This window comes from Furipterus horrens, unplaced genomic scaffold, assembly GCF_987537825.1.
Source record: "Furipterus horrens unplaced genomic scaffold, mFurHor1.1.pri manual_scaffold_3, whole genome shotgun sequence".
In the NCBI taxonomy this organism is placed as follows: Eukaryota; Metazoa; Chordata; class Mammalia; order Chiroptera; family Furipteridae; genus Furipterus; species Furipterus horrens.
In genome coordinates, this window is record NW_028327173.1 from 172,264,870 (window position 1) to 172,409,048 (window position 144,179).

Genomic DNA, 144,179 nt, shown 5'->3' on the forward strand with positions numbered 1-144,179 from the left:
GAAATAATAAGCATTATGAGTTTGCTACCAGTCATAGCAATGACCTACAATTTCATTTTCTTCCAAACATTATTTGAACTACTCCCGAAAGCTGGGCTGTAAATGGCAGCAGAGTGGATGGCCTTTTCATCTGTAGCAGGCACGGAGTGTGTACATGGAGACCAGGGTGTTTATCCTGAGAATGTGAATGCCGTGGACTGCAACTGAAGATCCCCCGTTTCCAAGGATGGGTCCTCCTTCCTCTAGCCACTATTTTTTTCCACATTCATTTTTAAGGCTTAGTATCATGGCAGCATTAACAAATAAAAATGCTGACATAATTTCTATCAATGAAGGGCTCTGTGAAGAATGCCAGCAGCTACCATAATTAAAATAGCACGGCTGAAAAGGCATTGAGTTGGTATGTTTCTGGTGCTATGGCCAGAATTTGTGGATTTTTAGCATCATTCTCAGGGATTTAAAAGATCTTGTCCAAGAGTCCCTCTCTCTCTCTCTCTCTCCTTCTCTCTCTCTCTCTCTCTTTCTCATGTGTGTTTCCTTTCTAGTTCATAACAATTTGTTATTGTTTTAATTTTGGTTTGTTCTCCTAGGAGAATATAAGCTCCAGGAGGGCGGAGATCACACCTGTGTATTCACCACAGTGTCTCCAATGTCTAGAAAGTGGTTCTTAATTAAAAACTTGTATTAAATAAGTGAACCAAGTTATTAAGTCCCATTCTCTGCTTATGTCTAGCATTTCATTCAATGACCAGGATGTCTGGCCTGTCCTAATGACCCAGCTCTCCTAGTGACCTATCCAATGTGAACCTCCGGATAGCCATGTAGCTGACATTTTTGTGCTTCAATGGATAGTACCACTTTTCAACGCTATGTTCACACTGCCCACCTCCCAAAGATTAGCTATGCAGACTAACACTGCATGAGAGGTGACATGGCAAGAACATTCTAGGAGGTAAACTGCAGGCTCCAAATTCAGCTCATTCTTCCCTACCTCTTCCTACAGCCTCTGACAGAAGCTTAAGAAAAAACTTATCAGGGAAATTTTTTCTTGCCAGCGCCAATTCCGTATGTCACCAATAACATGATCAGAAAGGAAACAAAATATTACTCACAGACACAGAAATTAAGTTAAATAAAAGCAAAATCTGAGAGTGGAAATGAGTGACATGGTGGGCTGTCTAGGTCCTTTGTTGGCTGGAATTGCTGAACGTGGAAGCGAACGCAGGCATTACAGCAGCAGAGAGGTTGGAAGGGGAAGGGGTGGAGCTGTGGGGTGTGAAGACCATAGAGGACCAGCTTTTCTCTCCTCCTCCTCCCCATCCTTCTAGTTCTCTGGCATCCCACCAAGCTCTGGCTGAGCTCCTTGCTGTTGCTTCTCAGTCAGAGGGAAGCACAGGCAGCTGGTGCCTCTACAGCACATCCTTAGGCTATTGATGCTCTGCTGGAGTAGAAGTCAGGGACTGGGATCCCGGTGTGCAGCGTGACCTGGGGGAAGAGACTGTGAGTTCTGGAGGCACTGCAGGAACACCCCCACCCCTTGCACCCTCCTCCGAAGGGCACAGTGGGGTGTGTTCCTCATTCAAAAGGGATTTGCTCACTTTTCTTTAACATCTATTCTAGAACATGTTAAAGAGCATTCTAGTAGAATTCTGCCTGTGCTGAGAACCGGGCCATCACGGTGGGCTTCCAAATCCTGGAGGCACTTGCTAATATGGTTCTCATTTTAAGATTCTGGGGAGATTGTGCTCCTTATGACTGAAGACCCAGGCATTGATCTGCAGGTAGCAAAGCCATCGGCCAGTTTGTAGAGATCTCTGCCAAATCCATGGTTAGAGAACAGATGAGCAGACAACCCTTCCTTTATTACTTGTCCACTAGTTATTCCAATCAAGAGAAAGCTTTTATTTGGAGATTGCATAGAGCATTGCCAGGTATGAAGAAACACGGGCACTTAGACTATTTCACTGATTTCTGTCCAACTTCATGCCTCAAAGGACAAGAACCATTTCACACAGTACTGTCATCTCTCCCGTTCTTGTCCCCGTCTTCCCCTGCCCAAGAGCCTTTATCTAAAGCTACTCAGAGCAACTAAAAATGTGCAAAGCTTTGAATGAGGTTTTTTTCAAGGCTCACTTCTAGGGTATTTTATAGTTTTCTTTCTTCCAATGTAGAGGCTGAACTTGATAGGTTTCAGCCTCCCTGAAAACCCCAACTAGTTGCAGGAAGAGAGGAAGGCAGAGGTCACTGGCTTGCCATCAGTTTTACTGCACATGATGATACACAACAATGGATCTTTTAAATAGCTCCAATGGTTCTGAATAGAGCAAAAATCACCTGCAGTGTTTTGATTTCAAGCCTTAACTATCTTAAAGTAGCCATTTGCTGAATGAGATTCACAGCTGACAATGGGAGGGCCAGCTCTAGAGGGAAATGAAAGCCCAAGTCTTAGCAGTGGCTGGCAGGGCTCTAATGTCTCTCCCACTGCCCCCTCTACCAACCCCGTCCACTCCTGCCCATGACTTCTTGGCCCTTCCTTGCCTGCCTGAGGCCCCTCATGCCTGAGAAGCTTTGCCCTGGCTGTTCCCTCTCCCTGGAAAGCTGCACACAGCTCGCTCCCTCACCCCTTCAAGGCTCAGCTCACCTGTGACTGCAATAAGGCCTCCCCACACTGACCACCCTGTTTAAGATGGCAACACCCTCCCAACCCCTGCACTCTTGATCCCCTTACCCTTCCCTCGGACTTTCCTCCCTTCCACTTATTGCCTTCTAACACATTATATAATCAACGTGGCGTTTATGCTTATCTGTTGTCTGTTTCCTACAACTACAGTGTGAGAGCTCTATGAGGGCAAGATTTTTATCTGTTTTGTTTTTGCTGATAAACAATACTTATAAGAGTGCCTCACATATTAAGGGCACTCAATAGATATTTTTCAAATGAACGAATGAGAAGAACCTATTGTCTTTCTATTCACAATAAGTCAGAAGTAACTCACTTTGGGGCAGGGACTGTTTTCTAGCCCCACAGAATCCAATAAGAGTGCAGGGAAGATGCTTGAAATTTCTGATAATGATGCTAATTTCAGTCTCACACCTTCCCTTCTCAGGCACTCATGGCACTGCGCAAGTCCCTGTTCTCATGCCAGCTCGTTTAGAGTTTCATTTCTACTAGAGATGAAACCAGGGCTCAGAGGGACGATCATTAGCAAATCGTGAACAGAATCCCAGTTTCCCACTGGCTGTTAACTAGACTGTGTCCAAGTACAACCAAGGGACTTAGGCTGGCTCAGAACATGTTGATCCCTCCCCCATCTCTTTTCCTGCCTGTCTTGGGCTGGACCTTGCAGAGTGAGCTTCCCTCTCCCAGGGATGGATTTACCTGTCCACAGGCAGCCTCTGAAGCCTCTGAAGCCCCATCTCCATTCGAGGGCACAGTGCTTACCTGTACATTCCTGTTCAGGCTGACTGCTGGGAAGAACATGCCCTCCACATTCTCGAATGCTATGGGCCCTTGCTGTTCATCGTTGATAAAAAACGTCAAGGTTTTTCTATTTAAGTCGAGGAGGACCCCAATTGTGGCCCCTTTTGTGATCCCTCCCTCAGTTCTGCGGAAAAAAAAACAACACACAATTGGATTTCACTTGCCTGTCATCATTCTAGAAGTTCCCCGTTTGTGTGGTTAAACCAGTGTTTCTCAACTCGTTTAAAAGTAGCATCTCCTCCAACCCAGGAGCTTCTGTTTTAAAAAACAGCCCCCTCTTCCCTAATTGCTCCTCCTGATATAACATTTTAGTGCACAGGTATACTGTGTACTTGTTTAGGTGCCGTATGCATATATAAAAAGAATAAGATTTTTTTGTTTACTCCCCCAAGACTAACTGTCACTAACTTGGAGGAGATATCGTCCCATGTTGAGAATGCATAGGTTTAACCACGCTACCCTGCTGTTGCTGAGAGTGAACTCATTCATATAGGGTCACCACCACTGAGCCGCAGCTCAGAATAGACCAAGAAGGCACTGAAAGCGTCAGAGACCAAGAAAGAAAGTAGCCTTTGGGCTGTCAGAGTTCGGCCCATTGCTATGCTGTACACTTTGCACACAGGGTGTGAAGTAAACATCATTTACTTGAAAGTGATTTAATTTAAAAACCAAAATAAAGAAGAATTTAAGCCAGACTGAAACATATGCATGACAAATTGGACTTGGGGCCTTAGGCTGCCCAGGAAAGGGAAACACTCATCCCAGAAAGATGGTAATTTTTGACACGTTGAGTTTGAATTGAGAAGCCGGAGGCTCTATAAAATGACAACATCAAAGAAGGGGATTTTCCCCTATAAGTAATTATACTGTAGGAGGTGGACTGATTTTAAAGAATCTGAGTTCAGATGTCATTTTACAATGAATTGTGTCTTATGCTTCAATTGATGGTTTCACAAAAGCCACTGAGCATGGATGATCAGATTCATCATTTCCCCCTCTTTGAGATCCAGCAGTATTGAATTTCATCCTCATCTCAGCAAAGCACAGAAATTTAAGAGTGCTGATCTTTTTCTCACGCATGCAGAATACAGCCAAGACATAGTTGTTCAAAGACAGGTTTATATGTGTAAAATGTGTCTTGTTAATTCACACTTTCAACAATGACAGCACAAGCGACATATAGTTTGCATGCAAGCAGATGTGTTTAGCTGTAAGAATGTGTTTCTCTGTGTAGTGTGACATTTGTGTCATTATTCACTTCTTCACTCCAAAATAAAGAAGCTAAAAGGGGAAAGTAAGTATGGTACACGGGTGAGGGAATCAGCAATCCAGTTACAGAGGGTTCCAAAATGTAGATCAGTGAATACAAACGCTTACCTACATCTAGTAAAGTTTGGTATCAGATTGAAAAGGTATGTGTTCACTTGGATTGATAGTGAATAATATACACCAGCATGGAACTCTATAGAAAATATCCAAGGGAACAGGAAGCAGAGGCCCGAGGATACCTTCAGGCTAGAGAAGGGGCAGCAATGAGCACATAGAAAAGGCTGAAACAGTGGAGCTCACTATCCTACCACTGCCTCCCCCACTTTCCTTCTGATCCGACAGATATGTTTTCAGAGACAGCAGTGAGAATGTATCCTGGGGAAATGATAGAGGGTAAGGAGGACCAGGGTCCATTAAAGATGCTTATCTATCTAGGAAATTTGTGAAAAATACACTTGAGGAGGAAAACACAAACCAAGTAAGAAAGGAAGTCTCGGAAACTATTACGGTATGGGTTAAATTATAACTGCTTAGATTTTGGTGGTAGAGGAACACCTAAGGAGATTACTATGTTCTCTTTCCCCAGCAAACTGGGTGCTCTGAATCTGTACAATTATAAGAGAGTTCTTCAAGTACAAAGCTATCCAAATTGGCATCCATAAGATTTAGTTTATTAAGTGGCTTCTATTCTGAGCAGTGGTATTGAAACTAATCATAAGAAGAAGAAGAATAGCTTCTGTTTCCAGGTGCCTCTGATGTGAGGCATTTTTGCATACTCCATTTAATTGGGAACACTCCTGCATGGAAAAATATTATTATCCTAATTAGGTGGATTTAAAAATTGAGGTTTAGAAAAACTAAATAACTTGCCTGAAACTGCTTTTCTGTTCAGTTGTAAGACTAGATTTTAGAATCCTGAGATGTTTTCCTGTAATGGATACGCCTGGGGATTCTTAGTTTCCAGCCATGAGTGGACTATTCCAACGAAGGGCCTAGGAAAGAGCTCATGTCTCTGCCATTATGCAAAGAACAAACAAATGAAAATAAAATACCCACTAGGATGGACTCAGTTAACACCGGTAGAACACCTGTGCTGCTTAATGAAGAACACCTGCTCAACTTCCCTACTGTTGTCTATTTAATAGGTCTTTGAATTTGGACTCTCATTCTTTACCAGAAGCCAACGTGAAGAAGGCTTGGTCTGGGGGCTGCAGGGTACCTGTTGGTGTGCGAGTTGTTGTGCATGAACCAGCTCCGGTTATTGTCCACATACATTGCCCACGCTTTGTCGTCCTTTCCCAACATCACATCCTTCATCACGTCGATGCGAGCCACACCAAAGGCAGGGTCAGGGTGGTTGTCATAGCGATCCACAGTTAACTCCCAGTAGTGGACACCCTTGGAGAAGCCGGTCTTGCCCAGCACCACTCGGTCATCGTAGCTACTGCAGGTCACAGTCAGGTTGTCATTGGAGAAGATGATGTCAGAGTGTGCCGAGCCAGGGTCAAAAGTAAACCAGGCCACTGGGAACAACAGAACGGAGTGGGGTTACTAAGACGGACCCAATGAACCCAATACCATAACAGACTCCTGGGCAGCTGAGGAGCTCTGTGTCCCCATTTTCATGCTGCCATGCAGGAGGGAGGTGTGTCCAGAGCCAGACGGGCCATGAGTGAGCAGACAGGGGCCACATCCTGGGAGCTGGTACTCTCTGCACCCAGAAGCAGGGGGATGACACATGACCAATTCAGCAGGGGTTACCTGGCTCGGACTGCACTCCCAACCAGGTGATCCAGGAGTGCAGTGTCATCAATTTTGAAAGGTGCAAGTCCCTTCACCTGGTGACCGGCAGAACAGTACACCAGAGACATAAAGGGAGAGGGATGCGCTAAGATGCCTGTGTAACCCTGAGGCGGGGAGGCTAGGATCTAGAGTCCTAGATGGAGGAGGTATAAAACACACTGTGAAACCAGAAAATATTCCTTCCACAGAAGCACTAAAATCTAGTCGTTTTAAAAATGTCTTCAGTGCTAGTGAAAGCTCAAAAAAGCAGCGAAGCTATTAGCGACATAAACAAATTTTCATGAGTGATTGTGACTTAGGACAGAAGATAGCTTACTTCCTTCATAACTTAAAAATACAGCTTGCATGTTACTCCTAACACTAACATGTGAAATATTTTGCTGGAGCAGTATGTATTTTGGAGATTAGGTGCAGAAAAAATGATGTCTTGTACACATTGTTATGCCCTGAGTTCTAAATGCCACCTACCGATAACACACTCTGGAGAGATATCATTGCTGATTTATGGAACCTGTGAGTCACCTCACATGCACGTTGGTCTTTGCTATTTGTAATAGAGTAAGGTTATTTCATACCTGCCAACAGCTTTTTAATGTCAACTGTTGTCATTCCAAATGAAAGGCATGGGAGAAAGGAATAGGAAGCAAAATTGACATTGATAAGAAAATACGACTCTTTTGATAGGCTAATACCAAACACAGGGCTCAACTGAAAACACTACATACTCTGCAACAGTTAGTTGTACCTTTACCCACACTTAATGCTCATAAAGAGTGCTTTGTATTGATGTATAAGAACACTGGTCAGAAAAGTCATCATCTTTGAGGAATAAAATAAAAATACAGCTATCTTATCCATTTTTTCTAAGGCTTTGAGAAGCTGTTATAATGGAATTTGAATGACAATTAGACAATTTTGTTGACATAAAATAAGCTACTGCCATTTATTTTGTGAAGGAAATGGAGCACACCAATCACATAAGTAAAAGATAACAATTACAATAGGTATACTTGCCTAATTGAGTGTAAGGCGCAGACTGTGGCTCAAAATTGCATCCTATAAAGAGATACTACACATCAAAGCTGTGAAACAACAACCAGATTGATAAAAACTGTATACACTTAAAAAGCACCAGCTAAACAGAGTCACCAGAGGCCTGATTCATGAAAAACCAAAGCCCTTTTTGTGTTAGCTTACTTTGCTGAGTAAAAGTTTCTTCTCTGCTTTTTTGAAATAAAAAGTAGATTATTTTCCATTTAATAAATTTTCCTCTAATTGATTCTAAACTGTACAGTTTACATTTTCATCATCTCCCAAAATCAATCTTTTCCACTAAGGTTTCCACATTAAGAGGTTTACTGTTTAAAAATCAGAAAAATTCATCCAATTGAAATTGGAGAAAACACTGGAACTTGGTAAAACTCTGCTTTACATCAGTATTCCATGCATGTCTGACTCAGGGTGGGCCTTTGTTTGACTTGGGTCCAAGTTAAATTTTATAGGTATAAATGAAATGTAATCTATATGGTAATAAATACACCTAATAATTATTAATAATGGCATTAAAAGTAATAGAAAATTACCTCATCTCCTTCTTAGATTGTTTTACTATATCAATCCTTCCCATCTAAGGGAGAGGAGCAGGATGGGGCATGGAGGGGGCGTGAGTGGTCTTAGAGATATATTAGGATCACCTGTGGAACTTTTCCAACCACCTGCTTTCCTTAAGATATAAATACCCCTACCTGCCCCATAAGCAGGTGCATTGGGGTGGTGGAAGCAGTCTTGTCTTAAAATGTCCAAAGATGTGAGAGCTATGATTTCAATTGGTGCCAGGAACCACTCTAGAAAATGTGTTTTTGATGAGCACTAGGGTATCCCCTAGAAAGGATCATTAAATTTTTTCTCAACTCGCTAAGACCCTAATATGCTAATTTCTAAAACAATGGGAGGACAATGCATTGAATTAAAGAAATTTCAGAAGAATTAAGAAAGCAACTTAGAAAGATCTAATGGTTGCGTTAAAAGTAAAATTTAAAGATTTTAACCTTACTTTTGGTTACTTGATTTTACTGTGGGACAAATCCCATAGAAAAGAATAATTTTCTCCTAAGAACACATGAAGTTTTCAAACTGAATCTCATATCCAGCTTTGGAAGTAAACTTGTAGAATCTCAATAGGGCTTTTAAAATGTTTAAATGAATCATGCCTTGTGCAAGTTCTCTGAAATCTTTTTACACTGCTTTAAACACATCATCATACATTCAGGATTCAATGGTACAACTAGAACGGTGCTGTCAAACACAGCCATCAAATAGCCCCAAACCCACATCTCATTTTATTCTTGAGACAGTATACATTACAAAGACTATTACAATAGTTCAGTACATTAGACACAAGTGAAAAGAATTCCATAACAAAGCATGTCTGAAAGCCAGTAGTGCACAGAAAAACAAGAAGTAAAAGCACAAAGAAAAATGTCATTTTAAGGAGAGCTTGAAGTCCCTGCGTCCTTTTTGCACTGTCATGCTGTGGTCGTCCTCATTCCAGGATAGGATGAGCAAAAGGAATAAAATAAAAAACAAAAGAAACCCTTGGAAATGTGAAATGAGCATCACCTGTACCCATGATTACAAAATAGTCCTGAAGAGATCAAGTGGATCTGCATTGTAGGTATTTAAGGATTCTACTGGCTAAACAGTTCACTGCGTGGTAACCCAGGTCCAGCTTCCCTGAACTTGGCCTAGAGCCCTGTCACAATCTGCTTGCTCAGATCTTTGGGCCTTAAGCTAGTTAAGTGTTTCTAATTCAGTTAGCAGTGGTGCCTCCCTTTTGCTTGGAAAATACCGCCCCCACCCCCCCCACCCCCCAGCCTTGAGCCCAGCTGTCCTACCAGTGAGCACAGGCTTTTGCAGAAACATTTTTTTACTTTCTGCCCTCTGGTTTGCCTGCTTTGTATGACACATTCTGCTGTCAGTGTGTTCTGACTTTTATTTTTCAATAAAGATCTCTTGAGTCTATGTTTAATCAGACCACGCCAGGCTGGATGCACTGATCCAGTCCCCCAGACACAGCTGGTTTCCTGGATACAGCAGGGTTGCAAACCTCCGAACTAAGGCTGCTACTCAGCCAGCACCTGTGCCGTGCTCTGCCATTGCACGTGATGACAGAGCAGGCGGTCCATGGTGGTACCAGCATGTGCAAAAAGAACGACTTCACTCATCGCTTTCCAATGCCATTGTACATTGACCACAACTCGATGGTGCCTCACACCACACAAACGAGAACGCCACGAAGCTCCCTCACCCAAACGCCCCTCAATATCGAAGCAGGCCACAAACAGAGACCAGCTCCTTGCCATCTCCATGCAGATGAATGGCAATAACAAGACAGGTGTTTCAGAAATGCCTTCAGGGCACAGAGATCAAGAGGAAAGGTCAGACGAGCTCAGCTCACCCGGTGCATGGAGAGACTGTAAGGAGGAATGCAAACTCAGCTGGTGGGGTGAGGATCGGAAATCAAAGAAGGATCTCCCGGGGAAGCTGGGCTGCAGATTAAGGGTGGAGGAGAAAGGACTCATTCTACGGAGCGGCAATCTTTCCGAAGGCACTGGAAAAGGGAGTGTCTGTTCTTCTGAATCTGTGTCTAAATGTAAGATCAATGCAAACTAGAGATCAGAAATCTGCCACCTGCCTGTGCACAATTCCCCAAGACCTGCCTTCCCAATGCATCTGTACAAAGCCTCATCCAGCCCGCAGTGGCCACAGGCATTTACTTACTAATCCAAAATGGTTTGGGCCGAGAGGGAATTCCGGGCAGGTCAGAACCCAAGACCAGACAGAGGACACCTCAAACATCACAGACGTTCTCATTCCCCCCAATTTTTTGTGGTAGAGAAATTCCTTTCAATGAAATATTTTTAGAGTTGAATTTAGAAACTTTAGAGATAAGTTTTACCCCCTGAAGACCATGAGGAGATTAATACTTCACCCCTTTCAGATATTTCTGAAGTTACTACCGTCCAACAATGGTCTCTTAAAGGGTTTCTATTTAGGAGCTGATGATTTTTACTAACTCTTTGCTGTTCCATAGTTTCCCCTTTCTCTCTTCATATATATATTTTTCTCCATTTTGAAAAGGATGAAATGATTTTTCTATACCAGCACACTTGAGACTTGCTCTTAGGATAGAAGAGGAAAATATGGCTGAACAAGTAATTGGGGAAGGAGCCTTACCTTTATTTCTGAATTATGATCAGGCCCTAGGGATGCCACTTGAACACCTCTGGTTCTCTAATAATAAACAGTGGGCAGCAGGAAGGTGCATTGGTGGTAAAAAAAAAAAAGTCTTCATTTTCAGATAGTCAGGTGTGGTGTGAAGATCACTATTCTACCGGAGAAAGGACTTACCAATTACTTGATGTAGTTTTAGAAGGGCTTGTGAGGTAGTTTCTCTGAATTACTAAAATCACTCCTTTCTATTTTATTAATCAATAACTGGTTCTTTGCAGTAGAGTGGTGTGGTCAGAGACAGATGTTTTACCAACTCGGGCCTTCTCAGAACTTAGATGGATAGTCATAACTCAGGTGCCATAGATGACATGAGGGTAATAATCTGGAACCAGCAAGGAACTTGCTTCTTGTGGAAAAAGTAATTTTATTTTGGTTGGCAGAGGGTGTTCCTGAGAATATTTTCTATTTTGAGTCTGTTGGCATGCTTCTCCATGTTAAACATACCCTTTATCCTGTGAAAATGCTGTTTTGGACATGTTGAAGAAAAAATAGCTGGAATGTATGTGCAGAACATGATTCTACTTGAAGGTCTCAGAACAAGGGTGTTGGTGGGTTTTAATTTTAATATTACTAAGAGTCAGTCTCATTTTCATTTATGAACTTAGAATATTAAAGTTAACTTTTTAGGCTTTAGGCTTATTCTTGAGGGAATTTTTTTTTTTAAACAAGAAAAATATACACCAGATCTCACAGAAAGGAATTGCTATTTATGGAGTTAAGGCATGGTGGTCCCAATAATAATATATTTAAATTTTCTTCTACCTAAACTTTATATAGTTTGGATGACTTGACATATGTGATCATTTCTTTGTTAAGAAATAGTAAATCAGAAATAATTCCTGTTGTAATGATATCAAGGGGAAATTAGTCTTTTAGTTTGACGGAAAAAATTGAAAAAACAATAACAGCATCACAAACTGACGTGGGCTTCTTTTAGGGAGAGAAGGCATTTATTGTGGTATTTATGTCAGTAAAAGATTTTTTATTAACAAAAATTTGCTTGCAAATGTATTTTTCACCAGGTGGTAACATCAATTCATTATATTGAAAATACTTGTTGCTTTAAAAATTAAGAGAAAGGGCATATGTAGTAAAATTAATTTAAGAGTATATTGAAATCCCAAATAATCATCTGAAAACCAATGATGAGATATGTACTGAATCCAGACCTTGGGGAGCATATATGAGCCCATCATGGATTGTTCTTACCTTTTCTATTCTCAGCACCAGGAAGAAAAGCTTAGAGTTGGTGATGATACCAATCCGTGGGGTGGGGACCAAGGGTAGTTATGGTTATTCATGGGATTAACAACTTGACTCTAAAATAATACTGTTTTTCTATCTTTTTAATGTGGATCCATTGTTATCGCTGACCCAGTTTTCCTTGATTCCTCTCACTTGTGAAGCATGCCCTCTATTCAGGCAAGATTATTTAATATCCACATCCATTTCTGTCTTGGTGTTTTTTCCCACTTACGGCCTTTCACACCCTACCAGCTGGGCTCTTACCCCATTTTCTCTAAGCAGCTCCTAAAGAAAGAGTTCTCTACCTTGTCATGAAAACTTCCCAAATGAATTACAAGAAAGATCATGTTCCACTTGATCCCAGCCAGACTAGAAAAGCAGTGCCCATCCCCACGAGCACAGAGTGCAGGTGTTTGGTTGGTTGCCTGTAAGCCATCTATGTCATTTGATATTATGCCAGATTGCAGGAGTCTCAGAGGGAAGACACATCTTTGTAACATCTGAAGAGCAATCATCAGACTTCACCTTTAAGTCCCCTGGGTTGAGAAACTCATCAGCTCAGGGCAGCCCCCGTCAGGGTGTAGTTATTGCTTATATTGGTCTGGATACGCCTCATTGGGAGCTCCATTCATTAACTAGTGCTACCATCTGAAACCACACAGAATAGATCAATAGGTAGTCACTAAACCCCTTTAAGTTTTTCACTTTTGAGGGATAAATAAATTCTATTTCCAGTCTTCCTTCTACGGTAAGGATTTTAAATCTTTAATCTTGTCATGCCCTTCTGGACATGAACTAAAGACAATAAGACAATATTGGGAACAGCATTGCCACTGCCTGGTGTAGCCAGATCACATAACTCACATTGTGCCTACACACAGCTATGCTTGTGTGCCTTTGTGTTGTACCATGGAATGCAACACGTATGTACATACCACTTCCTCCCCTCCCCTTCAAAGCACAAATACTGAGATCTGGAGAAGGCTTCTCAGCCATTAATATTCCGTTAGTCAAGATCAATAGGAATGAGATTATCTTTTTTTCAGAATACATGATACAAAACCATGTTTTAGTTCATAGCTAATATCCAGGATGATTATCATTAGTTTTTAATGATAAGCTAGAGAAAGCCGAGTATCTCCTTAAAAGATTTCAAGTTCCTGCCATGCTTCATCACATGCAGTGGCCCTGTCTGCTGAAGAGCTTTGCTAAATAAAAACGGTTTAGCAGGAAAGGACAATGGGAAATGGCATGCCAGCTGAGTACTGGTGTGGCAACTCTTGGCATATCTGTAACTCCGGGATGGGGATTGTGTTCAAGATGGAAATGGGTCAAGACACACTTTCCATCAGCTCTGTGACTGGCCATCATTTTCCTCTGGCCCTTGTCTGGATTGCTTTCCCTTCTCACCTAGGATTGCTGAATTCTGGATTTGAGGCTTCTATTGAAAGAAGCAATCAAGAATTATTAAGGCAAAATTGGGCTGGGGGCCCAGACTTATTTATTGACTTTGGGGTCTGAGGTGAAAAAAAAAAGCATATCTAGGGGGTACTTCTGTTTGGCTAACTGCATATTTCTTTTATTCATTAGCTAACATTTATTGAACAGCTACCGCATGCCAGACATTGTATGAGAACTGAGCAGCCCGGAAACATGACCTGATAGCAGAACTGACCATCAGAAAAAGTTGGATTTCTTGACTGATTCCTAAATGTACAAAGTACTAAAGATTTCTATGGGTGTTATAGCATATTTTGGAAATGTAAAGTACAGTATTTGAGGTGTTATTTTTGGAATTGCAAGAGGAAAGGCAAACTGACAGGGGTTCCTTATGACAGCATGTCCTGATTCGGCTTCTTTTGTGCCCTGGCGGACTTCTCGATGATCTTCCTGTCTGGTAGTGAACAGCTTCATAATTTCAGCAGCCCCTAGGCACTGCTCCAGCAAGATGGTTGCATTTCAGAGCACAGCAAATCAAGACATGTCGCTAAGAACCACATGAGGCAGCAATAAAGGTGGATTTCAGTTCAATGACAAATCAGCTGGGAAAGAATTTGCTTTTGTTGGGGGAGATTTTAAGAGATCAAGAAATGAGTGAAGGAGGCTGAGTTTCCTTCAATGATCTCATAGGCATCCAAAGTCACAATTATGTCCAACTGGTACATAATTTACAGTGGAAGGCGGTATTTTAACTTTCTTAAGTGCAGCATTAATTGCAGTTGAGAAGTGAGAAACAAATCTGCTTTGAAACCTTTCATAAGAAGCAAAGAGGCAGCCTCTTACCACCACTGCGACAGCTGCATTCTTTGTCACCAAGTCCTCCACTCCAGTTTAGAATACCATGGCATTATTTATAAGGAACTGCTATCAGAAAAACCAAGAATTTCTGTATTTCAAATAGATAAAAATGATTCCAAAGGACTAATCCGCTCCCCAGAGCGTCAACTGCAAAGCACATTCTCAGAACCAAAAATAGGGTCTGGATGCAAGTCAGTCCAATAGAAAAATTTAGGAACTTCTCTGAGATATCAGGCATGTTGCCTTTTCTGGGCTCTGAGATCTGTCATCATGCCTCTCACCATTGATTTTATAAAATCAACCCAAATTTGTTCAGGTATGATTTACCTCCCATGAGAATTTTGTCTTGAAAATGCATGTTCTAATTAAATTATTTTGGGGAAGGCTTTAAAGCTCTGAGTCAGGAAGAGCAAAGCAGAGGCACAGGAAAAATATCTACAGTGAACCATACTTTTCCTGGTGGGATCTCTTATCAACTATTTCCCAATGGTGTTGAAATTTCAGTGTCACAGGCAGACCTCTACGGCTGTGAAGACCCTTGGAGGAGGCAGGAGCTGTCTACACCTGTTCATGACATTTTCTGAAGTAGGTAAGAACTTTCAGTAATGATTTTGAAGAGAGAAGCCACAGGGAAAAAATCAGAGGGTACTAATGATAAAAAACTTAGAGGTCATCTGCTCTAAGTCTATACATAAAACAAAACAAAACAAAAAAACCCCACCACCACAACAAACTGAAATCCTGAGAGGTTATGGGACACATTAGAGCCACACTGCCAGATGTGGTGGGACAGGAGAGGGACTCAGGCAGGATCGATTCCTGGTGGATAAAATTTGGAGGGTGACATTGCCATTGTTGCTCTTCTGTGCTTTGGAAAGGTTATATAAAGGGTAAAATTTATGCGGCAGGCCATGGCACATGCCAGTGGTCTCAGGGGTGATCAAGGTTTGTGTAGATGACTTAGTGTCATTCTTCAAACTCTGCACGATATCGAAGATGAATCTCTCTTCTCTAAATAGAGTAATTTTGTGGCCTGTGGTGGTTAGGGACTGAAAGGCAAACACATCACCCTTCTCTTTGGGATTTTGGTGGTAGGAGGTGGGTGGGCTGAGGCATTCCCCTTTGTCTCTGAGATCAGATGAGGTTCCCCACCCCACCCCCACCAGGTTACAAGTTCTGGGGGTGTGGGTCTCAGGACATCAGGTTTAAGAGTACAATACTTATGCTGGCCCCAAATCACTATAAAAGATCTGCCAAGAGATTTAGGGCAGCTGCATTGGAGGCCAGTCTGGGGCTGAATTCTGTCTGCACCACTGAATATTCTCTGGGTTATTTCCCTTGACGTGTGGGAGAAGAGGCTACCACATTAGAAGGGCAGTATGAGCTGAGTCCAATGGGGGAAAAAGGCATTTTAACCTTTATGAATAATGCTTTCTATGTCCTCTTTTAGAAAAGAATTTCTGAGATGTAATATTAAGAATCCCAACCCTTTTATTACCAGTAGATAAAATAATCCTGGAAAGTGTTGGGGAGATGGCTCCTGTGGACGTTCAACTACAAAGATGCTTAAAAATATATATATATATATTTTTTAGTGCTCTGAGCACTATTTGCTAAAGTGCTGAAATTGATAGCTTTTTCTATAGCCTCAGAGATCTGGCTCCAACCTTCCTTTTCCTTCCCAGGCAGTGACCTCTCTATGGACCAAGAGCACCCCCTCGTACCAAATGGGCAGAGGGCCTGTCTCGGTAAGCACTCACATGGGGTGGGGTGGGGACTGGAGGAAACACAAGGCATGAATACAGGACAAGACCTGAGGAGGAGTTCGGCTATTACGCTGGAAATGAAAGCTGCTCACACCTCCTTTGTAAAGCATGAATGTTGTTCTTTTCAACAAAACTTGCACATGGCTCTTTGAAAGTGTTAAAGCCCTATTTCTGGCTGGGGTTTCGGGATAAACACAGGAGGCGGCTACACAATGCTGCTTCGTTTTGATAAGATGTTTCAAACACCTGGCAGACAGACTTAGGGTTGTTTTCCCTCTTTCCTCCCCTTTAGTGGAGAGCAAATAGCACTGTTCTGCTGTTGGCACCAAAGGAGACCGAGCTGGGCGTGGGGGGCTGGAAGGCCCCAGTATGACACGTGACTTAACCTCTCAGAGGCTCAATTTCCCCATATGTAGAGTGGTGTATTAATAATAATACATTCGTCACAGAGTGTGTGGTAGGTTGAATAATGGTGTACCCCAAAATGTCCACATCATAATCCTGGGAATCTGTGACTGTCACCTTACATGGTAAAAGGAACTTTGCAGATGTGATTAAGTTAAGGATCTTGATTTCGGGAGATTATCCTGAACTATCCAGGTGGGCCCAAGGCAAACACAAGGGTCTCTATAGTAGGGAAACAAGACGGTCAGAATCAGAGATTGGAAGATGTTATGCTGCTGGCTTTGAAGACGGAGTGAGGAACCGTGGGCCAGGAAGCACAGGTGGCTTCTAAAAGCCAGGGAAGGAAAGAGATTGGATTCTTCCCTAGAACTGCCCGAAGGAATGCAGACCTGCTGATACCTCATTTCAAGCCCAGTGAAACCCCTTTAGGATTCTGACTTCCAGAGCAGTAAGGTCATAAATGTGTGCTGTTTTACACTGCTAAACTTGTGGCAATTTGTTAGGGCCACAAAGGGTAAATCTGAAATGTTGCTGCAATAGAATCCGGGGGGGTGGGGGGGTGGGGGTTAGTCATGAGCCATGAGTATAGAGGTATAGTTTAAGGTGTATATAGCTGTAATTTTTCATGAAATATTTTAATGGACAATGGAGAAAGTTCTTACAAGCATGACCCAAAGTGAATTAGGGTTTATCATCATAATTTTTTTTTGGGGGGGGGGAGGAGGTTGAGATGCTTATTTCATATTGTGATTCCATAAAGACTTCTGAGTTATACCAAATACCTCATTACCAAAGATTACAGATAATATATCAAGTTTTAAATGTTTTAGATGGAAATCTTTCTAAAAGGTATTATATAATTTCTTAATCAGAACAGATGCCATAGACTGTTCTCTTTTGATTTTTTTCCCTCTCTGTTCAGTTTTTCCAGTTACCTTTCCTGTTCAATGCTACCAATAGCCTCAACTCCCTTCTATATCAAATCTTTCTTCTCTCTTCCAATGTGATGCTTCGAGTGCTCTTTGGGAAGGGGCCAATGAGATCAGCGGAACTGTGTGTGAACGGAGAGTGAGAACTGGGTGAGACCAAGGGTCCTGCTGCGAAGATGACACAGGAGTTTCTCTGCCTGAACTTTGTCTTCCTTTTTTCCCAATCAGAGGTCATTATGCCTTACTTCTTGATTGTAAGATGACTATCTAGGTTATGAGGTAGATATCTTAGCTTTAGAGATGTCAAGATGTGCTCTATTTCTTAGGTGCTCTGAGTCAGGTGCGATGAAGTTCAGGAAGGAGGAGTAGTAAACCCCACGTGCTCTGGAGCAGGGACATGCCCAGTGGTCCTGGGGCCCAGTCCAGTGCCTGACAACATCGAGGTGCTCAATTAATGCTTTAGAACAAATGACGTCCTTTTCATAGTCACCTTAACGGAGGTTCTGAAGTTTTTGCCTTGCATACAGTTACTCCCTTTGTTTGGATTTCTCTCTCTCCCTCTCACTTCTTTGGGAAGTCTTCTCTCCCCTTTAGATCATGTTCATTTTATCTGCAATATGTTGTAATACAGTTCATGTAGCTCTTAGATGTAAAACAGACAGAATATTATTCCTATGAAAATATATATTAAAAACCCTCTTTTAATTCTAAGTGAAATAAATCAGACAGAGAAAGACAAATACCGTATGATTTCACTTATATGCTGAATGTAAACAAATAAGTGAACAAAAAAGTAGAAACAGACTCACAGATACAGAGTACGGACTGATGTTTGTGAGAGGGAAGAGGGGTTGGGGGATTGGGTGAGAAATGTGAAGAGATTAAGAAATACAGATTGGTAGTTACAAAATAGTCTTGGGGATGTATAATACAGCATAGTGAATATAGTAAAAAATATTGTAATAACTACGTATAGTGCCAGGTTGGTAACTGAAATATCAGGGAGATCATTTTGCAAAGTATATGGCTGTCTAACCACTATGCTGTACACCTGAAACTAATACAAAAGAATAATAAATGTGAACTGTAATTGAAAAAAAATGCAAATGAAAAAGTTAATCAGATACAAAAATACCAAAAAATAAAAGCTGCTTGTAAAACCTTCCAAAAAACCCATCTTTTAGAAACTTTTATTTATTTTTTGAAACATTTTTATTTTTAGAAGAGGCTGCTCATAGGTCAAAATTGAACTCTAGTAGAATTAAAGTGATAAAAATGGATTGGTTCATACATTTCTGGTGAAAAATCTATTTGGAAGGTGATTTGAAAACACAGATCAAGGGCCTTTAAAATGTTCATACGCCTTGGTCCAGTAGTGCCACTTCTAAGAATTTATCTAAGGAAAATGATCTTTTCACACAAACATTTGTGTTACAGAGTATTTATTGCTTAGAGGGTGCAACCTTCCCGTTCTAACCACCTCCCCTCACCCCCCAAAGGCTGCAGCACCCTCTCTGCTAGGAAGGCTGCAGGAAGTGATTCCCTGGCTCAGAGGGAGGCATCTTTTCAGCCAATTAACAGTCTCTGTAAATTATGTGAGCCCAGGAATATTACCTTTGGTCTATTTCATTTTCTCTTCAGATTAAAGAAAAGTAAAAAGGTACAGTCTGTTTAGATAGGCAGGGGGAAATATAGGGAACATAAACAGAAAAATTTTCTATCCTCTTCTCAACTTTTTTTTTTTTTGAGTAGTCTCTCAGACACAGAACAGACCTTTATTTATTAAGAAGGTCTTGTTACATAATGCTTTTAATGGATACTCTTTTGCAGATGGTTTCAAAGACTATAACACAGACGTGATGGCTATTTAATAAATTACTTTAAAGATATTTACAACCAGGGTTGTGGGTCCTATTTTTAAATTTTGTTAACATTCTTAATTGCTTACAGTTATATTTCTTCTTAAGTCTGGGTAATTCAGTTTAGACTACAGCTGACTTTATTTGCAAGGCTGTGTTAGGTACATCCACAAGAACTTTGCCTTTAGGGAACTAACCAAAGACGCATTTTTCCTTCCCTCTTTTCTTTTAAAAACACATTCTTTATAATTTCCATTAAATTAAATCATTTTTCATTGCTTTCCTGACCAATTCTCCTATACAAATTATATCTTCTTGCTGGTCCCCTTTCCCTCTTTTGCACTGTTTGTCATAACTTGCAAATATGCAATTATTTGTGTGTCTATTTCTTTAAGGCCTGTCTCTCTCTGTAGGCAGCAGGGGCGATGTCTGTTTCACACTCTCCACCCACAGCCTAGTGCACAGCGGGCACTTATCAAACACTGCCCAAGGAATAGATAAATAAACCAAAAAATTTGCTTTTGAAAAAAAAATGATGAGTCTTTATAACAATGTGGATATTTTATCTTCTCTGCTGATGTCACCTTTAGGTCAGCAGAAGGTTTTGTGACAGTTCAGAGTATAAGTGATAACTGATGTAAACCTCAGACTAAATGCATGTAAATACAAGTTCAGCTTGCTATCACCTATGAATTGTACCCTTCTGAGATACAGACTTTTTGTTTTGAACTTTGGAAAGAGATGAACTCTTGCTAAGAAAGATGCAAAAGATTCTGTTATAGTAGAAAGCCAAAACCAATTACCACATCACCCCAAACAGCAGCAAAGAAAAAAAAACTTCAAACCATTCCAGGAACTATAGAAAATAATATTAATAAAGCATAAGTTCAGTTAATATATCCACACTCCACCAACGGCAATTTTCCTCACTGACATCTACAAAAAACAAAAACAAGATATAATTCTTTAATTCTATAGGCTTTCTGTATTGTTACAGATGATTAAATTTTTTTTCAAAAATAAGCTATTCATTATATTTTTTCTTGCTTTCTGAATCTTGTATCTCTGTTTGAATGAACTAGAATGAGGAAGAAACAAATAGAACAAACCAAAGTTATGGAGAAAGTATGTGTGTGAACTTTATTTCATCATGAGAAAATCACTTCTGTGCAGTAACAGAGAATGCTGATATCTACACGATGATAAGATTTTCTTTGTATTTAGATACATACCTTATATTTGTACACAATATATAAAATTCATGGAGGAAATTATTTTCTACAGTACAGTTTCTTTGTTGGAGGAGGACTTGTTCCATTAGTGTCTTTTAGAAAACGACCCCCCAGTTCTGTGACTGTGGTACCAAGGATCACAGTTTCAATTTTGTAATTTATTAGACACCATAATCTTATGAACAGTAAATGAAAGCTAGAAACTACATCCTCCTGCAGGATGAAAAGAGAGACGTAAGTGCTCAGGCTGCTATGCTAATAACTGATGTTAGCAGAATAGAATGATTTTTACGTATGAATAGAAATAGCTTTCCCGTAAGGCTGATGACACATGTTAGTAACATTGCCGCAAATGGTCTCCCTGCTCTAATGGCATGCACTTCACTCTTTAATCAAATGTCCTGTACACACATGGGAAACTAGGCCATCATCAGCATGAAGGGCCTTCTGCACTGGGTCTAAGAACTCTCGGGGGGCTTTAGTAGTTAGCATGGTATTTGGGAAAGGAGGCAACTGCTCTCATCCCAGAGAGAAGTTGCTAAAATGATCATTCCAGGGGAGGCTCTTGCTACCACATCTCTGTAACCCAAATGGAAAAAGACCATGTGGGCCTTTTCACTTCAAGACATCCTCCTCTTTGAATAGCATCCCTCAGAGACTTACAACTGCTCCCCATGCGTGGTTTTCATGGCCAGGGGCCTGGCAACCTTGTTGTGGGATTGGAAGTTGTGCTTGTTTTTAACCATGTGAACCATTTTAGGGATGACTGGCACAGGCTGAAGTTTTTAGGAAGTTGAGGGGGGACACCACCATAGTTCTTTTAGCTAACGTCCTGAATTTGACCCAAATCAACATAGTAAGTTCTGCAGAGGGAAGTTATAGAAAATGCTGGTGGTGTGGAGGGAGACTTCTATAATTAAAATCCTACCCAGAGGTTCTGAAAGTGCTTTGGCACCAACCAAAAATACCTCTTCATAGTTTTAATTTCATGTGTCGTAATTGCTTTTAAAATGAAAATGTTAAAAGCCTCAGAGGTGACAACTGGCCATCACATTCAAGCCTCTCTTCTGAGATGGATGGCTTGCCTTTGATGACCACAATATTTACAGCTTAGCCAAGAAGCAAAAGCTCTCTAGAGACTGACTTTTCAGTGTGGTCCTAGGCAGCCTAAGCAAGCCTAGAGGGGCTGGCAAAGATGAAAATGGCGAGGTAACGTGGAGTTGCTGGTCTCTTCCTGTCTGGTGCCCACAGGAAACCTGTCCTGGTGCTGCCGGCCTGGGCCTTGGGTGTGAAATGGAAGCAGTCCATGCTGGTTAAGCCCGGAGTGGCCGACAGGCCCTCTCGGAACAGCTCTAGCACCCCACTCCCATGGCAAACATGGTCAGTCAGACAAATCCGCTGCTGGGAAGAACCTTAGCCCCACACCCTCGGGAACAAACAAGCACTAAAAGGCAATTTAGAATCATCTGGGCAAAACTGGCAAATGATGTGTATCATGTAGAATGGGAGCCTGCCCTAGAGCTTAGATACATTATTCTCACACACTGGGGGACAGTCAAGCCTTCATTTTTCAGCTTCTTCAACTGTAGCTTATTTAGAGAGTTATCAGAGGAAGCCGACGGCCCCAGCCATTGGAACTGCTGCTGTGGACTCTTTGGTTTGACACATCCACATACCATGGGCTCTCTAGTGGCAGGAGAGGAACAGCGGCCTGTGCCAGAGTGCAGAGCAAGTCATGGAAACACTTCAGAGTGTGGGCAGTGGTGGGGTTACCTCCAGCTCGCCAACCACGTTAGACGCCCCGCAGCTCTCGCTCTGAGGGGTACTGCTGAAGGGCCTTACCCTCGGACGTTTGGAGGACCAGGGTCTTGCTGTACTGGCTGACTCCTGTTTTGTTGAAGGCCTTGACGCGAGCATTGTACGTGCTGTTGAAGTGAAGGCCATCCACGGTGCACATTGTCTCCTTTCCAACATACACTTCCTGAGGGTCAACAAATAACAGGCCACCATTTAATGGGAGCCCTTGTGAGAAGCTGGGGAGGTAGTGTTGCCCAGTGGTTAGGATCAAGTGATTTGGCATTAGCCTGATCTGGATTCGAATCCCGTGAGATATTGGACCATTTAATTGACCTCTTTTAGCCCCAGTTTCCTCGTCTGTAAAATGGGCACAGTAATACCATCTTATGAGGTTGATGTGAGGATTATACAGGGTCATATGGGAAAATGGACTAGCATCATGCCTGGTATTTAGCACGGCATGGCAGCTTAATAAATGGATGTTATTAGCATCTAGGGCTTAAAAAATTAAAACGGAGTGTTATAGGTAGCATTATACTTGTTATGAACATGGCATTTATTTACACAGTGTGTTATACCTACGAGCTCTTTATCAGTGCGTTTTGTAAAAAAACAGGTTTGGAAACATGAGGGTGGTCTCTATGCTGTGTTATAACTCCACTAATGACTTCAGGAAATGTTACAAAGCCATAGGAATATAGGTTTTCATCACAGTACAGAAGGAGGGGGGAGCAAAAAGGGAAGGAAGAACGACATTTCAAAGGCTTAAAATAAATCCTAGCATAATACATCTTTAGCATAGGTTAGGCATTTACTTCCCTCTTTAGCTCTTCACTTTACAACATTATGCTGATGTAATGAGTAAAAATAATTCACATTCAAAGCACAACCTTAAAATGATAACTCTCCAGTGGGATGCTAAGATGGGAATCGAGGATGGCAGCATGCTAATAATTTTATGTGGCTTATCTAAATGACTCTTAACAATGTGTGAGATAGATGTTATTATTATCATCTCCATTTTACAACTGAGGACGTGAAGGCTCAGAGAGGTGAGAAATTGGCACAGTCACACAGCTAAGTGGTAAAGTTTGGACTTGAATACAGGCATTCTGACTCCAGAGCTCGCAGTACTGCATGTACTTTCTCTTAAGAATGGTTGTTTCTGTTCAGAGGCTCCTTCCTCCACCTTTGATATGGTACAAGGGCAGGCAGGCCCTGTCGGGATGGCCTGTCCCCAGGAGAGAAGGTAGAGGTGGCCTGAGACTCCACAGCGAGTCCTCTGAATTGTCACTGGTTTTGGTCAACAAGGAATGGGTGCTCGGCTTACCCGGAACTGACCACCATTGCCATCATCCAGCTCCAGAATATATCCTTCAGCGGGCACCATGGACAGAGGCGGCTGTTTCCAGGACAACGTAGCACTGTTGTTGTGGGTGCAACACTCCTCCAGCTGCAGGATGGGAGTTGCTGGGACTGGAGAGGAAGCTAGGCAGAAATTAGTGTAACTCTGGCTTCTGTTGAGTTGCAAACATTTCAGTATCTTGGAATGATTAACATCCCTCTGATAAAGATGTGACTAAGTAGCTAGCCCCAGGGTGCATGAGGGACCTGAACAGGATCCCTCTCAGTCTCCAGGAGTGGGACTGCTTCCTGAGCAACCATGTTGCCTTTTCCCAAGTCCATGGTGGTACTTCTCACCTTAATTAAAGGGGAGACAAGTGCTCTGTTCTCACTCTCTTGAGCATCAAAGACATCATCACTAAGGAAATGTTTTACATGGAGGACAGATTTCCAGTCCAGCCCACTAAAGCCTATTAATCCCATACCATGGCTGATAAATTTATCATAAAATTTATCCTGAGCCCTAAACCCCAAGTTTATAAACTTGGCATTGCCTATTCTGAGAACTATCTTTGGAACCACTATATTTCTAAGGTTCTATCTATTTTTTTTTTTTTTAAACCAGTGATTCTATTCAAGGCCTTGTCCATATAAATAGCTAACACGGTGTATTTTTGAAAATTTAGTATTGTTCACACAAACAGTGATTTCTCAGTTTTGAAACTTCTGAGGAACTTGTCATCATTCTTTCAAGGTAGCTAAACCTTGAAAACAGCACTAGCTCAAGTCCATTATTTCTGCAGGTATAGAACAGTCAGCTGTGAGCCTATAGAGTAGTGTGGGTGAAGATAGGGCCTAGCAGGGGAGGGTGAAGGTGTCCTCGTGACCTTGTGAGAATCTGTCAGGTGTTACTAGTCACAACATAACCCTGTCTCCATTTTGTGCCGAGTCTTCTGTGTTACTTAAAATTGCACATTAGTTGAGCCTTCAGACACACAGAGAAATGTTAGGTAATGAATAATCCAAGTTCCTAACATATAAACTTAATGTATGTATCTGGGAACAATGTTTTTGTCAAATGCTTAAATTTTTTTTTCAGCATCAAAATATGAATTTATTTTTGTAGCACTTTAGCAATAGGAGAGAACAGTTTGGATCACATCCAGGGACATTTACATGAACAAATGCTAACTGTGGAACACCTGGTGTGCTGTACCAAAACTGGACTCTGAATGTCATGCATTGAATTAAAAAATCTGCTCCTTGCCAGTCACCTCATTCAAGACGATGATGGTTAATTTAACAGCAGTTTAGGAAAGTTTCTCTGCTAGATAACCTAGAAAACAAAAGTAATGACTATAACCACGAGAGATGTGAAGGTAAGCAGGTCAATTACCTTATACTTAAGAAAAGCATGTGATACATTATGAGAAAACCATGCCTGAGGCACTAGAGCAAACATGATTAAGTTAAATTATGACTAGTTATTGAAGGTGATCGGTTTAGGAAGAGACATGCTTCAAATGTCAATGACCTAGAGTTCAGGTGGAATCTTATCAGAGAACAATGACTACCGTAGCCTCAGAAATCCCAGAACATCTGGATATGGAGGAAAGGAGATACATTCATTTCCTTGTTCAATAGACTACAAGGATGGAGGGAGGAAGAGATAGAAGACAGAACTCCCTCTGATGATTCTAATGATCATCTACACATAAACAGGTATCACCTAGGAGTCGTAATTAGAGGGTTAATGTTAGGTTACTATACATGTTAGGAACTTACTTTGTTATTTAAACATTTTTCCTTATAAAAAGAATACATGTTAGCACATTAACTGTGGAGTAAATATGACAAGTTTAAGCAAACCATTCTTCAAAGAGCTTCTCATGACATTGAATGATTCTCCCTCTTAACTGGCCTTATTGGTTAGATATACCATAAATCAATACTCTTAGGACTCTATTTCATTAGCTCTGCTATCAGTCTTCATTTTCCCTTTCTTCATATTTCAGGCAGGCCTACATTTCATCAATTTTAAAACCAAAGAATAAGATCACAATAAGAAACCATTAAGATTGTTTCAACTTGAATCATACAAACGCTTACAATGTCTCTGGTAAGAAACTCAAATTTCCCTGTATAGATATAGGTATAATTAAAAGATTAATTGAAATACATGGTGTCATGTATAATTAAAACATGTGAACTTTATTTATAAGCCCTCAGTAGATACACTTTAAAAGACTAAAAGGAAAGAAAAAAGTCTAACCACTCACTAATCTTCAGATCTTAATATTGTCCCAGGTTTAAACAAACAAGCAAATAAAAAAGGGAGAGATAGTGAAAGGGAGGGGAGGAGGGAGGGAGAGAGGAAGTGAAAGAGAGAGAGACACACACAGAGACAGAGACAGAAATAGAAAGAGAGATAGAACCCAGACACATTTGCATGTCTAAATATATTTCTCAATGTACTCAGAATTATTTTTTCTTTTTCACTATTTACCCCAGAGTGATATTGCATATAGAAGGCAAATGTGATAACATTAAGGCTGACATTTTAGAAAGACACATTTTATAGTGTGTGTTATATTACCCCATTTTACTTTATTAGGTATAAAATAAAAGGTCTACAAGAATCCAAAGTATTTCCAAATTAATTTACCTTTTGTGTTTTGGAAATGGATAGCATCACAGTTCCTGGGCTGAACTACAAGAAAAAATGTTTTATTTTATTGAAATGCCTGTCACTGAAGCTGCCATATATCTTAATCTTAACAATTTTATGATCATTCCTAGCCATCATTGTTTTTTCCTAAAGAACTCATTTCTCCTAGCTGGTCAGAATTCTAGTACTTAGCATTCTTTTAGCCCATAAAATCAAGCTTCAGGCCAAAAGTCTCCTCTTAGATAGGAAGGGGCAGCTGTTTTTCAAAACTTCCTTGAAGGGGCCTGGTGGAGCTATGGTTCAAATAAATTTTGCAACAGTGTCTTTTTATACAAAAGTTTTCAAAAATTTTAACTTTTTAAGGCCATTCTGGTTCAAGTTATATCTCAGATTTTTGATATTCACTTAATCTTCCCCCTAATCCTTCAGAGAGTGAACATTCACAGCCACCAGAATTCCTCCGTGAGAGGTAATGGGACATGTGAGGAAGGGAAGTCGACCTTCCACCCTCCACATGAAAACATGAGAGCTGATGCCTCTGTGCACTTACTGAGTGCATGGAAGTGTGATGAAGAGTTTTACATGTATTCACTCATTTAGTTCCATAACAATCCCACAATAACTGGAATTGTTATTATCTCAGTTTTGTAGATGAGGAAACTGAAACACAGAAAAGTTTCATGGTTAGTAAGTGGCAGAATGGGATTTAAAGCCAAGCTTATGTTGCATTACGCTTGCTTTTCTAGTCTGCTATATAATAATAGTGCACTAGAAGGGAGTCCACACAGCTAATTCCAAGAGGAATCTTTCTTTTTGGTTTCTATATGGAAATGATAAAGCTTCCCAAGTACTTATGGTATAGATTAATGAAATAGTTCACTGTAGGATGTATGGTGATTGGGAATGCAATATTCCTGAGTCACCTTCTCTGAAGTTTCCTTTGTGAACTGTCATTTCTGTTTATGGTCAGTGAACATTACAAATGGCATCTGAGGAAAGTTTAGACTTTAGAGGAATAATAAGCTGTTTCTGGCAAGCTGCCACTAGTACACCATTAAGATAAACATGAACACAGGTTTTGAGGACATGCCTTTTATGCCCCCAAATCATGAACAGATTACATGCATGAACAGGTTACATGCATGAAAAGATTACATGCATGAAAAGATTACACACAAGTCATTGTGTGTGCTCATCTCCCTCACTGCCAAACCTCTGGGAACACCTTCTCCATGATTTATAGGAAAGTCTTTTCAGATGACACTGTCCTTGCCCATGACCTTGGTACATACTCAGAGCTTTCACATTCAATATGAATTAATAAAGATAAATGTCTTAGGTGAGTAGAGGCACTTAAGGAGATTAACAGCCATGGTCTATGTGCTAAAAAGGTTTGGTAGAGGGTTAAGTCACTGTTTCATCCTGGTTCAGAAAGAACACACTGGCATGTCATCTCAGCACCATGACTAGTGAATCTTGGGATGCTTTGTGTGTTTAGACAATTCTGGGATAATATTTTTCCAAGTGGGGGTAGGCTTCTGAAATCTATTTTGAGCCAAGCAGCAGAGCCCTTGGTGGTTTAGAAAAAGAATCTTAAAATTTCTTCCCATGACCTGGGAAAAAAGCTGACAATACCAACTCAGAATTAAGAAAAAACTAAAAATAAATAAATAAATAATAAAAACAAAAAATGACGTTTAATCTGTTGTTTAATACACAAGAAAAGTCTGAGAGCTCAAACACCACTCCCAATAGTCTAGAAAGAGGGTAAGATGATTTTCTAATTAAAATGCAGCCAGAAAACATATTATTATGATTCAGGGATGTTTGAACAAAGAAGGTACCAGCATTCTCCACTTAGATCTCAACTACTTGTGGGTGATGAGAAATCAGAAAGAACAGATTAGTTAAATCTTTAATTAACGAATAATTTTAGGCAGTGCATTTCTGCTGAACAGTAGCTGGCCTAAGTGGAAACATGTAAAAACCAACAATGGAAATATCTGCTTTGATATCAAGAAAAAAAAAAGAAGCATCTGAAATGAAATTTCAAAACCAGAGAGATGCTAAAATTTTGATTCAAGAAGTAAGCAGAAATTTTAGTTGTCAGTTTGGGTCATAACTTTATATGCATATTTTAAGCTATTTGGAAAATGTTTTAACTTTCTACTATAATCCACACTTAAAAAATAATTGGAACAGTTAGAAAACATATTGCGTCACACATATTGTTAGTTTCACAATGGTATATAAATTGTGGTCATTTCTACATGGATTTTGAGGTGCAGCGTCTCGGGATATTTTTACTGATAAGTAAAAATGTGAAAGCGCAGTTCATTAAACTATGAATATCCTAAAAAAGAATTCTAATACTACACTGATACAGTTGTATATATGATAACAGATACCCAAGAGGCCAGCAGAAGTCTTCACTACAGCCAATCAAGTTCCAGGACATCATGAGCTCTGGTCTTTTCCTTCCATCACAAGTATGTGACATAAAAATTATTTAGATTCTACAGAGGACTGGGTTCTCACTGAATTAAACTTAATAAGCACAAAACAAAGCATATAAATTAACTCTGAAGAGGGATACTAATCAGAAGTAAATTAAATTAAAATGAAGTGTTACAAAGAAAAGAAAAATGGAATAACAGTCTCATACCAAATGGCCCATTTTATTACCTTCATAAATAACTGTTCTGGATAGTTTTGTGTTCCAGGTGAATTTCTGCTGTGCACTCTGCATGTCGGCCTTTCGAGTGCTTGGCAGTCTCTGCTGTGTGTACAGGCTAATGGACACACACACAGCTGTGTCCACGCTTCCTTCTGCCTGCAGCCTAACTAGCCAGGTGACAATGCTTTAGGAATGTGGTCTGTGACACACAGCACATGCACCTGAAGTTCACAAACTAGATGAAGGGCCTGTTCACTCCAACACAATTGTTCCCATCCTGCCAAGAGGCGTGGACTCCACGGTGGGCATATGGACATGACTCAGAATGACAGTGAAGCGGGGAGGCACTGGCTCTGCCAGCAGATGGAAGTCTTTCAAAGTCTGGAGGCTTTTACCCCCCACCTGCCCTCCTCTCCTGCCCCAACACCAAGGCTAACTGGGTCGGCTTGTTTTTTTCCTCTTCCACCAAAAGCCCTTACATTGCCCTTTTGTGACATATTTTTTCTTTTAAGCTGCTGGGGACATAACCTTTCAATGATTTTACCTCATTGAAAGAATCGGGTACAGAGAGATGCTGATGGAAGGGAATGTACCTGGAGCTCTCTACGCTGCTCAGATCGCTGCATTTCACAGGCTACTGTATAGGTCTTAGAGAAAAAGTTTTAAACAGTAAGAAAGAATTGCTGCAACAAAGAATTAAATTTCTTAAGTTTAAGGGGAGAATTCAGTTATTCCTTGAAGAAGCCACTTAGTAAGGCGCTAACTTCACAGCATGAACTGGAAGTTGTAGGTGTGGGTTCTGGAGCTGTGCTCCCTGGGTTTGAACCCTTGGCCTGGTACTCCCTAGCTGTGTGAGCTCAAGCAAGCAACTCAGGCTTCCTGTGCCTCAGTTTCCTCAGCTGCCGATTAGGGCTGTGAGAATAAAAAAATGTTAATCCATGTAAAGGGCTTAGGAGAGTGTCTAATTTGGTAAGCAGTCAATAAATGCTAAACATTTTTGGTACTGCAGCAAAGTATTTTTGTTTATAACCTATACACTACTTACTTCAAATATGAAGTAAGGCATCATCCCAAAGCAAAACATATTAAACAAAAAATGATAAAACTGAACATAAAAGAGGACAAAGATCCATTAAAATGGTGAGAGAAATACATGTACGAGGTACGGAGTGAGTTTAAGGGTGTGATGTGAGCCATCAGTATGCAGCGCTAAAACTTGCTGGATTCTATGGTTCTGTCTGTCTGACAAAGGTAGCATGTAGATTTTCCTTATGAAACAAATATTTTAAAGCACTTCTAAGTCATTTATCATGTGGATGCTTAAATTGGGAGAAGCAAAGAGCAAATTGATTTCTTTAAAAAAATCAGAAAATGACTAAATTCTACGGATCGAGAACAGATCCATGGTTGCCAGGGATTGGGGATGGTGGGGGACGGGTGTGGGTGTGACTCTAGGGGGCAGCCTGGGGAAGATCTTTGTGGTGATGCAGCAGTTCTGTATCTTGGTTGCAGTGATGGTTACACACCTGACAAAATGGCACAGAACTAGAAACACACGACATGCCGACGCCATTTCCTGATTCTGATGTTATATGACAGTTATGCAAGATGTGACCACCAATAGACACTGGATAAAGTGTACATGGGACCTCGCCTTACTATTGTTGCAGCTTCCTGTGGATGTATAATTATTTCAATATGAAAAGTAAAAAAACAAACAAAAACCTATCAGATATATTTTTCAAGTGGACAGTACTTACACTGCCATTAAAATATCATTGAGTTTTTATTTTGATTTGAGAGAGTTAATTTCTTTAAGATAATTTTAAGTGTTTTTACTTTTCTTCACCCACCCTCAAATCTCAGAGATCTTGTCATATCCTTTAATGACATAAATCAAAAAGTTAAAGTTTATTTTTAATTTTCATTTTCTTTCTGTATCCAGGCTTGAATTTTCCTGACCAGTATTGGCAAGCTGCTGATTTTCTCAAATTCCCACTAACCCATGTTCAACCATTTGCTCACTATCTCTATCCATGTGGAAGCAGTCATTTCAATTCTGAAATCCCTTGATTTTTATCACTATTTCTGGGTTACTTTCTGTAACGAGATTATACTTATGTACAGTGATGCTCGCTCTCTCTGCCTATCTCATTTTTTGGTCAGCTATTCTCCAATGCTGAGCCTCTGAAATCTCTAAGATTCTCAAAGTGACAGGCACTGAGTTTATCTGAATTTATCTGACTTCCTGATACGATTAGACAGGACCCACCTCCCAGGTGATTTATAAACATGGCAGCTACCTTTGTTTGCCTACTTCCTGCTTCAAGCACCAGTCTCCCCTGGCCTGGTGCTCTGACTGTGTGGGGGACCCAGGTACCCACCTTTCATCTGCACGAAGTCAAGCTGGTGAATGGACTGCAGCAGAGGGCTGTTGTCGAGACTGAAGTCGAAGTCTGTGGTCATCCTGGGAGTGAGCGTGCCTTTCCCCCACTGGTCCTCAGTCAGGTGCACTCTCCTTATGAGGGCGTCAGAAATCTAATCACATCAAAGACCACAGCCTAAGAAACGCACCACCACGCTGGACACAGAACACTGTTCCTCGACTCTCCTGGAGTGCTACTACCAACCTTCCTTGGCACTTAACACCTTCCTGTCTCTGTGCAGGCTATGAGCAGTCTGTTAGGAAGAGGGTGACTCATGATTTATCATGAAAACCTGGACACTTTTGTGAGTCAGTGGCAGTGACATAAATAATTAATAGCTGTTAATTGCTCTAATAGACAAATCTGGATATATGATCATGCTATGTATGACTCATCAGCTAAAACCCAATACTTCAGAGAGGCTGCATATGATAATCTGTGAAATGGAATTTCTTACACTACAAGTCGTTATCTTAACTATATGATGCTCTTCTTCGGCACAGCATGCTTTCATTTCTTACATTTAGTCTCTGCCACTCTTGGCCAGTTTGGTAGAAAGAGAGTTGCAAGGGATCTACATCTTCCTTCATAAAAGGTCCCTTAATCCTGGGGATTGAAATTTAGGTAAAATTCAGCTGACATCAGAGCATCCCACTAAAACAATTAACACTGAAGAAATCATGAGACACCCAAGGAATGAAAAAAAACTTCACTTGATTTGGGAAAGCACTGATTACTGGCAATAGGAGGTGTCAAGAAGAGAAGACTGCCGTACTTAGACGTTTCTAGCCGACAAAACTGTCCAGGAGATCTTAGTGGAAAAGGACACGATTCTTAGGCAGTAACTCTGCTTGGTGGGAACTTTATGGAATTATGTTTTTGTGATTAAACTCAGGAACAGAAACAAACAAACAAAAAAAACCATGAACTTCTCAATCTGGTAGCTCAAGGTGGCAGAGACTTCCAGGAAGTCAGCGGAGTTTCGCAGGCACCCACAGACACCCGCAGTGTGAAGGTAGGTTCTGTCCCGGAGGGGCCCATGTCCAGCCAGGGCTGCTGGACGTCTGGCCTTGGCAGACTCAGTCTCCTGAGACACTGAGAATCTGAAGCGGAAACTATTGTGCTTACCTGCAGAAAGCCACTGGGATCATTTTCCTTAATCACCTCCAGGCAGTACTCCATGAGACCTGTGGTCTGGCGCAGTTTCACTGTGCAGTGAGAGATCTGATCTCGAACCACCTGGGATTGATGACAGAACACAGAGGTCCAAAGCGGCAAAGAGTAGAAAAAAGCAAACTGGCACTTTGGAAAGCTTCTTCAAACCAGAATCCAAGAGCACCATGTAATGAAATGAAATTTACAAGACTACTTTGCGCAATGTCTGCTGTGGACAATGGCCCCAGAGGACAGGTCAGATAATGGCTCTAACAGGAACTTGCAACAACAGGACTCATCAGAAAGGCTTGCAGGTTGAAATCATCTGGTTACCCTGGTGCCTCAAGGGACATCTTCTGCAGGCCCCTTTTGCTCCCTTCTTCTGGGCAGCTGATGACCCTGAGCTGCTCTAAGTGGGAGGCCATGGAGAGCCTCAAAGGAGCTGAGCAACCTGAGGTTCAGCTGCAGCTTCTGCTCCGGGACACAGTAGCCTCCCACCCACAGCCTGTCCCTTCTAAAAAGCAGACATCACCATCAGAATCCCACTCCTTTCTCATTCTGATTCTCTTTCTTCAGGTGGCTGGTGGGTTGGGGCTAGAGGTGGAACTTGCTGAAAGACAATGAGTTAATGACAACTAAGCCAGGGAGAGATGGATGCAGAATTCAGTTTTAAGAGTAACCTACTTAGAATCAAGTCATTTTGGAAAGCAGTTTCCAAGGCTGCTCTATTTGTCAGACTATGAGTCAGCTTTAACCCAGAAAGGCAGTTTCTGCCCCTGGGAAGTTGTCTTTGCCCAGGGTCAAATGCATGACAGACCCTGAAAAGCTTCTTTCTTCAGAGATGCTCATCTTCTGTGTCCTTTGCTCAGTGACCCAAATCCTGAAGTGGTTTCTGAAGCAGAGTTGAACAAGCGTTTTCTAGGAATGTCAATCACGCACATCCTAGATATTTTATGCTACTTTGCAAAAGCCTCAACAACATCCAGCACTACAAATGTCATAGCTAATAACTAAAAGGACTTTTAACAATTATCCTTTAACAACTTTTCCTTCTTCTTTCTTTTCATTTTTTATTATAAATTTATTTTCCTTTAAAGATTGTTTTATACTTTCCAAAACAACTGGAAAATAGATGGGGGAAAAAAGCAAATCATCTTACCTCTCTGATGTAAAATTTTAAAGCATTTTATATTTCCTTTTAGTTTTTTTCCTTGAGCTAGATTTATTTATAGTTGCGATCATAGCATATGACAATTTTACCCTCTTCCCACTTATCACTCTATCAGAAGGCATTTTTCATGTTGCAACCATCAACAAATGTCATTGGCTACATAAATATCCCTTTGAGTAGGTTATCATAATTTATTTAACCATTTCTTTTCTTCTGTTTTTGGACATTTAAGTTCTTCCTATTTTTTTTGACAGTTCTATCATTCATTCATTCACTCATTCATTATTACTGGTCTTTGTATATAATCTTTTATTATGATAAAATACATATAACATAAAATTTGCCATTTTAACTGTCTTTATTCAGACAATTCTATGGCATTAAATTTGTTCATATTGTTGTGCAACTGTCACCCCATCCATTCCCAGAACTTTTTCATCTTCTCACATGGAAACTCTGTACCCATTAAATAACTGCTCTCTATTCTCCTCTCCCTTGAGTCCCATGCAAACATCACTCTACTTTTTCACTCTGGATTTGACTGCTCTAGGACTCATATAAGTGGGATCATATATTTGTCCTTTTGTGACTGGCTTATTTCACTCAGCAAATGTCTTTAAGATTTATCCATGTTGCAGCTTGTATTGAAATTTCCTTCTTTTTAAGACTGAATAACAGTCCATTGGAAATATATACCACATTTTGTCTATCCACGCACCCACTGATGGACAGTTGGATTGCTTCTACCTTTTGGGTATTGTGAATGAAGGTGTTATGAACATGAGTGTAAAAATATCTGTGCAAGTACTCTTTTCACTCCTTTTGGGCATATACCCTGAAGTAGAATTGCTGGATCATATGCTAATTCTATTTTAATTTTTTGAGAAATCACCCTACAGTTTTCTACAGTAGCTGCTTCATTCTATATTCCCACTGGCAATGCACAAGGGTTCTAATTTCTCCAGATCCTCACCAATACTGATTATTTTGTTTCTTTTTTATTAGATAACAGACATCCTAAAATAAAGGGTGGTGAGTGCTATCTCATTGTGGTTTTAATTTGCATTTCCCTAATGACAAGTGATGTTGAGCATCTTTTCAAGTGCTATTGACCATTTGCATATTTCCTTTGAAGAAATGGCTATTCAAGTCCTTTGCCCATTTTTTAACTGGTTGTTTGTTTTTCTGTTTTCTTTTGAAACACAAAATTTACATATTTTCATGAAGTCCAATTTGTCTACTTTTTCTTTTGTTGCCTGTGCCTTTGGTGTCACATTTAAGAAATTATTTTCAAATCCAGTGTTGTGGAGTGTTCGCTCCAGTCTTTCATCTGTTTGGAGTTAATTTTTATATATGGCGTTAGGTCTAACTTCACTCTTTTGCATGTGGATAGCCAGTTTTCCCAGCATCATTATTTGAAAATATGCCCTTTCCCCATTGAATGGTCTTGGAACCCTTGTCAAAAGTAATTTAATCACATATGTGAGAGTTTACTTCTGGGCTCTCAATTCAATTCCAGTGGTCTGTGTGTCTGCCTTTATGCCAGTGCTACTGTTTGATTATGGTAGCTTTCTAGTAGGTTTTGTAATCAGAAAGTATGAGAACTCCAATTTTGTTCTTCTTTTTCAAGACTGCTTTGTCTACTTGGAGTCACCTAATTTTTTGATAGATGATTTGCTAACCCTTTTATACTCTCAATATAATTAAAATAAAAAAATAAAAGTGGGATTTAAAATATCTTTATTGGAATTAATGAAAGAAACCAACTTTGGTGTGAAGACTGTTTTGTGATTTTGGTGGGGAGGGTGAAGGAAATCAAGTTTAAGATTGATTTATTTTCTTCTGGCATCTGTATGTTACTGTCAAACCCCCACTATCGCCTGTCAGTCTGTGATCAAGGAACACAAATTATTTTATTTTTTAATCAGAAAAGAAACAGGAGGGTTAAGTTTCTGCTTCTTGGGCAGGAAAAAAAAGCACCTAATACTAAAATATTTAAAAATGCCAAGACAAGTGACCTATATCTAATATGCTGCTCTTTTCTGCTATATGAGGCTTACCTAAATTGTTCCCATAAGATGTTTCTATATTTTGGTAGACAGTGCATCAACACTGCCAGGTAGCAGAAACCTCAGCAGTCATCATTCACTACCCAGATGACATCTGCCAAGATTATGCCTGGTACTAAAAGTCCGAGTAACAAACACAAACCTGATCTGAGCATGGTAACTCCAAGTGAGTCTGCTTTTGAGGCAAAATAGACAAAATTGTTAACTTTCCAGAGCATTCAGCTCAATGATAATTTTATGATCTAAATGTGCAGAAACAAATACAATATTCAGCCTCCACGAAATTCTATGTCTGCTTTTATACATTTCCTTCTCAAGCAGGGTTTATTTGGTGCCAAAGGAGCTGAGTGCTGGGACTCCCCAGATACTCTTAAGAAGCTACATTGTTGCGTTGCCAAAGATTCAGGGAGCCTCAGCGGAGTTTGCTGTGGCTCCTGTATTCCACCGTTCAAACCTCTTGGGCAGACTCAATATCCCTGAGTTCCCGGCTTTCAGTTCCCACTGTTACAACAATGGATTTTGGTCTATCTTTTTACATTTTTAACCAACTATTTCACAATAATCATGATAGCCTGTGATAAAAATCACTGCTAAAACTTAAGCTACAGGGTTCCCAGTAGTAGCATTTTTTGGTGTGTTGTAATTGATTTCTAGTTTCTGAATTAATTTAGAAAGATTTCCCACCATATGGAAATCAGCTAGATAATTAGAACTTTTAAGAGAATAAATATTTTTTTTCCTTTAAATGTCTTTATCAGTCCTCTTAGTTGCTACCTTCTTCACTCTTATTTCTACCCTTTTTATTATTATTTACTTCTACATTGTTATTTGTATGAAAAACAGCTCCTGGGAAGCCAGGCTATGTCTCTTTTTCTTTGAGTTTTATGTTTCTGTGCTGTAGCTCTGATGCTCCAATTATAAACTTGGGAGGGAGGGAGGGAAAGAGGGAGGGAGGAAGGAAGAAGGGAAGAAGGAAGAAAAGGGGAAAGGAAGGAAGGAAAGGAGGAAGGAGGGCAGGGAAGAAGGAGTACCTGCGCAAGCTTACAAAGAATTTAAAAATAATTATATAGTGTTTGGCTGGCTATAGCATTTGTAAAGTTCCTGAAAAAAGCATAGATCTCATTAATAATGCATTTTAATTTAGCTGTTGTCACAAATTCCCTGTGAGAATCACAGACAGAGAGGACAATACTGAGGGCCTTACTTAGGTAAAGAAGACCGGGGAACGATGTTAACAAAACGTACAGATAGGACAGGAAACCTGGGGAATCCAGTCTATTCTGTTGATCATATTGCCAGTAGTTCCAAATATGACTCCGTAATATTTCTTGAAAGCTTAAGAGCTTTTCTTCTCTCCAGTAGCTCTCTAACATTCGCTTTAGTTCACCACATCCTGAAAATAGATATTTGGTTCCAGTGTTTTTTTTTTTTCAAAACACAAAAATAGAATTAACTGTAATTTACATTTCAAATGGTGTTCCTAAAATATGGTCACATCTGCATATGTCTCAAAGCCTTTTTATCAGCTTTTAAAAATAGTTCACCAAACTTTGTGAGCTATTTTATGGGATGATCAATTCTAGACTCAGGCCACTGAAGAATTTCTGAGGTTCAGAGATAGCGACACCCATGCATAGGCTAATTCTACACCATTAACTATGATTTATGAAAAATAAGCCCTTAGGAGCCCTTCTTCAGTGTGCTAATGAAACCAGATTTCCAGTCATTTTCTCTCAGTAATAACATCAATGATAATAGTGAACATTTATTGAGTACTGTGTTTTCCAGTGCCATATGAGGCTACTTCTAGCCTTATTTTACACACAGGTAAGAGAAATGGAGACATTTGGTTGCCCACAGCTAGAGACCTAGTAAATGATAAAGTGTGTCCTCGAACCCTGTTCTTTACAACACTCTCACCACTCAGCTCCATCTTGCCTCACAACCAGAAGTATTCAATCTGCTCAAGCCATCACTGCTTTCAGAGAGGGGCATGAGTGAACTATAAAGACTGCATTTGGACATGCTCCCTCTCCAGCATCCCTAGCCTTTTGGATTGCTCAGGAAGAGAAAGTTGCCAGAAAAACACACACACACAATTGTCCTCTTTGTCAGCAAATAGCAGGCCCCTGGAGAACTCAGCCAAAGGGAATGGAAGACCATAAGATTATCCTTGCTGAACTGTGAGGGATGGGTTGGCAACAAAGACAGAAAGAAGAACTAACTGTGCTTGGCAAGTGATGTCTATAAAAGGCCAGCCTTTTCTCACAAATCTGAGTAGCAACAGAAGTGACAAGAAAGGGGAAAGGCAGGAGACCAAAGCAGAGAGAGGGAGGCACGGAGGCTGGAATCAGTAGTCACAGCATTGGCATTGCTGGCTGTTTTTAGAAGCAGTGACAGATACAATCAGCTGCAAGAGCAGAGAAAGAAATCACTGGAGACAGAAGACAGAACAGCTTTACCGCCGTGGGGGACAGCCAGCCACCTGTCTCTGGTTTCTGTAGCCCTCTGGGAACTGGGGCAGGGAACCCTACCCTGGGTGGAATGAGGGCAGGCAGCTGCCTCTGCTCTGCAGTCCCCAGAAGCATTAGTGTGCCCTAGGGGACAGGCCACCAATGCACCATCGTGGGACTTGGAGTCTCAGTGATGCATTAAAGCCACTCCTGTGCACTCTCCATTTGTGTCCACAGCACAACCCACAACTGATTTTCATACAGTCCCCTCCTGCACAGGCAGCACCAAGGAGGGGACTGGGGAGCTTTAATGCTCTTCTGACACTTTTTGATGTAAATAAATGATGCTTTCTCAGTTTCCTCTTCCATCCAGATTCTTGCCTTACATCTCTCTCCGGTAGAGAAAACTTGGAGTTGTCACTATAGTCACCATCCACATGACGTATCACAAACTGTTCATTGTGTTCTGTTTAAATGTGCCAGAAAAGTGTCTACAATATTTTTGAAAAGAGATTCCAATTGAGAAAAAGTTAAAATTTTATGGCTAGATACTAAAACAGTTGGCCCATTATTTAGAGGGAAAACCCCAGCTGCCCAGCTCATTTCCTAAAGACAACTGTGTTTTTATTTTAGATCTCTCTGTGTGATTCAAATAGTATTTTGAGTTCTACTATAACAATAAAAGTTCTGGGTTTTTGATGCACGCTAAAATGAAGGGCTATAGTCACGATCTTTTAATAATGTCCGAGCAATGACAGAAACAAAAAGCATCCACCAGTCCTCATGACTAACTGGATGGAGCAAGACCAGGGAGCACTGTGCTAATCACCGGCTTCTTCCCTCTCAGCTTTGCCAAATCTGGCAGGCAAGAATGTAAACTGGCGTTAGCCCACACCTCCCAAAGTTTGGGCTCCTCCAGTGGCAGCTCTTCCATCATGCACTCTGTGACCCTTTCAGCTGGTAGTAGTAACTTTACCCTCCTCCCAACTTCTACGGCATTGGTCTCTGGTAGCTCACTTTCTACCTGCACTGGAGTCCTGTTTGGGTGTGACTTATCTCACCCACTGAAATGTAAGCTCCGTCAGGGCAGGACCCATCCTGAGTCACCTTCTCTCTCTTTCCTCCCCCCCACTCTGTCTGGCGCCCAGCCCCCAGCAGGTATGTGTTAGGTGCTGGCTGACTGAGGAAAGGGTGAGGGTGGGGACAAGCCTTCTCTGCACATTGTAGAAGTACGGTGCTGTGGTCCAGATTCTGGGCTCTGAAGCTAGGTTACCAGCACTGAAATTCTGGATCCTTGGACCAGTTCTTGATATCATGGTGCCATGGTTTCCTCACCTCTAGAATGGGGATACTTGTAACAATGATCTTGTAGAGGTATTGTGAGGAATTGAGGAGTTGATCCCTGTATCACAATTTGTACAACAGGGCTGTCTCAAAGCAAGTGTCCCCCAGAGTTAGCTCTTGCTATTAGGACAGTGAGGGCTTGGAAGCCAAGGAAGCTTGCTCTATGTTGTTCATTGGGCAACTACAGATTCACATCTCACAACATTTCTAGATTTTAACTCAGATTTTAAAATGGTGACTCTGGTAGAATTTTTCATTCAGATATAACCTGACTACCTTGGATGAAAATGTTTACGAAGTAGAAATATTTTCCAGACTGTTGCAGCTAAATCTATAAGATTGATATCCTTATGGTAAAACTTTCGGGGAACTTTGTGAGTGAAAAACAGTTGCTTTAATACTGCCCTCCCACCATGTATTAGGAATAACTATATATGTTGCCAGAAGACACTGTCCAGAGGTCCTGTATAGAATTCAAAAGCAAATAACTTGGTCCCAGACTTAGGAGACCGAAGCCTGGAAATTGATGAGCTCGAGAAAGCCATATAGGTAAAGCTTGCCATTATTCAGCACGAAAAGGTCACTGAGGAGCCTCCTTTGAGAGCTCAGTGCCTTCCTGATTACCTACATTTCCAGGGCAAAGGCTCCACCAGGTGGGGGTCAGTGTGGTGCCCCCTCAGGGACCTGAGTTAATTCTAAGATGAACCTGAGAGGGTCTTCCTGTTAGACTCACCACCAAGAAACAGTATTGGTTGCTCTGGAAGGACTGTTACAACCCCCAGCCTTGGTTCGCTGTCTAAACCAAGAGGCTGAGACTCTCTGAATATTGGAGCCCTGGGCACTTTTCCTTCCGAACTCCTGGTTCAGACCCAACTTCAAGATATGCAGTTTTCTTTATCAAGGAATCTGCTGGGCCTCTCCTGGATCCAGTTCTGCTGTTGCTGCCTCATCAGGGACGCTCCAAGGGACATGCTTCTGATATAGCGCTAGAGGAGGCCTCGCTGGCAAACTGGATCACGGGGCGTCGCTCTCACCAGCACTTTCTGGCTTGGACCCTGTTGTCACAGCACAGCCTTCTGTCTGCCTCCATTCCACAGGCCCCTTCACAGGGACAGCGGGAGAGAAAGGGTTATATTTCAGCCATATTATTGCCTAGCTTTGTGGAAGGAAGAAGCAGGCGTGTGGCTCTATGTGTGTGTTGAGGAGCAGCAGGTGGGGAGTGGAGGCGGGCGCTTAGAGGAGGCATCTGGAGTGGGGGTTTCTTCACCTTCAGGGAGTAGTGGGAAGCTTCCCTGGGGGAATGAGCTCTTTCTCCTGCTGCCTGGCTCCCTGTCCTCCTAGGCTCCGGGGCCTGGTGTGTGGGTGGGGCACAGAGCACAGAGGAAGGATTGGTGACTCCGCTGTTCAGCCCTCAGCATTGCCAGTCTTGCTGCAGGTCTAACCCAGGCCTCATACCGCTGTTAGCACCTGGTTTCTTGCCTTGTTTCTGGTAACCATGAACTGGGTACTGGCCTGGCTCGAAGCTTCCCCGCCACCAAGCTTTAGTGTCATATCTTGTCAGCCGTGTTCTCTTATTTCTTCATTTTCAAACTCGTCCTTGGTTCTACTACTGAACCCTAGTCGTTTAGAAGTAGAACCTGTCTTGTCCAAACCTGCGGGGGATATTTGTCACTATGTGGACTGTTCACCAGTGGCCAGCTCCCCCAAGGTGTATTCACTTATTGCTGCTCCCCTCATTTCTTCCTCTGCCCCCATCCCAGGCCAACACTGCACACTGCCCACCACCATCCGCCAGTAGCCACCCCGAGGTTTGCGGGTTGTGTATGTGGACCTCTGCAGACCTCCTACGTCTGAGCTTCCCTTCGGGGGGCTCTTCCCGTCCATCCAGCCTGCCCTCAGGTGTTGTTTTCCTGCTCCAACGGGGCAGTGAATGGGACACCAGATGTCTCCAGGAGGACCAGTCCTTCTGCCAGTGGGGCCCAGACTTGTAATCAGTTGATTCCACTGTATGATGACAAGTCTGTACAGTGGTCCAAATGCACAATTCACTTTAAATTTAAGACAAATTTTGTTTGCTTTCTGGAAAGTGCAGATTCCATTTCCCAATTCAAAATTATATTATGTCTCTGTATGGTCATTCTGATCACCCTGTCACAAATTTCAACCCCATCCTCAGTACTCCCCACCCCTTTCCTTATATTTTTTAGCACATTTTACTAATATACCATATATTTTACTTATTTTGCTTACTGTTAATCCTTCCTGGTAGAATATAAGCCCCATGAGGGCACGGATTTTGATTGATTTTATTATTAATGCTTATACCCAAAGCAATCTCTGGCCCAGAAAAGTCACTCAACATATATTGGTGAGTTAAATAAACAAGTGAGTGGTGAAGAAGGGCTATGCCCACTCCTTGCCAGCCAGGCCACTGGCCACCCCAGGCTGTGGGCCTCCTGCTCCCCACTCCCGTCTAGCCTGTCCATCACGGCTCTGGGAGCCCAGCCCATTGGCCTTCTGCTCCTCTGACGGTGCAGCACTCACCTTCAGCTTGTGCTCGTGCTCCTTGTTGACACGTGCAAGCAGGTGGGCTTTCCTTCTGTTGAGGGCGTCAATGAGGGCATCACACTGGGCCACCAGGCAGGCCTCAAACTCCACACTGTTCTCCTGTGTGAGAGAGCACACCCCTCAGCCAGATGGAGCCTGGGTGCCCTGGGCTGCCAGAGCAAACCGAGCTGGCCTGTTCACGTGTGGGGCAGAGATCCCCGGTGAAGGCAGTGAAGAAGAATTCTGTCCACAATGCACATTTGGCATCTTAAAAATAACTGGATAAATTTCATTCTATACTGGTTGGGTTTTGATTTAAATATAGATTGAAAAGGTAAATATCACTTGATAAACTTATTTTTATCAAAAGGGAATAATTTCCAAAGTTTGAATTATATTAAACAAAATAAAGCTCTGTTTGTAGAGTTGAACATGAATCCTTTTGAAAGCTGGCCTATGTCCAGCACTGTTTAGTGGAAGGTGGCATTCCGGAAGGCTGGCTGCCTGAGGGAATGGGGTATTGTTAGGGCAGGAGAGAGAAAAGAGTCACTAAATTCAGGGAAAGAAAGAAGAAAGAGGATGGCAATGGTCTTCAATATTAAACAATAATCCAATGACATTGGAAGTTTATAAGTATGATCATGGGCCTTCCATTAAGGAAAGCAAAGTGAACACGAATGGGTAGGATGTTAAAGCTGGACATGAACCAACAGCTTATGGGGAAGGGTAACCATGTTCTAAATGAATGATAGCTTCCCCATGATGTTTAAACTGAATCCTGGATCTAAATTTATTTAAATCTGTATATGCCATAGACATTAATTTTAAGCTATTCTCCCACTAAATTATAAGCATTCATTAAAAGTAATCCTTTCAATAAGTTACACATATAATTTTGACTCTCAAACCATAATCTGAAAAACTATTGTAATTTATAGCAAGTCAAAACTGAATACTCATGTATAATTAATAACACAACTGAGTAAACTGTAAACTTTTGGGGACTGGCAAGGAAGGAATAGCTTAGCTTATCAAATTTTAATTTTACTAAAATCGTAAAGAACTGTATCACTCTCTTAATATAAGGATAGGTATTTTGTGCCTGTTTTCAAATGCAAGGTCTTCATGTAAGGCACATATTAGTAATGGCTTAAGCAATGACTTCCACAAATGTGAAGTTTCAGCTTTCATGCTATTGCTTTTGAGTTCTCAGAGGAGTCCCCTTGGAAAACACCATTTAAGAGCTCTTTATGTCTCATGCAGGGCAGTGCTGGCAGGGGCATGGTGGTGGTGGTGGTGGAGGGGACCTTCTCCTCATAGGCTCTGATTTAGACCAGAAAGAAAGCTTTGTCTGATGAAGAAGCGAGGTTCAGAGGCAAGCCCGAGGCTGCATATTTCATGCCAGCAAAAGAAAAGAAGGGACCCTATTGCTTTGGAAAACAGAAGGAAGGGTACAACTGTTTGGTTGTTAGGGAACCAGAAATTTTAACATGGGCATATGTGCCAAAAATAGGCAAAGAAATCAGTGTGAGGTGCTTTGGAAGGCTGGCTTACATTTAAAAAGCCATTTCTGCCTTGACATGGGTTAACTATTAGCTCAGAAAGACAATTACTGGAGGCCAGAGCCAAGGTTACTTCTGCAAGGCAAATTTCAACAGTGCAAAAGTCATTATTTTAGCGAATCATGTAATTTATGGCTTCTCCCCTTTAGCTATAGGGAAGAATTCACCAGCTTCCAAACGCTGGCTGATATGTTGGTCATTGAGTCCAGTTAAAGCAATCTGAAATTATAGTCTAGGAGATCGCTGTTGAAAAATATTTAAGTATCTACGTAAAGGAGAAGCATTACCATGAGGCAGGAAGGAAGGAAAGAGGAAGAAAAGGAAGGAAGAAAGGGAAGAAGGAAGGAAGGAGAGAAGGAAAGAAGGAAGAAATAAAAACAAGAAAGTATGACTTGTTTGTTACCATCAGATAAGATATAATCACTGCAAGGTATTTTGGGGACCTATAGAGTTAAAAAAAACCACAACAATAATGACTCTAAATTCACAAAGAAATTAGCTTCTTTCTAAATACACAGTAGTGGAGAATTAGGACCTCTGTGTGGAAGATAGGAACCACTTGGAAAACCAGGTTCTTTCTGGCTTGTTGGCAAATGTAATCACCTCAAGAAGGGTATGTTCAAAGTTCGTTCGTATGTGTGTTTGTATGTATTAGAAGAGACAGAGCAGGAGAAAATAATGGGATTCTTCCCACAACACATAAAAATAAAAGAGAAGAAACAGACACACTGTCCCGCCACATAGTTACACCGTAGCCCCCGGGGTCTCTGCTGCTGCGGTACCTGGATCTGCTGGACCATGTTGCGGAGCTGCACCAGGAACTCCTTGGCTTCCTTGGCCCTGTCCGACAGCCCATTCAGCGCCTGGGAGAGCTGGCTCTGCAGAGACGGAGAAGGAAACCGTGGAGCTATAATCACATGAAGTAGCAACAAGATCACGCAGGGTTGTGTTGACCCGAGACCCAAGAGTCTTCGGCCTCTTTAGATTCCTTTTATCTGAATTGGGCCACTTAGCTGACGTTTGTACGTGGCTTCTGTTAGCAGTGGCCTCCAGAGGCCTTCCACAGGCTCCTGAGTAGTTTCTCCTCTGAAGCAGTGAGAGCTTCTGGCCATGGCAGTCAAAGGCCCTCACCAGCCGATATTTGCCTGGAAATTCCCTCATCTTGTTAAATAATTGATTCAGCAGTAATTTATTCAATAACTATTATTTGCAAGAAATGAAAATTATTAACATTATTTAGCTCAAAGGGCTATTGGTCTGGAGTTGGGGCAGAAAGAGCAAAGAGAGACAGGAACAGGACGAGGGAAGGAAGAAAGCATCACACGTGTGATGCTCTGGGGCCATTTAAATGTAAAGGTAGATACACTATGCTTCTTATTACAACTAACTCCAAGTTAAGCCCCTGTACAGGAGCTTTCCATTACTTACAGCCATTACCACTGTACTTGGTACAAAATTCCATCACCCAGCAACCATCCCTCTCATAAACTACGGAGACCAACTCCCTTCCTTACATGCCTTCTTTGGAAATTAAAGCCTGCTCTCCTCCTTGTCAACACAACGCCTCATCCATCTTTCCTTTCAGTAAGAAGGACAGAATCTTAAAATTATATCTCTTGGTCCTAGTCATGTTTTTCTCTTATATTTGTTTTATTAAATACAAAGTTGGGCGCTAAATCTCTTTGAGAATATGCATGCCAAATGCTTGGTGGAACCAATGCACAGTAGAAAGAACAAAGGGGTTGCAAGGGTTTAAATTCTGGCACTATCCCTCACTAAGTGTGACCTTGAGAAAGTTAACTTCTGGCTGAATTATTCTGAAGTATAAAATGGGAATAACAATACATTGTAGTTAGGTTGTTGTGAGGGTTTAGTGCATGCATTAATGTGAAAGTTCCTGCTAGTTAAGGGTAGTGGTTAAGGGAACTATTCTGAATAATTAAATGCTGCCAGTTACTGGCTGTTCAAACTTCTACCCTTAGTTTTGCCTCATCCATAAACAGAGAAGAATACTGCTATTCTTGGGTGTTGTGGGCATTGCATGGCATACAATACCTAACTCCCAGAATCGTTCTAGTGCATAGTGCATGCTTAATAGACATTGGCTATTATTAACTCTTATTACCTTCTTCCTTCCTGCTCATAAACACCTGCTGACTGACTGGGGGCATCTGAAAGGGAGACTCCTATAGGAGAATATCCTTTATCACTTGTGCTTTGATTTATGTACTCAGACTCTAGGAGGCTTGGCCAACAACACGACTAAGTAAGAGAAAGCACAAAATGAGCCAACACTTGCTGAAAGGGCTACTCAGTTCTTTATTACTAGGTTCCAGTTGCACTATAATCTGGGGTAAAAGTTTTCTCCTCAAGAACGTTTTCCAGAGGCCCAGAGGATGAAGGAGGAAAGGAGGGCCTTGTTTGCAAGAGCAAGCAGTAAAATGAGAGACATTCTAAAGGATACATTCTTTCACTGTTACTTTGGAACTCATAGCACTTTTTTTTTTTTTCTCTCAATGAGCAAGAGCTGGCTAGGCTCTTTTCTTCCCCTTTTTATTATCATACTAAGGCATATAATCTATGCCTTAGTAACATTTGGAGGTTGGGGCACAGAGGTCAAATTCATTCAGCTACACAGAACTGGAGCTACCTGGTTTCTTGTATTCTAGCTTTGCAATTAATTGTCTGTATAATGTAAGTTAATCCTCACTCCCCTTAAAGAATTGTTAACCAGGTACTGATATATACTTAGAAAAGAAATTATTCTATAGTTGACAAAGAAGGCTGGCCTCATCCACTTGCAGTATTTTATTTGGCAAAGCAATAAGTGAACTGCAAAAATCTATTTATTTGTGAAGTTCCTCTCTTTGTGTCTATTCAGTCCCAAGGATGCTTTTTACCTGGCAAATGACTGTTCTGGTATTTGATAAACAACTGCATTATAAGATAAAGACCTAAAAACCTTTCTCTGAAGCTTTGACAACTTGCAGAAATTGATCAGGAGACAATGAAAAATCCTGGAAACTGTTTATCACTAGAAATTGCTCTTATTGTAAGGATTTACATATGGGTTGTTCTTATAGTATCGTCTTTTGATCACATTTATAAACTACAACTGATATAGGAAAACTTTATTATTGACTGATTTTGTTTCCCAGAAGCATTTAAATTCCTGCTCCGTGCTAACAGAGATGTTCTGTATTCAGGACCACAGAGCAACCCTGTATATTTGTACTAGCACATTGAAGACACGAATATTTAGTGTGTGTGTGCGTTATGACATCTTTGGCTGCACAAAGCCTTGGTAATGGCATTCTAATTTCTTGGGTATTTGCTTCCCAATTTCCTGAAAAGGTGTCATGATCAGAAAGTGAATGAGAGTGAAAAAATGATGTTGCCAAAGAAAAACTGACAAATCTCCAGTCAAGCACTCAGAGCATGCTCTGAATAACCAAGCTCTCCCAGAAAGATGGCGAGTTGTCCGCAGCTTGGAGACAGAAACAAAGAACTCTGCCTCCTCCTCCCCTCCTCCTGATTTCTCCCTCCAGTTTCCATTCAGACTGACTCCCCCTGCTTCCTAAAGGACAGAATGCTACGGGAGATCAGGAGCTCAACCTGGGACTGCACATGGAGGACGTTTCAAAACCTGTTTATTAAGGCTCAGCAAATGGGCAGCGCATTCTGTGCACACTGACCAACTCCTTCCCGGTCTGTGCCTCTGCCCAGCCCAGCTGCTGAGCATGCTCAGACAGAAGACAGGGTCTCCCTTCCTTTCCCTGCTGTGACCATTATTCATCTGTTATCCACACCCCCCAACCCCCAGGCCCAATTTACTATGACTATTGGGTGGAGACAAATTGGGCAAATGAAAGGAAGCTTTCTGGCTGTCTGGGATCTGAAATTACAGGCACTACCTTGCTGCCTCCCCAGGGAAACTGTCACAATGCCGCTGCTTGGGACTGCAGCCCATTCCTCCTCCTTCCCAGGTACCAAGGTCAGCACAAAACACAGAGCAAAGTGACAACCCATGCAATGTGATTCTGAAGGAAGCCCTTTTCCCTGATGCCCAGGAGAATAACAATTTTTCTTGAAGAAATACTGATTTTTGAGTCTCATTACATACTGACATTACATAATTAAAAAGTAAAAGTTAGACATTCTAACGGTTACAATATATTGGCCATTTATTTTAAGCCAGGAACTCTGACGGGTACTTTTAATATGTGCCCAATTTAATCCCAATCAGCACCCTGTCATTTTGCAGAGGCTCAGGGAGGACACACCTGAGTTCAGGTTTGACCACTCACGTATGGAAGGGCTGGAACACAAACCCTCGTCTGATTCCAAAGTTGTGTGTGCTCTTTGCTTCACCCTCCCAAAGAAGAAAACTCTTCCTTCCCCTATGCAGGAAGGAACAATATCAACCCATGGTAAGAGCATATAAAACCAAAGAAGAGTTGATAAGAGGATTATGATTGATTATGAGGGAATTTAATTATGCTTAACAATCAGACAATATGTAAACCACAGATAGCATGGCTACTTAACCTATAAAATGTTCAACTTCTTTTTCCTGCATAAAGTTTTTTGGTGAATTTGAAGAGGATTCCTGTCAAAAAGAGGGGTTCATGGAAAGGGCAAGAAGCTTTGGATTGGGGCCCAATGCTGGCTTTATCACCTAATGACCTGTGACCTTAGCAGAAACTGGGCTGAATGTGGAATGAGGTAAACAAAGGAGAATTCACCAAGTGAAGCTTCAAGCTGAGGAACCTGCAAGCTGAGCTGTCCATGGACCTGATTCTCCTTCTAACCTAAAATTTCTATTCTTCCTGCTTGCACCCCTATTGTCCCCACAAAGGGATCTCTTCTCTGGTGGTGGCAGTTCCTGGATCAACCCCAGGTCCAGCTCACTGTAGTTACATAAGAAGGAAGCCTTAGTGGCTGGCCTGCCTGGAGGTGCCACCCTGTCTTTCAGCCCAGCAGCAGGCAGTGATCTGAAAACGGAGTAGCTGAGCCTGGGAACTGAAACACACAGTCTAGGGTGTGTGTGTGTGTGTGTGTGTGTGTGTGTGTGTGAGAAAGAGAGAGAGAGACAGAGAGTGTGTGAGTGTGAGAATATCTGAGTATGTGTGAGAGTCTGTGAAACTGTATGTGATTGTATGTGTACATATGTGTAAGTGTGAATGTGAGTAGAGTGTGAAAGGGTGTAAGAGAGGATGTGAATGTGTATGTATGAGATTTCTGGTCAGTAGAGTAGGCTCCTGGTTTTGGATAAGACTGGTATCAGAGGGGTCTGATGGGTAGGAAATTTGTCCACTAAACTGCTGCTTATTTCTCATTGGTTGTGACAAAGAGTCTCTCTGTGGACAAACTCCAGCCAGGCTCCTCTGAGCTGTGTTCTCACGTAGGCCTCGACTTTGGCCTATGAAGACTTGAACAACACACTAACACAGTGTCTAGCAGCTCAAGGCCACATCCCTAGGATGACACTAGCCTCCCTTAAAGTGTTTGAGAAAAGTCAAGGCTGCCAGAAGAATTAACTGTTTGTTCCAAGCGTCACCTAAAGATAGGGCCCCTGTATCCCAGTCTCTGTGGGAGGGTGGGAGCCTAACCTTGGAAAGCGCCTGTTAGCAAACCCAGGTGGGTATCACATGAGCCCAGCCCTTCTTCCCACTTTTTATAATTTTTCACTTGTCTGACTCTACCGAGTTCCTGCCCTTCCCCTCCCTTCTCCTTCGTTCTTCCTTTAAAACACCCAGTCACCTCTGTACAAACTGAAGTTCAGGTCAGTTAATGATGGCCCCTTTCCCTATTGCAAAAGTTATTACTGATTAAAATCTGTCCTCACCACTTCACCCGGTGTTCGACTTTGTTTATCTTTGACAGTGGCAGACCCAGCTCTGACTTAGGGAGAGCTAGGGCAATCCATGAGCAGGCAGCTGACCCCTCAACAGGCCCAGGTTAACTTTAAGGATAAGAAAGGAAGCCTATCTCTAGCAGATTCAAGTTTCCCTGCCTAAACCAGCACATCTCTCATATATGAAACAAATCTCACCATCTGTATTGTGAACCTGACCCTGTAAGTTGTGTGGAGGACGGACAGAAGGAAGACATCACGCACTTTTAAACTGACAAACTGTTACATATAATCCCCTTCCTACTCCTCAGTGTAAGCACAAGCATACATTCACACTCAAAGCATGTGCAGAATGCCATATTCCTCCTTTTTAACAACAATTGAAGTCTAAACATTGTTTCAGTCCCTCTTTAAATCATAAACATGTACCAGAAATGCCATTATTTCATCAGACTGTAGCAACTTAATGAGATAGATGGGGCAATGGGACCAATGGGGTTAAGAGGATAGACTTTAAGGTCAGATGAACGTAGGTTTAAATTCTAGCCTTTTACTAACTGGGTGATCAAGGATGCATTACCTAATTGTAGTGGTTACCATGGTGCTCTGCCCAGATCACCCATTAAAGGCTGATACATCCTTTTTCTCAGCTGCTGCATATATCACTGTTGACAGATTACATTAGAAATTGCTCCTGCCAACAGACAGCTGCATTGCTCAAGGCTGTGCCCCTTCTGGGGAGTCCCACCAGTGACTGCTGGGACCCCCATGCCTTGATTTGAGAACAACCCTACAGGGCGTTCTCAGTTCCAGAACTCACGGAAGATCACTGTTCTCCCTTTGTCCTGTCACTTCTTCCTTCCTTCCAGGTGGATCTACTGAGAGTGGTCAGCAACTAAGCATTCCTACGCAGCTCTCTGAACCTGGGATTCCATCTAAAACACTAAACTTCCTAGGCTTAGTTTCCCCATCTGCAACATGCGGATAATAACAGTACCTCCATCATAGGACCGTGGTGAGGGTTTTATGAAACCATGGATAGAAAATTCTACATAACACCTGGCATATTGTAAGCATTTATTTAATAAGTAGCATTATTTTAATAATAAAATAATGTTAAAATATACATATGTACCATTAAAACACTCTGCCATACCACATGTCCCACTTTGGGGTTTGGTCAGTTACAATTACTCAGACAGTGGGGTAGATTGTAATATTGTTCATAACAATTTGCTCCCTCCCCATTTTTTCCACATCACTTACAGGGCCTCCTGTAAATGGAGCATGTGTCCCTGCCCCATTGTCATGCTTGGTTATGTGATGGGCTTTGGCCTAAAGAGGCACTGTGATTTCCTGCCAGCTCATTTGCTCTTCTTCTTTGTCTCATACATCTGGTAGAGTGTTGATAAACTGGCTCTCAGAAAAACAGAAACAAATTCCACCTTAACGTGTTTGCCAATTTCCATGGTATAAATACAAAGTTATTTTAGGCTACCCGAGCGGTATCACTGAACACAGAGTTGGGAAGAGATGTGTACTGTCGGTTGTTTTGAGCTGTGAGCTGGTCTGAGCCAGGTCAGCCTCCCACTGGGCAGGTCCCCACACAGTGGCTGGGGGCCTCAGAAAGAAGACATGTAGAACACAGCTTCACACTACCGCTAGGATGCTCACAGAACAAGAAATAAACCTTTGTTTTATAAGCAATTGAGATTTTGGGGAGGATGTTTTGCTACCAAGCTAATACAGATAACAATTATAATTTTCCCCTTCATGATTTATTAATTTAATCACTATTCATGGAGTTCAGCAGGCACAGTGCTTCATGTAGGAAAATAGAAATAATGAAAGTAAGCACGATCCCTTCCCTCACGGAACCATCATTGCCCTGAAATTATCACTATTTTGAGCTTAGTAATGTCAGTTTAAAAGTCCTCTCCCATAGGCTCTCTAATGAAGCAGAAGAAGACTAGAATATTCTAACAACCAACAACAGAAATGTAGCTTCTCTGTCTCTCAGGGAAAAGTGCAAAGTGTCTGTTCTCCTAGAAAGACTTGGCCAGTTCAGGACACAGTTTGAATTCCAGAGATACTCTGAAGAGCTTTTAAAGTCCATCAAACTGAAGATGTTTCTTTGCCTTAAGACAGGAAACTCTTAAACTGGAAATACAAATAAACATGGGAAGATTTTTCAACAATGAGATAAAGGAGTCAATGTTCACCTCACAACACAGAAAAAACAAAACAAAACAAACAAAACAGTTGTTCACAGTTTCTTACGAGAAAAATTAATTTGCCATGTCTCTATGGTTTTTGCTTCAAGTGCTGGAGGCTTTAAAAGAATCTGTGCAGCAATTGTGATTGGAGACATGACACTTTAATGAAGCAGGAGGAGTATAGGCTGTAAGGTCAACACCACTCTGCCCAAGGCTCTGTCAGGGAGCATGCCTTTCTGCGAGTATTCTAAACCATGATATGTGTGTTGTTAGGCAGTTTCTAAGTATTTACAGCCAAGAATAAAAAATACACCTTCCTTGGGCTAAGCCTTTGTGTAAATATTGGATTTCACATCCTGGAGATGAACTACAGGATAGATCTCCTTTGTGCAAATGCTGCCTTTCCTCTGGAGAATTCAAGGGCCCCAACCAGCAGCCTCTAAGTCTCTCTCCAGAAAACTGTTTTTTCTGTGGTCCCCTCTGGCTGCCCTCATGTCTTCCAGATGCTGTAGCATTCTACTTTGTCTGCTATGACTAGGGAAGGGTTTGAAAAAGGGTAACAGATTTGAGATATATAGATTTTCAGTTCTCTATAGTATTTAAGTGCCCCAGATAGAAACTCTCAGTTCTACAATTAAAGGATTTTCACTAAATAAGAAAAAACATGTTCTTAGAAATAAATGTGATAAAGTGAAAAATCACTGAATTGTATTTTATATAGAAATGCTTTTACTGTGCTCTTTGGGAGACTCAAGTGTTAAACGCTAAAGCAAAAGTGACTTCTTTTTTTAAAAAAAATATGTTTTATTGATTATGCTGTTACAGTTGTCCCAATTTCCTTTCCCCCTGCTCCCCTCCACCCGGTGGCCCCCCTCCCTCCTGTTGTCCCCCCCTTTAGTCCGTGTCCATTGGTTGTGCATATAGTTCTTCTCAACCTCTTCCTGTCTACTCCATTCCCTCCCGCTATGCTTCTTAATTTCTGCATCATTTCCCTCCCTTTCCCCCTCCCCCTCCCTGCTGACCTCCCCGCAATATGTTTTCCATACCTAAAAAGTGACTTCTTATTCATCCTCTCGAATTTCCAGTGATGATAACTAAATATCTGGTGGGAGTATGACTTTCTATTTGTTTAAAGAAGTAACTTTTTACTCTTTATTTCAAAAAGCAGAACATGCTTACTTCAGAAAACTCAGAAAATGAAAGAACTTAAAAGAAAAAAACATATAAAACTGCCAATATCTTCAGACACACTATCAACAGCCTGAGAATGAACCTTTAGTTTTATCCTTTGATTCTGTATACATTTATAGGCAGATGTGTCTATATAATGTAAATCAACAAAATTGAGATCATGTCATCATATGCCCATTGTTCTCTTAAAATCTACTGTTTTCACTTAATATACTATAAATATTTTTGCATCTAGCTAAATATATGACTACTCCCTTTTCAATAGCTCTATAACACTAGTAAAATTCGCTAAGTGGTAGGCACTGCTTGCAATATTTTGTACATATTAACTCATCATGTCCTATGAAACAACCCAGGAAAGGTGGGTACTATTCGTTTTCTTCTTTTTTTTATAGTGATAGAATTAAGGCAAGGTAGGTTAAGTGGTCCAAAGTCATACACTGTTAAAAAGTGGAGCAGAAATTCAAATCCATAAAGCCTGTGGCCAGAATCTATTCTATTAACTGCTACACTGTAGAGTAACCACTGTGTGGGGGCATCATAATTTATTTAACTAATCTTCTATTTTAGGATATTTAATTTGTTTCCATCTTGTTGCAAAGAGCCAAAATGAAATTTATGTAGTAAATATCTGAACATACTCTTGTTTTTCTAATGTCCAGAAATAAAATTGCTTGTTCAATAAACTTTTAAAATTTAGAAGGTTTTAAAAATCATGTTATCAAAATGTCCCCTGTGAGTGGCTGTTCGATTTACACTCCTGAGGAAGGTGATGAGAGTAATACACTATTTGTTTGTATATCTTACTCCGAATATAATTTACCGTATTTTTTCGCTCCGTAAGGTGCACTTTTTTTCCCCAAAGAGTGGGGGGAAATGTCTGTGCATCTTATGGAGTGAATATTGCATCACAGACCGTGATGTGTATTACCTGACCTGTCAGTGGTGGTGACAGCTGTTAGAAGAGGAAGCGATGGGCCCACGCGAAACCCCTGAGGATGCTTAATGTCCCACTTTACTGCTGAATCTCAGGACATCTGGTCAGTTGATGTCCACCTCTGCCCATCACCCGGGACCTGGGAGAGTGCAGAGAGCCTCCTGACACTCCCAGCTATGACCACTGACCTGTCGAATCAGCTGAGGCTAATAACGGGTATGAGGCACAGTGCCAATTGCCAATTGTCTTTGACACTGGGTGCGGTCTGTGTTAGTAGAACCACCTCCAATCACCAATTACTGTGTCTTAAGCTCTGCCAATCATGAGAGGCAGATGGGTGGAGCTGAAGTAACATGTTCTTGGCTGGCTACTGGCTCCGTTAGACACTACAGCTGTCTCGTCTACCTCCATCCTGTTTCCAGTGCACACCAGATTTCCGTGTGAGGAGGCCAGCGGTAACTGGGTGAGCAGCCACAAATGCTGAAGTTTGTAGTATATAAAGGGGGTTATAGTGGGGTCACTGGCCCTGGCTGGTTTAGCTCAGTGGATTGAGCGTCGGCCTGCGAGCTAAGTGTCGCTGGTTCGATCTTCCAGTCAGGGTACATCAGAGAAGGAAAACTCTGACTCCAAAAAACCTCCGCTGCCTTGCGGCATACCTCTTTAGGGGAAAGGCTAAGGGAGTAAACCCTGACAGAAAATCCGGAGCCGGAGTCCCTAAGGCGGTTTGACGTTGTAGTCAACACCGGCAACTCCTGCGGCGCACCTGAAGCCAAGCTGTATTGACTCCGTCTTTCCCTTGGACCCTTCAGCTGCGAAGAGAGGGGGGGTCTGCTGCATGGGCAACAGCAGACCCTCCATATCACCCTGCCCAGGCTCTGTAGCTTCAGCGTCATCGCAAGATGTCGATTCAACACGGGAGGAGACAGATACGATGTCACTCCCGAGTCGGACTGCACAGCCATTCTCGGCGGTGCAGATAGACTCTTAAGAAGCTACACCATCGTCTCTCGAGACGGACGGCTGCCGACGACGACGACGATAGTGGGGTCACTATTCTAGTAGTAACACAGGCACTGAGGGTACTAAGGGGTATCAGTAGCCTTAAGGCATTGGGGGTAGTCCGCCAGAACCTGTAACTAGGATAGTGATGCTCTCAGTGACTGTTACAACTAGTGATACCCCTTAACTCCATCAATGCCTGTTATTAAAGGCCCCCATAAATTCTGACGCTAGTGATGATGAGTTCTTGGGGTTCCCAGAAAACTAGAAGAGTACTTGAACCTTAAAGTCCCTCCTCATTTGTCAATGACAGTGATGATGGTTCTTAATACCGTTTTTGACTGCTGCTCACATTACATGGTTGAAATATTATTCTGTTATATTTTATTAAATGTTTTAGTACACCATTTGGTTCAGAATATTTTTTTTTCTTGTTTTCCTCCTCTAAACCTAGATGCATCTTATGGTCAGGTGCATCTTATAGTGCTAAAAGTATGGTATATTTGTTTTTGTAATTTGATAGGTAAAAAATGGAGCCTCATTTTAAGAAATTTGTATTTTAAAATTAGCAGGGTAGTGTTATTTTAAGCTTCTTATTGATTTTTTTCTTTGTAGTTAAGGTGTAAGTTCTCATTGGTATTACTTGTAAAGCACTTGGAAGAGGACTAGCCCATACATAGTGTTTGTTAAACAAATTAGTTTCCTCCCACAGCTGATAACTATCTGTGGAGAAGGCTGGCCTATCACCTGTGTTTGTTTACCAAGGAAGCTTTAGGGACCCCGAACAGGAAAATGATCTGGAAATTTTAGGCGGTCTGTTGAAGAAGTGAAAATCATGGATTACTCTTTAGAATTTACAGTATAATCATTATTTTGTGGACAGATGCATGTATATAATAGCTTATGGTAAATATTCAATGGGTGGAAGAAAAGAGAGGAGATAGTATAAGATAATATTCATATCATTAACCTGTGTAGCACATTTGTAAACATAATTGAAATTGTTTACTGGGTTATTCAGAAACTATGTATTCTTGTTTATTCTTTTTCTACTCATAATATTCTAAACAAACAGGTGATCAAATGGGTTGTGCTTTGATCATGCTTTCCTTTATTTCTTGGAGTTTTTATTATATCTGTGGTTCTGTTATATCCTCTTTGTGCATTTTTTATACCTTTAACATTAGGTCATATCCTTCTACATTTCGCTTTGTTCTTTTGGCCTTGAACTCCATTTCATTTGATTTTATTATATATATCTTCCTTGCGCTCTCTCTCTCTCTAGCATAACTTTGTTTACCTTTTATTTTAAAACTATATTAGTTTTAAACCCAATTTAATGGTTTTTTTCTTTTATCATAGGGGAATTTGGGCTATTTACACTTGTTGTATTAATTGACATAATTGGCTTTATTCCATCAATATTGTTTATACAGGGTGGGGCAAAAATAGGTTTATAATTTTTCATATGGGAAGTAATACAATAATTAATAAATACAAGAAAAACTCTGTTTCACATACAACTGTAAACCTACTTTTGCCCCTCCCTGTATATCTATTTATTATGATCCAGTTTTATATTTTAAAATTTCTGTGGCTTTATCACATTTCTTTAAATATATTAATCCAAGCCCCAGATGCTGTGGCTCAGTGGATTTAGCGTCGGCCTGCGAACCAAGTGTCGCTGGTTCGATTCCCAGTCAGAGCACATGACTAGGTTGCACACCAGGTCCCCAGTTGGGGGCGCATGAGAGGCAAAGACACATTGAAAATATATATATATATATTAATCCCACTCAACAATTAATTTGGATGTTTTGCTATGCTTTTTCATTTTGCAAGCTGTTACCTTCTCATATTTCATCACATGTAAACTTACATTTGTCCATTACTATGTTAAAATTAACTAATAATTTTGATCTTTCTACTCTACTATATTCCTCCAAATACTTCACTTAATATTTAGTATCTCTTGTAAATTAAGAAATAACATTCTAAATAACCCCTGGATCAAACTAGAAATTAAAACTAAATTTACAAATTATCTAGACATTAATGAGGATACATAGTTTATGAAAATATATTGCTTTTTAAAATATGATATTTGGGCTAGTTAGGAAACCGAAGTGCTCTTTTTTAATTTACAGTAGTCCCTCACTATATTGTGGTTCACTTATTGCGGCCTCACTGTATCACGGGATTTTAAAAAATATTATATTTAATTATTTATTGCAGGTTTTTTGCTATATTGTGGGATTTTGTGGTACTGTATATGTATGTTGTTAAAGTTACGTAGGTTTAAGAGTGTAGAATAAATGTAAGGCTCCTACTTTGCGGGGGGGTCTGGAACATAATACCTGCGGTAAGTGAGGGAATACTGTATTTATTTTCAGAAAGAGGGGAAGGGAGGAAGAAAGAGAGAGAAACATCAGTGTGTGGTTGCCTCTCGCACGCCCCCAACTGGGGATCTGGCCTGCAACCCAGGCATGTGCCCTGACTGGGAATCGAACCAGTGACCCTTTGGGTCACAGGCCAGTGCTAAATACATTGAGCCACACCAGCCAGCAGGGCCCCAAATGCTCTTTATAACATTCCCACTAGAAATACTGTTCTTAGATGAAACTTGAAAAATCAGGAACTTTTTTTCTCCTTCTTACTATTCTGCATCTCCTAGATCCAGAATAGCATCCTTCCCTCCTCTCATATACTTGCCAGTCACCATTGTGATCAAAGGAAAGAGGTGGTTTTTCTTATACTTAAGTACTTACATCTAGGATGGCTCTTGCAGACTGTTCTTATGTCTGAACATTCAATAATTTCAGAGTGTCTTTGTTTTTTTCCAATAATAAGTTATAAGTTTTATGGCAAAATTTTACAAATTTTTTTTCATAACATCATAGATCATAGCTAAGCAATCCTGTATCTGAGATTGATGTCACAAGTTGCCTTTAAACTTTACTGGAAGACAATTACAACTGGTGGCATTACCATCCATTCCTCAGCCTTTGAGACACCTTGGGAGGGATAAAAACCACACTTGTGGCACCTACACCATTAAGCAGGAGTAATGAATGTTCACCTCAAGGGAGCTCCTGTGCCTCAGCAGCGTCGCTGGAGCAGGGCTCAGCCACAAGAATGGAGGGACGGGGTTCGATCTCTGAGTATTGATTCTGTTTCTTGATATAGTAGGCAAAATAATGGCTCCCAAAGATGTCCACACCGTAATCCTCAGAACTGGTGAACATGTTATCTTAATTGCAAATGCAATTAAGGTTATGGATCTTAAAATGAGAAGATTATTCCTGGATTATCTGGATGAGACCATTCTAATTACATGAGTCCTTCAAAGTAGCAGACCTTTAGGGCTACATCAATGAGAGAGGGAGTTGTGACTGCGGAAGAAAGATCAGAGAGAAACCACGTTGCTGGCTCTGAAGTTGGCCATGAGCCAATGAATAGAGGCAGACCCTAAGAAGACAGGAAAGGCAAGGAAATGAATTTTCCCCTAGAACATCCAGAAGGGACTCATCTGAGTGTATTGGACTCCTGACCGACAGAACTATAAGATAAAAATCTGTGTTAAGTCACATAATTTTTGGTCAGAGAAACCAAATACACTTGAGAAGGCAGTCAGTTAAGAGCTGGATGCTTACTCTCTTTGGCAATGGCCAGATTGCTTCACCTTACATTTTATAAATCTGTTTAGAATATGCATCATCTGCTTTCTTTTTGAAGTTCAGAAGCTTTAGGTGGAAAGCAATATGACACACGAATAAAAAGAATATGACCCTTTGCAATCTGTGGACACATTTCACAGCTGAGTAAAGGACCAAGAATTGGCTATTCAGCTCTTTCCATATACATGTGAAGTATCTGAGGCACCTGACCTCCTGACAGAGTAGAAATTCTGTGAGACTAAGATGGCTCAAAAGCCCAGTAGCTCATCACCAAGAGTGAAGCTTCCCCATCAGACTGGAGTCAGCTACTGAATTTCAATGACTTCTTAAAAATAGGAACAGAAATAGATTTTCAGTCCCTTCTGAGCAAGTGGCTATTGTTTATTTTAGAAGCCTGAACTGATGTGTTTTGAATACCAAAGTATTCCTTTCCCACTTAAATCTGTTCTGATCATCAGCTTATGGCTATCTTGGAATTTTAGCTTACTTGAACCTGTATTTATCTTAGAAGAGCTACATTTTTCAAAGGTATGGGGTCATTAAGAGGCTGGCAAATGGTAATCACAATATCTGAGTTTTAATTCTGACTTCTGGACCCCACTACAACATTGATGCAGATATTAGCACAGCTTCTTTAAAAGCAAAGGTCACACAGGAGAGACCGCTATGCACCTGCTAGACTGACAACACTGAGTGCTTGTGAAAATGGGGCAAATCACCTATTGCTATGGGCAGTTAAAATGGTACAGGCACTTGGGAAAACTGGAGCTTTCTAATAAAGTTAAATATATGAAGGTCTGTCCAGAAAGTATCCAGCTGTGTGCTATGAAAAACAGGCACTTATTGAAGAAGATGCAAGATACAAGAAACATTGTACAGAGGACAGTGACATCTCAGTCCCCTTCAAAGTAGGCACCTTAGGACCTCATACAGTTTATGCGGCATCTCTTCTGCTGTTCAAAACACTCTGCAACACCCTTTGTTGAAATTGCCATCAGCTGCCCCATCGTATTTTCCTGAATCCCGTGGATGGTCTGAAATCTCTTTCCTTGCAAAGGCAATTTTAGTTTTGAGAAAAGGCAGAAGTCACAGGGTGCCAAATCTGGTTCAATGGCAGTGGTTTGAATCAAGTCATTAGCAACTGCAGCACGAGGTTCCTTCTACTCTGGTAACAGGAGCCGCGGAACAAATTTTGTCATGATACATTTTATGCCAAGATCCTGCATCAAAATCTCAGACACAGTAGTTTTTGGAATCCCCAGATCAGCTTCTAGTTCTTGCACTGTCAGTAGCTGATCTTTGTTGATTGCAGCTTGAAAAAGTTCAACATCCTCACGTGTTCTGCTGGTTGCAGGCCTTCCAGACCCTGTATCACTTTCAACAAAGATGGTTCTTGACCATCTTTGAAGCCCTTGTGCCCCAGTTTTATTTGTGCTGCACTCATTGCATCATTCCTGAAAGCCTTCTGAATCATCTGCTTAGTTCCCGCGGATGAATGTTCAAGCTTAACCCAGAATTTGATGGTTTGTTGTTCTACTCGCTCAGTCATTTTGAATGCAACAGCCACACAGTGCACCTACCCTACATGACAGCATATGTCCACAAAAGACTTGATAAAATGTTCATAGCAGTTTTATTTATAATAGCCCCAAGCTGGAAACAGCCCAAATATCTATCAACAATAACATGGATAAGTAAATTGTGTCTATTCATAAAATGAAATACTTCTTAGTAATAAGAAAGTACAAGCTAACTGATGGAGAGAAATCTGATCAGATCACCAGGGAGAAGTAGGGAGGGGCTGAAGGAGGAGGTTGCCCAAGTCAATGGTGAACAACCTAGGACAGGATTGGCTGAGAAGCTGAATGCCTCCAGAGCACATGGAATTATAGGCGAGAAGATTTGGAATAAAAGAAGGGCTCTCAGAGGGGCGAGGGCCCTCTCTGGCTCTCAGGCTGTCTTCATCCTTGAGGATGTTTGGATGATTATGCCTGCATTTCCCAGGGGACAATGGATGGTATTTTGGATGGGAAGGACCTTCGGGTCCTAGAATCAGGCTGGCCTGGCAGATGGTGGCAGGGTTATTCTTTGGGTGTTCTAGAGAGTGCTCTGAGGCAGAGGCCTGCCATTCTTCCAAAATTGTGTAGCTTTTGTATCTTATGTTGTTTTAGTTTATAAACTAACCCTATAGAAATAATGTAATTAAAACTAATGGGGAATTCTAGGAGAACTCAGGTTTTAAAGAGCTTATCCTTAATTGATAGGCCTAAATGACTAATGCATGTGGAAAGCTGTTACTATTCCAAAATTGTAAAGCTTCTGAATAAAGACTCTTCCTTTACCACCAAACCTTTACCTCTGGAGGGTGGCAGCAGGCAGCAGGACCCCAAGTGCTATTTGGTAACATAATGACATATGGAAAACATAAATGATTTTAAAAATATTATGTTAAGCAAAAGAAGCCACATACATAAAAAGTGCATATTATATTTATGTATAGCTCAAGAACAGGCAGAAGTAACCCATGATGATAGAAGTCAGAAAAATGGTGACTTTTGGAGGTGGGGAGAGTGACTGGAAAGTGTTGTGAGGAAATTCTCTGAGGTAGAGATAGGCCTATATTTTGATCTGAGTTGTAATTACAAATCTATTTACACACATACATACATGTATGTAAAAGTTTATTGAGCTGTAAACATAAGGCTTGTAGAATTTACTACAGATAATTAGTGCTCTTTAAAAATGGACTTTTTTTTCACAAGGATAAATACTCCTTATGTATTTAATTTGTTTCCTAAGAATTCCATGCTGTGTGAAAAATAATATTTTTTTCAGATGATCTTTTTTTTTTCTGATTGAATTTAAATAAGTACCCACAAAACCCTCAAGCATCTTATACTTGATATTGGGAGCCCTCCCCTCAGAGGCCATTTCTCTCATGCCCTTCCCCTGTTCCTGTTTTGATTGTTCTATTGCAGACACCCAGCAACACCTGAAATCTTGTCACATGGCAACTGCAAACTGCACTGTATTTCCTCTCACACTAACATAATTTTAAACTTAAAGACATGTCTGGCTGATGGTCCTTCAAGAGGAAATGGATACCTAGTTTGAAAAGTGGTGATTCCTCAGAGAGAGGAGGAATGATTGAGGCCATAGCATAAGAAATGGGATGATACACACTCTCCTCTGCCAGTACCTTTGCCCACCCTCAAAAATGTCCCATCCTTTATGAAGGCACTAATACGCTAAGGCTTGTAATACATATGGGCCCTTCCTGGTCAATTCTTGATGCCATACGTTAGTAGGAAGAACTTGGGTGCAGGTGTGCTAGGTTCCTTTACTTTGACTATGAGTTTGAGAAGCATGTGATCCTTTAGTTTTGATAATTAATCCCTATATTCCTCTTCTGACAGTCCTAACATTTAATTTATAAAGCCTGAACATAAGGATATTAAATTATTCTTAACATAACTCTCTCACTATCATGGCTTTAATTACTCTGAGAACAAACTAAAACACTACAGTAGTCCCTCTCTATATCGTGATTCACTTATTGTGGCCTCACTGTATCATGGGATTTAAAAAAATATTATATTTAATTATTTATCGCTGATTTTTCGCTATACCGTGGTATTTTGCAGTACTGTATACATATGTTGTTAAAGTTACGTAGGTTGAAGAGTGTAGAATATGTTTAAGAACGTAAGTAGTGTTTATAAAAGTGTGGAAAAGGTTAATAAGGGAGTGGGAAAGGTTAACAAGGGACTGGGAACAGTTTCTAAGTGTGTGGGAAGGGTTTATAAAGCCTTAATATATATATAAATACTAAAATAAATGTAAGGTTCCTACTTCGTGGATTTTCACCTATCGTGGGGGGGTCTAGAATGTAGCACCCGCAATAAGTGAGGGAATACTGTACCTTATTCTAAGAAATGATCCTCTTCATCAGCAAAATAGAAACCCTTTGGGATGTCTTAAATAGCTTTTAAGATATATTTAGGAGTCCCCCACACACCAGTATTTATAAGTCAATTTCCATCCAAAGTAAAATTAACAGTGATCAATATTGTTTAGGAAAATGGATTTAAGCCATGTCTGATTCCTTTTCACCCTTTCCCTCTGCATCTTTGTCAATTCATCTCCATGCAAGTGAATTGCAGCTCCAGCCTAGTGAAATGGAAATGGTTTCCATGGCAACAGATTTTTGCTCTACTAGTTAGAATGTAAGATTTGACTCACAGAAATAAATCTCACCAGGGGAGTGGGTTGATTTTGTAAACGACTTAGTAACTGGCAATCATTTCCAAAGAAAAGCCTGTTATAAGGGTGCATGAGCAAGGGTAGGTTATGCGAGGTGACCAGTGAATGTGCCGCTCACATCACACAGACAGCAATGTGCAGGAAATGCCTGTTCTGAGCTGCTGCACTTGCTCCGTTCTGTGCCCACTACGTGTGGACTGCACAGCCTGGCCCTCCTGTGAATTTCAATGACATTTTAATTGGAGGTGGAGGGGATAGATTTTAGAGCACCTCATAGCAAATTGCAAGCGTTCACCTCCAAATGTCTTTCCTTTTATTTCCAGAAACTACTAATTCCTTGAAAAGATGAGACTCCCAGAGCTGTTTTTAAGGCATTCAGTATGGTATAAATTTAATTGCTTATTATCTATTTCTCTGTTAAAATTGGGTGCTGCTATGATACCTCTTTACCATCATTTCCCCTTCTTAGTAATCTATCTTATTTTATTAATTAAAAATTGTATAGAAACACTTTCTGGTTTTTTATTTTCATTTAAAAACCTAATATGATGTTTCAGCTTACACTTTAAAATATATTTTCCCAATAACATTTATACAGATCATAATGGTTAACTCCAATTTGTAAGGAAAAAAATGCTATCAATCTAGTGTAGATAATTAAAGCAAGTCCCATTAACTCCAGCCCTGACTCACTGCTGAAGAAGGCAGTTCCGTTGGACTGAGGTTTTGTCTTCAGCAGAGATCCGAGGAAGGAATGAGTCTGCAGCTTTGCATAAGGATGCAAGTATTCACGATGTGATGAGGACCCTCTGCAAAGTGCAAACTTGACAGCTAAGTCGGTTCCCTCCCACCCCAGCTTGTGATGCATTATGCTAAGTGAGTTCGTTTTTAAAAACCACTGCAAGTATCCAACAGACATCTCTCAGCACACCTCCTGTCATTGTCTCCATCCAGCAGAAGACAATTATGACCAAATCTGGTCAAGTGCTCATCCCATGTTGTGCACCTTCCTTGTCTCCTCAGCCTGTCCCCTGATACCAACTATTCTTCCTTCTCTCAAAGCTTAGGAATGATCTGATACCAGTCACGTAAGAATGATCTGCCAAATACCCCATCCCTTATCCTTTCACTGAAATTCATTCGCATTAAATTTTTATCTAAACCAAAGATTTTCCTTTTAAATATTTTATTTCTTCTTAGCTAAGGGACATTTTGGTAATGTTGAGAAAAGTAAAACTAAGGTTAGGAAATCTGAATAAAATCAGTGAATTGTATGAATGTTGTGTGATACGGTGATATTGTACTACAGTGTGTGCAAAATATTACCACTGGGGAAACTGAGAAGTGTGTAGAAGGGATTTCTCTGTATTATTTCTTACAACTGCATATGAATCTACAATATAGTTATCTCAATTAAAAAAAGAAGCTGGAAATCACTTCAAATGTGAAAATACCTGGGGAATATTCTCAGTCTTCTGTTCTATGATATAAATTTAATTTTTTTCACTCTCAGAATAAAAACAAGGTGATTCTCATTAATAAAATTACTTTGAATGTCAAGGGGAAAAAGTTCACTTTGGAAGCAAACTGCTTGGGATTGAGCCTTGGCTCTCCCACTTATTATCTATGAAACCTGGGACAAATTAACAACTCTGAGCCTTAGTTTCTTTCTTAGTAAAATGGAATAACAATAGTACCCACATCAAATTGTCCTGAGGACAACTTGAAGACAGGTGATACTAGAACTGGGATTCATATGTGTAGAGTAAGGCTAAAAAATGCATGGAGGTGATAAATACAAATTCAGGACAGAATTACCTTTGATAATGGGAAAGAGAATGTCCCTGGGGAGGGGTACAGAGGGAGCATCATTTGTCTGCATAGTGTGTTATTTTTCAAGTCCTGTAGCTCAAACATCACTTTTTCCGAGATGCTGTCCTTGACTGCCTCACCCCAGGTGGGACCGTCTGTTAGCACCCAGACAGCACCTTCATTTACTTCCACAGCACTCACCCTTCCACCGCTGTGTCTCCTACTGGAGCTCTTTGATGGCAAGGTCAGTTTCATTATGCAATCATTGACTATTGAGGAATAAAGATAATGCTCAGAAAACCATTCTGTAGGATGATGGAATCATGAGACTGATTTGCTACCCGGGGTGTTGCAAAGTTAGGAAGCAAGAGAGGACAATTAACTCTCTGCACCAAGTTATTTGATTAGTAATTAAGATACTTATGATGTACCTAACGTGTACAAAGCACTGGTCCAGGCTGTGTTGTACAAAGACAAACAGGATAAGGGACATATGGTCTAGTATAGGAAAGACTTACACATATGATCTGTATCTGGTAAGAAAAATAGCCAAAGGAGGGTATCAACCAATGTTATGGTTGATCTGAGGGATTCCTTTTTTTCCAAGTTAGAATAATGCAACTCAACTTAGAGAACAATAACAAAACTTTCAGTTAAAATATATAGGTTTTAACAATATTTATATAAAATATTTTCAATGGAAAATATAGCTTTTAACAAACATTTATATTTAATTCTAACTTAAAAATACCTAACAAAACAATCTATTTTAAGTATATATATTCTTACGTAATGTATTATTTAAAAATCCCCTTAGCAAATCTTATAATTGCATAGTACATGCCCTCATTTAAGCATTGAAGAGTAACATTTTTCTTCCTGATAATAGCTTGCTCTGAGATGCCATTTCCTAAATTTACTCACCTAAGACTCTGCTGTTAATGTTAGAATGATGAATATCTAACTAAACCAAATTAAATCGCCCGATTGTTTTGCAGTGCAGAGGTTTCCAGGGTTAAAATGGTTGTGTAGCAGCTTAGGGAAGAATCACTGCATGGGCCATCTCCACCTTGTAAATGTTTAATTGTATGTGCTCTGCTGGCTGGCCTGCATATCGTGCAGCACTGTCCCTGAAGGACAGTTTTGAGGATTCTCATGTCACAGAACTACGGACAGGGGCCATATTCAATGTGACAGTCTAGGAAGAGAGCCACCAACCGTTTTCCCCAGTGAGTATGATATCAAGATGCTGATTACTCAGCATCTTCCTTTATACTTTCAAGAGCCCTTGTTAGTTGAACACTGTTATGAAAGTTCATGCATTTGTCTGTCTGCTTGCCCCTCTACCAAATCTTTCTACTGAGTGTGTCCTGTGTAAAAATTATTGGTTAGTAGGGGTACAAAGACAAACATGACCCAGAATCTGCCCTTGAGAAGCTAGTGATTCTGGAGAAGACACCCATGCAAACGGTTGAATAAACACGAAAAAAGCGTTATAGTTCTATGAGAGGTGTGTGTACAGGGAACCATGGAGTTAACAGAAGAAGCACCCAGTTCTTCTTTGGGGTGGGTGTGTGTTGAGAGAGGCCTCAGAGAGGAGGTGAAGCTCAGGAGTCGTAGGAAGAGCTCTTCCCAGAAGAAGGAACACAGCAAATATAGGTGTGGAGATGCAAGATGGCCTGGCTTGGTTGGGAACGGTGAGCAGATCAGCTCGGCTTCAGCAAGGCAGTGAAAAGACATGGCCCAGAGACTCCTTGATTCTCTCTCTGTTTCCTATAGTAAGCATATCCACCACTGATCAAGCTGTTGCTAAATTTCTTACATTAGGAGGCATAGGCATTATGCTTGGCTTTATTCTGCTGGCTTTTAGGAGAGGTCTGCACTACCATCTTATTAGTAGTATAATTTACTTTGTACCCAGTGGTATGCCTTTAAAACCCATTATAGAGTCCTATTTACCCTGAAGTTTTTAATCCTTTGATATATCATCATTAAAACAGTGCTAGACTACTTCAAAAAACCTCAAAGATGATTGATTTTTGCAAGAAAAACCAACAAATTCAAAAGCAAATGGCTGGGTTAGATTTTGAATGCATAAATTTGAAGTCATTACACCCAGTCTTATCATTTAGATTAACATAGTTTAGTATAGGCACCATTCTGGGCTTTTATTCTCGAACACTGAAAGGATTATACTGGTTCTCATTGTGACTTGAAGTAATGTGAATGCTTCTTAGCACCCAGAACCCAACACACACAGACACACACTGAGTGCTCACTCTGGGGTAGACACTGTTCCATGCATTGGAGATAGGATGGTGAACGAAATGAATTCCTGCTCTCACAGAACTCACATTCTGATGGGAGGAGAAGACTGGCCATCTATCTCTATAGCTATCTATCCGTAACATCAGGCAGTGATCATTGCCTTGAACAAAAATAGAGTAGTGTAAGGGGGGAGAGAGAAAGTGAGTGTTTGCATGGGTACCCTAGGTAGTGTGGGGTCTCAGGGAAGGCCTTTCTCAGAGGTTGCATATTAAGTAGGGACCTAAATGAAGCAAGGAAGCAAATCACGTGACTATCTGGGAGAAAACCAATCCAGACAGAGGGAATGAGCTTGGTACATGTGAGAGGTGGCAAAAAGATGAGTGTGACTGTAGAGGGGTGTGGAGGGCCCAGAGTGGTAAAAAAGAGATTCAGAGTGAAGGGCTGGGTCGTACAGGCTTTGTAGGTAAGGAATTTTGGAACTGATGGGAAGGCATTGGGCAGATTGATATGATCTAATTGATCAGTTACATAAAAGAGTTATAACCATAAAAGCACAGGAAACCCTCCCTGTAGAAGACTGTCGTCTCCCCAAATGGCCATATCTAGATACTTATCTCCTCCTCGATGTACATCTGACAATGTGACCACCAAAAGAAGAGTTCTATGTTCCCTCTCCTTGAGTCTGGGGAGGAGCTTGAGATCGTCCAAACCAATGAGTATGTCAGAAGTCATCTTACGTGCCTTCCAAGGCTAGGTAGTAAAAAGGATAACGTTTCTGTCTGGCTTCAAATCTCTGTTTCTGTCTCCCTCACTCCCTCCTCTCCCTCATGCCAATTCTTCCTCCCTCCGTGGGTGATCACCAATGGAGCCCAGCTGCCAGGCTGTGAGGAAGTCCAAACACATGGAGAGGCTGACATGCAGAGGAACTGAGGCCTCCTGCAGGACGGCCAGCACCAAGCTGTCAGCTGTATGAGTGAGGCCCCTTGGAAATGGATTCTACAACCAAGACTTCTTCTCCAAGCCATCAGATGACTTTGGTACCAACTAACATCTGACTGCAACCTCATGAACCACCAAGCCAAGCCAAGGCAAGGCACTCCTCATTCCTGATCCACAGAAATTGTGAGATAAAGGACTGTTTTTAGTCTCTAAGTGATGTCTAAGAGATAGATCATATAGAGCTTCGTAAGTCAAAGTAAGGACCTGGGACTTAATTGTGAGTATGATGGAAGGTCATTGGAGAGTTTTAGTAAGGAATTGATACGCTCTGATTTAACAGTTACAAAAAAATATCATAATCAGATAACCACATGAAACCCTTTGTCCCTAAACATTTTATGTTTTTTCCTTCCTCCTATCTGTCTCATCTCTTCCATCCTTGCTCTCTCTAGCTCTCTCTCCACTCCTTCCTCTCAGTTATTCTCCTTTCTTTCTTCCTTGGCCTGTCCAAGTTCATTCAGAGGAGCTGTGATTCTAGCTGTGAAGCCACCACTGTGGAGAAAGGATTGAAGAGAAATATGGGGTGGTGGGGTGAAGGCAGGCAGGTCTTACCTGGCAGGCCTCACCTGGCAGGCCTCTGCTGCACACTGAGGTTGCAAGGTGGGAGAATTTTTTACAAAGCACCTAGAAAGAGATGCATTCATGTAACTTGCTAGTATGGGTGTAATTAGCAGAGGAGTATAATGCAAAGAGCTAAATGATCCTAAACTTGGATTGTTAGTGAGGTATAAATATAGGCCCCCAAAGAAAAAATGGAACAATCTAGCAAACTGTATTTAAGGTCTTTTTTATGACAGGCATAATGATCCAGCAACTAAATTGTATTGTCCTTATCTGACTTGTTATTAAATTAATTCTCTCAACATGTATTTTCCAATGGTGGAAAAAAGACCTATAAATGTTTTAAAGCAAACTACCAACTCCCTAACACTTAAGGAGCCCCTTTGAAAATAACAAAAGAGGCAGGTCTGCAAACAAGATTAGGCATTTATTTTTAGTTAGTAATGATTCTTCAGAATCCTTCTACCCCCCATTGTGTGTCTGCTAGAATTCTCTTGGGAATTAAATTTGCTCACAAACAACCTTATCCCTTAGCACTATTTATTTCTGGCTATCTATCGTTGCTATTAGGAACATTTAATTTGTATTTAATCCTTATGGATTTTATTTTGAATGGAAAGGAGACAATGATTCTGATTGCCTGAAGCAGCACAGCTGATCTGACATATCATCACTCTTCAATAATATGAGACCCGGATTTCAAAGTAGGAGTTTTGATGTAGGCACAGAGGTTGCCAAGATTCTATAACATTCAGTTTAGCTGCTGCCACTAAGTACTCAGACTTTATTACTTAAGCAGATTTTTCTTCAGCCCTCATTTTAGAATCAAGGCACAGACATCATTGCCTATAAATTTCTAATTGTTGAGAGTTAGGGTCCAGCAGGTCACATCATTTTATTAGGGTAATGTGTATAGATAAGCTCCATACCTCATTCTTGACATTGAGGGAGAAAACTTGTGATTTTACTGTCTTTAGAGTCAAAGCAAAACAAAACTCAGAATAAAAAAGAATCTTGAAAAATGACTTGCTTAAAGCACTTTTATTTCATATTTATGAAGTGTTTTATTAATGATAATGAGATGAGATTTATTTTAGGTACTCTCAGTACTTATTAGAAAGCCCCAAGAGAAATCAAATTTCAATTGTCCATTTCCCCCAAGGTTCTGAGGGAAATCTTGAGCTTCTTCTAGTACTTTCTTTTAAAAAGCTGAGTCTTCATGGACGGGGTGTCTCTGACTGAGGGGGAAATGATACACAGTGCATGCCGACAATAGGGGATGCTGCAATTCAAATGCAGAAGAGTTCATTCGACACTCTGTATGCAGTGTTTCAGACACAGAAGCTCAGCTGTAAAGTTGATCAGAAAAGATAGTCTTATGGATGGGAGGGGTTACAAACTGTCACCCAAAGATAAAGTCTATAAAGAAAAGATTTATGGGCAAGGATAAATCTACAAGGCTCTGCTGTCTTAAAATCTTTAATAAAGAAAGTTGCCAATTTAATCAGCTACCATCTCTAAAGATAGATGAATAGTCAACCTGAATTTAAAAAATCCATTATCTTAAAATTTAGTTATTGAAGTCCAGAGACTATTGTAGAATTGACTAATCTTCCTCTAGAAATTATGTTGACATCACTTTGAAAGTATGATTTATGAGACACATAGACGAGAAAGGATGGGATCATATACTCATTTGGCTATTACTTTGAAGTTATGATGTTATTTCATTCTCAATGCTATCAGTTGTAAGACGCACCATTATTTTATGTTCTAATAAGAAGGAAAAGCATGCCAATTAAACTATAAAACAATGTTTTCTTATCACATTGATTATAAGACATATCCTGATTGCAAAGATCATAAAACGTGAAAAATGTGTGTGGTAGGCAGAATAATGGTCCACAAATGTGACCACACCTTGATCCCTGGAACCTATAGATCTGTTAGGTTATATGGCAGAGAATTAAGGTTGTAAATCAGCAGATGGGGAGATTATCCTGGATTCTAATCACAATGTAATTATAGGGCCCTTAAAATGGAAGACAGAGGCAGAAGTCAGAGGGAGATAAGATAACAGAGGAATGGTCAGAGGAAAGCAAGGTTGCTGACTGAAGATGGAGAAAGGGTATGTAAGTCAAGAAATGTGCTCAGCCTCTGGAAGCTAGAGAAGACAAGGAAATGAATTCTAACCTAGACCCTCTAGAAAGGAATGCTGCCCTGATGACACCCTGATTTGAGCCTAGAGAGACCTGTATCAGACTTCTAACCTACAGAACTGTAGAAGATAATAAATTTGTGTTGGCTCAAGTCACTAAGTTCGAAGAACTTGTTATGACCAGGCTAGGAAGCCAATGTAATATATGTCGTAAAATCCATGAATATAATATAACTTGCACGAATTTGAAATTGTAGTATATATATTTTACTAGACTTAAACATTCATGAGAATTAGTCAACTATTATTCATAAGAAAACAAATTTAGACAATCCTGGAAAGATTAATTATGCAGTCTTCTGCCACAGGAAATAACCTTCATTAGGATATATAAATTTAGAAAAGTATGTCCAAAAGCTAACCTCACCATTCAGCACTCCACTCATGTCTCTGATGTTTCATCCACTTCTATTTATCATAGATCTGGAAAAGCAAACCTGTACAATGGGATAAAAAATTATGCCTATGCATTTATCATCCTTGATTCAGCTAAAAAGTTAGACTGTTTCAGAAGTATTAAAACCTCTCTAACAAGACCAGAAATTACTTTATAGTCAGTGAATCTTTATCATGCAATGAAATGAAAACCATTAATTAATATTTATTTTTAAAATTTTAAAATATCGAATTATTTGTGTTAACCATCAATCCAGCACATACATGCATTAATTCTATACAAATGCATAGTTTGCAACTCTATTACCTAAACCCAAAGCTAAATTTTTAACAACAAAACAAAAAAACTCATGAAATAATCCCTAATACCAGATATGCTATACTCTAGATCCCAGATCTCATAACCTCACATACAAAAACCTGACATTAAACAAACGAGTCCAACATTTTTCAGGAAGTTTGGAAATGTCACCTCACATAATGCACAGCAAGCTATCCATCAGAGAGCACGGTACTCTGAATACAAAATAGGTGATCCAGGCAGTTGGTCTGGATCCACAGCTCAGAAAACCATCAAAGAAAATTATTATTTTGTTATTCTTATTCCATTAGCCTTCCTTCCAGTGTCATAATTCCAGGATTTTAATTATAGCTGGTCCAAGATCTTGATTTTTCTGGCAAACTGTTTTTTTCTGTTTATTTCTTTGTTTCTTTTATCATTGCTGTCTTGTCATATGTAATGCAATTTGCCCAAGCCTTTCCATTATCTCCTGCCTATCAAAAGTCAGTGTTTTCAGCTTCTGGAACCAAGAAGCAAATATTTATTAAGGTGAAACAGGGATTTAAGGCAATATCTTGTACCTGTTAATATTCATCTAACTTGGCTTAGCTTCTACCCATCAGATAAAAGAATGAATAATCAAACCCATCTCCCACTCATGAACAGAATCAGTGTGGAGCCTTTCACTTTCTAAAGTACTCATTGAGGTCTCTTTGGTTGCCAACATAGGGCCTTAGACATATATCTTCATGGCCACAGATGCTGTGTTCTGAGTCTTCTGATTCTTATTTCATTACCCTAAAATCCCATCACCCTTTGATAGAGTTTGCTGCTCACAGTTTGAAGGAAAGCAAATTACTTGGGTGGCCCTGACAGCAAAGGACTGAGCTAATGAATGGTTCTATTACTGCCATTGGCCTGATTATTAGGAGTGCTGCTCTTTTTACAGAAATAAAATGTTTCTGTCTTGTAAATTTACAGATATTCCTTTAGTTGTATTCAAGAAAATTATAATGGAAGTCACGTTATTTCTTCTTATAGATCAAGGGATTTATCTTCTGAAAGTTATCACAATTAATATTATTAAACCTTGAGTTCCCTATCTTTTATAGTAGTATTCTACCTGCTAAAATAAAATACACCAAATTTCATATACTGTTTTGTCATATTTAAAATTTTTTCTTAGATTTTTTTCATCTTTAAAATTTGCTTGTCAACTATTCATTTGTGACCCAATAAAAATATGACATAATAGGTAGAACAGCATTGTATATCTGCAATTTTCAGAAGGTGTGAAAACCATGTTTTTATTTTTGTTACAAAATTAAAATTATGGTCTTTTCATTTAAATTTATTTTTCTTTTAGTAGTGTAGCCTGTTGATGAAAAATAGGCCAAGCTTATAAAATCCACAAATTAAAAAAATTCTTTTGTGACCAAAACATTTGTATAAGCTAAACCATCTCTCTCGAATTCAAGTAAGAAAGAAGTTGACGTACCAGTTTAAAGATCAATTAAAAATAATTTACTCAAAGGAGAGAACTTTGAGGCCCGATTCCAATTCAATTTATTCTGCTTTTTAAATTAAATTCTAACATCCTTGATTATTTATTTAGTTTCTAAGTTTATAACTCATTGAAAGTGACACTTTTATCAGTAGATTACAGCAAGAGGTGGCAGCTGATAGCCTACCAGCAAAGAAACTGAAAAACAAGAGAAAATTAAGAGAAGTCCATGGCAATCCAGGGGCCTACGGCTAACACATTTCAACCTCCCACAGTAGGGCTGAGGGAGTCCTTGCCTTAAAGCACAACACGATCATGCGCTGGAACTTAGAGCTAGAACTGGAGTCTAGTCCAGACATAACCACTTCTTATCTGAGTGCCCTTGAGCTACTACTCAGCAGCTATGAGCCTCACATCCGCAAAATGGGGAGTTATTCCTGCCTTGCCTTCTCTATCAACATTGTTGGTTGGGAAGACCAAATGAGATCATGTATGTATTAGTTAGGTTATTGATTCAGCTGCAAATGAATTTAAATTCTCTCCACTAGAATAAAGACTGCATTTCTTAGCCTCTCCTGCAGCTGGGTGTGAACCTAGAACTAATTTCTGGCCATTGGGAAGTCAGAAGTCATATGTGCATCCACCAGGACATACCTCTCCTTTGCCTTTTCCCATTGTGGTGGTGAGACTGTGGGTGTGGTGGCGAGACATTCTGGGCCTGAGGATGATGGCAGCAAGTCAAAGATGCTTAGATTTCTGATGACTGCTTCAGCAGAACAAATATACTCAGCTCAGACGTTTATGTGAAAGAATTTCTATCTTGTTTTAGCCCCTTTGAGTCAGCTGCATGTAGCGTGTTTCTATTACACTAATTCAGAATGACAGATACCATGAATATTCTGGATAGGCTCTGTTATGAGATGTTTGAAGAATAAGAAAAATATTGCTGATTCTTAAGTTTAACAATTATATTCTTAGCTCTCCACACACAAGTAAGAACTCTCATGTGATGATTAGCATTTTTCTTCAGACATTGTAGTAGGAAACAGGATTTGGGGACCCTTGGGCTGAGTACCCAGTTCTCCAAGTTCTCTAGGGCAGGTCAGAATCTGTTTGTAAGGGGAGAAGTGATAAAATGGAGGCTAGTCAGCCAGGCCTGAGACCAACCCAATTTAAGCAATTCCCCCACCCCCCACTCCCATGCTCTTGCCAATCTTCCTCATAATAATTTTTGAGAAATCAACTTTCCTCCACAGAGGGAAACAGTGGAGCACAGAAGACTGCAGAGCAGTGGAAGGGCAGAGATTTTTCATTTCCTCTAAATACCACTTCCACAACTTTGCCTCATGTTACCATGGTTACCACAAGACTTATAAATTAATTTCTACAGAAACAGCAATCATGGAAGCTGATAAACATAGCATTCAACCAGGTGCTTTCATTAATAATAGAAAATACATGTAATTTGCTAAAAATTCAATGATGGGTAGTCTTTTCTTTCAATATTTACTTTTAATTGTTCATCAATATTCAAATTGGAGGAATGGAACTGGGGGCACAGTGAAAAGAATGGGGGAAAAATACAGCCCTACTTAGGAATTAAGTATTTCTCTACTATGGCTTTGGACATCTAACCATCAGTGTAGCTTCCTAGAATATCGATTACTGCTATGTTGACTGATTCTGGTCTTGACCATGGGTCATATTTTCTGGAATCTTCATATATTTCACAATTTTTGAATGTATGTCAGATATCACATTGGAAAGAAAAATTGAAGTGCCAGTTTTGCTAATGGTGGAGTACATTTTATTGAAATAACCCTTTACAAATGTCACTTACAGACTCTGGGCAAAATATATATTTAAAAAGTAAAAGCATTAAAGAGCAAACAAAAGCAGACACAAACTGCAAGGAATTACATGTAGATCTGTGTTATAGGGCTTTCCCTTTGGGGCAAGGTCAACTAGAATAACCACAGGTCAATAACCTTATTGGCCTGTAGTTAGGGAAGCCAGTGTTCATATATGTCAGAGTGGCTGGAAATTGAAAAGGTAATATTATGAAGGAGAGTGCTATAGAGAGAAGATCCCTAAAATCTGCATTTAAATCCTCCCTGAAATGCTTGGCTAACCCTGAACTGTAGATATGTGAGAGATTCTGGACCTAGTAACTACTATACGGGTGAAATAAATGAGCAGAGATGTTTGAACAATGAAGAGGATCTAAAAGGAATCTAAGTTTGAGTCCTGCACTATGGAGTAGTTGGTAAACACCCTAGCCCATTAAGCTTCTACAAGATTAGAGTGATCACCGAGTAATTTATATGTGTACCAGGAAAAACACTCTTTAGAGAAACAACATTAAGTAGAATTTAAAAATATATCATCTTTAATGTCCAGTATATAATAAAACATTATGAGACATGTAGAGAAATAAATGAGATCCACGGTGGAAAAGAAAAAACGAATAAAAATCTGTCGTAGAAACAGAGCCTGAGACAGCCCAGATGTTGGAATTAGCAGAGAAAGACTTAAAAAACAAAAACAAAAAACTATTATAAATATGTTCAACGCCTTAAAGAAAAATATAAGTAATTATGTATAAACAGATGGGGAATTTAAACAAAGAAATGGAAACTATAAAACATGAGCCAAATGGAGATACTAGAACAGAAAAATAAAATAACTAATAAACATCAATTTAACAGACTTAATAGTATACTAACATATTCAGAATAGAGGGTTCTAAAAAGAGATCAATAGCAATTATTTAATCTGAAGAAAAAAGGAAAAAAAGGTTAAAAAGTGAACAGAGCTTCAGTGGCCTTCAAGAAAATATCAAGTCACTTAAGATAAATGTAATTAAAGAAGAATAAGGAGAGGAGACCAAGAATAATGCAGAAAAAAAGTATTTGATGAGATAGCAATAAAAAAAAATCTCAATTTCATTTTAAAAACTCAATTATAATCCAGGAAATTCAGTGAAATCAACAGAGGATGAATTAAAAAATAAACAAATCAACCATACACACCTAGGCATATGATAGTCAAACTCCTAAAAACCAAAGATAAAGAGAAAAATCATCAAATAAGACAGAAAAAGACATTCCATAAAGGAGTAACAGCCTACTTCTCATCAGAAACAAAGAAGGAAAGATGATAATGGAACACAATTTCTAAAGTGCTAAGAGGTAGAAAATCTAGAATTTTACATCCATTGAAAATAACCTTCAACATTTAAGGCAAAATAAAGACATTTTCAGGTAAACAGAAGCTAAGAGAATTTGTCTCCAGTAGACTTTAATTACAGGAAATGTTACAAAAAAATTTTTAGGGTGAAGTGGAGTGGTATCAGATTGCAATTTGAATCTGCAAAAAGGAATAAAGAGCATCTGAAATGGGGTAAATATGGGCCAGAATAAAGGAGTGGCAGGTGCTATATAGCTACCATTCCTGGCCTCAACAATGAGGGAGTACCATGAAAGGACGGCATAGCAACAAGGGGAGCAGAATGCATGGAAGGGGAACTTACCGTTCTTCCCAGTTTTGCTCTGGGTTGCCCATGCCTTGTGCTTTGAAAAGGCACACATGGCAGGATTGGCCAACCTGGGCTTTGGGGGAAATATGCCTGGACCTTCAGGAGGTTCTGGGAGTATCCCTGATTCCTCTCAGAACCTTTCCAGAAATTTCTTTCTTCTTGGGGAGACTTAATTCTTGCTCCTAAGATAGCAATCTTCACACTTTATCTCATTTTGTTATATGAGAAAAATATTATGAAGACGGGTAAAGCAATCAGGCTTCCATGAAAAGACTGCTTGGTATGTTTGACCCACACCCATCATTCCAAGAAAAAGTTTCTTAACTCTGAAACAGTGAACTGTTATTTAAGTTTTTGTATTTTCTTGCCATAGAATCAGTTATGGATCAGCAGATTGAACTCCCATATCTAAATAAGGATTGAAAAACATAAAACAGCTCACACAATGCATAGGAGGAATTCAATTTAAAAGACAAGTGAGTAAGAAAAACCTGAATAACTCAATGGGAAAGTGGGCAAATGACTTAGCAGACTTCATACAAAAGAGGATATTCAAATGACCAACTTATGAAAACATGCTTAATACCATTGGTTATCACAGTGCTATGATACCACTATCTACCCATGAGAATAGCTGAAATGAAGAATGAAAACATACCAGCGAGTCTTGGTGAGAATGAGGAGTACTGCTGGTGGGGATGTACTATGGGCCACATGACTCTGACACTGTTTGGCAGCATGTACGAATGCTGAGCTTATGCATATACAGTGGCCCAGGAGTCCTCCCCCGCTCCCCACCCGCCCAGGGATACACCCAACAGAACTGCTTACGTGTGTGCCCCAAAGGGTAAGTACTATGCTTATAGTGGCATTGCCTTTAATAGCCAAATGTGAAAACTGCCCAAATGCCCATCCATGGTAGGATGGATAAATTGTAGAATATTCCTAAAATGAAATACTATCAAACAATGAAAATGATCTAAAACTACATGCAGTAATATGAACGAATCCAACAAACATAAAAGTGAGCAAAAGGAGCCATGCCTAAGAGTGCATGCTATATATGATTATATTCATGTGAAGAGCAAAACCAGGCAAGATTAATTTGCTGGTAGAAGGCAGGATACTCGTTAACCCTTAGCAGGGGTGGGTGGAGACTGGTGACTGGAAGGGAGTGTGAAGAGGGCTTCCAGTACTAATTGCACAGATGTGATCAATTTCTGAAATTCATTGAGCTGTACATTCGTAATTTCTACACTAAAAATTTCTGTAGTGTTACCTTTTTTGGCAGTCCCAGGCTAAAATAATTTTAGAAACTATTTTAGAAAACTTACAATCTGGCAGTTCCTCCTGTCTGACATAGAGCAACAAAGCTAAAAGAAGCTGTAGGATCCTGAAACTGGCTTGCATTCACTCTCTTCCCGAGTCCCAGATCAGTGCCTTCATGTCCGGTAGTTTGAAATCAACCATGGAAAATGCTAAAAATCAGGACTTCACACATTTACCAGCAAACCACTGAGTAACAGCAATAACAACAACAAAACCCCCACACATCTATTTCTTCTGCATAAATAATACCCACTTGAAATTGAAGGAGTTTGGCATCTAAAATGAACAATACATTGCTCCTCTTAGAAATTTAGCATTGACTTGGCTCTTGCCTTGAGACAACGAACTGCAGGCCAGCTCAAGCTTCAAAATCCCCAGCATGAGCGAGTGAGAAGGCATGAGCACACTTACCCTTTGTTTTCACTTTTTATCTCTCTCAGTCAAATGCTACTTCTCATTTTAGGAAGTAAATATTAAAAACAGCTTTTTTATTCCTTTTTGACCAACCCCTTCTGCCCTGCCCTTTTCTTTCTCTGCAAGTAAAAGACAATGAATATTATCTATAGACAAGGTCATTACAGACCCACCAGTGGGCTGTTCCACTTGAGATTTGGAAGTGGATGCCTTCTCTCTCCACTTAGCTGCCTCCTGCACTGACAGCCTCTCTCTTGTACGGCTCAGGAGCCCCTGGGTACTTCCAAGCCCAGGGTCAAATGAGGGAAATGAAAGATGCTGCAGCCTCCTAGTCTATCTTCTTTTGATTCCCAAATGGTGAAGCCCCAACTGAGAAACTTGAAACAAGAGGAAAATGAAAGTGTCTTTTACAAAGGCACACACAGCAGGTAGCAGACTGTTTTATTCAAGAAACTTGTCAGGAAAGGATCCAGAGAAACATCAATCGATCTAGGTCCCAATTAAATCTGCCACTGACTTGGACCTTAGCTCTCATCTAATTGTATATCCTTATTTTACACATGAGGAGGCGGAGGTCCTGAGGAGTCAAGTAGGTTGCCCAAGAGGTACACATAGATCAGAAAGGGGACTCGAATTCTGTCTCCTGTGTTTTCTATTATACTTGACCACTGCTATTCTAAATTCCTTGATGGACCCCCTCCCCAACTCTGATTGCATGTTAATGTTTCTAAAATTGGGATGTACCTTACAATAATTTTTAAAAATTCTGTTAATTCTTTTTTTCCTAGAAAAAAATTAAACACATGTCATTAACTTGTTATCTTGGAATCTGGGCAATGTGGATTTACAATAGATATTTACGTTTGAAAACATATACAAGAGGTTTTTAAAAAATATCGAGACTGTTTCTAGTACATTTAAAATATTATCTGGTTACACAAAGTTTTCAGGAATACATGCCCATATGGGGCTGTGTTTTAGAAACATTCCTTAGCAGCTTATTGTCTGTCATTTTTTCCCCCATTTTTGCTGCCCTCCTTTAAGTCATGGCCTGAATTTCTTGCAAACACCTAGAGGTGAGTGCAAGTCAGAAAGTCTTGGAGCATGCTCTGGGGAGGAACAAATGGCAACACAGATGGCTAAGCTGTCCTAACTCTCAAGATTTTGTGGGGGGTGCGAGATGAGTCTGACCTATTTGAATTTTTCATTGCTCTTGGCCAACTTCTAACAGGCCCAATACGATGGTTAATTTTAATGTGTCAGCCTGACTGGGTGCCCAGATATTTAACTAAATATTATTTCTGGATGTGTCTGTGAGGATGTTTCTGGATGAGATTAGCATTTGAATTGGTTGACTAAGTAAAGCAGATTGCTCTCTGAAGTGTGGGCAGGTATCATCCAATCCATTGAGGGCTTAAACAGAACAAAAAGGTAGAAGAAGATAGAATTTGTCCTTTATGTCTGCCTGCGTGAGCTGGGACATTGGTCTTCTCCTACCTTCATATTGGCAGCATTGGCTCCACTGGTGCTTGATTGGCTCTCCAGCTTGCAGATGGCAGATCATGAGACTTCTCAGACCCTAAGTGCATGAGCCAATTCTTTCTAATAAAACACATATATGCATATATGATATAAATAATATATACACACACATGGGGTGGGGCAAAAGTAGGTTCACAGTTGTATGTGAAATACAGTTTATTCTTGTATTATTATTTATTGATTATTGCATTATTTTCCATCCAGAACAACTGTAAACCCACTTTTGCCCCACCCTGTATATTTGTGTATATATATATATATATATATATATATATATATATATATATATATATAATCTCCTATTGGTTCTATTTCTCTGAAGACCCCTGGCTAATATACCCAACTTCTACCTCACTCGGTACAAGATGCACTGAATGCAAAGAATCTTTGGTGTGCTCTCTTGTCAGTGAACATAAAGCCTAAAAAAAGATCACAGCAAGAATTCAACAAATGTTTCAATAAATAAACTTTAATTTAGCAAATGAGGATTTTTCAGTGTTTTCTTTTTTTCATTGCTATATTGTCAGCATCTACAAGAGTACCCGAGGACCAAAACAAATAATTAAGTGACCTTTGAATAATAAAGCTATTAATTATTGAAGACTTGCTAATGCTAAGCACATTTCAAAGACAATCTCATTGAGCTTGCCCTACAACTCAGGAGGTGGGTGGTTTGTTCACAGATGAGGAAACTGAGTCACAGATAGTCTAAATAATTTACCAAAGATAAACTCAAGTAAGTGAAGAAAGTGAGTTTTTCTGGTTCCAAAGCCCGGGCTCTTTCTCAGAATGTACTGTCCCCCTTTTCTTACGGAATGATACGTTCTCAAAGTCAGGAGTGACTCCAAGGGACTGTCATAACCTGCTGCTAAAATTTTCTGTCTCCTGGGCCTTCCTTTTCTCTCTCTTTCTTTGTTCTCTGCCTCTCTGTGAAAGGTACTTAAAAAAACAAAACAACTTTGGATTTATGGCTGGGGTACAAAAGGCGTTTTAATACATTCATTCTCTCATCCAGTCCTTATTGCCACTCCAGGTTTAGGCAGAAATTACCAGCCCCATTTAGCAGGTAACACTAGCACACATGAATCATGCACTTATTCTGGCCAGGCTCTGTTCCAAGGGCTTTGTGTCTCCCATTCCTTTCATCCTCACAACAATCCTTAGAGGTTGGTCTGATTGTTATATCCACTTTACAAATGAGAAATCCAAGGCACAGAGAGGTCAAGGGATTTACCCAAGCTCAAACAGTTAAGTGGTGAAAAAGCCAGGGATTAAACCCAGGCAGTCTGCTTCAAGGCCCGCATTCTGAACCCCTCCACTGTATTGCCTGAATAATAGTGCACCCAGGGAGAGAACCCAGATTTTCTGACCTTATACCACTGAGATGCAGGATACCACATAGGCCATCCCTATTATTGCTGTATCAAGAAAAGGCATCTTCCGCTGGGCTCTACTACTCTGACCCTCACTCTCATTTTAGTGCTTGCCAGAAAAGGGTTTAACCAGAGACTAGTTTTTTGCATTTTTGTCATGTTCATTCTATTTCCTCTTTCTCCTGACTGTTTTATTGTCTGTTACCTGAATTCCTGCTGTGTATCGCAGATTCCCCTAGCTTATATATGTGGAAAAATGCTGTCATCATTCGCTCTCAGCCAGCAAGGCACTGATGTGGCAACTTCATAATGGCATACGTGATCAACTGCTTCTAGGAGGGAGTCTCATGTTTCCTGTATTGTCATGGTTACCTTGCTGGGGTATTTTAAAGCTTAAGGTAAGATGATCATGAGCTGTCAGACTTAAGTCCTGGCCCTCAGTCTCAGCTTCAGCATGCACAATGTCCTCCTAACTTAGTTCTAATGATTCTCACTGTTAAATCAAATAAATAGTTCATGGTGGAAAAGACACTGATATGAAGTCATATATTATAGCACAGTTTACACAGCAAATCTCGTTCTAGCAACAACTTCTCCATGACCTTGGTTTTAATATGTTACAAGAACCAGTTCTTCTCAGAGGCACGTGGAATTAAAAGAGTCATGCACTACTATCTGTGTAACAATTATGTAGTCATCTTTGTGGGTATATAAAAGTGATTTGTTTATGTGATCAAACTGGAAATCTCCCTTACTGTGTGAATTTCCCCCATTGAGCAGCTTAATAAAACTGGAGCTCAGTGCCAGCTGAACAGCCAGTGATCTCGTGCTAAACCATCAGTATCCTGAGTCTATCAACAACAATAAGGGCTCCACCCATCCCACTTTGGGCCTTGAGGTAGTTATAGTGAGGATGGACCTCTGAATACAGATCATATAAAATTTTTAACATAGCTGGAAAGATTAAAGAACAATATGGTAGGAAGGAATGTAGTAGATTTAATATGCCACTGATAAATATGATTTAATCCCTGAAGAAAAGCAGAAGATGTGCATAAATACTAAACTGAATTAATTTTCAAGTCTAATATTTATGCAAATTTTATACTAATCCCTTCAGACATACTAATTTAAAATGTCTCTAAAAGCACTGGGTTAATTTTTGAGGCCTCTGTTTCACAATAATAACCTTTTGTGCATGTAGTTTTAGAAAACTTAGTAACTGATCATAACCCCAAAGCTGTAACAACATGCAAAATAATAACATAAATGGTGAATTGATGATGTTGTTCTCATAAAAGTTAATAGAACATTTGAGGGACTAAAACTATAATATAATTGAACTATTTGGTTTGACTCAGAAGAGAGTAATTGACCAGTCTTTGGCTAGCCTCCAAATTGGACAATAATCTTCTACCTACTAAATCATTCCTTCCCTGTTTTGCAGATGAAATTTATAAATTATTCTATACTTCCTGCTCTCAATGTAAGCAGAGCTTCCAAGTTCTACTAAATAGCCATCATATTTAATTTCAGTGGTGGCTATATGTCAATGGATTCTGTGTTTGTATTTAGTTAAATCATTTTATGGCATGTTTCAAAAGAAATGAGTTATGTGAGTACATTTTATACAATCCAGATATATATGTTATAATCTTATTTTAACATTACAGATGACTGGCCAAGTACATTACAATAATTTATTGTTGGGATCAGTGCCAGCCCTGAAGCTGCTGCCCACAATGTATGATTCAAGGAGCTGTTAGTGCTGGGACTTTCCCTGGGAAGGAAGCCAGGTTGGGAAAACCAGTGTTAGACTGGAGGCAGAAGGTCCCAAGCCAGATGGACTGGGCAGAGATACTCCCCCGAAGTTGCTAGTCAAGGTTCTAGAGGGGGATGAGCAGACGGGACACACAGCGCTCAGAACAAGGCATGGAGATGATCAGGAAAGAAGGCTCATGTATTGAAACCAAATCTGGGCTCACAGACAGAAGATTCATAGTGGACCACAGGCACGAGGAGAAGTAAAGTACTGGTGGCCAATAAGGAGCCAACAAAACAGGCAAGTAGTGCACCAGAAGGGGAGAGGAGCAACAGAAGATTCTCTTTTGCTTCACCCCGTAAACTTCTTTTGTACTTTTGGCTAGAGCAGGAGCCAGTCAGACAGTCAATGCAAGGGGTCAGCCATGCAATGCAGCAGTTCCCCTGTGGGAGGGACAAAGCAAAACCTGACTTCTACAAATTTCTCCTTTTCCATCCTCATGCTGAAACTCCTACCATTATATAGATCCTTCGAGCAGAGGCACAATCTATTGAAGGTCAATGTTTAAAAAACAAACAAAACTTATTTATAGTGAAGGAACATGAATTTAATTGTACAGGCACATATGATATCTCTTTAAAGAGAGAACAACAAAGGTAAGGTCAACTTTGAAATGTGTGGTCAGGGCTACAGAAAAAAACCTGCAATTATAGCTGTCGAGGGACATACAAGAGCCTCCAAAAGAGAGATTTGGTTTTTTAATTGCATTTCATTGAAAACACACACACACAGCCAAAAATGGGTCCTTGAATATTCATAATTATTAATACCAGTTCTAAGAAATCAATAATTTTTGTTTTTTTGTTTTTTGTTTTTGTAATATGTACTGTGTGACTTTGGTAATTTCCTGAAGTGCTCTGTGATTTATTTTTCTGACTTTGGAGATTGGACAAATGATCTTGAAGATCCAATGTCTCTTTTATAAATTCATAACTCTTAAATGTAGTGAAGAAGCTACTATCTTGACACCCTAAACTGATTTCTTAAAGGAATATTTCATGTATTTATTTTTAGAGAGAGGGGAAGGGAGGGAAAAACAGAGGGAGAAAAATACTGATGTGAGAGAGAAATATCAATCAGTTGCCTCTTGTATGCACCCCAACCTGGAACCCAACCATGTGCCCTGACCAGGAATTGAACTGGTGACCTTTCACTTTGTGGGACAACGCCCAACCAATTGAGCCACACCAGACAGTCAGGGCCCTAAAGTGACTTTTTGAATATTACATTGTAGCCCATAAGTAACAGACATCTGTTATCAAAGTCAGGAAAAGTGGGACAAGAGGTAAGAAGGAAGCACAGCCATCATAGCTAGGGAGCTTGATAACTAAATTATTTCCCCATCTTGCTTTTGGACTTTTCCATGTTTTCTATTTGTCAGGAGCCAATCCTGGTAGAGCGTATTTAAATTTTGCCTCAGAACTGGCTAACAAAAGTTTTTGGGCCAGGAATTAGCAGTAGGTTCTAGTAGGCCAGTCTTGACAAATTTTTTTCTCGTACTCAGCTCTATGTTTTTTATTTCCTGTAAGTCTCTGAGAGATAAGAGGCTCACATCTCTGTCCTTTTGATTTTAAAAGTGAATAAGTGCCCAGAATATAAAAAGAACTCTTACAACTCAACACTAAAAGAGAAGTAACTCAATTTAAAAATGGGCAAAGGATTTGAACAAATATTTCTCTAAAAAAGATACAGAAAAACTGAGCTCATGAAAAGATGCTCAATATCTCTAGTCATTGCAAATCAAAACCACAATGAGACACCGCTTCACATCCACTGGAAAGGCTCTAGTCAAAAAGACAGACAATAATAAGCCTTGGGGAGGATATAGAGAAATTGGAATCCTCATACATTGCTGTTAGAAATGTAAAATTGTGCAGCCTTTTTGGAAAGCAAGAATCAAGAATATTCTCAATGTTAGAAGCATTAAATTTCTCTTTGGCTTTATAATTTCAAAAATTCATATAAAATATTTATATGCTGATTGGCCAGTTAGTACCAATAGTTTTACTAATACATTTTATATCTACACAACAGGACCTTACTATCAATACAAACTTGGCCACAAAATTTTTATATGTAGTGACCAGAGGAATTGGAAATCCATGTCATACTTGTCCAGGTATAAAGGTGCCATTTTTGAACTGTGAGGAAATGATCGTTACATTCTGTGTCCTTATTGTGCTGATTGAAGCCCTTGAAATCAGTGCTTATACTAGTCTATATGTACTCTAGTTCTTGAACCTCAAAGTGAAAAGTAGAGTAAATCTTATTTAATGCCAAATAATGTTTTAATTCCACCAATGTCAGATTTGCTTCCATAATGGCAGAAGCTCTCCAGATAACACAAGTTTAGTGTAAACATCAAGCTTCTTCATACTATATTGACTGTATGTTGAAAGGTATTTGTCATATTTCTTTGCTAAGTCCTGGCCAGATGATTGATGGTCAATAAAGTCAATATAACTGCTTGTTAAAAGCACCAGATTTATCTGTACCATGTAAGATTTATTAGATTGAATGGAAGTCCAATTTTACTTGATTTTAACTTACTAATGCTCTTGGGATAACATTTCATACATGCGGGTGGGGGGTGGCGGTGCATAGCATAAGTGACACCATTTTATCAATGTATATTGGTGTATCTGGGTGATGCCATGAACATCAGCAGCACCACTATGTAATGGACTACACACATCTATAGTAAAATCAGCTCATGGTTATTTGTGCTGATGAAAAGAAACTAAGGTGAAGATGATAAAAAATAATAGATTATGTTATGGAGTTATTTTCCTTTGGCATTTGGTGAGTTGTAATTACAGTTGAACCTTTCAAGCATTTGCTCTCTACAAAATCAAAAAGCCTTGTTAGGTAGAAACTGTTTAACCTCTGCCATTCACGTTTATTTCTTTCTGCAACCTGCCTTGTTCATAGAATAGAAAATGGTTTAGGCTGCTGCACACCACAAGTCAGAGCAGTGTGGCTCTTTCTCAGGCTTGTCCTGGAGCACAGGAGAGAGTGATAAGTATTTGGTGTTAAGCAGTTGCTTTTAAAAATGCCAGATGCAAGCAAAGTAAGATAAACAAAAATCTCAATAAAGCTGAATTGATGCTGTCTGGCTGGAAAATTGGCTTCACATGAATTAATGAGCAGTAGATGAGAATTAACCACCTATGTGCACTGGCTAATGACAAAGGTGGCTATTTCCACACCAAACAACAATGGTTAGCATGCTACTTCCAATGCAGATTCTTTAAGAAACTGTTCTTTCTTTGACTATAACTAGTAGTATAAAACACTCAAGGATCATGAGAAACAATTTTATTTGGCACTGCTTAAATCCATTCTTAAATAAAGGCTTTTCCAGTTCATATATTCCTTTTCATATTATGGTAAAAGGAAAGGACAGGTATATATTTTGAATATACGTGTATTTTCTTTCAACCACATTGGCAAAGGGTACAAGAAAAAAAAAAACTGAAAGTAAACATGAAGCAGGTACCTGCTTATAGGTTTAAACATATTTTTATATTTTCCAAGATAGACATAAATATTTTAGATCTGCAGAAATAAAGATATTTAAAATGCGAAAAACTCTACTTATTCTCTTATGTCATTTCTGTCAAAAAAAAAAAGAAAAAAAAAAAGCAAACCTATAAATAGTTTTTGGTGCCGTTTTAAGTCTTGTGCCTGAGGTGAATGCCTCAGTTGTTTCTCCCTAGTCTTCCACACGCATCTAAGCAAAGGGGTGCGGCCATTACCCAGACAGTCATCAGTGAACACCTGACTCAAGTTCAGCCAATGAGATTCTTTCTCTGAACTTGAAAATGTGAATAAGAGACACAGAAACACCAGTTAGGTGATAGCAAACACTTGGACTGAAATGTCATGCTGAGTTGGGGCTGGAGGAGTCATGTAAGGCCTTGTGCAGGCCAAGAACCCCACCCCAAGAAAGCGAAGTAGAGATAACAGAGTTAAGCACGTGGTAAATTATATTATTTGTTCAAAATGTTCTCTGCCCTATTGGGCAGAGGCGAGCAAAGGGGAAAAAAATTGGGTCTACTGTAACAACATAATCAATAAAATATACTTTAAAAAAACCCCAAATACAATATAGTCATTTTTAAAAAAGTTCCAAGAGTGCTTGGAAATCATCTGTAATTTGCAGTTTTGGGGTATAGTGAAATATTTATGCATGTTGAATCCAATTTACTTCTCATGTTATTTTTTAATATTTTTACTAAGTTTTGTAGACTTTATTAGTTCTGAAACAGGTATACTTTATTTCTGAATGAGAGAGGTTTATTGATCTATTATAATTGTGAATTTGTCTATTTTTTCATGTAGTCTGTTCAGTATAATTTGAGTCTGTGTTCTTAAGAGAACACAAATTTGGAACTAACTGGTCAATTGAACTTATTGATATGAAGTACTCCTATTTGTCATGGTGCTTTTTTGCCTTCAAGTCTATCATATGTTATATAATTTTCATTTGGTTAGTATTTGTATAGTATATCTTTTCCCATTCTTTCACTTCTGATCTCTTTGTATATTTTAGATAGCTCTCAGTGTTTTATATTATAATAAGGAATTAATTTTGGTGGAGGATATAATGTAGTAATGTAGGAGTCCAATTTTTTTTCCCATTCAGCTGTTCCAACACCATTTATTGTATTATATAACAAATATTTTCCCACTGACCTAAGAAGACATCTTTATCATAGAAAATTTCTACCTGATTTTGCATTTATTACTGGATTTTGTAGTTTGTCCCATCAATTTGTCTAGTTACAGGGCATTACCCCATTGTCCCTGTTTTAATTGTTTATAATAAAATACATTTTTATATCCGAAAATAAAAATGTTCTCTTTTCTGGTGCCTCTCTCTGTTGGAAGAGTGTGTTTCCTGCAACATGAACATCTGGTTTGAACACATGACTTGTTTTAGCCAATGGAATGTAAGCAGAAGTGACATGTTACATCTAAGCAGGATCCTAAGTGCCATTGGGTGGTTCTGCTTTGCTTTCCTTTTGCTCTGCCATAAGTTTGGCATATCCCAAATATGTCCTTTCAGCCTAAGTACAAGAATAAGAAGGATGTGGAGGGCCATGGCTGACTCAGTGGGCATTGACATGAGTAAGAAATTAGATGCTGTGTTGTAATTCACTGAGATGTGGAAATTGTTACTACAGCATAATTTAGTCCAAGCTGAGGAATACAGAGAGTGAACTTAGCTTCTAGCTTTCCAGTTCCATTCTTCTTGTGAGATGATCTTGTTTCATTTCCCATAATTCCTCTGAGATCACCTAAGTGGGCTTACAACCAACAATCCCTGATAAAATTGATAAAAATGATATTATTTAGAACTATTTTGTTCTTTTTTTTTTTATATGGCCTCCTGCCCCGCAAAAATATCCCCTACTTCTGCTGCCTTTAACGCCTCAAAACTTTGGTGTCGTTGACCTCAGACACCACTTTGTCATCCACAATCCTGTGGGTGGTGGTCTTTTGGATGGTTTGTAAGGAGTGGCTGTTGTCCAGGGCATCAACAAGATCGAAGTCCTCCCCTTCTTCCAGTAGTCGGCGGTAGGTGGCAATCTCAGCCTCCAGCTTGACCTTGATGTTCAGCAGGGCCTCATACTCCTGGGCCTGGCGCTGCCCCTCTGCCCGGGTCTGGGCCAGCTCTGACTCCAGGTGCAGCAGGATCCCATTGAACTGCTCCATCTGCATGGCATAGCGCGTCTCCATCCACCTCCCTCAGGCTGTGCTCCAAACTGGCCTTCAGATTTCTCACTGAGTCCAGGTCAGTCTCCAAGGACTGGACCGTACGTCTCAGCTCCGTGAGTGTCATCTCAGCAGCTCCTATCTCCGCGGTCTGCGAGGTGACCACTGTGGTGCTCTCCTCAATCTGATGGGACCAGTACTTGTCTAGCTCCTCTCGGTTCTTCCGAGCCAGACCGTCATACTGGGCCCGGATGTCCGCCATGATTTTGCTGAGGTCCTGAGATTTGGGGGGCATCCAACTCCACAGTCAGCCCGGAGTTGGCAATCTGGTTTTGTGGACCATTTACTTCCTCCTCATGGTTCTTCTTCATGAAGAGCAGCTCTTCCTTGAGAGTCTCGATCTCCGTCTCTAGCTGCAGCCGAGTGATATTTGTGTCATCAATGACATTTCGGAGCCCATTGATGTCATTCTCCACAGACTGGCGCATGGCCAGCTCCGTCTCATACTTGACTCTGAAGTCATCAGCAGCAAGACGGGCACTGTGAATCTGCAGAACGATGTGGGCATTGTTCACAGAATTTGCAAAGATCTGAGCCCTCAAGTCCTCGATCATCTTGAAATAATGCGCCCAGTCTCTAACCTGGGGTCCCTTCCTCTCTAGGTGTTCCGGAATTTTGCTCTCCAGTCTCAGATTCTCAACCTCCAGGCTTCTCACCCTCTCCAGGTAGGAAGCCAGGCGGTCATTCAGGCATTGCATAGTCTCCTTCTCGCTCTGGATGCCCCGTATGCCTGCCAGACCCCCGTACATCCCTGCAGCCAGGCCCCCGGATCCCCAGTTGCCCCGCACGCTGCTGGAGTGGGACACCGAGATCCGGGAGCCCGAGCCCCCGGCGCCTGCATAGACGCTGGCCGCGCTGCTGGCTGGCCGGACCCGGTGACTGGAAGACTGCACGGAGCCCAGGCTCAGGTAGTTTGTGGAGAAGCTGGAGCGTGTGCTGAAGCTCATGTTGCTCAGGGAGAAAGGCGAGAAGCCGAGACTCAGGTTGAAGCTGCAGTCCTATTTTGTTCTTAAACATTTATCTTGTAATGAATTCTATCCTCTATACCAAGGTTAGGTTATATGCATGCACACTGTTTGAAAAGTGTTTAGGTGAGAGGAATGTAATTTCTTGTACTGATGGAAAAGGTAATTTTTGTGCATTACCTTATTACTTAATAACAGATGGCTGTAATAATTTTCTCTTATTTATGAAAACTGTGATTTGACCCTGAATTCCAATTAATAGCATCTTTTCTTGGCATATACAGAAAGAACAATTTCTAATACTTCAAAGTTATAAGAATATCTTCACTGGAGAATGTGAAAAAACTGAGTTATAACAGTTATCATTTTAGCTTTGTTATTGTTTAATATATAAATAAATATTTGTGTAGTGGCTCACTAAAATGATGTGGCTCACTCATTTAGGCCGCCATCCAGGGTGACCTTGGTACTGCACTCTGTGCTCTGAAAGAGGCAAGCAAAGTATTTCAAGCTGGGGGATGAGATTTTTATGTAGTAATTCTTAACTAGTGAGACAATAACTTCTGCTTTACGCAAAAATCTCTCTTGGGTCAAACTGAAATTAGTAACTTATAAACATTTAAATTCTTTTTTCAAAATACCTCCACAATATAGTTTTAGCTCCTTTACATCCCTGTGGGTGAGAAGCACAGAGGTAATAAAACTTGTTTAGAGTTACCAGCAATTAAGTGGCAGCATCTGGTCTGGGACCCAGATCTCCTGTCATCTAGTTCCTTCTGTTATGTCTCAGTACAAAGAGGAACAATTTATTTCTCTGTAATATTCTCCTTAATGCCTTTAAGAATGTTTACACTGTATACAGAATGTTGTGATTGTACTAGAAGTAAACTTTTTAAAAATTAAAAAACATGAACATATGCTACCTGTTACATTTACCACAAGAACATCTTAGATTATATTGTGTTTACTGCTGATATATAGTTAACTGAATATCATGTTAGTTACATTAAATAACACATTTTGCTACAGAAATATTTGATGAAATGTCACCATAATACAAAGCAAATATTTTTCCAGAATACTTCGAAAATCAAAGTATAACAACTAGTAGTTTATTTTAAAATATTGTTTAAATTGCAAATCTTCATTAAAAAAAGGTAAGAAATAACATTTGAGACAATATTCAGAATGAATAGTCAGTATTTAGGATATAAAGGGAGAAAAGTCCTTGCTTAACAGCACAAACACAAAAGGATGGTCAAAAATATATTATTAATTTCATGATTGATAGAACTTTTAGGAATTCAAGAATAATATTAGATTTAGGAATGTGAACTACTCAAATTACAAAGTAATGAATAATGATTCCAATTTCTACAAAATCATTTTTTTTGTGTGTGTGTAGCAATTCTTTATACCAACCTAAGCTGGATAAAAGAAATATATAGCAAGTGCTGATACTAAATAAAACATGTTACCAGATATTTATCTTGTAAAGCCACTTTCTGCATTATTTTTCATGGATTTTTAAGGTCATATAATATCTGAAAAGTATTTTAATTTGGTCAATTGACAGCTAATAAATTTTAACTAGTTTTTAAAACCACTTAAAAATAAACTTCAGTTATTTTGTCTTGAGTATGTAAGATCATGACTTACTGCCCAAGGAAAATACTTATTCACAAGATTTTCTTTATCACTAGAAATGGCTGATTAATATGGTAGACTATTAATGTCTAGTAATCACCTGCATAGAAAACTAACTGCCTAACTTTGAAATAGTTTCTTAGTGTAATTATTTGCTCTGCTATGTTTTAAAGGGCATAGAAATTCTGATCCAGCAGCTTTTGTGGGGATAAAGGTATCATTAACTAGAACATAAATAGACTGTATGAGAAAAATAAAGTGTTAATACATTAACTACCTTATTAAAGAGATAAGGTGGGGGAGTAATGTTTGTTGTTCATCAACATATGGTAAGTGAATGTTAAAATCTGTCATCCTTATGCCTTATTTTTTCTTGGCAGCTTAATAATCCTGATAGTGACTGAACAAAATTACATTTGCTTACTATTTTGGAAAAAAATCTGCATAAGATTAGAGAAGAAATGATCTTTTTAATAAAATTAAGCAACATTCCCTTCCTAGCCTATGTATGTTAAATCTCAAGGGCTTTAACATTATTCTTTTTTAGCAGACATCCAAATTTCAACCCAGGCCCATCACAGTTTCTACTCACAGCTTCCACTACTGATGAAACAAACGCTTTAACATTTGAAATCTACACAAGGATAGACAGATTCACAGGTTTCTTTTAGTCTTATTGTATAAAGTACAGGCTCTTGTTCATAGAAAAAATAATGCCATGGTTTGACCATCCTAATTAGTGTATGGCTCTAACTTCTTTTTTCCACACAAGGTGATTAATTCCTTAGTTCCTACATTTGTTTTGTGAGGCAATTCAACATAGTTGGCAATTTAAGAGTGAAATCACAAAAAGAAATAAAAACTGGCCATGAACTAAATTTTTGAAAACTTTCAAAATTGTCATTTAAAAACATTGAAATTGGAGCATTTTTAAAATAGTAGCATGTGCCTTGTGGGGCTCAAATTTGTTCTGAATTAGCTCTCCATCAGGACTAATATGGTTTAATATGTTATATGTGAGAACACAAATGACTGTAAATGTAGATTACATTCAATTAATATTGAGCTGAGGAAACCCTCCCTGATTGCTGACAGTAGTGATTTAAAAATTTCTTTCTGTAAATTAAATATCAATGGTCTCTCTTAAAGGACAGTCTCTAAGGAATGTTGGGAAACCCTGAATGGGGGCATAGCTAAGGACTGAACATCATCTTTAGGCTCTGCCTTATCCCTGGGCTTGCAATTAAAATGATGTGAAGAAACCTTCCCTACAGCAACCTGCCCTGTTCTTCACACCCCCAACTAAGTGCGTTACTTAAAAAGTGAAGTCAAGTTTACGCACATCTCCTCAAGAATGGTTCCCTTCCTTCTGAGCCCTGTGGACAACATTATAAAGATCTACTTACTCTTGACGCTTATTTTTCTAGTGTGTGTGGGGTTGGGGGAGGCAGGGAAGGAAGGGAAGCAATAGATATACAAAGGTAACATAATTAAAATACATAGCATGCCAGAGAGTGATAACTACTACTGAGAAAAATAAAGTAGGGAGGAAACAAAGGGGTATCTGAGATGAGTGGCAGCAACTGCGGTCAGGAAGATCTCCCTGCAAAGGCAACATTCGAACAAAGAATTGAAGGAGGCAAGAGAGTGAGCCACTCCTATATGGGTATAGCATTTTTGGGAAGAGCATTCTAGGTTAAAGGAACATCAAATGCAAAGGCAATGGAGCCAGAAGGTGCCTGGAGTTGGCTGAGGAACAGCAAGAGGGACACTATGGCTGGAGCAGAGGGAATGAGTGGCAGGAAATGAGATCGATGAGGCCAAAGGGGAACAGGTCATGTAGGTCCTGGTGGACCATTCTGAGGACTGTATGAGAAACGTGGGGTGGTGGGGTGGTGGGAGGGGGCGGTGGCGGAGGCAACTGGAGGATTGTGAGCTGCCAAGGGGCATGACCTAACAACAAGCTAGCTTTTGTGGAGGCGCCACCAAGAGACCAGAAAGATAAATCTGGTAACAGGTGTCTCAAAGTTTGCAGCCAAAACTACTGAAATAGGAAAATGATTGAATCCTGGACAATGGGTGTGTAGGTGGTTGGGAGGACTTTAGCTACCCTCGGAGACACGCTTGCCTAGCCTTCAGGCCTTGACTTCACAGAAACCTCAGGTCCTGCTCCTCCAGCCACGGGTCTTCTGGGAAGAGTTGGGATTTAAGCCTGCAAACGGAGTTGCCAAGGCGACCATAGAATTTCCCCATCCCACTCTGTCTCCTGAGCGCAAAGCAGTTGGATCCGAAGCCCTTCCAGAGGGTTCGCGAGGTCTGGGCCAGCGTGGACTCATCAGTATTCCACCTGCAGCGTTTCTCCCTCCCACAGCGTGACTCACGGCGCCTGCCAATCTAAGAGCTCCAGCCCCTGGCGGTCCGAGCACCCCACAGCCCCCACCTCCTCCCCGGGGAACGCCGCCAGAGCCCCATAGCTGGCTCTGCCTCGGAGTGGCCCTGGCGGTCCTTGGCACTGGGGCTCCTCTGCCCAGTTACCAGCGCTTTCCCGCATACTGGCCACAGCCGCAAGCTGCGTATCAGCAGAGGAGCAAGGGCGCCCTACTCCTGGCTCACAGGCAACGCGTCCAGGGATACCCGCTCTAAGGCATCCCCGCAAGAACTCTCTGGGGATAGTCAACTCCCCTGTGCACCGTGTAAGATCTCCCTGCGCTTCCTGCAATGCACCAGACAGGGGAAGCAAATATTGTAGGCGCCTGCATTGCGCCCCCGCCGGGATGCACTGTGCGCAAAAGAAGAGGACTGTCTGCTGCAAAACCGGAGGATCGGAGGCGCGGGGAGTTAGGGGTGGGTGTTCTTAGGACTTACCTTGTGCAGTTTCCACATGGCCCCCAGAGCTTTGACTTCATGGCTGGAGTGTTTGCCCTCTTCCAAGCATTGGTAGCACACGGGCATCTTGCACTGCACGCAGTACATACTGTGGTTCTCCAGCTCGTGGTCTGTGCAAGTGGAGACCTTGCGCGGGCTCAGCCTCCGGCTCACACGGCCCTGGGCGGGGGGCACCAGGCGGTGCTTGGCTAGGGGACCCCGGGGCGGGTGGCATCGAAGGCGACACGGATCGCAGTAGAAGACATCGCACTGTTCGCACATGACGGTAGCCTCCTTGGGCGCCTTCTCGCAGAGCTGGCACTTGAGAGCTGCGGCTTTGCTTTGCTGGTATCGGTCAATTACCCCTTCCAGGACGCGATTCTTGGGGAAGCCACGGAGACCCCGGTCATCCAGGATGAGGCTTCGGTGGCACTGGGGGCAGGTGATACAGGAGTTACGGGGCACCGGGGCCAAGGCCGGTGACAGGTGGGTGGGCGGTGGCGGCATAGCTGGGGGAAACACGCGGACGCCGTTGGGGGACTTCTGGCACGGGGTAGTGGGGGCGCTGGCAAAACCCCCGTAGGAGCCATAACCACTGTCTGCTTCGCTGTACAAGCTCATCTTGTCCAGGTCCAAGTAGTCATAGTCGGAGACCCCGGAGGCCGAGGCCCGACGGCTCTGGGGAGACTCAGACTCCGGGGTTTGCACCAGGATGTTGCGGGCACACGCCTGACATAAATTGTGAGAGCAGGGCAGGATGATGGGCTCCCGGTAGAAGGACCCGCACACGGGGCATTTTAACTCTTCTTCCATCTCTTCCATGGGGACCCGGATCGAAGGGAGGCAGTCCCGGCTGCAACGGACGGCTGAGCTGGAGAAGTAGCCAACCGACGTGTCGTGTCCAGCACCTTGGCCAGCGGCAGCGGCGGTGGTAGCGGTTGCTGCAGCGCCTTCCCGCGTTGCTTAGACGCAGACTCCCAGGGACTGAGACGCGCTTTCTGTGAGCTCCAGCACCGCGGTGCCCCTCGGCAGTCTGGGACCGCCCACTTCTGCCCTTCTAGTCCCGCCCCTGCCTGTAAACAGTGGCCTATTGGGCAACAGTCGAGAGCGAGAAGCTCTTACAGGCAAAACACCCCGTCCTTCTCTCTCCGCAGGCCACAGCGGGTTTGGTGGAGGACTCTGAGGACGAAGGAAGTCTTAGTTCCCGGCTGCATGATCTCGGGAGGGGGCTGGCGTGCGTTGGCGAGGGGAATCGGAAGGAGGAATTAGGCGGTATGACTCATTCTCGCCCCGCTTTCTTCCGACCTCCGGTGCAGTCACCCAGGAGTAGGGGGCGTGAGAACCCTTCCCCGCAGCGAGTGGGCTGACGGAGGGAGCTGGCGCTTCTCTCCAACAATCTGCATTTGGCTTACAGCTAAGATCTCCGCGCAGACCACAGCAGATTCCCGCCCCCGCCCCCCGTCTTCTTCCGTTGCTGGCAGCCTTTGCAGGCCCTCACTCAGGCCTAGGTTTCTGTATGGCAGCCAGGCCTTTGTCCCCGTCAAGAACTTGCTGAAGCCTGTCCCAGGCGCTTCCCCATCTCGGGGTCTGGCGGCATCGGGCGGGAGTCTGCGCTAGAGTCTCTTACCAGTCTTTCACCCTCAGTCCCTGGTGTCTAATAATATCGACTACTTAGAGCTTTAAACTAGGTGACCGATGTAAAGGCTCATTATATTAGTTCAAATCTATGCCCCTTCATTTCCCGCTTTAAATTCAGGCTGGGCGCAGAGGCTTCTTAAGGTATGGTTTGATCGTGCCTCTGTCCCTGCCTCCCAAAGCTGCATTCTTACGCTGCTCTCAGCACCTGGCCGAGCTTTCCCAAGGCCAGCAGGACCCTTGGTTCAACTGAGGCAGGGATGGGCTGGCCATTTATGAGCTCCTGTAGTTCAGTAACGAGCTCCAGCTAAATTACCTTGTCGCTGTGGAGTCTCAATATTCGACTCCAATCAGCATTATTCATTCAATGTCACATGGCCTGAGCATTTACCACAGTTTTAGAATGGTGGGTTCTTTCTGTTTTCTTAGGTGACAGTGCTGGGAAGGGGATGAAGGGGGTTCTAGTGTTAGCCCTCGTCTATTAGGCATCCTTCTTCTTCCTCTCCCCAAACATGACTGGAGATATCTGGTCTTGCCCCTTGCCTGCAGGACTGTTGAGTTTATAATAAAAGACACACACACACACACACAAAATCTTTGCGTCAAGTGACATAATGACATTTTGAGATAGTAAGTTATCTGAAATAATAGATGTCTGCCTTTTGCTGAATGATTCATGAAATAAATGACAAAAATTTTTTCTAAGTTCTAAAAAATACCCCTATTTTCCATCTTTCAAAAAGATATTTTGATTATATGCAGCTACATTTATCATTTAAAACCACTTTACTGCTGGGGTGGGGGTGGGGAAGGACTTTTTATAACCCTGCCCTTGGAGAAATAGTCCAATAAACTAGGTTATTTTTCCAATACTTTCGTCAATGAAAACAGCACTTGATCACTATCTGGGAGGGGGGGTATTCTCATTTTTATTTAAAGTTATGCTAATCACAAATGCTATACAATTCATTTTTTTAACTTGGCTTTTAGCTGGTTGGGTCCAGAGAATCCAAAGGCATATGTACTCTCTTTACATAGAATTTCTTCATGTGGGTTTGGAGCATCTGTATCTACAGGCTACATCTAATTTAGGGGTCCCAAGAGAATTGCTAATAACAAGTAGGTAATTGTTAAGAAACTGTAAGAAATACTAGTATCATTCATAATTTACACTCTTTTCCATGACATTTGTATACATTTGGCCAAAAGTCACAGTAGCCTTGGGCCAGGGCTTTGGACATTTCAAGGTGAGCAGCTGCTACTCTTTTTATGAGTTTGAACTTGACTTATCACAGTATACCATCTGCTATAGATTAAATATTTGTCTCCCCAAAATTCAGATCTTGAAATCCTAACCTCCAAGATGATGGTAGTAGGAGGTGGGTGGGGCCTTTGGGAGGTGATTAGGTCATGAGGACTGAGCCTTCATGAATGGGATTAGTCCTCTCATAAGAGTGACACAAGAAAGCTCCCTTGCTCCCTTCCACCAAACGAGGAAACAGTCCCTTACCAGCACCTTGATCTTGTATTTCCCAGCTTCCAGAACTGTGAGAAATAAATTTCTGTTGCTTATGAGCTACTCAGCCTATGGTATTTTGCTATTGCAGCCCAAACAAACTATCTGAGAGGTGGGTACACTTATCCCCATTTTAAAGATGAGTAAACTGAGAATAAGCAAAATACTCAAGGTCAACATTGGTGAGGCTGGGATTTGAACCCAGGTACATGTAAGTTTGTTTCTTTGTCCATTCATTCATTCATTCATTCATTTTTCTTTTTAAATATGCTTTATTGATTATGCTGTTACAGTTGTCACAATTTCTTTTCCCTTTGTTCCCCTCCACCCAGTGACCCCTCTCCCTCCAGATGTCCAACCCCTTAGTACATGCCAATTGGTTGTGCATATAGTTCTTCTCAACAGCTTCCTATCTACTCCGCTTCTTCCTACTATGCTTCTTAATTCCTGTACCATCTCCCTCCCTTTCCCTCTTCCCCCTCCCTGCATACCTCCCCCCCAAATGTTTCCATACCTATAATTCTTTTCCCACTCTTGTTGCCACCTTAGTTTGCCTTTGTTTTGATTCCCTAGCTTCTGTCGTTGGTTGTTGTGATATAGTGTTCATTTTAATGTTCAGAGTTTTGATCCTCTTTCTCCAAAACAAGTCCCTTTAACATTTTATATAACAGTAGTTTGGATCTGATGAACTCCTTCAGTTTTACTTTTTCCTGGGAGCACTTACTCTGCCTTTCTATTCTGAATGACAGCTTCGCTGGGTAAAGTAATCGTGGCTGTAGGTTTTTGCTTTTCATGCCTTTGAATATTTCTTGCCAGTCCCTTCTTGCCTGCAGAGTTTCTTTTGAGAAGTCAGCTGATAGTCTTATTGGGACCCCTTTGTATGTAATTCTCTTCTCTCTTGCTGCTTTTAAGATTCTCTCTTTCTCCTTAATTTTTGACATTTTGATTATAATGGGTCTTGGTGTGGTTCTCCCTGGGTCCAGTTGTTTTGGAACTCTCTGTGCTTCCTGGACCTGTAAGTCTATTTCCTTCCCCAAGTTAGGGAAGTTCGGCTTCATTATTTTTTCACATACTTTTTCAATTTCTAGTTCTTCTTCTTCACCTTCTGGCAACCCTATGATTCGGATGTTGGCCTGCTTATAGCTGTTCCATAGGTTTCTGAGCCTCTCCTCATTTCCCTCACTTTTCGTTTCCTCTTTCTGCAGTGGTTGATTGTTTGTTCCTTCCCTGTGTTCCAATTTGTTGATTTGATTCCTGGTTTTCTTTCTCTCACCACTAGTTTCATATGTGTTTTCATTCATTTCAGCAGGACTAGCCTTCATTCCTTCCCCGTATTGCTTAAGATCTGCTGTTAGGTCTGTAAGCATTTGTATACCCAAACATCTGAACTGTGCCTCAGAAAGATTTCCTATCTGCTGAGCCATTAGATTAGATATTTGCTGTCTGGTCAGCTGTGTGATTGGGATCTCTATCATGATCTGTGCCATCCTGACAGTTTTGCGTTTACCTTTGCTTCCTGGGTGGGGCTGTTACACCTTCTATGCTATAGGGGGTGGAGCCCCATGCACTGGTCACTACCAGGCAACCCTTCTCACCACACTGTGGCACTTTGCGTGGGGGTGGGGGTCCAAGAGGGATACCTGTTGTTCACTCTCCGCTGAGAGACCGGGAGCCTCCTCCTCTGTCCCCATGCTCTCTGGCCCTCACAGTCCGAGGCAATGGGGGTCTATCTTTCCCAGCGTTGGAATCATGAGCTGATGGGTTTGGTCTGTAGCTGGCATGCTCTCCAGGTGCTTCTTGCCTCCCCTTAAACACGAGTGTCTGTGCTTACCACTGTCCCACCGCTGTCCCTGCAGCTGCTGCCGCCAGCATAGCTTGGCCTCTCTGCCCTGGCTTCGCCCCTCCTACCCATTGGGACAAGCACCACTTCTTTATAACTTCATACATTGGACTTCCATTTATTTTCTGGAACTTCTGGTTTTGCGGTAGCTGTATTCCTTCTTACTTGTGGAGGGAGACAGAGCGTGTCAGCCTAGGCCCCCATCTTGGCCTAGGCTCCCATTCATTCTTTCAACAAATTCTGAGTTCTACTCTGTCAGTCTCTGCATGTGAAAAAATACCCCAAACAAAGAAATTCTATTCTTCTTACCTTCCCTGAAAGTTTATTATTTTCTTGAATTACTCTAAAATATTTTTGTAATCCTTTGAAGATTTTACCTTCCTGTTGCACTTTTGGCCATAATATACTTTAAAGCCCCCTAATGAGTTGTATTTAAAGGGAAATAAGCATCTGAATGTAATTGATGATATTATAGAAATACTATAGGGAATATCTTTCTTCCAACTGGTGATCAGCCCATGCCCTGAAGCACAAGGATTGATAGCCCTATAATTTCATCACTCCTGGGGTGACTGCAGATGTTCTCATTGTGTGAAGTGCCTGATTATTTTCTGAAATTTACTATTCACCTAAATGATGTTCTTTAACAATGAAATGAACAGATTTAAAATGTTCTAGCAGCTTTCCAATTTTTTTTTTAAAGACAAATGTTTACCAATGAAAAATTCAGGTGTTTTCCTATTTTCTTTTGACTACAGTGCTTAACTATTAACACAATAGTCTCTTAAATTCTAAAGAATGAACACTCAGAGAAGAAAACATTCTTTCTCATCTCCCCTCATTCTCTTCTAGAGTCACCAATCTTTAGCTGTAGGGGAAAATATCAATGAAAGAGCTGATTTTAGGCTCTGGCACTTTTAAGATTTTCTGACACATAGATTAAAATATTCTGTATTTACTTTGCGATTAATGATATTGATTAATGTGTTTTGCACAAATTGCATTATTTGAAAAGTGATGTGCATGATGTTCTATTCCAAAAGAAATTCAGAGGAAACTTCTTTTTATGGAGTAATTTAGCACATTGATATTTAGTTTTATACTCACTATATTTGTACCATTCTTTACTAATTTCCATATATACTTACTGTTGATATTCCTTTGTCTTTTTAATATGCAATTACCATAATAAATTAAGAGTAGTTTGCTTATTTAGTACTACTGGAAGATTACCTTATTCAAATTCCGTAGTATTTCCGATGATGATTAACATATTACTAATACTTTGGAAAGGGTAGACAGGAGAACCTGGGAGGATGGAGGTTTAATGAATCTTATATTAGGGTAAGAGAGTTGAAGGATAAATCCAGGAGGCCAACTTGTGATAACAGGAATCCCAGATGGAGGAAAAATCACAAATAGAAGAAAAATCACAATTGAAAAATAATTTTCCTGTATCAAAGAAAGATATGAAATTACAGGTTGAAAGGATTTTAGAATTATAGATGACCATGATGAATGATGACCCAGGCATCTGCAGATACAATTCTTGGCCCTTGAAAGGGACAAAGTAGCTGTATTACTTCTTAAGGGCTTGTTACAGTTTCCTTTAGAACTGACATTACTTTGGTTTCTCTACTTGTAAGCCCAGAAACTTATTGGTGTCTTTACACCAATAAATTTAACTTTTCTTGGTTAGCTTAAGTGTGTCTTCTTTACTTGCAATCAGAAGACCAAAAGTCAAATTATTCAGTCACATTTTAATCACTTACATGTTCAAATCTCCATCGTGGCAGACGCTGTTGGTGCACTGTTCATTTTTCCTCTACACGAACCTATCCATGCTGAAGGCCGCTTTGTGCAAAAAGTTGTGAGTTTTTTAGGGACTTTTCCAGCTGAGGGATTGTACTCAGCCAAGATACGGGACAAGCCAGAAATTTATACCATTTATACTATTTATAATAACCACAAATCAATATTTTTTTTTCTCTTCTGCTGGAAGAGGTGTCAGGTTAACAGGAGGAGCTAAGTGAATATCATCGTAGTAATTTCTGTTCTGATGAGATGTTGGGAAGTAGTTTTCTGCAAGGCTAGTGTAAATAACCATTCACAATAAAGAATTTTATTTCAATTCAAAGAAAGTTATCTTGCCTACATTATTCTTGAAGAAAAAAAATCAATTATAAAAGAAGCCTAGAAAATCAAACATCTGCCTATTTTTGGTTTGTCAGGGTCCGTCTCCAAAGATTTTAATGTTTATTCACTGTGGGTCAATTCTGGATTTGGGGAAGAATTGAATTATCAGGCTAATAATACATTTTCAACCGTGTGCTCCAGAAACTCACAGAGGCCTGATACGAGAATAGGTCTCAGTTCTCTTCTTCTCTCAGCCTCTGCTCAGGATTTCTTTAAGTCTGCTGCACAATGGGATTAGCTGTGTTGCACAGGGAAGTAGATAAGAGATAAATAATTCAGAAGGGGAGGTGTAGTGGGCTTTGGAGGAGAGAGCCTGGCAAAGGAACGTCAAGGAAAGACTAGAACACACAGCTATGGGATGGGTAACATTACAGCCTCAAGATTAATGAATGGTGATATCTTGTGCCAGACTATGGTGGAGACACAAAGAAGGAACAGCTCTCTGCTGCTGAGAAGGGATGATCAGGGGTTGACTGTCAGTGCACACTGGGGACAAGATCAGAAGGAAGGCTACATCCGGTTTTATATTTTGGTGTTATGTGCCTAGCTGGGTCAACCTCAGCTTTACTTCCATTTATTGATAAACACATTAAAAAAACCCTTAAAATATGAATGCTAATGTGATCACTTCTAAAATCCCAGAACCCAGAGGTCCAGAGTAGCTCTGTTCCTGCTTCCTACTGGGATGCAAAGCAACGGAGCAGGTTTGTATTGACTGTGTAGAATGCTTGTGGGTCAACAGGTTTGTGACCTGCTTCATACCTTTGTGTAAAACTGTGGAGGTAGGAGAAGTGGTTAAGTTTTAGTGATGTCTTCCCTCTCCATGTTGGAAGTTTTCATTGCTCAAGAAACCAATTATATTAAGAATAATTTAAATGTCAAAATTCAGAATGTTAACTTAAATTTTAATGTGTCTGACCAGAAGCCATAATTATTAGATAGCTCTTCTCCAAGTGAAGACATTTACTTGGGAACATACATTTAAGAGGCTGTCTCAGAAAATTAATTAGAAACAAGTTGTTTCCTTATTAGTAAAAATATTTTAATAAACTTTATTTAACAATAATCACACATAGTTCTATAAGTTTAAGATTTATTATATTTGTTGGTCCAGACTCTTCCCTGCCTCTTTTATTGCAGGATGGACTTTGCTTATATTTTTCTAGAATTCCTGTCTACATTTCAGAGACCAAGACCACACCTGTAGCTTCTGATGAAAGATGTATGAAAATTGAGAGCTTTATATAATCTTTATTTACGGTTGAGAAAAAAAACTGAAGTTTAGAGGGTTAACTGCCTGAGATTTCATAGTTGCTACATGGGAGAGTTGAGATTCTAACACAAATTTGACTGATGCCAAAGCTACTTGTATTAGTCTGCTTGGGTTGCCATGACAAAAATACCACAGACTGGGTGGTTAACAGAAATTTATTTTCTCATAGTTCAGGTGGCAAGGAGTCCAAGATCAGTGTCAGCAGGTCTTGTTCCTCCTGAGGCACCCTGGCTTGGTTTGTAGATGACCGTCTTTTCCCTTTGCCTTCACATGGTCTTCCCTCTGTGCCTATCTGTGTCCCAATCTCTTCCTCTTATAAGGATAACAATCATATTGGTTAAAGCCCACCTTAATGACTTCATTTAACTTTAATTACATTTTTATTCTGGAAGCATCATTGTTATCCATCCAATGTGGCAGTCTCCTGAGCTCTTGGAAAAGCTCCTTAACTAATTCTATCGTTACTTCTAAAACAGCACCTCCCCATAATAATAATTTGCTTGATTCTCTATAATTTAGAAATAAGTTATTAAAAATTATAAACCTCTGGTGATATTGACTGGAATCCAGGAATTGCTAGGAAGTGTTTGGAATGTTTCATAAGAATTCAAAGGAATCATGAGGAACGATTTTTCCTGGCAAATTCCCAGTTTTTATCAGAGCCATTCCATCTATTGGAATACATCAGAGAGTAAATCAGAGCACTGCTTACAACCTGTCTTCCAACAGTCTTGATTTTTATAACCTCTTGGGAGCCAAATCTAATGCGACAGGTTCTCCCATTACTTTCTCTTCTCTCATGCTAGTGAGTTTGTTCCTGGATATCTACTGCTTGTCCGGAGGCAAAATTAACTACCAATTTACTCTTGGACACCAAACTCAATGTTAATAATCCTGCTTGACAGTCTGTTGAGAGCTTCCTGAATTAGGAAGAACTAATAGATTTAAGTTTGCAGAACAATTCCAACTGATGTATTGGTAGTGACTCCCTAAGCAAGGGTGGTGTTATAAAGGTTGTAAGGCCATTTCCTTTAAAAAAAAAAAAAGAATAGTAAAATCAATTACTGAGGTATACTATGGAGAGGGAATAGTGGCACATGTGTAAATTTTCTTGCAGCATTAATAAATTCAGAGTTAGAAATTACTGAGATCTTACCTTGTGCCAGGCACTGGGCTCAGCCCAGTACATTCATTAAGTCAGTGAATCTTCACAACTCTGCAGGATAGGTGTTACATATCCCCACTGTAAAACGAAAGAAACAGGCATAGTGGAATTAAATAACTAGCCAAGATCACGCAGCTAGTGAGAGCCAGAGCAGGAACTTGAACCCTGGCAGTCATGCTATAGACTCCTCGCAACAATGTATCACATGTGTGGATTAAGATTTGAGCTGAGGCTGCCACAGGCAGAGCTGAGATGCTCCATTCACCATGAAAATGCAGGGTACCACCAAGCACCAGGGAGCACCACTTCTTAGAGGTGCCCTTGATACAGTTGTTCTGGCTTGGAGATAGGGGAGTGGAGGTAAGAGTGGCGGGAAAGACTTTCCTTCCCAAAGTTAAGTCCACACTTAAGCACCTACTCTGTGCCAAGCATTAGGGGACGTAGCAGAGCTCCCAGCCCTTGAGGAGCTCGAGTTAGGGGAGATAGGCAATAAATACATAACTTCAGGTCCAGATAAATGTTGTGGAGATGCTTAAAAAGTTATAGGGTGGGATTGAGAGGGGTGGGGGCTTAAGAGCCAGGAATGAAGGACTCTTGAAAAAAAAGTCTGAAAGATGGGAAAGAGGAAGCTATGGGAAAATCTGGGCACAAGTGCCCCACAGAGAAGGAGTAGCAAATGCAAGGACCCCGCCCTATAAGGAACTTGTCATATTGGAAGGAAAAAGGCTCATTTGCCATTATCTTGTTCAAGACTAAAGACATGGCCATGCTACAGGGGTTATCTGGGGTTCTCTAGCACAAAACCACCCTCTAAATGTATTATGTCAGTAAATCAGTAAGGAGGTCACACACATACCAACCTCCAGCTTTGGGAAGGATCAAATTAATTTGCTTGGAGAAGAATGTGAATTGCAGTGTGCGTTGGAGAAAGTGTGTATTGATAACATAATGGTCATGCACTGATCAAATGAACAGTAGAGAGAATACTTTTATTAACACAATTTAGAGAGTTTATCTTTGTAGAGAATATGTTAGAAAACTCAAGAGAATGGAGTCATTTTCACTAGTCCTGCTACACTAATCACATATTTTCCATTTGTTTTAGACACATCATTGTTTGGAAGAGCTATGGAGGGACAGACGCCTGTGGTTTAGGGATCTGGGGAAATGACAGGGCTTTTTTTTTTTTTTTTTCCTTTGAGTCTTCTCTAGCATTGGCTTGAGGTTGATTTACATTTGTCTATGTATTGCTTTAAAGTAAAAGAAAATATATGTTTTTCATGATCATTATATATATAGGACTATTGGCTAAGAGCCTGAATTAGCCTTTGCAAAATGGCTTAACCAAGCTTCCTCCTCAGACAAAACCTCTGGTATTGCTGTCCCACATGCCTAAGCTTATTTAAGAAGCATTTATCAGACCCTAACTATGTACCTAACTATATACCCAAATTCAGTAAGAGATAAAATTGCAAGCAGAGAAGTCATTGTATGTACCCTTGAGAAACTTGCGTTTAGTTGGGGAACGGTTTTATAAGTATTTGAAACAGCTAAAGAGCAAATCTAAAACAACTCAGAAAAAAATGATAATTAAGGTTGTCTAGTACATCATAGCTTGTAGATCATTTACACATACTCTTCTTTGTTTCACTCTCCCGTAGGTCTTTTGATAGTTATTAGTATCAGCGCAATTTCACAGGGGAGGAAACTAAGGCTTAGAAAGGTCGAATACTCAAGACAACCAGTAAGGTCAGATGTAGGACACTAAATAGTCAAGACCATGGGCTCTGGGTTCAGACAGATTGAGTTTTTAATGTTGGCTCTGGTTCTTATTAATTTTGCCAACTTGGGAAGTTCCTACCCACCCTAAGCCTGAGTTAACTCATTTGTAAGGATAACAATAGTATTCACTTACTACAGGTGTTATATTAAGTGAGAAATATGTTGATAATGCTTAGCCCAGGGCTGGGTCCACTGAATGCACTCCATGAATGTAGCCTTTGCTTGCTATGAGGTGATGGTGAGCTAGAATTGAATCCCGGCATCACTAAGTCTCTCAAATACAAGACTCCTCATGTAGTGTGGACTGCAGTGTCTCCCTCCTTAGGTTCAAAACATGGCCTGGCTACTTTCAAGTATTACTGTGGCCAAGTTACTTAACTGCTTGGTGTCTCTGTTTTCTCCCTTGTAAAATGGGGATAATCTAGTGCCTACTTCAGGGGCTAATGTGAAGATGAAATGATTTATTACAGATACGGTACTCGGAACAATGCTGAGCACATGGTAAGCTCCCTAAAGGATGAAAGATGGAGGTGGGGTGAGTTTAGCTAGGAAGCCTTTTTCTAAGAAGCACTTGTAACTTACATCCCGATGGCCCAAATGCCAGCAGAAGCTGAAATGGCACATCCTGCTGATCATCCACCTCGCACAGTTGGGGGAAGGCGTCGTGGCCAGCTTTGCAAACCTATCTCTGCTGCCTCTCTTGCACCTGTCAAAACTGCAGGGGCTGCTGAGCAACACATAAAAAATCTAATTTACTCAAGTCATTTTTCCCCACATACATCTATCCACACTTGAAGGTGGCAAAACACATTTGAGAATTTGCCATCCCACATAGAGGGTATGAACTTGTCAGCTTGTTCTGTCAATAGGCTTGATGTCTGAGCATTGTTGTCATCACAGAGCTGCTTGTTATCTGCCAGGCTTGATTGTTTCCCTCTGAAGTGGGAATTGAAGGTTCTTTAACAGGAGAAAAAAGCTTTACCAAGTCCCAGATATAATTAAAAGCCACAGCCCTTGACTTTGTAAAGTGGAAGGTTTGGTCCCTGTGTGCACTCAGCTGCATTTGGCCCCATGGTCCTCAAGCCCTCGCCCATTTCTCTCCTCCCCTGCCTTCACTTTTCATTACCTTTCTCCTCTTCCAAGGCCTGTCTAATGGGGGCAGGAGTAAGCTCAGCTTTGTCAAATAAATTTACTATTTATTGTACACCTACCTACCACATGTTTACATATATGACCTTGTTTATTCCTCACATGACCCCCTGAAGATATGAACATCGACCTACTTGATGACAGAATCAGGAATTTAAACCATCATGCTTGCAAAGAGCTCGCCTCTCTTGTCTTTAAATCATAGATGTTTTGGTTTTTGTGTTAGGATACTATAGTTTAATTGCATTGTTTAGATTTTGGACAACTAAGAAGGCTCACATATAAGCAAGTCGTAGATTTAATAAAAAGAAGAGAAGGACATAATCCTAGATCCAGAAATTAAATTAGACAAATCTTAATGGCTTCTTATAAATGTGATTCAAATGCATTTTATTAAAATCTGATGGGGGTAATAAGAAATGGGTAGATATCTGGCTTTGGAGTCAGACTCACGTGGGGTCAAATTTTGACTCCATGGTGGTCTTAAGCAAGTTACCTCACCTGTTAAAAGGCCTTAATTTCTTCAACTACAAACAGAGATAAAATACTTGAGTTAGAGTGTGATTATGAGGACTAAATAAAATAACATATGTAAAGCACTTACTTGGCTCATGGCTATTTCTAAATTAGTTTTTCTAAATTAGTTTTTCTCTTTTTGAATCACACCTCTCTTTAGTGGACATAGAAGGGAAAATTTTTCAAAACACCACAACATGAATGTGATTTTATTATAAAAGAAACAGTAGTCTTTGCCATGACCTGGTCAGACAGGTAAGAATAAACTAATAGCAAAACAGATTAAATAAAATTTAAGAATTTTCAGCTTCTTAGAGGAATCCCCATTGTTATACAGCAATTACAAGGAGAAGAAAGGATACATTTTGAATATGGACAATGACCTTATAGAGCCAGACGGCACTTAGAGAAAGCAATTTGAACTTAGGTCATCTGGGTTCCAGTTTCCTGTCTAACTGGTGATGCTCAGTGCCAATGTCCACTATCTTAGAAAACAAATGACGCAGATGGGGGCATCTTTTTGTTGCTTTGTTGGATATAGAAAGAGCATACTCACTGCCATTCACTAGTAACCTAAGAATCATAAGATGTAACTGGGGAATGTTGCTTTTTCCATAAACTGACTGAGAATAGTTATTTTGAAAACAGCTCTCTAAAAGCTGTTTAATTGTAGGCAAAAATCTAAGTGAAAATGTCAATTTCTTGGTGGAAACAGAATCACATTTTAAAAGAAGGATATGTTTAATGAGGATTCAAGAACTATGTTTCTTTCTTTAGAGGTACTGTTAACAGCTTCCTTTTGGCAACTTCTGCCATATCAATTTTGGGAATAACATATGGAGAAATGATCAAATTCCATCCATTAGGTAAGTGGATTTATCCTTTAGTTTTTTTAAACCAAATGGCTTGGTGGTTTTCACAAAGAAAGACATTTTGTTGTGTTAAATGACTAATGGTACAATTTGTTTTACATGACCAAAAAAGGAGAGTAATTAGCTTGAGAGCATTTGGAATGGATTTTTGAAGAAGCACTTCATCTTCTGAGAATGGGGCACCTGAAGCATTAGTGACAGTCCTAATCAATCCTCCTTTGTTTCAGAAAAGCGAAGACTTTTTTTTTTTTTTTTTTTTTTTAAGGACTAGAATTGTGAGGGAAAGACAGATTCTAGAAGAGACACTGAGCAGAAAGTAAAGCTGATGGATTTACAGGTTAGGGATTTAAAATGTTAATATTTGCCTCTTCTTTTGTAATATATATTCATAGGCTTTTAAAATTATAAAAGGATAGCATGTTAAATCAATTTGTGTTATATATCACTGTATAAGATACTTGATGTTTTTTCAAGATCAAAATAAAGACATATTCATCTTGATCTGAAAGGCTCCTGCTTCTTTTTTTTAACGTCTCTTACCATGGGTAATTGTGCATACATGTCTTTCTCCTGTACTTGAAATCATTCTGTGTCAGCTGAGGTCCAGAGCTACTGAGGAACCTGAGATAAAATGGGAGAAAAAAGAAACCTCCAAACTGGTGACTTAGGGAAATCCTCTCCAAATTTTTTTCTCTTTCCTTTGCTCATAATCACTATCCTTTTAATTGCCACACCACTGAAGATAATGTAGCTCAATTTCAAAAAAATTAATGGAAGTTGATTTAAGAAGATTAAAAGAAACAACTAAATTCTAAAAACAAAACATAACAAAACTAGGTTCATAGAAGATATAATAATTAAACCACCATAAAAGTGATAGAGTATCCTGAACTTAATGATAGATTGTATTTAAAAAATATTTTTAAAGATAGTGAATGCTAATTAATAAGCAAAAGTAGCTTGGGAATATATACATATTTTTGGAAAAGACAAATTGGCAGATATATCAGTTAGCTATTCCTATATAACGCATAACTACAAAATATGTTAGTTAAAAACAACAACCACTTATTTATTATTTCTCATGAACCTACATGTCCCTTGGGTGGTTCTGCTGATCTATCTTCACCTGGTTTGACTAATGCTTTGATTTTAGCTGGGGGTTTATCACTGGCCTGACAATTAGCTGGCAGTTTGCTGATCTATGTTGGCTTCAGCTGGGATGATTGGACTTCACATATCTAAGTCTCGACTGGCTAGCCTAATCTTTTTTTTTTTCTTTTTTGCCACAAGATGGGTCCTGCAGAAGTTCTTTTTTTAATTCTCTGTTTGTGTTTGTATGTCAAGTTTGTTAATTTCTTATTGGACTAAACAGGTTATATGGCCAAGCCCAGATTCAAACTGGGCCAGAACTACAGAGTTAAAGGCAGAGGACATACATGTAAAGAGGACATTGATTGGGACCATTAATGCAATGACCAAGAAACCTATTGACTGGTACTTTAACTATCATGAAGCTAAAATGAATGAAAATTAATATGGTGAGTAATATCTTAGCATCTACTGAAGAAATCATCATTAATCTTTGGAACAACCTGAGAAGGCTTCCTATAGGAGGAGAATGAAAGGAAGCCCATTTCAGGTGGAGAAAACAATACTGTGGAATTAAACCGTACTTAATGGAGAGATAGCCATTTATGTTTTTGTAATGGGTTATTTTTTACTCTTTGCCATCTTTTGCGTTTTACCTCAGTGGCAAGTTATTTTTTGCTCACATATCCTAGCAACCTTGAGCCCCCCTTTTGCTAGCTGACTCTAGCTGTTATCTGGCCACCCCAAGGACATGAGAATAGTGTCCAGCCAAGTATTTATCAGCTGAAGTTCCTTCTAAATTAGAAAATATGTATATATGTAGTTTCTCACGCCTGTGTAGTTTTTTCTTTTGTTGTTATCTAGTTACCTCAAGGACATAGGAATAGTTCTGTTGCCTTTAAAAAACCTTTTAGTCTGTAAGGCGGCGCGGCTCTCCCATCTTCTGCTTCTGAAAGTGGGAAGACCCGTCCCTGGCCAGGTAAATAAACGCCATAAATTTACTTCTAAATTGCCTCGTGTCCTCTTTGCTCGCTAATGCTCCATAACAGTTTTCAGTTCCCAGTTGAGAAACATGCAAGTTTTTTTATCATTTCTCTATCTCAGCCAATGATGATCTATGAATCTCTGTATTTATTTATCATGTTTATAAGGGTAAGTGGTATGTATATTTATACATATAAACCAAGTAAATATACTTATAAAATACATTATCAGAAATAGAATTGCTAATTCAAGTAGTTCTATAAATTATTATAGGTATTGTCAAATTGCCATCTAAACAGGCTACAGAAATTTATATTCCTACTAACAGTGTATAAGACTGTTTTCCTTATGTTATGAAACTTTTAAATCTTTCCTAATATGAGAGATATAGTATCTTGTGATTTTTATTATTATTATTTTTTGGTTAACAGGGAGATTAAGCAACAATGTTTTCATATATATAGACCATCTGAGCTTCTTGTAAACTATCAGTTCATCTCTCACCAATCTTATTTAAAAAAATAAGCCTAACTTTTACGATTCTTTCTTCCAACTTTTAATTTTCAATGTTGTTTCTTTTAACTTTTGGCCTTTATTTATTTAATACTTTACTCTCTTTTCATGTTAATATTTTTCTTCTTTACTCCAAATAATCTCTTTGGCATTTTTTCTATGTAAATTTATTTCACTCCTTTTAATTTTTAATTCCCTTATTTTATAACTAACCTTTTGTTTTTAACCTCTCCTTAACCTACAACTGAACTTTTACTCAGAAGTCACAGCCCGCAGGGCAGAACGGAGTCTGCCTCTGCAGCTGCCCTCTCACCCCTCTTGCCTCCGAAGTGAATTTCTTACCCTTTGATCTTCACCTTGGGTACCTCAGCAAGCTAAATAGCTGACCTTGCCCAGGACAACTCCTATTTTCTCTTGGACAGATGGTGCTTTTGTTTTCCTGAAAGTAACACAGAGGTTATATCTTTTCAAAGGTATGAAAAGTCTTGATAACTTGCACTATCCACAAACTATCTTCAAAGATTAGTTCTGAGGAGTGGAACTGGGGGCTTGTGCATGGGAAAGGAGATACAGAACCTGTCCTTTATACTTATCTGTACTGTTTGGAATGTTTCCATAACCATGTAGAACTTTCACAAAATACACAATTTAGAAACTAGTAAATCTTTCATTTTTAAAATTTATAGGCAATACCTGTGGGAAAAACCACATCACCCTCATGCTAAAGGTGACATGGGAAGTCAGTACTCTGCTCTGACATTGGTGAGAAACCTCTTGATAGATATGTCTGGGATAAGGTGTTATAGTATGTATGTATTGGGGGTGGGGTGGGGGGGGGACAGCCCCTAAAGTGATCCCTGTTTTCTGGTATTCATGCCCTGTATAATCCTCTCCCTTTGAGTGAGTGAGACCTGTGACCAGCTCCATATGGCAAAGGTGATGAGATGACACTCCCATGATTGTTATGGTACATTAGATACGACTGCTTGTTTTTAGCTCTTGCTCTCCTGCTGGCTTTATAGAAGCAGATAAACTTTGCCTTATTCTTTTCTTGGAACTTTTTTTTAAAGTGTATTTTGTTGATTATGTTGTCACAGTAGTCCCAATTTTTTCCCCCTTTGCTCCCCTCTGCCAAGTACCACCCTTCCCTCCAGCAATCCCACCCCCTTAGTTCATGTCCATGGGTCATGTATATAAGTTCTTTGGCTTCACCCTTTCCTATGTTATTCTTAACTTCCCCCTGTCTATTTTGTACCAACCAATTATGATTCTTAATCGCTGCACCATATCCTCATTTCTCCCCCTCCCCACTCCCAGCTGTTTTCCCTCCAAATGATCCTCATACCTATGATTCTGTTCCTATTCCGGTTTGCTTAGTTGGGTTTTGTTTTTCTTTTTTAGATTCAGTTGTTGATAGTTGTGAGTTTGTTGTCATTTTAGTGTTCACAGTTTTGATCTTCTTTTTCTTAAGTAAGTCTCTTTGACATTTAATATAATAGCTTGGTGATGATGAGCTCCTTCAGCTTTACCTTGTCTGGGAAGCACTTCATCTGCCTTCCATTTTAAATGATAGTTTTGCTGGTTGCCAGTCCCTTCTTGCCTGCAAAGTTTCTTTTGAGAAATCAGCTGACAGTCTTATAGGCACCCCTTTGTAGGGAACTCTCTGCTTTTCTCTTGCTGCTTTTAATGTTCTCTCTTTATCTTGAATCTTTGGCATTTTAATTATGATGTGTCTTGGTGTGGTCCTTTTTGGGTCTAGCTTGTTTGGGACTCTCTATGCTTCCTGGACTTGTATGTCTATTTCCTTCACCAAATTTGGGGGTTTTCCTTCATTATTTTTTTATATAAGTTTTCAATTTCTTGCTCTTCCTCTTCTCCTTCTGGCACCCCTATGGTTCGGATGTTGGCACATTTGAAGTTTTCCCAGAGGTTCCTAAGCCTCTCCTCAATTTTTTTCAATTCTTGTTTCCTCTTTCTGTACTGATTGTTTTTTTCTTTCTTATTTTCCAAATAATTAATTTGAACCCTAGTTTTCTTCCCTTCACCATTGGTTTTGTGTGGATTTTCCTTTGTTTCATTTAGTATAGCCTTCACTTCTTCCCTTATGCATTTGCCATACTTAAGATATCTGTCAAGCCTGTGAGTATCTTTACCACCTGTGTTTTGAACTCTTCGTTTGTTAGGTTGGCTATCTCTTCATTGCTTAGTTCTGCCATTGGAACTTTGATTTGTTCCCCCTTTTAGGCCATACTTCTCTGTCTCCTCATCTTGATAGGCCCCTGTGTTTGTTTGCCTCTGTGTCTTAGGTAGAGCTCTTGCTACTGTTACATTGTAAGGGGCAGAGCCTTAGGTATTTGACAGTAGAGGGCGACCTGTTTCACCACATTGTGGTGCTGTGTGTGTGTGTGTGGGAGGTGTCTGAGAGGGAACAATGCTGCCTGCTCAGCACTCGCCCCTTTTCTAGGCACTTCTCCCACTTCCGTATGGGACTGGCACCTCTCTAGCTGTTGCCCTGGCTGTTGTTCCCAGAGTGGGTGCGCCTGCAGATGTTCTAGGACCATGGGGGCCCTTTAAACAAATGGACTCTGCTGAGAGACTGGCAGTTTATTCCTCTGCCCCAACCCCTACTGGTTTGTACAGTCAAAAGCAATGAGGCTCTATTTTCTCTAGCACTGGGACCATGAGCTGTGCGATCTGGTCTGGTGCTGGGAGCACTCCCCAGGTGCCCTTTGTGACTTTTTAAAATGCGTGACTGTACTTTCTGTTGGCCTGCCGCTGTTGCCGCCGCCTCTGCCACCACTACACCGCATCCTCTCTGCCACAGCTCTGCCCCTCCTACCTGTATGGATGAGTATTTCTTCTTTCCATGTTTGTTTGTTGGACTTCCATGCAGCTCAGTTTTCTGGAACTTCTGGTTGTCTCTAGTTTTGAGGTAGTTGTATTCCTTCTTAGTTGTGGAGGGAGACGTAGTGTGTCTGGCTAGGCCTCCATCTTGGCTAGAAGTCCTCTTGGAATGTTTTTGAACTTATTTCCTACTCAGGCTATTCTCCTTCCTCCCTGCCACTTGAAAACTAATTTATTATTCAAAACTAATTCATTATCCATTATTCAATCATCCCTTCTGCAAAACTTTTTCAGCCACAGTAGTGCCTTGCACATGTTTCTATTACTAGATTTATTACACTACATTTTTGCATTTATATGTCTGTCTTCCTAACTTATGAGCTCTTTGTATCTGTATGCCTATCTCTAGCTCACAGTAGGTATTTAACACATATTTACTTTAAATTATCAGGATTCAGTGTGACATCAGGAAGATGTATCAACACTGAGTCACAGGGTTGGCTCCACTGGCAATCTTCCCCTAACACCTTGAAATGTGGGACAGTGACACAGAGGTCATATCTTTTTAAAAGTATTAAAAGGGGGAACTTTCTGGGGCTGTAAAATGGTGTAGCTGCTGCGGGGAACAGTGTGGTGGTTCTTCAAAAAGTTAAATACAGAGTATGTTTATGAATATGATCCAGTAATTCCAGTTCTGAGTATATACCCAAAAGAATCGAAAGTAGGGACTTAAACAGATACTTGGCATCAATGTTCATAGTAGCACTGTTCATAATAGCCAAAAGGTAGAAACAACCCAAATGTCCATTAACAGAGGAATGGATAAGGAAAAATACATATAATGTGTTTATAGTTTATTGTTGTAATTATTCTATAATAATTACATATTGCTCAGCCTTAAAAAGGAAGGAAATTCTGATACACACAAAAACATGGATAAACCTTGAAAACATTATACTAAGTCAAATAAGCCAGACATAAAAGGACATATATTTTATGATGTTACTTATATGAAGTACCAAGAACAGGCCTATTCATTGTGGCAGAAAGTAGAATAGTGGTTGCTGGGGGCTAAGAGGAGGGAATAATGGGACTTATGGGTTAATGGTTAGAGTTTCTGTTTCAGATGATGAAAAAGTTCTGGAAATAGATAGTGGTGATGGTTACACAACATTGTGAATGTACCTAATGTCATTGAATTGTACACTTAAAAATGACTAAAATGGTAAATTTTATGTATATTTTTCTACAAACAAAAAAGTAACTTGGTCCCCCTGGGGTGTGGGAAGGGTAACATTTATCTAGAGAATGAACCCATGTTTTGTCCCAGTAAAGAGTTGATACCTACAACCAGAGTCTGGTTTTCCTTTGCAAATTACTTAGAGAGTAGTAAAGGGAAAAAAAATTCCCCTGTTGCTTTTTCTGAAATGAATTTATATTCAAAGAACATTCTCCTGCTCCATGTATTAGCCCTTAATATTTCCAGTTAATACTACAGTGATTAAATCAGTTTTGTTATTAGATCAATCACTCAGGAGTTAGAGACTGGTAAATGTTACAGTATAACTGGAAATTTCAGCCAACCGGGCTAAACCTACCTCACCAATTCCTTGTGCTACATTTTCTGTCCAGGCTGGGAAGGAAGGCCTGAGCCTTCTTTGTTGCAGACCAACTTGAAGATTCCCTTGTCTTTCCAGAATTTCACCAAATAAGTTTTTTTAATTGTTTGATTTTAGAGAGAGAGAAGAGGAGAAGGAGGAGGAGGAGGAAGGGGGAGTAGGAAGAAGAAGAGGAGGAGAAGAAAGAGGAAGAGGAAGAGGAGGAGAAAGAGGAGGAAGGGGGAGGAGGAGGAGGAGAGAGAGAGAGACACCGATATGTCGATATGTCATTCCACTTTTTTGTTCATTCATTGGTTGATTCCTGTACGTGCCCTGACCGGAGATGGAACCTGCAACCTTGGTGTGTGGGAATGACACTCTAATCAACCGAACTACCTAGCCAGGGCTCTCCAAATAATCTTAATGCAAAATGACAGATGGAGTCAGAAAACAGACTGTATCTGTCTTCAATGGGCATGTGTTAAACACAGACAGCATGTGGTTATATTATAAGCTCTTGAGACAGACGTCTTCTGGAAACCTTTCATAGTCCTGTTGCTGCTGCCATGGCAACTCGTAGAGCTTTCGGTTCTGTCTGGGCCCTTCCTCCAGCACTTGACTGCTGAAGCGTGACTTCTGTTTGGTGCTCTAGGAAAGCCCAGTTTCATAGACTGTGTGGCAGTCTCTGACTATCATAAGCGAATTGTGTCTTTTTTGCTGCTCAGAGCCAAGCTGCTATTTTATTTGGGGTCTAAAGCCCTCTACCTCTGGGTGCTGCTCAGAGGATCTGGGTTGCTCCTTTTGGGTTGGGTGCTTATGTAACCTGGAGGCATGATGGGGTCTGCTTCTTTTTAATTGTGTGATTACTACAAAGGGAAAATAACTATAGTCATGGTGGTGAGTAAGTAGGGGAGAGGCACAGAATTGAATGATGTGCAACTACGTGCTGCTCTGGTATCATATGACAGTCTCATTTTGGGGCACAGTCTTAAGAGATGGTGTCATTATTGTTTCAGGATAGAAGCAACAGCCAACACTGAAAAATACCCAGCAACAATTTGGTAAATGTTGCTTTCAATTTCCAATGAAATACAATACACAATCTATCAAGTTGATTTAAAAAGTATTTTTAGACTTTGTTTTAATGTAAGACATTTACAGGTCATTGTAGTATGCGACTCTGACAATTTTTGATGCTCAACTACAGTTCCCTTATGTTTTTTCATAAAGAGAAATGATTTTGTGGGAAATTAGGAATAAATCCTTATACTTAAAATAACTCCTTTCATAGGAGTACAAAGAGACTCTAGGTCTAGAGATGGTCAGCTCTTAATGGAGCAAAAAGAAATTGGTTTTCTACATAATAAGGGTTTAGGAATTTGTAATTTATGGCCTTTATCACTTTGCTGTGCTTCATATTTTTGCATTGCTTATCAAAGTGTATTAATGAATATTCATTAAATCCTTATGAGCACAATCCAGTGAGTTAAAAGACTGATATTATCACTGTCTTACCTACTTTGTAAGAGGAGAGAAATAAAGATAGATTGAGTTTATTCTTTCCTTCCTAGAGAAGTGTGCCTAGAATAATAATTCACTTGCCTAAAACTGGCTGGCAAATGTGGGAGGGAAGTGAAAAAGAAGCCAGAAGGGAAGAATAAAGTATCTATGTTTTTAAATCAAAACTCTGAAGATTGGAAGGCAAGGCTCTTGGCTTCGTCTTGACTTCAGATCATGTTGCTTCCGCTGGTAACTGTGGAAATGAATTCTTAATGTTTAACACATCCTAACTCACGGCTCCTTCTGTTTTCTTCACACCACGTTGCAGATCTGCTTGTGTTTGCTCAGTCTCTCTGAGGCATTCACCTCAGATACTTTAACACCAATGAGTCCTTTGATCAGAATGGTTGAGGGTACCAGCCAGAAGCAAATATCCTGGCCTCAGGGAGCATCCCAGAGCACCTGTTCCCAGACCAGAAGCCACTTCTCCTGCTACCCAATGGACCTTCCATCATGTGACCCCTAGAGTGAAGGCTGATGCCCAGCAGCCAGTTGTCATCATGTACCATCAGTTTATCAAACCCCCTAAAGTCACCACTGCTCTTCCTGGCTGGCTTTCCTCTTTGAAGTCAATTTTTTGTTGCTGCTTTTGTTCAGTAAGCCTTTACTCTTTAGTCAGACTTTTGGTTACATCCTGTATTTGAGTAAAATATCTCTGTTTTGAAATTGAAACTCAATTTAACATTTTTTTTGCAACATCCATTTACACAGAAGAGATATGTACAGATGCATATGTATATGTGGCAAGAAGAAAATTTGTTATTTTGAGGCTTGACAGAGAAATTACTGAGGTGCAGGTAAAAGAGAAAGGAGAGAGGTCTCTTTAGGGAAAGTGAAGAGGAGGAAGTCAGAGATGGCAAGTAAGTTTAGAAATAGTGATGTCTGATATGTATAAAATCATTCACATAGTTTCATACAAAAAATTTTAAAAACTGAAATCTCCCTTCCACCCCTGTCCCTAATTCATAGAGAGAACCTCTCCCATTTCCCTGTCCAAGTAACATCCATTATTATTTTCTCCAGAAGCTTTCCAGAGTATCTGCATATACAAGTAAATATGAATAAATCTATTTATTTCTTTGTTCATTCAACATGTTACCAAGTGTTCCAGGCACAAAACAAAGATGTCTGTTCCCCAAAAGATTACATTCTAGGTGGAAGAAACAGATGATAAGCAATAAATGTAATACATTTGAAAACCATATTTTCCATTAGATTAAGGGAGCGAAGGAAGAAAAAGACATTAAAGAAGGAGAATCAATGTGGGCAAGTGGGTTGTAACTTCAACATGGTGGTCAGAGGACACCTCATTGAGAGGGTGATATTTAAGCAATGACTTAAATTAGAAAATACCCATAGGAGGAAAAAGTTCAATCCCATTCATAATGAGAAAAATGCTTTTCACCTGTGTTTCCTATGTGGCCAAGTGGCATTCTAAATTACACTGGGGCAGCATGTACACACTGCCACATGGATATGGATACATATATTTCCCCTCAGTCAACCCTCCTCAGGAAAACCATCTTTCTTTCTTGGCATCTCACCAATGTCAGTAAGGGGGACTTAAACACATTATGTTGCTAACATATAACTTTCTATCCCTAGAAAGAAACTAGAAGCTGCTTCAGTTCAGCTGTGGTGACCACATTTATGAAGTAAAATAAAGCAAAGCAGGAGCAGCTGTATTTCTCAGCTTCCAGCAGCAGCAGATGGTGCATGGGTAACATAAAATCCTCTCATTTATTGAGCACTTACTATCTACCAGGCACACTGCTCAGTGTGTCATCTCATTGGACGTGTACAATGGCCTTATATTCTTGTGGGTAGGTATTTCCATTCTATTTTTATAGATTAAATGTATGAATTTTATAGAAAAGTTTTAGAGTCATGTTATGGAAACTGGCTAAGGTCAAGATTCTAAGTGCCTAGTTTTGAAGTCTGAGATTCTGGAATGGGACAGTCTCACTGCAGTCCTTGCTTTGTAAAGTAAATATCAGGCAGGGAACTCAGCTGCTCTCTGTCCTTCAAGTTTAGAGAATCTTGGTAGTGGCTTTGAGTATTACAGTTAAATATGTATGCTACCTCCCAGCAGGTCATTCTGTGGTTACTTACAGATTGCATGCTACTTGGCATCAGCTTGATGTTTTCCCCCTTCTATTATAAAATACTATATTAAACCCATCTCACTAGGCCAACAAATGCCCTCATTGGCTTTTAGATCTCTAAATTTACTTGTAGATTGCTAAGGAATTTTAAAAATAAATTGCAGAGTTCTGACTTCCAGTCAAGATGGAAGTCTTGCCTCCTCCTCACTCAACCACAGAAAGAATTACAAGCAGATCCCAAAACTAATAACACCAAGAGCCATCAGTAAATTGAGCTGTATGGAAGTCCGACAACCAAGGATTTAAAAAAGACACATTAATCCACATGGATAGGAAGGGTGGAGTCACAGAGATGGGCAGAGAGGTGGTGTAGCATAGAAAGGCTGTGGTGGCAGCTGAATGGTGAACAGACTGGAGGGATACCTTAAGAGTGAGCCATCCCAGCCCCAGGCCAACTGCATAGCCCAGGGTTGCTACACTAGGAAGATAGACCTCTGTTACCTCTGGCAGTAAAAATGAGTGAGGGTTGGGGCAGCAGAAGAAACAGCTGGACTTTCACCATTTAAAGGGCCAACATAGTTTCAGAACATATGCCAACACACCCACTTGGGGATTTACCACTGGCCCTGCAGCTGGAAGAGTGCCAGTCACCCACAGGAAGGGTCTGAAGTGACGGGAAATGGAGCAAGTGCCTGGTGAACCAGCCACGAAGTGGTGAAGCAGGTTGCCCCAACCTGGCAATTACCTAAGGCTCTGCTCCATACAATTTACAAGTGCCATTTCTACATAGGCCACACTACTAAGACGGGGAGTAAAAGCAGCTCTACATAATACACAGAAACAAACACAGGGAGGCTGCTAAATTGAGGAGACAAAGAAATATGGCCCAAATCAAAGAACAGAACAAAACCCCAGAAAAAGAGTGAAATGGAGATCTGATAGACAACCTAGCAGATGCAGAGTTTAAAACACTGATGATAAAGATGCTCAGAGAACTCAGAGTATGGCAAAAATAAAAAATAAAATAAAGGAAGAAATGAAGGTTACACTAAGTGAAATAAAGAATAAACCACAGGAAACCAACAGTGATGGAAAGGAAGCCAGGATTCAAAACAACAATTTGGAACATAAGGAAGAGATGAATATTCAAACAGAACAAAAGGAAGAAACAAGAATTCAAAAAACACCAGGATAGGCTTAGGAACCTCTGGGTCATCTCCAAACATGCCAACATCTGAATCATAGTGATGCCAGAAGGAGAAGAGGAAGAACAAGAAATTGAAAACTTACTTGGAAAAAGTAATGAAAGAAAACTTCCCTAATTTTGTGAAGGAAATAGACATACATGTTCAGGAAGCACAGAGAATCCCAAACAAGTTGGACCCAAAGAGGACCACACCAGGACACATCATAATTAAAATGCCAAAGTCTAAAGATAAAGAAAAAAAATTAAAAGCAGCAAGAGAAAAGCAGAGAGTTCCCTACAAACAGGTGCCTATAAGACTGTCCGATGATTTCTCAAAAGAGACTTTGCAGGCAAGAAGGGACTGGCAAGAAGTATTCAAAGTGATAAAAAAAACAAGGACCTACAACCTAGATTAATCTATCCAGCAAAGCTATCATTTAGAATGGGAGGGCAGATAAAGTGCTTCTCAGACAAGGTAAAGCTAAAGGAATTCATCACCACAAAGCCATTATTACAGGAAATGTTAAAGGGACTTATTTAAGAAAAAAAAAATGATAAAAACCATGAGCATTAAAAAGGCAGCAAATTCGCAACTATGAACAACTGAATCTAAAAAAACAAACAAAAAAAGTAAGCAAACCACTAGAACAGGAACAGAATCATAGATATGGAGATCATTTGGAGGGTTATCAGCTGGGAGGAGGAAGAGGGGAATGGGTAAATGGTGCAGGAATTAAGAAGTATAATTGGTAGGAACAAAATAGACAGGGGGATGTTATAAAAATATGAAATGGAGAGGCCAAAGAACTTACATGCAGAAACCATGGATGTGAACTAAGGGGGAGGGATTTCTGGAGGGAAGGGGGTGTACCAGTAGAGAGGGGCAAAGGGGGAAAAAATTGGGACAACTGTAATAGCATAATCAAATATACTTAAAAATAAATAAATAAATTGCAGGGTTCCCACGTAGAAATCACAGTCATTATTCTGTCACTATAAAATAGTACAGTTGTTATTCAAAAGTTAACAGTTTTAACAACACATCATCTCACATAGCTTCCGAAATACTATTTGTCAGGTTTAAATTCCCTGGCTTGTTGCTGACAGAGTTTATAGGAGAAATAACAAGTTTCTAGTCAAGCACATCTATTTTAGGGGGAAAAAAATCCCACTTACAATAATGTTTACATTAAAATTATATCTCAATGTTCCTATCTTTATCTGAATTCTAAGTATACCCATTCAAGGCAAGAAACATACATCTTTATGGGATGGAACCCATTCCTAGGCCAATGTGAGTGGCCTTATCTGAGTTGCTGAAGCTGGACTATCAATTCTATAATTAAAACATCAATATTTAGTCTTTTAAAAATGTGGTCACTTTTCTGTTCTTCTATCATTCTCTTTGATTCTTGGAAAGCAAGATCTAAATAAATTTAAAGTTGACCCAAACACTGCTTTCTGTCACTGAAGATATATTTTAATTGTGAAAATATCAGCTTTTGAAGTATTCCATTTTGTAGAAATGAAAGGTCTGAGATGGTGCTCAGTTAAGATCTGTTTATGTGTGCCTGATTTATTAATCAAATGCCATATGCAATTTCAAAAATATCATATTAAGAGATCTATTTATTATTCCTCAATAATAAATAATAACATATTCACTTTTCATTTTAAGATGCCTCAACTATAAATGATGCTGATATAGAAATGATACATATGGGGACAGAGACAGAAAATGAGTTTCTGATAGCCTAAGTGTGTTTCTAAAATTATTTGGAAGCACTATTGAGAAGTATTCCCTAAGGACTTCCTCTTTATGGGAGAATAACACAAACCATAAGTATAGATCTACAAGTAACTTTCTGGAAATTCTTTTTAAGCTGCATGACAGTTCTATCCTGTGGTGCTGAAAATAGAACAATTGAAATCAGATATGTGGTGCAAAAGCAATAATTTTCTTGTCTGTTTTATTGTTGTCGTCATTATTATTATTATCATTAATACTAAGTTTAGAAAAACTTCTTTCTATTGGCTTTAGGTGTACCTTTGATCAAAACCATTTTTTGAATGAATGAATGAATATGTCTATGTTTATGGCTGAAATGGAGAAAGAGTTGGAGGATCTTAAATATTTCAGAGTTTCTATGTGAGTCAGCATTACAATACCCATGATAAAGAGAATTTTTGAGAAGTTCATCTTTTTCCAAGTTGTTTCCTATATGAATGGTTCTAAAGTTCTCCCAGATGCAGTGGAACTCCCAGATGTCTGTGATGTAAAGACTCTGCAAAATGTGAATGTGTAGGAAGTGCTTTTAAAAATTTCTTTCCCAATCATCTTGCTTTTCGGCAGATGACATAATTGAGGTGCGATATGTAGCTGGGCAATTTCTAAATTATAAAATACAGGAGGCTAGTGGGTGACTGTGGAGGCAGTGACATTAACAAAGAAGAGAAGGTAAGATTTGAGGGTTAGAAGAAGCAATAATTCTTTCACAATTAATAAAGAGCCACGGAATGTGATACTAATGGAAAGGATAAGGGAACCAAAAGCATACACTCAGCACTCTGCAGGAAGAAGTGCTAAAAAGGCAAAGATCATTTTATTTTTGAACCAGACTTTCATTTTGTATGTTCTATCACTAACCTAATCTTTGGATTTTACACACATACACACATATACCACACACACACACACACACACACACAAACACACCCCAAATTGTATACAAAAGGATAACGTAAAAAATGTGATTTAGATGGTGGGTTTGATTCCCAAACAGGGCACATGCCTAGATTGCGGGTTTGGTCCACGGTCAGGGCACATACAAGAAGGCAACCCATCCATGTTTTTCTCTTTCATCAATGTTTCTTCCCTCTATCTCTCCCTCTCCCCCCTCCCCTTTCTAAAAATCAATAAGCATGTCCTTGGGTAAGGATAAAAGAATTGGAAAATGTTCTTTCTGTGGAGGATTCCATATGGTGACATTGGGGAGTTCAATCCCAAGTCACCGCACCAGGGACCATGCTACTGTGAGTTTCATAGCAATGGGGTTTTGATCCTTAGCCTTGAAGATGGACCCTTAGTTTTGTTGTTACACCAAGAGTGGATCCATCTCTCCAGGGAAGACTTACTGGAGACTGATGTATAAAACCAAAATGCCAATTTATTGTGGTATCATGAAACACAAAACTGTCACAGGTAGGAGTCCTCACATTGACACGACCAGCTCACTTCTCTGTGGAAGACTAACAACAGAAGTTTAGTGGGCACAAGAAGAGTGTATGAGCATGGACTCAGAACACAAAAAGTGAGGCCAACTGATCAGCCAAAGGTGTTAATCTGTGGGTGGCCAACGCAGACGCCTCCAGGGATCAGGCAGCGGAGTGAAGGCGCCTGGTGGGTGCTGCAGACAGCTGGGGAGTGGTTTCAGTTCTAGTTGATTATTGCCATGTAAGAATGTGGGCTTTAAAAAAAATGGAGAAGCTAACATAAAATCGTTTTAGAAAATGTTTCTAGTTAATTTGAATATTAAAATGAAAACCTATGTTAGCCAGAAAATCAATCTGTGAGCCAGGTTAGATGTTCAGTACTCCAATTTTCCAGCTCTGCGTGAGTTTCCACAGCCTGAGGATGCTTCTAGCTCAAGGAGGGGTGGTCTTGCTCTGAGACTTGAGTAACTCAGAGCTATTGGTTAAGGACCCATGTCCTCTGAACAATATTTACACATGCAGACCCAACAGTTGTCTTATAACCCTCTTTTTCCCGTACTTCTATGATGGGCCAACATCACCCTCTCCCACATATCTTTGATGAACACATTCTTTAGGTATAATATATTCATTCTTTCATGGCTCAGTCTTGCTGACCTGACAGCTTCTTGGTCTCTAAGCAAATTTCCTTTCTTAGCTCTGGTCACTATATATTCATTGCATGGTTTAATGCTCAAGTCAATCTTTATTTCCCTTATTTATTTCCCTTAAGTTCAAGTTCCAGCGAGATAAATCACTGTACCTCCATGAACTGATAACACTGTCTTATCAGATGTATGTCATTCAAAAAATAATAATTTATTTTAGTTCTTCCCATCTGGCCTGGGGTAAATTATTTTTCCTACCTTTTGATAAAAACAGCGATCCCCTACGTGGCTTGTTTAAGACAGAACCTATCAAATGGGCCATCTGTATGATATCTTTATTACAGTTTTGAAAGGATAGAGAACTGTTTAGGGTAAAATAAACTGCAGAAATGATTATTAATCTTTTTTTGTCTACTCACAGCTGGCTTATTAGATATGTTATTTTTAAAATCAGCAGCACAGTCATAGAAACATTTTCTTCTCAATTTGCCACACCATTAGGCACAGGGTGTTGGTGCCAGCATGACAAAATTGAGGCAGCAAGGCCTTAAAAAGCAACCTATTTTATGGTGTTTTACTTGGGTGCTAACTTGAGATTGTGCAGCTGTTCAACTAGTGTGGGAGGCATTTCAGAGACAGATTTCAGGTCTGGACCTGAAACTGCAAAAATGAATGGAAGGCTCTGTTCTGTAAGGTACACCAATCTGGGCGTCAGCTCCTAGACAGTACACTCCCTGCAGTTTAGCCTGTGCTTCATGGTCTCCAGCCCTCCTGAGAGTAGTTAAGTTACGTTTTATTTTGCCAGTCTGATCTGAAAGAAGCCTAGGGATAGTTGGTATTCATGGACACTTATCTGGATACCTAGCCCTTAAGTTTTCGTTTACTTAAACATTTGTCCCATGCAGGCAGAAACTTTAGAGTTCATTTAAGAGAAAGGAAGCTGCTTGAGCCATTGACATACAGAATTTATGGGTCCATCTTTCTTTTGCTTATGGACTACTCATCTAAATTGTGTTAATAAAAGAAATTTTTTACTATAGAAATTTTCAAATATGCACAAAAGTAGAGGGAATAATACAATGAACCCCCATGTACTCTGCAACCAGTCTCACCAATTATCAATAATCGTACAAATTATCAGTTTATTTCATTTACACCCTTAGCTGCCATTTCTAACCTACATGGATTATTTTAATCTCAAACAATATCTAAAATTATTTCAGTGTGTGTCTTTAAATAATAAGGACTTTTTCTAAAACACACAATAGCATTGTCACATCTAAAATTAATCAATAATTCCAAAATATTATCAAAAACCCAGTCAATGTTCTAATTTTCATGATTATTTTACAAGTATCTTATAATTGGTTTGTTCAAATCAGGATCTAAACAACGTCTACAAATTATATGGGGCCTGTCCAGAAAATATCCAGCCATGCACTATGAAAAATAGACATTTATTGAAGAAGATACAAGATACAAGAAACATTGTACATAGGACACTGATGCCTCAGTTCCCTTCAGAGTAAGCACTCTGGGACCTCAGAAAGTTCTCCCTATCATCATCAGCTGCCTATTGTATTTTCCTGAATCTCATCAATGGTCTGATATCGCTTCCCTCTCAAAGGTGATTTTAGTTTGGGGGAAAGCCTGAAGTTGTAGGGTGCCAAATATGAGCTGTAGGGGAGCTGATTCACCTGGGTGATTTGATGTTTCTCCAAAATATTCTGCATGAGCGGGTGCGATGTTGTGATGAAGCTGCCAATCACCAGTTGCCCATAGCTGTGCCCTTCTGAATCACCCGAATAGTTTCCATGAAGGAATGTTTGAGTTTAAGGCAAAATTTGATGTAGACTCATTGCTATAGTTGTTCAGTCATTTTGAATGAGTTGGCCACATAGTACACATGCTTACTCAAGGCACCTACAACCCCCACTGACTAGTACAGTGAAGTCATCATAGTTCACACATGCTCATTCCAGTCTACTCTTCTTGGCTGCCGGCTAACATCGATGTCATGCAAAACATTCTCATTATATTAATAGTGGTTGGGCTTTTCCCGGACAGACCTCGGTATTATTTTTTGTGTCTACTAGGTATCATTCTCTCTTTTAAAACAAATTTTATTGGAACATACAATAATTATATACAAAATTACACAAAACATACAACATGAATTTTTATAAATATGAACACCTTTAGTAACTACTATCCAGGTCAAAAAATAAATTTGGCCTTTCTTAACATTGGCATTTTTGAAAAGACTAAGATAGTTGTAAATTGTCCTATAATCTGTATTTGTCTCTTTCTCTATGATTAGGTTTAAGGTACACATTTTTGGGAAGAATATTACATAGGTGATGTATTCTTTCTACCTTACCAATTCAAATGGCCCATAATGTAGACTGAAAAAAAAAATAAAGCTATGCCTTCCATTTCAAAAGCCCTTCCCATGATGAACACTTTCTTCCCCAATTACTTTCATATTAATTGCTGTTTTGTAAATAGCTTTATCACCCAATTGTGATAAAATATTCCTGGTCATTATATATTAGTCTTGCCTACTAAAACAAGATGTATTTTAAGTTTTGTCCTAATCATCCCTTTTCCTTACATTCTGTCTGACAGGTTCTTTCCACTGGCAAGTAGGATATATGAGATTGGGAGGGATGCAGGAAATATTCAGTCCTGTGGCACAGAGAGTATTCCTTGGGTGTCTAAAGTGGGTAATGGGTCTAGAGGAGGGGGAGAAATGGTCTCTGTCCTTTAGTCCTGATGAAAGGGAGGTGATGGAAGTCCATTAAAAAGCATTTGCTTCCAAACAGACTCCCTTCTCAGTAGTGCGGGCCCATTCTCTACTCTAGTTAATTTGTCATTCTCTTGGTTCCTTTCTTGGAAATAATTATCATGTTGATCTTCATTATGAGGCAGGTCTCAGTGTATCCTGCTGCTCTCCTGGCTAGAGAACCAGCTAGGTGACCTCCTGGGATGGATGTCTTTTTTTAGAAGAGCTCCTGCTGGCACCATACTGTAGGACTTGGCTTCAATGCCTATGAAGACAGCTTTTAAAAGAGGAGTTGAGGACACAGCCACACTCATCATTGACAACCTGAGACTGATAACAGGGATGGCTGTGAGCAGCTTCTCACTCGAGTCACTCTCACCTCCTGCACTGGCTCCAGATACTGCTTTGGAAATGGAATTGCTAGAAACTGCTCTGTCTCATTTCATGATCTCTTCAAATTCAGTTTCACTCCCACAGAGGGTGGAATACCCAAATCTTGGCTGCCATGGTGGTTAGAGGGTTCAAAGGCTTTCATGTAAATATCTGTTGGGGGCTCCACTGTAGCCATTGTAGGGAAAAGATGGCTGGATTGAGATGAAAAGCAGATGAAATGGCCCAGGAAGAGGTACAGCTAAATGAAGAGGTAATGGAAGAGTCAGGAAATTCTGGGAGTGGATGCCAGAAGGAGGAAGAGGGGCTCCAAAAGCTTGAGGAGAGATGTGTTGGGGGTGGAATTTGGGGTGGGGAGCAGACCCATCAGGTGAAGGGCAGATGAAGAGTGACTGACATAGGTACCAGGTTCTCAGGGGGTGTGGTTCATGCATAAGCAGAATCACTAGATTCTCAGACATGGTCCTTTGGAGCTGTTTCCACTCTTGTTGGGACTCAAACATACTCATGCTTCTAAGCCTGTGCCTCAAACTGTGACAGATTCTTCTAAGAGGCTGGCCTTATGTCCACTTTTTCTTCTTCAAGAACTTTTCCTGGCAGGAATTTCAACAATTTGTGGACAGTTTTCAGAGGCTACCACCTCTTCAGCATACCTGGCCATTTGCTCCATTCTCTGCAAATTTCATTTCCGCCACATCACAGACTCCTACCAAGTGAATAACTTAGATCAAGCTGCTGGTCTCCACACAAACTCCCATTGCTTGTTGCACTGCCATCTGCTAAGACTTGCCTTTCCTAATTTGTCATTCCTATTTATTCTGTATCTGACTTATTTTTAATCTGCAGAACACTAAATGGTTTTGTTTTCCCACTTTAAATCCAAATATTGAAATGTTCTCTCCCCGGCAGATCCTAAACCTTGACACTTCATTTGAAAAACCTCTGGAATCCCATTTCCTTCACATAGCTTCTCTTGGAGGAGCACAATATTGTACTGGTTCCAGCCTCTCCCAAATCAGAATTCCTCATAGCCCTCCTTTCCTGATCTCCATCGAGAGACCCTCAGGCCCTGGCAGGCAGTGAGATTCAGATGGGTTGTTTAAATTTCCCAACATCAAAAATAATGTCTTTGTATTCCAGTTCCTAGCACAAGGTCATGCACAGAGAAACACTTAAAACAGTCTTTATATGAAGATTGAGCCAGATGTAAATTGAGGAAACATAAATAACATATTTTAAAGGTGATATTTTAATACCTAACAAGTAAACAATATTTTGTCTTCTGTTAATATTAGAAAGCTCAGTGAGCAGGTTCACATAGCTATTATGTACTTCTTAATACTTAGGAGCCAAAAGTAATTTAAAATCACAGACGACAATAAGTTATATGAGTTAGAGAGAGGAGAGTCATAGGAACAACTATGTTCCTACAAAATGTTGAGGGTTCTCTGTGGTATAAAGATAGCAATATAGTTGTATCCTAGGACCCATTAACAATAGTATCCCTTTATGTCTATACAGCCCTAAAGGTATAAAGAAAATTATGTCACTGGATAGGAGTTAGGTCCACTAAACAAATGTTCAAGGAATATTGAACATGAGTGGAATGATAAGGAAAATGTAATTCAGCTCCTTGACTTTATACTCATGGACTCTGAGGTTAAGAGACTTGTGTAGGACACCCAGCTAGTTAGTAGGATAGTGAGTCTTCTGACAACATACTATGTGGATGTGGGGAGTAAGCCTGTTGATTCTTCTCAAGCTGTGGGCTGATCAGGAAGCCAGAAAAAAGTTCTAGGGGCCTATATAAAGGAAAAAACATCCCAAAATGCAGATTAAATTTTATAAACAAGGATATTCATTATAGGCTGTTTTCAATAGCCAGAAAATTAGAAATTATCTGAATTTAAGAATAAGGGAATAATTATGTAAATAAGAGAAGAATGGAATGGTAGGGTAATGCACAATGGAATATTGTGCATCTATTAAAAGTATTCTATAAAAATTAGTATCATGGGGAAAATCAAGATACTAAATTTATGTATATTTATGTGTAGACATAAATATACATAGAAAAAATATAGATAAAAGCATACTATGACTTCCAGCCAAGATGGAGGTGTAGACACGCTGCATCTCCCTCCACAACTAAGAAGGAATACAACTACCTCAAAACTAGAAACAACCAGAAGTTCCAGAAAATCAAAGTGCATGGAAGTCCAGCAAACAAGGATATAAAGAAGAAATACTCATCCAGACAGGTAGGAGGGGTGGAGCCTGGGTGGAGAGGACACAGTGTGGGGTGGCAGCAGCAGCGGCAGTGGCAGGCCAGCAGAAAGCACAGTTACACGTTTTAAAAAGTCAGGAAGGCCACCTGGGGAGTGTTCCCAGCTCCTCACCAGAGCAGCTCACTGTCCCAGCTCCAGAGAAAATCAAGCCTCATTGCTTTTGACTGTGCAAACCAGTGGGGGTTGAGATGGAGCCAGAAACTGCCAGTCTCTCAGCGGAGTCCACTTGTTTAAAGGGCCCCTACCAACCTAGAACATCCGCAGATCCACCCACTCTGGGACGACGGCCAGGGCAGCAGCTAGAGGGGCGCCAGTCTGGTGCGTAAGTGGGAGAAGTGCCTGGAAAAGGGACGAGTGCTGGGCAAATGGCATTGTTCCTTCTCAGACCCCTCCCCCGCATATAGCGCCATAACATGGTGGAACAGGTCGCCCGTTACTGACCAATCCCTAAGGCTCTGCCCCTTACAACTGCAGTAAGAGTGACAGCTCTGCCTGGGACATGGAAGCAAACAAACACAGGAGACTTCCGGCCAAGATGGAGGCCTAGATGAACATGCTCTATCTCTCTCCACAACTAAGAAGGAATACAACTACCGCAAAACCAGCAATAACCAAAAGTTCCAGAAAATAAATGGAAGTCTAATGTATGAAGTTATAAAGAAGTGGTGCTCATCCGGACAGGTAGGAGGGGTGAAGCTGGGGAGGACAGGTCAAGCTGTGCTGTCTGCGGCAGCAGCAGTGATGACGGCAGGACAGCGGTAAGCACAGACACCCATATTTAAGAGGTGGCAAGAAGTGCCTGGGGAGCACCCTCAGCTGCAGACCAGACCCATCAGCTTGCGATTCCAAATCCGGGGAAGGCAGACCCCCATTGCCTTGGACTGTGAGGCTCGGTGGGGGTGGGGATGGAGGAGGAGGCTCCCAGTCTCTCAGCGGAGATTGAATGGCAGGAATCCATCTTGGACCCGCACCCCCCCAGAAAAGGCCCGGTTGTGAGGAGTGCACAGGGCTCCACCTCCTGTAGCATAGGAGGTGTGATAGCCCCACCCAGGAAGCAAAACTGTCAGGATGGCTCAGATCATGATAGAGATCCCAGTCACACAGCTGGCCAGACAACAAATATCTGATCTAACCGATCAGCAGATAGAAAATCTTTCTGAGGCACCATTCAGAGCTTTGCTTATAAAAGTACTTACAGACCTAACAGCAGATCTTAAACAAGACAGGGAAGGAATGAAGGCTAGTCCTGCTGAAATGAACAAAAACACATACAAAACTAGTGGTGAGGGCAAGAAAACCAGGGGTCAAATCAACAAATTGGAACATAGGGAAGGAACAAACAATCAACCAGTGCAGAAAGAGGAAATGAGAAATGAGGAAAATGAGGAGAGGGTCAGAAACTTATCAGACAGCTATAAGCGGGCCAACATCCAAATCATAGGGTTGCCAGAAGGTGAAGAAGAACTAGAAGTAAAAAAATTATGTGAAAAAATAATGAAGAAGAACTTCCCTAACTTGGGGAAGGAAATAGACTTACAGGTCCAGGAAGCACAGAGAGTTCCAAAACAACTGGACCCAGGGAGAACCACACCAAGATCTATTCTAATCAAAATGTCAAAAATTAAGGAGAAAGAGAGAATCTTAAAAGCAGCAAGAGAGAAGAGAATTACATACAAAGGGGTCCCAATAAGACTATCAGCTGATTTCTCAAAAGAAACTCTGCAGACAAGAAGGGACTGGCAAGAAATATTCAAAGTATATGAAAATAAAAAACCTACAACCATGATTACTCTATCCAGCAAAGCTGTCATTCAGAATAGAAGGGCAGAGAAAATGCTTCCAGGACAAAGTAAAACTGAAGGAGTTCATCAGGTCCAAACCACTGTTACATGAAATGTTAAAGGGACTTGTTTAGGAGAAAGAGGATCAAAACTATGAACACTAAAATGAAAACTATATCACAACAACCAACAACAGAATCTAGGGAACCGAAACAAAGGCAAACTAAGTAGGCAGCGAGAGTGGGAAAAGAATTATAGGTATGGGGAAAATTATGGGAGGAGGTCAGCAGGGAGGGGGAAAGGGGGAAAGGGAGGGAGATGGTACAGGAATTAAGAAGCATAGTAGGAGAGAGTGGAGTATATAGGAAGCTGTTGAGAAGAACTATATGCACAACCAATGGGCATGGACTAAGGTGGGGGGGACAACTGGAGGGAGGGGGGTCACTGGGTAGAGGGGAACAAAGGGAAAAGAAATTGGGACAAATGTAACAGCATAATCAATAAAGCATATTTAAAGAAAAGCATACTATAATGGTAACTATGGTTATAATATCTTTGGGTGCTAGAACTATGTTGTGGTTTTTATTTTGTTAAAAATATTGTTCTATACATTTCATAATGATTTTCCAATAGGAAAAACTTTTAAGCAGAAATAAGTAAGATGATCTAAAATGTATTAAGTTAATCAAAAACTATAAATTTTACACAAAAGATAGTTTTCAATATCTCTGATCAGTCTTTGAATAACAGGGTGCATATCAGGAAAAAATAGACTTTTTATCATTGCGATGTGCTGCTGTGGATATTTCTGTCATGCAAAATACAAAGGTAGTAACATTAGAAGATATCAGGGGTGTGGGTGGGTTGTACAGAAGGGCTTAATATATGGTGATGGAAGATGGTTTGATTTTAGACGGCGGGCACACAGTGCAATATACATAGCTAGTGTCATAGAAATGTACACTTGAAACCTGTAGGATCTTATTAACTAATGTCTCCCCAATATATTTAATTAAACAATAAATTTAAAAAAAGAGAAAATAACGTTTTATAGCTAATTTGTGACTCTGACAAGAAAACTTTGAGTTTTATTTTTTTTACTCTAGGTCCAGCATTATTTTTCCCATTATCTAAAATTCACTCATAAGCCACAGGTTACCTTGATTTTGCTTTGTGAGATAGTATACCAATAATGGTCCTTATGAGTTTGGGTCCTCCCAGAGGCAGATGCCAAGATGGGGTTAGATGTGCAAGAGATGGTAACAGATGTAAAGAATAAAGGGGAAGAGAGCAAAGGTAGACAGAAAGAGCTGTTGGAGGGAAACAAAGGTCTGACCCCTTGGAAGCAGAGAGGGAAGGAAGGTTGGGTAGTAATAGTCTCAGACTGCAATGCAGTTCCAAGACAGGTTCAGCCAAGGCAACGAGGAGTCCACGAGCCAAGTTACCCATTGAAGGAGTCTCATGTTTCAGAGGAATAGGACCACATTTGTACCTGCATCATGCTCAGTCATTGACTGGCAGCAGCCTCTGGAAACTGTGACCTGGTGTAAATGGGATGGTACATTCAGAGGGGCAGCTATCAGGACCTTATTCAATTACGCTCATCACAGCAGATATCTGAGCAGCACAAGTTCAGGGCTGCCACAGTCATTAAGATGCATATTATAAGAAGATGGATAGATGGATGGTTCCCTAAGTCTTTGAAATACAGAGTGAGCAACCTTGACATTTTCTTGAAGTTCATCACAACAAGCAGATGTGCCAAGAAGCAATGCCTAAAACAACTTGGAGTGAAGCACATTTGATTTTGTGGGCTGATAATGCATCGTTTTCTAATTACCTCACAGATATTGAAATAGTTATTGTGTGCATATTTAACCTCTCTAGATGAATTCTGGCTGGGGACAGGCAGCTTATCTATTCTGCTGTTCTTTGGCTTTGTTTTTGCTAATTCTCTGTTTCAGGTAAACATAATGAAGATAATAATATATTGTAAATGAGACAGCAATTCAGAAATTTTCAGTTTTTCCTTTGGAAGTACTGGCTCAACAGAGACTATAATTACTGGAAAGCAGAAATGTAAAGCTGTCATACTGAAGTGTTTCTTCTATTTCTCTGAGGCATTTAATCAATTCAGCCAAAGCAATCAACAAAACCAGTTGTTTATTGTTCTACATTCAAAATTGCCTAATGACTAAAGTGGGTTCCTTTAGATTTAATTGACTAAATGTTGAGCTGCTGTGATAACAAAAATCAGCATGCCCAAATGGCTCTTAAAGTGGCAAGATTGCGGAGAATTTACTATAGATAATATTAATGAGTAAAACTCCTTTCAATTATTTTATACTTGCAACAAAAACACTATTAAGTTGTAAAATGGTCAAAATAGCCAGGAAGCATGGATAACCTAGTAAGTGCTTATTAATTTTTAAAGTTACCTTGCAATAACTGAGAGGTGGTTATTTTAAATCTTTGTCTCTGGGATCTTCTTCATCAACGTGCCTTGGAGTTTCCAGGACAAACCCCCTATGCCATACTTATGGTATTAATTCAATGACTATATATATATTTTTTAGTTTTATGTTATTGTGGTAAGAACATTTAATACAAGATCTACCCTCTTAATAAAATTTTAAGTGTACAACATGTTATTGTTCACTATAGGTGCAATGTTGTTCAGGTCTCTAAAGCTTATTCATCTTGCTTAACTGAAACTTTATGCCTGTTGATTAGCATTTCCCCATTTCTCCTTCTCCCCAGTCCTTGGCAACCACCATTCCACTCTGATTCTAAGAATCTGACGATTCTGGATACTTAATGTAAGTAGAGTCATGCAGTATTTGTTATCTGTGATTGGCTCATATCACTTAGCATAATGTCCTCAGGTTCTTCCATATTGTCATATTTGCAGAATTTTCTTCTTTTTGAAGGTTGCATAACATTCCATTATATGTATACATCACATTTTCTTTATCCTTTCATCTGTTGATGAATATTTAGGTTGTTTCCATATCTTGGCTATTTGTGAATAGTGCTGCAATGAACATGGAAGTGCTAATATCTCTTCAATACCCTGATTGCAGGTCTTCTGAATAAATTCCCAGAAGTAGGAGTGCTGGATTATATGATAATTTTATTTTTAATTTTTTTGAGCAATCTCCCTACTGTTTTCCATAGTGGCTGCACCATTTTGTATTCTCATCAACAGTGTACAGGGACTCAAATGTCTCCATATCCTTGCCAACCTTTATTGTCTTTTGTTATTTCAATAACTGTCCTGGCAGATTTGAGGCGATATTTCACTGTGGTTTTAGTTTCCATTTCCCTGATGATAAATGACATTCAGCATTTTTTCACGTACCTGTTTGTCATTTATATGTCTTCTTTGGAGAAATGTCTATTCAGGACCTTAGCACATTTTTTTAAATTGTAGTATTTGGGGCGTTTTTTGGTGCACATTTTTGTTTTATTTTGTTTTTGTTTTGCTATTAAGTTATAGGAGTTCCTTATGTATTTTGGGGATGAACCCCTTATCAGATATATGGTTTGTAAATATGTTCTTCCATTCCATACACTGCCTGTAAATCTATTGCTTGTTTCCTTTGCTGTGCAGAAGCTTTTTCGTTTAATGTAGTTCCACTTGTTTATTTTTGTTTTTGTTGCTATGAAATGATTGCATAGACCAAAGTCATGAAGTTTACCCATTTTTTTTCTAGGAGTGTTACAGTTTCATATCTTACATTTAAATCTTGATTTCATTTGAGCTGATTTTTGTGTGGTGTAAGGTAAGAGTCTAAATTAATTCTTTTGGATGTGGATATCTGTTTTTTCCAACACCATTTGTTGAAGAGACTTTCCTTTCCCCATCATGTATTTTTGGCAATCTTGTTGAAGTTCAGTTAATCATATATGTATAGATTTATTTCTGAGCTCTCTATTCTGTTTCACTGGTCTATAAGTCTGTCTTTATGCTAGTATCATATTGTTTTGATTATGGTAGGTTTAAATTAATATGTTGAAGTTAGAAGGTGTGATGGCTGTTTTTTTTTTTTTTATTCTCAATATTTACTTGACTGTTTATGGCTTTTCATTGTTCTATATGAGTGGGAGAATTGTTTTTTATTTTTCTGTAAAGAATACCAGTGGGATTTTGATAGGGATTGCCATAAATCTGTAGATTGCTTTGAATAGTATAGACATTTTAACAATATTAAGTTTTCCAATCCATGAATACAGGATGCATTTGTAGCTTTCATATCTTTCATCAATGTTCTGCAGTTTCAGTATACAAGTCTTTCACCTCCTTGCTTAAATTTATTCATAAATGTTTTATTCTTTTTGGTGCTAAGGTAAGTGAGATATTTTTCTTAATTTCCTTTTCAGATGTTTTGTTGTCAGTGTATAAAAGCACAACTGTATTTTGTATATTGATTTCATATCCTGCAATTTTACTGAATTAGTTTATTAGTTTATAACAGTTTTCCTGTGGAGTCTTTAGAGTTTTCTGTATATAAGATCATGCCATTTGCAAACAGGGACAATTTTACTTTTTCCTGTCTGATTTGGAGGTCTTTTCTTTTTCTTGCCTAATTGCTCTGGCTAAGACTTCCATTACTATGTTGAATAGAAATGTCAAGAATAGACATCCTTTCCTTGTTCCTCATCTTAGTGGGAAAGCTTTCAGGTTTTCACCATTGAGTATAATGTTAGCTATGGGTTTTTCCTATTTGGCCTTTATTTCAATGACTACTTGATTTTATTGGTGTTACTCTAGAAAGCGGTAGAAAAAAAAAAGAGACTATTTTAGTCTGTGTTTCATTCCTGGGCCAGCGTGCCTCCAGAACTTGTTATAAATGCAAATATTCCAGGGCCACACCAGACCTACTGAAGCTGAAACCTTAGGAGTGGGGCCAGCAATTCGTGTTCCAATAAGCCATCTGGGTGAATCTATACATCCTAGGAGGAAGTCTGGCTAACACCATTTCTGCTAGCGTATTTTTTAGAAAGGTATTTTATGGCATATTAGAAAGTGTTATATGACATAGGGGTTCCTTATTTGAGTAAGTTTAGGAAATCCTTGGCTAAAAAAGTTAAGTAGAGCTCACGGACCACGCCCCTTCACTGAAGTCCCATCGGGTCATTTCTCCTAATCTATCACTATATGCAAGTACCTGCTTATGCCCACAAATAACACATCTCATGTTTTTTCTTCCAAGAGCCTACTTTCCAACCTCTTTCAGCCATTCAGAGAGGGGAGAAGGAGAGAGAGAAAGATCTCCTACCCTCAGTCCAAAGTCCACTTTTCTTATTTCCACTCCAGCTGAGTGACAGGTGGAAAAATCCATGTGGTCTGATATCCCACCCCTTCTACTGCAAGGCAATCACAGTAATTAATGGGTAACATATTAACCAAAGTCTAGGCTATTCAATCCTTAATAACTACCCTTTGGGTTACATTAGGTATAGTTCAAATACATATTTAGAAAAAAGATATTTTTCTGCAAGGACACAGTCTTGCTAAAGATACAACAATTCCTATTTCTAAACTGAATAAAAGTATCTCAGTCTGAGGCATCTATACTTGTGTTATTTCAGTGATTCAGGGATTTCCCAAAATTAATGTGGAGTAGTTTGTTTTACAGCTATCTGAAATGCAAAACCTAACAAGGGCTTGTCCACATGTTAAAATTTCTATTTTAACATGCAGAAATTAGTTATGAACTTCTAGATAGCAGTTTTTCAGTTTCAGCAACTTTAGACAAGATCAGGTGTGTTCAGGGTCGTACGACCATAGACTTGGTTTCAGTAACTTTAAATTCAGACTCTACCTCCAGCAACAGAAAGAAACTGTAGGTAACTTAAATATATTGATTTTTTTCCTGATATAGGGGCTACTCAGCAAGACTCAAGAAAGCTCAAAATTACTTTTTCACTTATGAAAAAATTAATATACTTCAATGCTTTTAAATTTTAGTTTGTTTCATTGCTGGTTCAATATCACAGGCCAAAGAGCAAGAGAACAGAGTGCAGAAAAAGATCATTTCAGCCTCTAAGGAAAACAATATTGCATTTCTTGTTTGCCTTTGCTTGGGTCAAGATCCGTCTCTACACAATGAACTACAAACATCTAATGGCCATGTAGGGGAGAAGCTTTCCAAAGCCAGAACCCTGAAGAAAACTGATTGAAATCTGGGTGATAAAGAATTTAGAGATTAACTCAAGCATGACTTCAGATTTAAAATTTCTTAAAAGTAAAACACCAAATTAGGCCAAGTTGCGTGTGCCCAGCTGCCGTAATTAGAATAATTCAGTTCCGAAGGAGAAAGGGGCATTAATTTAAGGGTTTTTAGCATGGCAAACAATAGATGCCATTTCATCCCTTTATATCCTATAATAAGTGTGTGTCATCCAGCTTTTCCTCTAGCTCCTCTGACTCAAATTCATGCATTGTTAAAAACTTATTAAAATGCATTGAATGAGAGCACTGCAAAACAAAAATAGAAGAGTTTTTGATTGCAAGCCAAATAATTTTGGCTTTTCTTCCCAATGTGAATGTAAACACTTTGTCAGACACCCATACATATGAAAGAAAAATTATTCATAAAGGGGGATGACGACTGAGGTTCTCAGAACAGTTATAACAGCAGGGAAGTAATTCACTGACATGTCTGTGGAGGGCTGTTCCTTCACTAAGTGCCATGTCACATTAGCTGATATCTCATTTCACGTTGTCCATCACTAGACAAAAACTCTTGTGTAAATTACAGTGATTAAAACCCAGGTCTTTCTGAGCAAAAATATCGAACCCATCTCATGTGCTGCTTGTTCTTACTCCAAGAAAAATGCTGAGGAAGATGTAGAATAATTGTCCCGAAAGTTTGGAGGTCAGGTCTTAGAAAATGATCATTGGTAAAGCAGTCATATGTATTAAATAAGGGGTGTGGAGCACCAGAAACTCATATGGAAGTCTGGATTTTAAATGTGCTAAATAAATATATGTTAAAGGTTTTGTTTTGATTGGATGAGGAATTATAGATTCTAATTTAAAAATCAGAAAATTAAAGTTTTAGTTGTCGCAGACTGCCAGATGCTTCCCAATATCTATTCTCCCAATCTTCTTAGTTGTAAGATTTGTAGTTGGGTACATGGCCTCCCAGTTTGTCGACTATCCCAGGCTCCCTTATAAGCCAGGTGTAACCTATGATGAACTTCTGCTAAAAGGGACATGGGGAAAATGATACGTGCATCTTCCAAGTTGTGTCCCTAAAGAGAATGGGCATGCCCTTCAGTTCCCCTCCCCCTCTCCATGGACTGAAATGTGGATGAGGAGGTAGGTACAGGTGACTCCTTAGCATTGAAGACCAATAAGATAGAACCCTGGGTCCTGATACTGTGGTGTTGTCAAGGCAGTGGCTAACTACTTGTATATAATCAGAAAAGTATATTATTTTGTCATATTGTTTAGATTACCTGTCACAGAAGCTGAATGCAGCCCTGGCTGCTGTGAATCAGTGGATTGAGTGCCAGCTATGAACAGGAAGGTCACTGGTTCAATTCCAGTTCAGGGCACATGCCTGGGTTTCAGGCAGTTGGGGGCATTCGAGAGGCAACAGATTGCACATCAATGTTTCTCTCTCTCTCTTTCTCCCTCCCTTGCCCTCTCTCAAAAAACATAAATAAAACCTTTTTTAAAAAATTGAACGTATATTATATTAATGAAAGATATGTTTGTTAAACAAAAGGAGAATGTAAAACTTCTAATCCTCTATAATGAGGGTTGGTACATTTTGGCCACAGGCCAAATTTGCCCGGCTGCTTGTTTTGTAAACAAAGTTTTATTGAAACACTATTATTTTTATTCATTTATGTATTATCTCTGGCTGCTTCCACACTACAACATGAGAATTGAGTTGTGACAGGGCTGTATGGCTTACAGAGACTAAAATGTTTATTATCTGGCCCATAACAGAAAAATGTCCTTGCTGTAGAGGGAAAGGAAAGGAAACTTGGTCCTCCACTACAAGTCAGGGATGAGGGAAAGGCAACAGCAAATAGGAAATCATGAAGAAAGAGAATTTAAAATAACAAGCAAGGAATATGACTAAATACACTGGTGGTTAAAATAAATGTGAGTGGGCTAAAGTCCTCCACTAAATATGTTAACATGCGTCAGGTAAGATGAGTTAAGCCTGGAGTTGTTAGGAAATTTAGGGCATTCAGATAAAGAATAAGAGAATTTCAGAGAAGACACAGCAGAAGGGATTTGGTATAGGCAAAATTTCCCAGGAAATTCTGTACAAAATTCCAAGTAGTTGTTAGTAAGCTGACTAAGAGACTCAGTAATCATTCCAGCTGAAAAGGAAGAGCCCTTGGTCAAATATTCTCAGAGCAAGGTGACTACAGGAGAGATAGGAGTGATAAAGAAGACAATTCTCCCCAAAACAAGGCCAAGTTCAATTAAATAGGATCAAGTGGTTGGAAATCATTTAATTGGTACAGACTGTCTACCCTACTATTCTCTTACATTTCAATAAAAAATTGTATGCTTAAGTATCTTATGGAGTTCTTACCATTGGAGAAATACAGGGAAGAAACCATGATTCCAGGGTAAGTAAAGAAGAAACATCTTCTGGGATTACTCAAGGGCAGAACTTGTGAGAAAGCCTTAGTTCTTTGAGCTTTTCTGGGGTTATTCTGTTTCCATGCTGCCTGAAGGAACATGCTAGCATTTTTGACACTCTTGTCTTGGTCATGCCTTCTTTCTGGGGCACTTGACTAGAATTCCTTCTAATGCCAGCACCTGTTATGATGTCATCTTCCCAGCCTCAATCACTTCTACCGGAAAAATTACACAAACTCCCTAATTTTCTAAAGAGCCAAATAAGAAGATGCTGACATAAGATTAGTGATAGAGTCGTCGTAGGCAGCCGTCCGTCTCGAGAGACGATGGTGTAGCTTCTCAGGAGTCTATCTGCACCGCCGAGAATGACTGTGCAGTCCAACTCAGGAGTGACACGGTATCTGTCTCCTCCCGTGTTGAATCGACATCTTGTGATGACGCTGGAGTGTCCTCTCCAGTGAAGCTGAAGCTACAGAGCCTGGGCAGGGTGATATGGAGGGTCTGCTGTTGCCCATGCAGCAGACTCCCCCTCTCTTCGCAGCTGAAGGGTCCAAGGGAAAGACGGAGTCAATACAGCTTGGCTTCAGGTGCGCCGCAGGAGTTGCCGGTGTTGACTACAACGTCAAACCGCCTTAGGGACTCCGGCTCCGGATTTTCTGTCGGGGTTTACTCCCTTAGCCTTTCCCCTGAAGAGGTATGCCGCAAGGCAGCGGAGGTTTTTTGGAGTCAGAGTTTTCCTTCTCTGATGTGCCCTGACTGGAAGATCGAACCAGCGACACTTAGCTCGCAGGCCGACGCTCAATCCACTGAGCCAAACCAGCCAGGGACAAGTGATAGAGTAACACTCTTTAAATCCAGTGTCGGGGTGAATTTTCACTGGGTGTTAGAGGTTATACTTTGAAGACCTGGTTTTATTATCAGTTCATTCAATGAACACATCCTAAGTGTCACTGGTAAGGTATTGTTTTAGGTAATGAGAATGCCAAGGAGGATAAAATGTATTCCCCCTAATGTTTATTAATTACGTCTAATAGAAAAAAATTCAAGAATAATACTCTCCATTCTCCCTCCACCATTTTCTCTTAATATACAAATATAGACAAATATGTATAACAATCTGCCAACTGTTGGTCATAAAATTATTTCTACATTTATTACAATATTTAGGTTGTCTTGTCCTACAATCAGCTGTCTTTGAAAGCAAGGGGACAGAAAATAACGGTCTCATGCTGTTATAAGCTAAATCTGTTTTGCTGGTATTTTAGCATTAACAAAATTTGGGGATAGAGGGAAAATGTGGTCTGAGTTTTAAAAATCAGTTCCATGTCCCTTGAAGCCAGTATTTAATTTATGCTATTTTTTTTTTTTTAAACCAGTTCTAACATTTTCTGGTCTCCAACAAATACTGCTTGAAAAATCACGACATTGCAGTGTGGAAGTGACTTGAGCTCACCTTTCAAATGTTTTGGAGAGTTTTACTTTATTTGTTTCTGAATTCAAATTATCTTCTAAAACAAACAAACACAAATTCTACTTTCAAACTTCCAATGAAAGGAAGGAAGGTTAATTAAGAAGCCATGGGACACTGTTCCTGTGTAAGCAATTTTGAGACAACAGTTTTCATTTACCACTTTCAGAGGCATATTTTAGCCACAACTTTTTTTTTTATGCATAATAGAACCAAATAAAAATCCTTTGAGGACAGTTGTCCCTTTGCTGGAAACTGTCAAATTTTGTCATCAAAGAGCTGCAATGTTCTAAGGATGGCCTTGGGCAAAATTTACCAAGCAAGTATAGTTTCTTTGATCTCTCCCACTTCCTCTTTCCATCTTCCTTCCCCTTTTCTACTCACCCTTTTCCCTTCTTTAATACAACCAGTTTCCCACGTCCAGTTGCTGGCGTCGACCCCACTGCATTTCAGCTGACCGCTTAGCTTGGCTTTCATCGTCACTTGTTCCTATCAAAATCTAGCTCTTCATGTCATACTCCCTTAGAGTCCCTTCTTCTCCAGAGGTTCCTGGAGCTAATCTGCTTACATAGATTGAGTTAATGTATTTGTGTCTGTTAAATGCTTTATTTTTAAATTATATTTTATTGATTATACTATTACAGTTGTCCCAATTTTCCGCCTTTGCACCCCCTCCACTCTCAAGCAATCCCCACACCATTGTTCATGTCCGTGGGTCATGTGTAGGTTCTCTGGCTGCTCCATTTCCTATACTATATTTTAAATCCCCATGGCTATTCTGTAACTACCTGTTTGCACTTCTTAATCCCCTGATCTCTTCACCCATTCCCCCATATCCCACTCTAATCTGTCAAGCATCGAAGTGCTCTCTGTATCCATGATTCTCTCTGTTCTTGTTTGCTTAGTTTGTTTTTTTAGATTCAATTGTTGATAGTTATGTATTTACTGCCATTTGATTGTGCATAACTTTTTTTTTTTTCTTATATAAGTCCCTTTAACATTTCATATAATAATGGTTTAATGATGATGAAATCTTTTAGATTTTCCTTTTCTGGGAAGCTCTTTATCTGCCCTTCAATTTTAAGTGATATCTTTGCTGGGTAGAGCAATCTTGGCTACTTTTCATGACTTTGAATATTTCTTGCCAATTCTTTCTACTCTGCAAAGTTTAGAGAAATCAGCTGACAGTCTTATGGGAACTCTCCTATAGGTAACTAACTGCTTTTCTCTTGCTGCTTTTAAGATTCTTTCTTTATCTTTAACCTTGGGTATTTTAATTATGATGTGTCTTGGTGTGGTCCCATTTATGTCCATTTTGTTTGGGACTCTCTCTGCTTATTGGACTTGCATGTCTATTTCCTTCACCAAATTAGGGAAGTTTTCTTTCATTATTTTTTTCAAATAGAGTTCCAATTTCTTGCTCTTTCTCTTCTCCTTCTGGCACCTCTGTGATGTGAATGTTGGAATGCTTGTAGTTGTCCCAGAGGCTGCTTATACTATCCCCATTTTTTTGGATTCCTTTTTCTTCTTATTGTTCTGATTGGTTGTTTTTTGCTTCCTTATGTTCCAGACCATTGGTTTGATTCTCTGCTTTATCCACTCTATTGTTGTCTCCCTGTACTATTCTTTATTTTAATCAGTGTATCTTTCATTTATGACTGGATCTTTTTTATGCTATTGAGGTCCTCATTGCGCATCCTTATAAGCAATGTTTTGAGCTCTGCATCTGATAGATTGCTTATCTCAATTTTGTTTAATCTTTTTTTCTGGAGTTTTGATCTGTTCCTTCATTTGGCCCACATTTCTTTATCTCCTCATTTTGGCAGCCTCCTTGTGTTTGTTTTTATGTATTAGGTCAAGCTGCTATGACTCCCTGTCTTGGTAGCATGGCCTGATGTAATAGGATTCCTGTAGTGTACAGTGTTATAGCCTCCCCTATCACCCAAGCTGGGTACTGGAGGTGTGTCCTTCATGTGAGCTGAGTACACTCTCCTCTTATAGTTGAGCCTTGATACTACTGGCAGATCAATGGGAGGGATTTACCCAGGCCAGTCAGCTATAAGGACTGGCTGTGACCACTGACCACCAACCTTTGCCATCATGGAAGATCAGCTATGCAGGGGCAAGATGGTGGTGCTCTGACATGGTCTATAGTTGTTTACTGGACGTGCAGGCTCTGGGGACTCCTGGGTGGTACAGGCCAAGGTCAGCCCCCATCTGTGTTTTGCCCAGGGCCACCCTGTCTGGGCTATAAAGCAATCTGAGATTGTTGCTGTTTGTGCTGGGCTTGGAGATTCCCAGGCAAAGCCACACTGTGAATCCAGACCGGCTGCTGCTAGTGCTGGGCCTGGGGCCCCTTAGCAAGTGGTATAGGGGCTGGGGGCTCACTAAGAACAGCTGTTTCTTGTTTGAGAGGATTTAGGAAGTTGTGAAGCATGAGCCAAGACCAGCCATCCATATGGAAAAGCAGCTTGGGTGGGCCCATACGTTGGGTGGGATGGGGTCTCATGGGATCTCTAGGGCAGGGTAAACAGTGTTATCCAGGTTGATGGAGCCTCAGATATGGCACCAGCCCGCCAGCTCTGTGGCTCTGTGTGGGGTGGGTTCAGAAAAGAGACAATGGCTCACCTTTCTGTCTGGGAGAAGGCTGTCCCCCAGCTCTCTTGAAGACAGATAATTCACTTTCTCCCTGTATGTCACTGGTGCCATTCAAGCTGCTACCCCAGTGCTGGAGCTCAGAGGGATTGAGTCTGATTAAGTCTGTGTTTGGGCTCTTTAAGAGGAACTGCTTGGGACTCCAGAAGTTTCTTCCATTGACTCAATCCCTGCTGGTTTTTGCAGTCAGAAATTATGGGGGCTTATCTTCTTGGCACTGGAACCCTGGGCTGGGGGGCCTTGTGTGAAGCTGGGATTC

At 40.1% G+C, this 144,179-nt stretch overlaps 1 protein-coding gene and 2 pseudogenes across 4 annotated transcripts; all 3 read right to left on the reverse strand.

Annotated features, from left to right (window-relative positions):
- Nucleotides 1–503: 503 nt before the first annotated feature.
- Nucleotides 504–95,233, reverse strand: TRIM9 (tripartite motif containing 9). Of its 4 annotated transcripts, XM_090270868.1 has the most exons (14): nucleotides 94,248–95,233; nucleotides 44,576–44,671; nucleotides 42,229–42,351; nucleotides 32,621–32,731; nucleotides 31,451–31,604; nucleotides 26,387–26,431; nucleotides 23,708–23,865; nucleotides 22,423–22,561; nucleotides 10,011–10,199; nucleotides 7,568–7,609; nucleotides 7,129–7,152; nucleotides 5,970–6,273; nucleotides 3,443–3,605; nucleotides 504–1,485 (listed from the first exon to the last, which is right to left on the reverse strand). In XM_090270868.1, the coding sequence occupies exons 1-14, from the start codon at nucleotides 95,067–95,069 to the stop codon at nucleotides 1,423–1,425; spliced, it is 2,433 nt and encodes an 810-aa protein (XP_090126994.1). In that variant the 5' UTR covers nucleotides 95,070–95,233; the 3' UTR covers nucleotides 504–1,422. The 4 variants fall into 4 exon arrangements, with proteins under 4 accessions (XP_090126994.1, XP_090126992.1, XP_090126991.1 ...); XM_090270866.1 differs by lacking the exons at nucleotides 7,129–7,152; nucleotides 7,568–7,609; nucleotides 10,011–10,199 and having other exon boundaries at nucleotides 6,024–6,273; XM_090270865.1 differs by lacking the exons at nucleotides 7,129–7,152; nucleotides 7,568–7,609; nucleotides 10,011–10,199.
- Nucleotides 88,395–89,758, reverse strand: LOC150016745 (keratin, type I cytoskeletal 18 pseudogene; annotated as a pseudogene).
- A 31,466-nt stretch (nucleotides 95,234–126,699) lies between the features above and the next one.
- Nucleotides 126,700–127,884, reverse strand: LOC150016746 (cleavage and polyadenylation specificity factor subunit 7 pseudogene; annotated as a pseudogene).
- Nucleotides 127,885–144,179: the final 16,295 nt, after the last annotated feature.

Coding starts and splice junctions, on each gene's coding strand:
- TRIM9 (XM_090270868.1), bottom strand. CDS start 95,069: ATGGAAGAGATGGAAGAAGAGTTAAAATGCCCCGTGTGCGGGTCCTTC. Junction 23,866..26,386: donor CCATTTCCAAAACACAAAAG/GTAAATTAATTT, acceptor ATTTCTGCCTAG/CTTCCTCTCCAGTCCCAGCA. Junction 7,610..10,010: donor ACAGTCTCTCCATGCACCGG/GTGAGCTGAGCT, acceptor ATCTCTTTATAG/GATGCAATTTTGAGCCACAG.